The sequence below is a fragment of the Planococcus citri genome, chromosome 5 (assembly GCF_950023065.1).
Source record: "Planococcus citri chromosome 5, ihPlaCitr1.1, whole genome shotgun sequence".
NCBI classification, from domain to species: Eukaryota; Metazoa; Arthropoda; class Insecta; order Hemiptera; family Pseudococcidae; genus Planococcus; species Planococcus citri.
Window position 1 is genome coordinate 6,643,479 of NC_088681.1, and position 106,823 is coordinate 6,750,301.

Below are 106,823 nucleotides of genomic sequence, written 5' to 3' on the forward strand. Positions count from 1 at the left end.
AATTTGCAATGTCCGAAAGTTCCGTAAAATTTTACCAAATAGAGGTGGAAGTGGAAATCAAAATTTTACTCTATACTCCAATTATTTCAAGACGCTATCAAGTCGACTGCAGGTGGATTCGAGTCATTTTAGAGCCTCCAGGAAATTTTTTGAAATTTGAAATTACGGCTCTCGAACTCTACCTACCTACTTTATGATATTTTGTGGACATTTCAAGCTTTAAATATCTGCTGGAGAGGCTTTAGCAATTTTCAAAAAGTCGCCGGAGGTTCCAAAATGACTTGAACCCAGCAGCAGTCGACTTATTGATGGGTGTAGAAATTGGAAAGAGGAGTAACTAAATTTTGGATTTCCAGCTCTGGCTGTTTGATAAAATTTAATGGATGGAGTCTCCAGTAATTTCCAAAAAGTCACTGGTGACTCCAAAACGACTTGAAATCTACCTGCAGTCGACTTCATAACGTATTTAAATTCGTTCACAGAATGAATTTCGGCTTTCCAACTGCATTTGATGAAATTTATAGCGGAAATTTCAAGTTTCAAAAATTTATTGGAGGCTCTAAAAACTCCATTTGATGTAACATTGAGGAAATTTCAAGTTTCAAAGAGGGGCACAAAAATTATCCAAAGAATAACTCGTAAACTTCAGAAAATTTGGTTAAACTTGGCATTTTGCTCAAAGTCATTTTTGAAAACTTTACGAATTTGTCCAGAATACAGCAAACATTCAAAGAAACGATCGTTGACTATATCAAGTAGGAAGATTCTGTAATCCACTCTGATTTGAATGTGATAACTTCATTAAATAGATAGATAGAATTTGAAAAAAATTAAACGCCATACATAATGTACCCCCATGTATTTCTTTCCATACAAGTTTAAGCACAAGTGGGGTACTACTTATAAAATATAGGTAAGGTAAGTAATGCATTTACATGCTAATCTTTTAGAATAAACTGAATTTAAGAAATCAGTTAAGTTTTAAGTCAAGTTTTTTTCACCTTAAAAAAACAAACAAAAGAAAGACAAAACTTTGAATCTATGGAATCTATACTTCTATATCTACACACTTAAATAGGTAGGTACTCAAATTATTGAAATTTAAGTAGGTACATTTTGATGCTACTGTGAATTGGCTAAGGTGCGCTTCTTGGGATCTTGCGGAATTTGTTGGAGCATTTTTTTTCTTTATGTGTCTGTCGGTGTGTTTTGAAAGAACGCTTATAGAAATACTTTTTTCCGCAAATAGCGCATTCAAAACGAGCTCCTTCCTTATGTGCGCGTTCGTGCTTCAATTTATTGCGATGGGACTTGAATCGTGCGTAACAAAGGCGGCATCTGTAGCGTTTCTTTTCATCATGTGCCAGTCTATGTGCAACTAAATCGCTTTTGTAAGCAAACTGTTTGTCGCAGAGTTGGCAATGATACCTATGTTCATGTCGCTGATGTCTTGTCCATTTACGTTCGCTGGAAAACTTGTTACCACAAACATCGCAGCTGTAATAAGGGAATGAGAACGGCTTCTGAACCTTTACCTACAGGAAAACAAAATCAATTATCACAAATGAATCGTGTTTTTCTTTCGAATAACTACGTATGTTGCCAACTAGTTATGCCCTATAAATACTAAAATGAAGCATAAGTACAGGGTGCCTAAAAATACTGAGTTACCCCAATAAAGTTTCATGTTTAATATCTATTTCGGATGATCACATTGAATAAAAATAACAAAAGCATATGATTGGTCGATGGATTGGGATGATAACAATTCACCAATCCTATGCATTTATTTCACGTTTCCAGCATGTATTTTCAACAAAAAAATGTAGAGCTGTTTGGAATACACGATATTTCTGCGCACCCTGTAGACCATGAAGTAGGTACCTATCCTATTTTTACGAGAAAAAAACAATTCTTACAAAGTGACTTCCAAGTGACCTAAATTGATAGTTACTCAGAAATTTGTTTGCCTCTTGTAAGGTGGCATTATGGCCTCACTGTCCTCTCAGTGCATCTCGTAATGATTCTTAAGTTGGGCAATATCCTATAGGACTTGGTGAATCCATCCTTTAGGTCTTGACAACTTAGGGATCGTTTGATTTATTAAGGTAAAGTGTAGGTACTTGCGAATTCGAATATTATTGAATACCAGCAGGGGGTTCCGGATAATATTCCATCACAGCAGGGGGTCCGCGCCAATATTATTATATGGGCGGATAATTCGCATCATCAGGGTGTCTACTAAATCCAAAAAACAAAATTTCGTACCTTTTTCGTACTTTTATCGTATTTTTTTCGTACACTATATTTTTAATAGTTATACTTTGTAGGTATGTACATTGGAGAGAGGGGGTGTATCATGACATTTCGGCTACAAAAATCAAAATTTTAATGTTCTGACTAGTGTGGTGTGGGTCGTCGAGAGCCAATACGAGCCTGGAACGAATACATATAATTTGCCTCATAGAGGTTTTTTGAGAGGGGGGAGAGGGTTTGACTGAAAATTTGTCAACAGAACTAGGGAAAAACTGTCCATTTCGCTGATTGATATCATATTTAATAAGACTTACGAAAATGTTCATTTTCTGTTTTGAATTTTTGTGGGCCCAAAACTGATTTTTTTACAATTTCAAAAGAAGAAAAAAATTGGCCCGAGAAGGGCGAAAGTGTTTGAAAATATGATTTCAAAAGACTTGAAAACGAGACTTTGAAAAAAAAAGAGGAAAGGCCGAAGCGAGGCGAGGATAAAAACTTTGGAAAATTTGTATTTCGAGAGAACAAAAAAAAACAATTGTTTTTTAATGCAAATAATTCGTTTTTTGGTTTATAAAATTTTATATGCAACTGGAAAGATGTTTTTAGGATGTTAATTTTTATTTAAAAAAAGTCATAGAACAGGTCCAAGTGAAGGCGAAAACTATTGAAAAATCCTACTATTTCGGGAAGTAGGTATATGAGAATTTCATTTTTTACTTTGAAACTTTAAAAATTGAATACCTTTGTTGACGATTTTTTAAAAAGAATTTCAATTTTGAAAAAGAAAAGAAAACCATCCCAAGCTAAGCGAGGGCAAAAGCTTCAGAAAATTGTAGTTTGAAAAGCAGAACAATATCAATTTTAATGTAAGAAATTCTGTTTTTCTCATCTCAATTTTTTTCAATTTTATCAATGGTTTTTTGAAATTGTAAGCGGGAAAAAAGCACCAAATTGGCGCGAGCGAAGCGAGGGCAAAAGCTTTTCTAAATTTGGAGTTTCAAGAAGCGAAACAGTAGTAATTTTAATGTGAAAAATTCAGTTTTTCCTCCAATGACGTTTTAAAAAGTTTGTTTAAGACTAACTACTTTCCAAACACAATGAATAATTTGAGAAAATATAGAAAACAATAATTTAGCCCGAGCGAAGCGAGGGCAAAAGCTTTTGAAAAAAATAAAAATTTTGAGGATACATTATGGTAATTTTGTCGGAAAATTAACATTTAAATCCTTTTAAAATTTCATACAAATTTTGTAAATTTCGTACATTTTTGACGTTTTTTCGTACTTTTTTGGGTCATTTTCGAATTTCGTGCTTTTTTCGTAAATTCGTACTTTTTTCGTGCTGTAGACACCCTGATCATTACATCTATTTTATGATTGGTTAGTATATTTTCCCCATCTTTTGGTAAAAGTAGCGCGAGCCTATCAGATTTCGAGATCAATTTAGGAACTTTTAGGTGCTTTAGGTATAACCTTAGCTAGGTTCGATCTCGAAATCACTTCTTGTTCGTTCGTCGAGTCGTAGATACGTGAGTTTAGTACAGACCCATACTTCGGCGATCTATGAATCGTTGGACTTGAGCATTTGGTCCGTTTTCCTTCAACTTAATCGTTTGAAAACGTATTCTTTCCCAGTTTGCCCTTTTTTAGGGATTGGTTAATTTGTGTCTTCATTGGTAAATTTGGGGCTTAATAAAGCAATCAACCACTTCATCTTAGTTGCCCTGTCGTGGAATTGTGATTAATTAAGTGCTTATTGGTGAATTATACGTGATTAGGCGGTCGAGCATAGTGTCTCTGTTCTAATTACGTAATTTGGTGAATCTTATATTGGTGAATGTATATATTTGAAGAAAACCTTATAATTAAGAGAATGTAATTTGTTACACCGATTACATTGGAGAAACTAACAAATGTGTTATTATTCCGCAAAAGTGGGCCTAATTTATACATTGGTTGGTATTTATGTTGACGTATCCGACGCTATAGTAGTAGCCGCAGAGCTAGCAAGGGGTAAGTGCAAATAGTTCCTTCTTGATATTACAAAGAGCCGTAAAAGGCTACTGGTAATCTTTCACCTGCTAAGGAATATTTCTCATCCTCATCACTATTACCATACGTGCTTGTATACAGTCTAACACTCTGAGAATGCTCCCAGATTTTCGCCCTTATTTTTAACCTGAATTTGATTTTCAAAAAGTCACCAAAAATCAAAAAATGCACATTAGCACTTGAAATTTTGGCTGGTGATGAATTTTTGCATGCTCTTTCGATCTACCTTCCTTTGTCGAGTTTAAAAATGTTTGTATGTAAGTACAAGTCTTATGTTGGAAAGCAGATCTGCAATTTTGGCTGACCTGTCAATCAGTAACTATTCTGGCCTCCATTTTGTAAGTATAGATCCATCTGTTTTGTTGACAAGTTTGCTTCAAAATCCTCTTGAGGATGTCCCCTTTGAGAAAAAAGTTTTCTAGAGAATCATTGACCAATGAAGGGGGGGGGGTGCAATGATTTTGTATTGTTATACGCGCTACTAAGAAAGAACATTTTACAATAATCTATCAAATTTCACTTTTTTTTTCAATGAAGTTTTATTTATTTATTTATTTTTCGCTCCCCCACATACAATGTGCTGGGGGTTTTCTCTAATAAACATATTTATTTACATCCTAAATCTAAGACTAAATCTAAACAAAATGTAACATCTTAATTTATCCCTAATCCAAGATTCACGATGTGGGAGGAGGAGGGGAGGGGAAAAGACAGGTTGTTCACCACAGCCCATACCCCCTAAGCGGTTGCCAAGGGCACAATCACCTAAGCAGGCTTCGTTATTCACATGTGCCCATCTGGTAGACCGGGTCCCCCAACCTGTTTTGGGAAAAGGAATTTCAGGGAGGAGAATTTGGTGCCTAGGGGGAGGGGTCAGGAAGTGTTGGTCTTCCCTCTGCATTACAAGAGTTTCAGATATGAGGGGGGGGGGACTTTTGTGAGGCAGTTGGTGCACTTGCTAAGGGCTTCTCACCAGCCGCTCACATTGGACTTGAGTATAAACTAATAATAACTAATTAATTCAAGCTGAAAAATTTAGGAAAATAGGTAAGATTAGTTAAATTGCTCTATTTAGCATAAGTATGCTTACATACTTACGTACATCATTACAATATTAGAAACCGGCACTATTTATTCAAGTGTAAGGTTTTAAGATAAAATAAATATAATTAAGTAAGGTACTGCATCAGTGTTGGAAAAAAAAACTTTTTTTTTTTAAGACAAAACAAACGGTTTTTTTGTTTAAAACGTTTTTTTTTTTTTTGTTTTAAACTGCTGGATCCCCATGTGTTTTAAACGCGTTTTAAACATGTTTAAAATGTGTTTTAAACAGGTTTTTAACACAAATTTATTTTGTTTTGGATTCTGTTTTTCATATATACGTTATCCAGTCATCAACTTTTAAGATGCAACGTCATAAAATAGTTATAAGACTCAAGAAATATTAAAAACAGGGTTGAAAACCGTTTCAAACTGAATTGGTTGTGATGGTGGTGGTTTTTAGAACCTTAGAATATTAGTGGTTCCCCGTTTTGGTTCCCAAAAGGATTTCAGACATGGCTTTGTAATGGTTTTGTTCTGGTTCCAAAAGGTACCTTTCACATTATTCTTCCAAAATGGTTCTCAGTTCTTCTCAAACTCAAATGGTTCTAGTGGTTCCTTTTACTCCTCCTTTGATTTTTTGCTGGTGGTGCTGGTTGTTCCACCAATTAAAAAATGGTTCCAAATGGTTCCAGGTCTAAAAAATGGCAAAAAAATAAAAATTTGAAAAAATTCGCCCCTTTACCTCGCTTATTTTGCATGAAAAACACGAATTCTTATTTCACTTTGGTAAAAAAAAAACGAAGTTTCAATGATGAAGGGACTAAAAAAAAAAACGATTCCTGAAAAGGGTTCTGATGGTTCTTCTTATTAGAAACTTGCTCTGGTTGTTCTTTCCTTAAAAAACTCAATTGGTTCTAAATGGTTCTAATTCTAAATTGTTTCAAAATCACGAGGAACTCGTGGCTGCACGCGCAGTAAGGAGTTCCTCGCGGACTACAGAACCCTCCCTTTTCCCTGTTGCCTGCTAAATCGACTACAGCGCTGCAAAGAGCACCCAGCGCGATAAATTGGTGTTACACAACTTTTCTTTACCATTTCCGTTCTTCGCCGCCTGCAGTTGGTTGTCTTATTCCGCAGGTCCAGTGTCTATAGGAAGAACTAAGAAGATTTTGAAAATCTGAAAATTCAGTTCCTTCAATTTCACTACTTTTTCAAGGAGAAATTGAAAAAAAAAAACGTGTTTTTTTAGGAAATTGGAGTCGAAATAAAAACTTGTTTAAGACAAAAAAAAACATTTTAAACAGAATTTTGTTTTAAACACTGTCTTGATTTTTTCTCGACGTTTAAAACACTGTTTTAAACGTTTTAAACATACGGTACTGTTTTAGACTGACAACACTGGTATGCATAGGTTTTGAAAATACAAAATACAACTATAGTTATTTACAACTTGAGGTAGGTAATGCATTTTGATGGGTTATTTACAGGGCTTCTTCAGCTTGATGTTGGGTTGATGTCTAGATCAGCATTGAAGCTGTTCCTCCTTCGGGGTGCATACTCTGACAGTGACTGAGTGGTCTTTGAAGCATTCAATGATGGATTGCTGCACCATTGGTCACTCTAGTTTATCCATACCACTCCCTAACCTTGACACTACTATCTTTTTCTTTTTGATCTAAAGTTGGTTGCATTTGGCAGCAAGTGCTTTCATCATTGATACAAAATCCTTGATTGACAGCTTATTGGTGTACTGTGTTCCTTGGTGATGGCGTAAAGGATGTAATTTCTATCTTTTTTGAGCTCAACTACTTCACCAACCTTAGCACCACTTGACCCCAGAGTGTCCTGGTTGCCGAAGGCTCCTCTGAACAAGAGCGGAGCCCAATTACCCCTATATTTTTCAATTTTGGATACACTCTGCACATCACGTCCTGAAGTTGTTTCGGACAGATTTTGTGGTATTTTTTGAACAACAGAAGTTTATAAAAATCTGGTAGAGGCAACAAAACGGAATGCAACTAGTATGTACTTGCAATCCATCTCGGAATTAATGTAAAAAATCGAGTGTAAACTAAATTTCATTGTTCTACTATAAAATTTGTAAAAAAAAATATGAAATTGATGCACAAAAAACACGTTAGGTTGTTTCAGACTGGAGGTACACCGATTTTGAAAAAATTCACGGGTACCTTATTCCCTATGGTCGACTTCTTAGCGTATTGAAATTAAATTTGCAGAGTGAATTTCTGCATTATAACTTGAATTGATAAAATTTTGTAGAAATTTCAAGTTCAAAAATTTTTGAAAAAGTTGCTGGAGGCTTCAATGTCCCATCCCTAAGAATAAACTAAATTCAATAAATTGGTCAGGTAAAAACAAATTTGAATCTGTACACAGTACACATTTAGATACCTAGGTAAGTAGTTAATTATTGACATTTTAAGTACATTACATGATAATGTGATTGGCTAAGGTTCGCTTCTTGCGGAATTGGTTGGCGCAATGGCCACACTCAAAACGAGGGTCCTTCACATGCAAGATGTTCGTGCCTCAATCTAAGGTGATTTTGATAGAATCCTAAGCCACAAAAGCGGCATTTGAAGGGTTTCTGTTTCACACCAGAATGTAGTCTCTGGTGTATAATGAGATTATGTTTATAGGAAAACTTTTTTCCGCAATCAGCGCACTCAAAGCAAGCTGCTTCCACATGTACGCGTTCGTGCTCCAATTTACGTTTATCTTCTCTATGCGTTCGTTGGTGCTGAGTAAGATGGCGTTTTTGAGCAAAACTTTTGCTACACATTTGACAAGAAAATGGTTTCACATTGGAATGTACTCTCACGTGATTCATAAGAGACCCTTTAGAGGATAACTTTTTTCCGCATGTGGCACACTCAAAATAAACTTTTTCCATATGCATGCGTTCGTGCGCCAATTTACTGTGATTGTGCTTGAATCGTGCGTCACAAATGCGGCATCTGAAGCGTCTCTTTTTACTATGTTTCAATCCATGGCTAATAAAACGGCTTTTATTAGTAAACTGTTTGTCACAAAATTGGCAGTGATACGGCTTCAAATGTTCTTGCTGATGTCTTGACCATTCACGTTTATCGGAGAACTTTGTGCCACAAATATCGCAGCAGTAGGGGAATGAATTCCGCAGCTGTACCTTTGCCTACAGGAAAAAAGATCATATCGCAAATGAAACGTCCTTTTCTTTTGAATAATTGTGTTGCCAACTAGTCATACTCATGCTACATACTAAATACCAAAAAGAAGCACATACTACAGGATGCACAAAACTACTAAGCACCCCTAAAAAAAGTTTTATGTTTAATATGACCCCCCTAGAGGTAGATGCTCAAAAAAGATTCATTTTCGAAAAAATTTGTGGTTTTTTCGCTCTAGCCACAACGTGACTTGTTTTGAGAAAAAGGGTCCAGTTCCAAAATGTAGCATTTGAGACTCTGCATCGATCTAGGTCATCGCCACTAAAATCCAAGATCACTTATAGTTAGCCATATGCTAATAGGAATAGATGCACCCCTCCTCCCACGCCGTCACCGATCCTCTAGGACAATTTTTCTCTTAAAGGGGACATCCTAATCAACCAAAATGCGGCCTCCTACCGAAATTTCAAGTGCTAAAGTGTATTTTTTAATTTTTGGAGAATTTTTGAAGATCAAATTTGAGCTAAAAATGAGAACTCAATATCAAAATTTTACCAAATTGATCTAGAATGCTGAAATTTAAGACATGCCCCATTTTCGACCTGCCAAAACGATTGAAAATGGTTTCAAACCGTTTTGAGCAGTTCTTGTGCTTGCAGCAGATTTTTGAAACTTGAAATTTCCACAAAATCTCATTAAAAGAAGTTGGAGATCCGCAATTCACGCTGCACTACAACATAAATACGTTACTAAGTCGACTGCTGGAGAGTTTAGGTCATTTTGGAGCTTCCAGCGGCTTTTTGAAAATTCTTAGAGCCTTCAGGGTAGGTTTTTGAAACTTGTAATTTCTACAGAATTTCATCAAATGGAGTTGGAAAGTTGAAACTCATTCTGTAAAAAAATTTCAATACACTATGAAGTCGGCCGCAGGTAAATTTCAGGCCATTTTGGAGCTTCCAGCAAATTTTTGGGAATTACTGGAGCCTAAACATGTCTTAATGATTTTTGAGATACTCATACATATGTACATATAACAAGGTGACCGAGTATTGAGCCGTGACTACCGTAAAAACCAATCAACGAAATGGCAGTATGACATAGTACAAAACATATTCGGAAATCTTCATTATGAAATCCATCTCGACAATGGCTATAACGATCAACTGAAGAAAACTCCGGTGAAACCAGTATCATTCGAGGAAGATGTGTCTACATCCATACGATATCAATGAAATCCTGGACCAAGGATCGCCTAGCCTGAAGCCAACCAGCTGATAATCAATGTACCCAAACCTAATATCGAAGATAGAAACGAAATTGGTCAGTCTGGTAACCAACATGATCAAACTCTGAGAAGATCGACCAGAGTCAGAAAACCAACAGTTAGACTCGACTTATGAGTCATTATTCATTATATTCAAACTTCCTAATTATTCTCATTTCAAATTATTTTATTAGTATCTAGATTATTTTGCGCAGTGGAGAGTGTAGTGTATAACTTTCCCGCTAATTCTCTATCAATAATTACCCCCACTAATTTCTATTCAGTATAACGTATTCGATGCTGATGTAATATTCGTTCTTGTAAATATAGTTCTATAAAACATGTCTTAATGATTTTCGAGATATAACAAGTACTGTTTTATCTTCTTCATGACTGGCTTCACTCTGAGATCTGCTATTATTTTCTCAGATGGGACTCTGTCTCTGAGAGTCACCCCTGCCGTTCTCCTCATGAACTTCATCTCCGCTGCCGTTATTTTTCTTTTATCAGATTTCTTCAGTGCCCATACCTCGCTTCCATAAGTCATCATTGGTATTGCTAGGGTATTGTACACCTTAAATCTTGTTTCTTTTCGCACCTTACTGCTTCTCAGGGTCCTATTTATCAGTCCTGTGACTCTCAGGAACTTTGCAATCTTTCCACCAACATCTACTTCTCCCTGGTATGATATCGTGTTTCCCAGGTATTTGAAATTATTGACCTGAATATCCTAAATTTCAGCATTCATGGTCAATTTGATAATATTTTGAATTTTTTCCCATTTTTGGCGTAAATTTGATTTTTCAAAATTCACCAAAAATCGAGAAATGTGCTTAAGCGGTTGAAATTTTGACTGGTGATGAATTTTTACATGCTTTTTCGATCTAGCTTTCAAAAAATTTCGTACAAGTCGCAGGTTAGAAATAAAAATCCGCGATTTCGGCTGACCTGTCAATCAAAACGGTTGCCATTTTGGCAGTAGGGACAACTTTCTTTGACACTGAGAAAAAAGTTATCCAAGAGGATAAGTGGATGGGAAGCGGAGGGGCATTTCTATTGTGACACGTCAGACAAATTTTTAAATTGGGTAAGTACATACTTTGAAGGAAGAGAACCAGAGGAGAGGGGACATTTGCGTCATGATTATAAGAATTGAAACTGTCACAAAAAATATTATGGTAGGCTGTAACAGGGACGAGAATTGTACAGAAAACGATCAGTAAACTCTATAATATTTGAGCTCAATGGACATTTTGCACGGAGTCATTTTCAAAAACTTGAATAATTTGTCCAGAAAATCGCAAAAATCCAAAAAAAAAAAAATCAAATCAATTATCGAATTGAGAGATTCTGTAATTCAATGTGATTTGCTATTAGTAACTTCATTAATCGATAGGCTTTGAAAAAGGAAAAAAACGTCAAACATAAAATACCATCGTCAATCGTGTATTTCTTCCCGTTTAAGTACCTACATAAAAGCACAAGTCGGATCAGTTAATCAGGCATTTAATCAGCGCCAATCTCTTAGAATAAACTTAATATGAAAAATCCATCAAGTATCAAGCCTAGTTTTCTTCACATTTAAAAAAACAAAACAAAACAAATAAAAACAAACTTTAATCTTTACAAATTTACAGAGGTAGGTAGGAACTGAATTATTGATATTCAAGTAAGTACATTTAAACGATATGTATGTGATTGGTTAGGGTGTACTTATGGCGGAATTTTCTGCCGCAATGAGCACACTCAAAACGAGGGCCCTCCACATGGGTGATGGGAACGTTCGTGTTTTGCTTTATCCCCTTGGCATCTGAATTGTTGGTTGCATATGCGGCATTTGAAAGGTTTCTCTCCAGTATGCGTCCTTTGGTGCCGAGTAAGATTGCCTTTTTGAGCAAAACTTCTGCTACACGTTTGGCAAGAAAACGGTTTCACACCGGAATGTACTTTCAGGTGCCTAATGAGATGATATTTATCGAAAAATATTTTTCTGCAATCGTCGCACTCAAAATCTGCTCCTTCCACATGCCTGCGTTCGTGCTTCAATTTACTATCACTGTGGTTGAATCGTGCGTCACAAATGCTGCATTTGAAGGATTTCTCTTCACTATGCGTCCGTTGGTGCCTAGTAAGATGGTCTTTCCGAGTGAAACGTTTGCTACACGTTTGGCATGTAAACTGACTCGCACCGGAATGTACATTCAGGTGTCTAATGAGATTATATTTATAGGGAAACTTTTTTCCGCAATCAGCGCATTCAAAACGAGCTCCTTCCCTATGTACCCGTTCGTGCTCCAATTTAGTGTGATTGTACTCGAATCTTGTGTCACAAATGCGGCTTTTGTAGCGTTTCTTTTGACGATGTGTCAATCTATGCGCAATACAACGGTCTTTATCAGCAAATTGTTTGTCACAGACTTGACAATGAAACGGCTTCGAATGTTCTCGTTTATGTCTTGTGCAATCTGACTCCTGCATCCGTACCTCTGCCTACAGGACAAAAAAAGATCATATCTTAAATGACAGGTACTTTTCTTTTGAATAATACGTGTTACCAAGTATGTTACGTAGTTATGCCCCATAAATACCAAAACGAAGCATACTACGTATACAAGATGCGCAAAAATACCAAGCATCCCAAGAAAAGGTAGGTAGGTACCTGCATGTTTAATATTATGTCCCTTAGAAGGAATGGCTCAAAGAAGATTCATTTTCGAAAAAAATGGCGGATTTTTTGCTTTGGCCAACTAAAATGACTTGTATTCAATGTATTGAGAAAACTGGCCAGTTCCAAAATGTAGCATTTGAGATTCTTCGTCGATCTAAGCCACCCTACTTAAATCCAAGATCACTTGTAGTTTGTCATATGCCAATAGGAATTATAGATGCATTACCCGTTTCTCCCCTCCCTCTCCAATCCTCTAGGACAACTTTTATCTTAGAGGGGACATCTTAAGAACCTATTTCAAAACAAACTTGGCAACGAAAAAATTGGCCTCATCAACAGAATGACGGCCACTTTGATTCACAGGTCAGCTAAAAGTTGCAGATTTTGCTTTCCAACAAAAACCTGGCACGAAATTTATGGAACTAGACAATGCTAGATCGAACAAGCATGATAAAATTTTTCACCAGCTAAAATTTCAAGTGCTGAAGTGCAGTTTTTGTCATCTGGCGACTTTTTGAAAATCAAATTGTGGTTAGAAATGAGAAAAAAAAATCAAAATTTTACCAAATTGACCTAATAAGCTGAAATTTAGAATATGTGCCATTTCCGACTAGCAAAATTGATTGGAAATGGTATCAAATAGTTTTCAGCAGTTTTGGAGCTTCCAGCAGATTTTTGAACCTTGAAATTTCCACAAAGTCGTACATTTGATAAAATTTTGTGGAAACAAGTTTCAAAAATTTACTGGAGTCCCCAAGAATTTTCAAATAGACGCTAGAGGCTTCAAAACGACTCAAACTCGCTAGCAGTCAACTTTACAGTGGAGTGCAGCGTGAATTTCGATGAAATGTTTAAATTTCCAGTTACAAAAATCTACTGCAGCACAAGAGCTGCTCAAAACGTTTTGAAACCGTTTCCTATTGATTTAGTAGGTCGAAAATAGGGTATACCGGTATAGGCATCCCAAATATCAGCTTTCTGGTCCATTTGTTAGGATTTTGATTATTTTTCTTTTTTTTTTTTGCTTAAATTTGCTTTTCAAGATATGCCTCATTTGAGACCTGCCAAATCGATTGGAACCGGTTTGTAACCGTTTTGAGCAGTTCTTGAGCCTGATATAGATTTTTGTAACTAGAAATTTCTACAAATTATTTCATTTATTGAAGTTGGAAATCCAAAATTCACGCAGCACACCACTGTAAAGTTGTCTGCTGGCGAGTTTAAGCCGTTTTGGAGCGTCCAGCGGGTTCTTGAAACTTGAAATTTTCACAAAATCTCGTTTGAAAATTTGATAAATTACTTGGGGTACGTAGAACAATGGAATTCAGTTTACACCCTATTTTTGATATTAACTCCTAGATGGATTGCAGACAATTTCATTCCGTTTTAGAGCCTCCAAAGGCTTTTCAGAAACTCCAGTTTCTCAAAAAAAAAAATCCATCAAATTTGTCCGAATTAACTTTGTCACGTACTGTGCAAAGTGAATTTCAAATTCTGTGGAAATTGCAAGTTTCAAGAGGCTTCGAGAATTTTCAAAAAGTCACTGGAGGCTCCAAAATGACTTAAACCCACCAAAGAGTCGACTTAATAACGTGTATAAATTGGAGTGAATGGCGAATTTATGGTTTCCAACTTCATTCGATGAAATTTTGATGGAAATTTCAAGTTTCAAAAATCTACTGGAAGCTCTAGAACAGTTCAAAACGGTTGGAAACCGTTCCTCTAATCGATTTGATCGGTCAAAAATAGGAGTTACCCGAAATGTCTGCTTTCTACGCCAATTTGGTAAAAATTAATTTTTTTTCATTTTTGGCTAAAATTTCATCGTTAAAAATTCATCGGAAATATGAAAATAATTTCCCTAGGATACCCCTTTTAAGATAGTACTTTTCCATGTTAGTAAATGTCCCTGCTTACACCTAGATTGAAATTGTTTGCAGAGATAGGCAAAAGAAGCGACAATTATTCAAAAAGTAATGCGTAAACTCCAGAAAATTTGGGAAAAATTGGCATTGCGTGAGGATTGCAAAAATTCGAAAAAATTAATCGACTATCGAATCGAGAGACTCAGTAACTCACTCTGATTTGCTTTGTAACTTTATTAATCGATACACTTTGAAAAAGAAAAAAAAAAAAACAGCAAACATAAATCACCATCGTGTATTTTTTCCCATAATATGAGTTGAAGTACAAGTTGGGTGTCAATAAGGCATTCACACGCCAATCTCTAAGAATAAATCGAATTTAAAAAAATCGCTCAAGTATTAAGTCAAGTTTTTTTCACGTTAATATAAAAAAAAGCAACAAATTTGAATGTGTACACATTTAGATAGGTATTTATTCAATCATTGAAATTCAAGTACACTCTGATGATATGTGATTGGCTAAGGTGTTCTTCCTGCGAAATCTGTTGCCGCAATGGGCACACTCAAACCGAGGGCCCTCCACATGGAAACGTTCGTGCTGTGTCTTATTCGCTTTATTGCTGAATCGTCGGCTGCATACGCGGCATTGGAAGGGTTTCTCTTTGCTATGCGTCCGTTGGTGATCAGTAAGGTGGCCTTTTTGAGCAAAACTTTTGCCACACGTTCGGCAAGAAAACGGTTTTACGCCGGAATGTAGTCTCAAGTGTTTATTGAGAGAATATTTATAGGCAAACTTTTTTCCGCAATCAGGGCACTCCAAACAAGCTCCCTTCACGTGCACGCGTTCGTGCGCCAATCTACTGCGATTGTGCTTGAACCGTACGTCACAAATGCTGCATTTGTAGGATTTCTTTTCACTATGTGTCAATCCATGTTCAATTAAGGAGCTTTTATAAGCAAACTGTTTGTCACAGACTTTGCAGCAAAATGGCTTCGAGTGTTCTTGCTGATGTCCTACCCAATCACGTTTATAGGGAAACTTCGTACCACAAATATCGCAGCAGTAAGGCAATGAATCCTGGATCTGTTCTTCTGCCTACAGGAAAAAAAGAAAATATCGCAAATGACACGTGCTTTTCTTTTGAATAATTTGTGTTGCCAACTAGTTATGCCCATGCTCCATGAATAACAAAATAAAACAATGCATAGTGCGCAAAAATACTGAGTAAGTACCACCATAATAAGTTTCATGTTTAATATTATGCCCCTCGAAGGGAAGGCTCAAAAAAGAACCATTTTCGAAAAAAATTGGCGGATTTTTCTCTTTAGCCACCAGGGCCTATTCTAAGGCGCAGCTCCGCACATTTTGCGCAGTTCCAAAAAAAATGTGTGTAGTTCCAAATTAGTTTGCGCAGTTCCAAAAATTCAGCTGCATACATTTTTCATTTTATTCATTTATTCAGTAAAAAACAATTTTGAACAAACACAAAAATCATAAAGATAGACAATGAATATGAGAAGTAGAATTTGTGTAAGTTCAGAAAATCAAAAAATTACCAAAAACCATGGATTTTTACTTCTTTGAAATCAAAACTTTCAAAAGTTTTCGCCCTCGCTTCGCTCGGGCCCAATCAGTTTCCCTTTGCTTTCTCTGATTACAAGTTAGAGAACAGAAAAATTGTATTCTCACATTAGAAATAATGCTGCTTCACTTGAAATTTACCAAAAGACGGTCTCTTCATTCCTGTCATAACTATGTACCAGAAAGTCCCAATTTTTTTGCTAAAATTAATTTCCTGAAAACAAAAAATTTTGAAGCCATGAAAATTAACTTTCTGCATCAAGATTGATGTTGTTTTGTGTTTCGAATTATCAATTTTCACAGCTTTTGCCCTCGCTTCGCTCGGGCTAGATCATTTTTCTTTTCTTTTCTTTTCTCTGACCAAATCTAGTGAAGAGTAGAAAAATGGATTTCTCGCATTAAAAATAGGTACTTAATGTTGTTTTACTTCTGAAGAATCATTCATTTTCAAAAGCTTTTGCCCTCGCTTTGCTCGGGCCTTCATTGTTATTTTTGGTCAGTCACATGGTGAGCTATGTTTGCGCAGCTCCAAATTTTCCTTAGAATAGGCCCTGTTAGCCACTACACGACTTGTTTTGAGAAAAATGGCCAGTTCCAAAATGTAGCATTCAAGATTCTGCGTCGATCTAAGCCATTTATTAGCCAACCCAATAGGAATATATGCATCCCCCCTCCCTTGCCGATCCTCTGGTACAACTTTTTTCTTAAAGCGGACATTTTAAGCAACATTTTAAAGCAAACTTGCCAAAAAAAAGTTGGTTCTACCGAAATTCTGAATAAATTAAATTTCAAGTTTCAAAAATCTGCTGGAGGCTCCAAGAATTTTCAAAAAGTTGCTGGAAGCTCCAAAATGACCTATAATCACCAGCAGTCGACGCAATAGCGTGTTTAAATTGGAGTGCTGTGCGAATTTCGAATTTTCAACTTCATTTGGTGAAATTTTGTTTGAATATCCAGTTACCTATACATATAAAAATCTACAGCTGGCTCAAGAACTGCTCAGAATGGTTTCAAACTCTTTCCAATCGATTTGACAACTCGAAAATAGGGAATATCCCAAATTTCAGCTTTCTAGGAAAATTTTGTAAAATTTCGATTTTTCCCCTCATTTTTGGCTTAAATTTCATTGTCAAAAATTCATCAAAAATCGATATGATGCGCATTAGCATTCGAAATTTTGGCTGGTGATAAATTTTTGCATGCCATATTTCGATCTAGCTCCGCCCAGTTCAAAAAATTTCATGTTGAGAGATTCTGTAATTCACTGTGATTTGCTTTTGGTAACTTCTCATTAATCGATAGACTTGGAAAAAGAAAAAGAGAACAAAACAAAATACCATCGTGTATTTTTTCATATACATTTATGAAAGCTCGTAGTAATGCTGATTTTCCATCACGTTTTCCAGTTACAATGGGAAATCCACAGCAAATTGACGTTCCTACTCATATTCATCAGCTCCAATTACAAATGCTACCTATAACTGGAACCCAAATTGCATCTGAAACGAAGAAAGATGCGACCATATCATCGTTATATTTACAGCTCATCGGTAAAGAGCCAGTTTGCAATTTTCGCAATATTTAAGAATATTCTTTGCACGAAGGTTGCTTTTTTTGAGGTGAACGTGTATATATTCCGCCTCCCCTTTGTAAGAAAATATTGGATGAATTGCACCTTGGACATCTAGGAATTGTAAAATGTCGTCAGCTGGCAAGAAGTTATGTTTATTGGCCAGGCAAGGATAAGGACATCCAGAATTTAATCGCTTCGTGTAAAGACTGTTCTGATAACTCCTGAAACCCACCCCGCATTGCACCACATCCATGGGTACCTAACTACCTACGAATGGACCATGGCAACTTATTCATTTCGACTGCGGGCAAATCGAAGGTCGCCAGCTGTTCATTATTGTCGACTCCTAGTCACGTTGGGTGGAATGCTAAGTGTTAAATTCGATCAGCGCGCCAAAGTTACCAGAATGTTTAAATGATTGTTTTTCGAGATTTGGTCTACCGATAATTTGCGTATCCGATAACACACCACAGTTTGTGTCTACGGAATTTGATCAATTCTTCTTGAGTCACGGTATTAAGCATATGACATCTCCGCCACACAATCCTAGCAGCAATGGCCAAGCTGTAAAGTTTGTGCAGATTGTGAAGAATGGTCTCAAGTCTGACACCATTGGCTCATTCCAAGAGCGGTTAAATCGAGTTTTATTATCGTATCGTCGTTTGATTAATGTCGTTTCCGGCAAATCGCCCGGAGAAATGATGTTTGGGCAACCAATTCGCTCAAAATTATCGCTCGTTTTTCCAGTGAAGAAAGTTGCGCCGGAGAAGCAGAAAACTGCTCGTTCTTTCAACGTTGGGCAAAATGTCCATTTTTCCGGTTGTATTCTGGTCCAAAACGATGGATGACTGGAATTGTTTTCAAATAGCTCGGTAACGTAACATACCAAATTCATAGTGGTGGTAGTGTGCATAAATGCCATGTCAACCAAATACGGCCTGCTTCTTGTTCTTTGCAGCCAAATTCATCGGCATCCGCAGACGAATTTCCCATTATCGAAGTGCCGCAATGTGATCCTGATGCAGCACCGGATAATCCAGATCCGGGACTGCCTAATCAAACTCCAGAACCGGTCAATCATCCGAATAGGCCAGCTACTCCGATTAGACCTCAACGGGTCAGAAAACGCCCCTTGCGTTATTCTCCATAGAAGGGGGAAGTTGATATATTGCTTGATCATATAGATCGCGCTAGTGTCTATTCGATTCGTGTTCTATTCATTCCTATGTTCACAGGTAAAAGGAACCTTTTAGCGAGAAGTTTGTTAGATTAGGAAAAAATAACTCTTGCTTCTCAGTTTTTACTATTTATTAGTGCAAAGCTTTTCAAACACCAAGTGTTCATCATCAGGCTTAAATCACTATTGAACAAAATAACCAAGTCTACAAGCTTATATATGTACTAGTGTACAAGGGTGTGGTTGTTTGACAGTAAAGGGTGTGGCAGTACAAGGGTGTGGTCATGTGGAAGAGGGTGTGGTTGTAGGTGAGGGTATGGTAGGAGTCATGTCTTCAAGTTTAGTTTTAATAACAGAAAGTAAGATATTTTCCAAGGGTTTTAAATCATTATTTAGTAAATTTGTTTTGTTTTTCTTCATGGCTATTGCTTCCCTAATGTTTAATTGAGATGGCTTGTCTATTTTTTGTATGAGGTTCAGGTTTTCAAAGCAAGTAGTGTGGTTGGTGGCAATGAGATGATCTGAGAAAGCAGACTTGTTTTCATATTTGTATTTGGCATAATAAAGATGTTCCTTGAACCTCTTTTTGATGTTTCTTTTAGTTTGCCCTATATAAATTCCTTGGCAATCTTTGCATTTGATTTTGTAGATGCCACTACAGTCTTCAGGTTTGTCTTTGTCTTTAGTGTTACCAAGAAGGTTTTTAATTTTGTTGTCATTGGTGAAAATAGGTTGTATGTTGTGTTTTCTGAAGACTGTTTTCATTTTGTTTGTGAGGGGGGGGATAGTAACCGATCCTAACTCTTTTGACATCATCTTTTTCAGCAATAAAAGTTGTGGCATCTCTGATTAGTTTTTTATTTTCATGTTTTCTTATAAGTTTTTGGATAGATGTTTTTGTACAGCCAAGGTTGGAAGCAATGGCCATGATGTTTTTAATTTCTTTATTTTGGTTATTTTTATTTAGGGGGAGATTCAAACACAAACACCTGTGTATCATGCTGTTGAAAGCAGCAACTTTTTGGTTCCAAGGCTGGAAAGAATCAGAAGGGATGTAGTTATTGGTGTGAGTGGGTTTTCTATAGATATCAAATTCAAGGTGATCAGAATGTCTGATAATTAACATATCAAGAAAAGGGAGTTTCTTTTGTTGTTCCAGCTCATAAGTGAAATTGATGGTAGGATAGAGGCTATTCAAAGCATTGAGGAATTCCTCAATGTCAAAGTCTTCAGGTATGATACACAGGATGTCATCAACATATCTAAACCATGCTTTGGGAAAGTTTTTATTGTTCTTTTTGAATTTTGTCTCAAGGTGGCTCATAAAAAAATTTGTCAAGAAGGGTGATAGGGGGTTGCCCATAGCTGTGCCTCCTGTTTGTTTATAGTAAGTTCCATTTATTTGGAAGATGTTTTGGGAAGTGCATAATTTTATAGTATTCATGTAATGGGTTATTTCTTTTTTGTTAATATTTTGTTCTTTTAGCCAGTTTTCTATCATTTCTAAAGTCTCAGGGATAGGCACACTAGGGAAAAGATTTTGTACATCAAAAGATATGAGCCTGTCTGTATCATTAATAGTAATCCCTTGCAGTTTTTCTGCAAGTTCATAATTATTTTTAACTTGAAGAGTTTCAGGAAAAGGAAGGTTTTGAAGGTTGGAAATGAGCTTTTTGGCAATGTTATAGGAAGGAGAGTTGATATTGGCCACAATTGGTCTCATAGGATAGTTAGGTTTCAAACAACCACACCCTTGTACACTAGTATATAAGCTTGTAGACTTGGTTATTTTGTTCAATAGTGATTTAAGCCTGATGATGAACACTTGGTGTTTGAAAAGCTTTGCACTAATAAATAGTAAAAACTGAGAAGCAAGAGTTATTTTTTCCTAACCTATGTTCATGTTTATATTGTATGTGTTATAAAAATAATAAAAATTGCACGTTTATGCATATTGATTGATTTAATTAAAATGTAAATGTAGAGAATACATTTCACTCATTGTTTGCAGAGTTGGGCTAGAAGTGGGTCAATAATTGACCAAAAAATAATGTGTAAGCTCCAGAAAATTTGCGTGAAATTGGCATTTTGTTCGAAGACATTTTTGAGAACTTGACTGACGCGTCCAGAAAATCGCAAAAATTCAAAAAAATAAACAGACTATCGAATTGAGAGATTCTGTAATTCACTCCATGACATCATTGATCGACAGACTTTGAAACCGGAAAAAAACGCCAAACATGAATATATCATTGTGTATTTTTTCCATATAAGTAGAAGAACAAATCGGATGTCAATTAGGAATTTAATAGATGTCAATCTCTAAGAATAAACTGAATTTCAGAAATTTGAAAAAAAAAACAACAAAACAATGACAAAACAAATCTGAATCTGTATACACTATACACATCTAGAAAGGTAGGTACTCAATTATTGATATTTATGTACATTCAGATGATATGTGAGTGGCTAGGTTTTGCTTAGTGCGGAATTTGTTGCCGCAATGGGCACACTCAAAACGAGGGCCCTCCACATGGAAACGTTCGTGTTTTGCCTTATCTCCTTGGTATCTGAATTGTAAGTTGCATATGCGACATGAGAAGGGTTTCTCTTCACTATGCGCCCGTTGGTGCGAAGTTAGATGATCTTTTAGAGCAAAACTTTTGCTACACGTTTGACAAGAAAATGGTTTCACACCGGAATGTACTTGCAGGTGTCTGATGAGATTTCCTTTATAGGATAACACTTTTCCGCAATCAGCGCACTCAAAACCCGGTCTTTCCACATGCACGAGTTCGTGCCTCCATTTACTGGGATAGTTCTTGAATCGTGCGTCACAAGTGCGGCATTTGTAGGTTTTCTTTTCACTATGTGTCAATCCATGTGCAATAAAACGGCGTTTATAAGTAAACTGTTTGTCACAGACTTTGCAGTGAAACGGCTTCGAATGTTCTCCCTGGTGTCTGGTCCAATCACGTTCGTAGGAAAACTTTGTACCACAAATATCGCAGCAGTAAGGCAATGAATCCCGCATCTGTACCTTTACCTACAGGACAAAAGAAGATAATATTGCTAATGACATGTGCTTTTCTTTTGAATAATTGTGTTGCCAAATAGTTATGCCCCATAAATATGTACCTAAATGAAGCATTAGCAGGGTGCGCAAAAATACCATGTAGGTACCCGGTATCCCCAAAAAAGTTTCAATTGTAATAGCCAGGCATATGACAATAGGAATAATTGCCCCCTCACTGCGATCCATTAGAATAACTTATCTTAAAGGAGACATCCACAGGAGTAATTTAATGTAAAATTGCTACCAAAAAAAAAGTTGGGCCTGCTAACAAAATTTCAGCCGTTTTGATTAAGAGGTCAGCTGAAATCGCAGATTTTGCTTTCCAACATAGGATTCACACAACATTTTTTGGACTGGACAGAGCTGGATCGAAAGAGCATGCAAAAATTCATCACCGCCAGACGAAATTTCAAGTGCTAAAGTGCATTTCTCGATTTTAGGTGAATTTTTGAAAGTCAAAAATGAGACAAAAATCGAAATTTTATCAAATTGAACTGGAACGCTGAAATTTGGGATACATACCTATACCGTATTTTCGACCTGCGAAATCGATTGGAAATGGTTTCCATCCATTTTGAGCAGTTCTGGAGCCTGCCGCAGATTTTTGAAACTTGAAATTGCCAAAAAATTTCGTCAAATGGAGTTAGAGTTAATGTCAAAAATAGGGTGTAAACTGAATTTCATCTTTCAACCTCAAACTGAGGCAGAAAGGCAATTTTTCAAATTTTCTAAGATCGATCGAACGAAATCATTTCATAATCAGCTTAGACAATTTCAAAAATACATATAAGGATAGGCAAAAATATGTTTTTGACTAAAAATAACGGATACCTTATCGGCCACAAAACCCAAAAAGTACCTGGAAACTTCAAAACTGTTTACTTGAAACCACCTGCAGTCGACTTCATAGAGTATTGAAATTAGTTTTCAGGAAGAATTTTGGCAGTTCAATTGCATCTGATGAAATTTTGTGGAAAGTTGAAAGTTTTAAAAATCGGTCGCAGGCTTCGGGAATGCTCAAAATTGCTGGAAACCAAGTTTTATCGAATTTAACAAGTTCAATAATTTTGTATTGAGAGATTCTGTAATTCAAACTGATTTGCTCAATAATCGATAAACTTCGAAAAAGAAAAAAAAAAAAAACCAAACATAAAATATCATTGTGTATTTTTTCCTATATTATGTGAAGCTAATAGTCAGGGAGCCCAACCAGAAAAAAATGTACGAGGGGGTTGAAATTGAGGACCCGGCTCAAAAGTTACTATATGTAGTCCTCTTTCCAGAAATGCCACTCTGGCAATTCGCAGGTGGGGCTTTTAAGCACAGCGAAAGCTCAAAGTTCACAATTTTTATGAACTTTCAACTTGGAAAGTTTTATGGGTGAAACCGGGGGATTCTTATAGGATTTTTCACGCTGAATCCAAATATGTCGGTCTGCCAACCCCTAAGTGTCTCCAAAGGGGTGCCAGAGTGGGTTAAAGGGGTAAAAATTGCAAAAAATGCTGTAATTTTTCAATAAATTTTTGTAAAAATCCAATAGAAGACAAAAAGTAGCGAATTTTCGAAGAATTTTTCGCGCTGAATCCAAATATGCCAGTCTGCTAACCCCTAAGTGCCTCCAAAGGGGTGCCAGACTACTTTAAAGGGGTGAAAAAGGCAAAATATTGAGGTTTTTTACGTCTTAGGCGCATAAACATTGCATTATTTGGTACCTAATTATTTTATTCGAATGTGGTTTGCGAGCACATTTTTGAAAAGAGCATGAAATTCTTGTAGACATTCATACGCGAGGTATCCCCACAAAAATTTTGAACCCCTTCCCCTCATATTTACCCCTAGATAAGGCATTTTTCAACTTATTTTATGATTTTTAACAATGAAGATTTCGCGAGGTACAATTTTAGAATCACATTTTTCGGATGTATTTTTGACTATTAAACATCATATCATACCTATATTTTTTTTTATTCAGTGAGTTTAAATAAAACACATGAAAATGATTTCAATATAATAGAGAGAGCTCCACTTCAAAACTATATAATAGAAATCAAGGATGAGGTTGAGGTTCAGACAGGACTTTTTGATAAGTATAACGCGAAATTCAACGCCATTTCGTGGATAACAACGATACCGTATGTTGTAAAAGTATGTAGTTCAACTTCAAAAATAGAGGAAATTTAGAAAGGAGCCAAGGCTCCGGATGCGCTGGGTGAGAGTAAAACGAATTCTGACGTCATCTTTGCGTCCAGGGAGTTCGGTTCATATGAAAACGACGCCAATAAAAGTAGCTCCATGTTGAAAATAATGGAAATTGAGGAGGGAGATGATGATCTGGAGGGGCTGTGTGAGTGTAAAACAAAATCTCAAAGTAACTCATTTCAAAAATAGTAAAAATTGTAGCGGGGGGGGTTGAAGGCTCTGGAGGAGATTAGATGCGTGTAAACTAGCCGAAAATCTGAGGTCATATTCGTGCTCTGCGGTATTGAATCATTCGGAAATGACATCCTACTTACTCAATCACTTTCTCTAAAATTCCTATTTTACCCCCTCTTCGACTTATTATATCAATTTTTCATCGCGGCCCACCAAAACAAAAACTTTGAAAAAAATATATGATGTTCTACAGTTGAAAATACATCCAAAAAACGCGATTCTAAAATTGTACGTCGCGAAATCTTCATTTTTAAAAATCATAAAATAAGTTGAAAAACGCCATATCTAGGGGTAAATATGAGGGGAAGGGGTTCAAAATTTTTGTGGGGATACCTCGCGTATGAATGTCTACAAGAATTTCATGCTCTTTTCAAAAATGTGCTCGCAAACCACATTCGAATAAAATAATTAGGTACCAAATAATGCAATGTTTATGCGCCTAAGACGTAAAAAACCTCAATATTTTGCCTTTTTCACCCCTTTAAAGTAGTCTGGCACCCCTTTGGAGGCACTTAGGGGTTGGCAGACCGACATATTTGGATTCAGCGTGAAAAATCCTATAAGAATCCCCCGGTTTCACCCATAAAACTTTCCAAGTTGAAAGTTCATAAAAATTGTGAACTTTGAGCCTTCGCTGTGCTTAAAAGCCCCACCTGCGAATTGCCAGAGTGGCATTTCTAGAAAGAGGACTACATATAGTAACTTTTGGGCCGGGTCCCCAATTTCAACCCCCTCGTACATTTTTTCTGATTGGGCTCCTGGACTATAAGGTGAGGCACAAGTTGGGTGTTAATGAGTACTTAATGCATTTACGCGACCATTTCTAAAAATAGACATCATTTAAGAAATCGGTCAAGTTTTAAGACAAGTTTTTCTCACCTTGAAAATAACAACAAAACAAAGATAAAACAAACTTGAATCTGTACACATTCAGATTGGTATTCGATTATTGAAATTCAAGTACATTTAGATATGTGATTAGCTAGGTTGCTCTTATGGCGGTATTTATTGCCGCAATGGGCACATTCAAAACGAGGGTCCTCATGGGAACGTTCGTGCCTTAGCTTATTCCCAAGGAGACTAAATTGTTTGCTGCATATACGACATTTGAAGGGTTTCTCTTTTGTATGCGTCCGTTGGTGCTGAGTAAGATTGCCTTTGTGAGCAAAACTTCTGCTACATGTTTTGCAAGAAAACGGTTTCACACCGGAATGTAGTCTCTGGTGTTGATTGAGAGATTGTTTATAGGGAAACTTTTTTCCGCAATCAGGGCATTCGAAACGAGCTCCTTCCTTATGCACGCGTTCGTGCTCAAACCTACTGCGATCATACTTGAATCGTGCATCACAAATGCTGCATCTGTAGGGTTTCTTTTCACTATGTGTCAATCCATGTGCGATTAGATCGCGTTTATAAGCAAACGTCACAGGTTTGGCACTGAAACGGCTTCGAATGTTTCCGCTGATGCCGTGATGAATCCACCATCTGTTCTGTAGCCTACGGGAAAAACAGATCATAATATATCGCCAATGACACGTCGTTTTCTTTTGAATAATTGTGTTGCAAACTAGTTATGACTCTTGAATGACGAAATGAGGCATAATTATAAAGAGTGCGAAAAAATACTCAGTAAGTTCCTTCAAAAATTTTCTCAAGTTTAATAGCTGGGCATGTGACAAAAGAATATTATAATTTCCCCTCACTCCTGCGATCCATTGGAACAAATTTTTTCTTGAATGGGACATCCCAAGGGATAATTATGGATAATTGAAGTTACAAAAATCTACTGGAGGCTCCAAGAATTTTCAAAAAGTCGTTGGAGGCTCCAAAATAACCTGAAATCTCCTTGAAGCCGACTTCATGGGATGGCGTATTGAAACTAGTTTACAGAACAGATTTCGAATATTCATGAATATGGAGGTAACTATTTGTTGACAAATATTAAGAAAGAATATCTACTTCAGCAGGAATTTCTCAAGACATTCAAAAGTTCAGAGTTGTGGTTGAACAATAATTGAAAGCATTCTACTGAATCCCAAATCCCCTCAGTCCTGTAGTCATAAGCTAAACACAATCTCATGATTGTAAACTACGACTTCTGCTCAAGCAATTTTCATGATGTAGAACTACATTATCTATGATTGAGGAAGGATAATGACTTCTTCATGAATGCTTGAACATTATGAAATGCCAGGGAGTTCATAAATTTGACTGTGTAAAGCTTTTCAAAGTGGTAGATAAACCTATTTCGATATTTCTGCAGAAAAACAATCGTACTGCTAACCTTTGTAGGATGTAACTATTTGGTGACAAATCGAGAAAGAATATCCACGGAGTGATAAACAGATTTGATGGGTGGATTGTAGATTATCTGAACTTATGTGCCGTTAAGAGCATCTGTGTTCCTTTCAATTCTTGTTTCTGTCATTTCAAGCCTACTTGATAATATTTCCCATATTATGTACTCTGCGTATTCATGCTCTGTTTTTTCTGGTTTTTATCGAGACAAGCATATCAAATTTTTAAAAAATCGTTCTGGTCCACCACGCACACACCTTTCTTAATTTCATTTTGTGAAAGCTCAACCATCAATATGTTCATCCAAAAATTGGACATGGGTCCCTGTATTTTATACCAACTTTTATCAATGTTTGCCCCCCAAAAAGGGGTGAGGTGTTCTTTGGAATTATGCTTTCACTCATTCATTACATCTAATGAAACTATATCATTCAGTTCCAAGATTGACCCAATCGGGTTTTTTGCTTCCTCGATTTTTGACAATAATCAAATAAATAAGTCCATCATTATCGAGGTGGCTTCAAGGGGCTGGAGGGGTGAATTGTGAGTAAAAGTGATACTTGTGATGATTTTATTCAGGAAATTGAAAGCATTTTTTCATAACATCTCAGGATTTGCTTGGGTGTTTAAGGGTTAAAACTTGAAAAAAAATTTTGATAGGTGAAGTTGACACATTTGACCCCTATTTTTACGTATCTGTCGAAAAAGTTGAAAAAACGCTTTCACTCGATGAAATGACTTCTTCACAAGAAAATCAAAATTCGAAAAGATTCAAAAAATGAACAAAATTTTTATTTTTTTGTTGTGAGTGTAATTTTTATCAACTTTTTCATGAAATACGCCAGAAATGGGTCAAAATAAGACAACTGATTAAATTTTAACTTTTTTTGATGATTGAAATTGAAAATTGAATTTTGTTGAATTTAGATTTTTTTATGAAGAAGTCATTTCATCGAGTGAAAGTGTTTTTTCAACTTTTTCGACAGATACGTAAAAACAGGGGTCCAATGGATCAACTTCACCTATCAAAACTTTTTTTCAAGTTTTAAATCAAAAAATAGCATTTTTTCGCAAACTTAAAATTTTTTTAAATCGACTTTGCAACATGTTACCATCCAAATTTTTTAATATGTTGTTCAGCATGAAAAGTTGTCCATAAAATATTTTTTTCAGAATTTTTGAGAGTCGGAACGATATGAAAACTACGTTTCAAAACTTTTTGAGCTAATTTTTTGTACGAAAAAAAGTGGTAACACTGATTTTTATGATATCACCAAAAGGCCTTTCAAAACCCCTAACTATGGGAAAAAGTTCCATTTTATGGTAGGTATCGCAGTTATCGAGTAATCCACACTGCTGAAATGGATGATATTTTAGGTTCACTGAAAACTTTGACACCCCCTGGCTGTCTCTAAAAATGGACTAGACGGCTGCGATTTGCGCCATTGGTCACCCCTTCGGAAGGTCTCTCTACAGGAAAAATTTCAAAAAAATCGCCGAACCCTCCTACCACTTCTTGGTCCAATTGACGCGGAATGACTCTCTACTCAGTTAAAAAATTTCGCATTGAGAGATTCTGTGATTCAATCTGAATTGCTCAATAATCGATAGACTTCGAAAAAGAAGAAAAAAACAAACATATCTAAAATACGTATCATCGTGTTTAAAATAACAAAAAAACAGATGAAACAAACTCGAATCTGTACACATTTAGACAGGAAGACAATTATTGAAATTTAAGTACATTTAAATATTATGTGATGTGCTAAGGCGCGCTTATGGCTGAATTTGTTGCCACAATGGGCACACTCAAAACGAGGGCCCTCCACATGGATCCGTTCGTGCCTTGCCCTGTTGTAACTTTGCGTGAATTTTTGGTTGCATATGCGGCATTTGAAGGGCTTCTCTTTAGTATGCGTCCGTTGGTGATCAGTAAGATGATGTTTATGAGTAAAACTTTTGCTACAGGTTTGGCAAGAAAACGGTTTCACACCGGAATGTAGTCTCTGGTGTCTAATGAGATTACGTTTATGGGAAAACTTTTTTCCGCAATCAGCGCACTCAAAACAAGCTCCTTTCGCATGCACGCGTTCGTGCTCCAATTTATGTTTATTGTGCTTGAATCGTGCGTCACAAATGCCGCATTTGTAGCGTTTGTTTTGATGTGTCAATCCATGTGCAATTAAACGGTTTTTATAAGCAAACTGTTTGTCACAGACTTTGCACTGAAACGGCTTTGAATGATTCCGCTGATGTCTTGTCCAATCGCGTTTATATGAAAACTTTGTACCACAAATATCGCAGCAGTAACGCAATGAGTCCAGCATCTGTTCCTTCGCCTACGGGAAAAAAGATTGTATCACAAATGACATCATAAGTTTATCTTCGAACTGGGTACTTCTTCGGATAAAAAAACACCTGAACTTTGGTTATTGACTTTTTAAATTGAAAAATAATTTCAACACGCAAGCAGTGGCGTCGTCGCGCTCCAAGTTTTCACGGGAGGTTGGCTGCAGGGGGTGGAGAGGATAAGGTAAAAAATGCCGAATGAAAATTCATAATGAATGTCGAGAACTGACGAGGGCTCGGGGCAGATATCATGTTGTGTCCAATTTCTAAAATAGAAGCTATTTTTAGGTTTTTGAGAAGGGTGGTGTCTAGAGATGTGCAGTGTGAAAAGTGAAAAGTGAAAAGTACTTTTCTTTCAATGAAAAGTTGAAAAGAAAAGTTCCTACTTTTCATTACACTTTTCAGTTTTCACTTTAAAAAAAAAGCGAGTGACCAATCAATTTACTCATCAGAGATCACTAACCTCATTGATGAAGTCAAATATCAAGTTTCACTCTCTCCACTCCTCCACCTTCGCAATTTAGTGCCCATTTTTGATATTTTTCACATTTTTTCAAAACTGAAAACCCCAAAAATGTCAGAGGCTCTAGAAAGGCTCAAAACTACCACTATTTCATTAAGTAGGTGAAAAAAAAAATGATTTTGTTTTTTTGTGTGTTTTAGATAGTCAAAAAATACATCAATTCGAAGCTCTTACAGAGAGCTTTAATATGAGATTCACACGATTTACTTTTCACACCTTTCACAACTTTTCACACTTTTCAATGAACTTTTCACTTTTCATTTCACCAAAATTACTTTTCTGAAAAGTGCACATCTCTAGTGGTGTCAAATGAAAATTTATGCATTGATATTGATGTGTTAGAAAAACATCAGTTATTACCATAATTATAAGGATTGAAACGGTCTCAAAAAATATAATTGATCTTAAAAATTAAAAAAAAATAATCGACTATCGAATTGAGAGATTCTGTAATTCACTCTGATTTGGTTTTGGTAACGTCATTGATCGACGGACTTTGAAACCGAAAAAAAAAAAAAAAAACAACGCCAAACAAACATAAATATGTAGGTATACCATCGTGTATTTTTCCCATATAAGTAGAAGAACAATTCGGATGTCAATTAGGCATTTGATAGATGCCAATCTCTAAGAATAAAATGAATTTAAGAAGTCCGTTAAGTTTTAAAACAAGTTTTTCTCGCCTTGAAAATAACAGCAAAACAAAGATAACACAAACTTGAATCTGTACACATTTAGGTAGATAGTAAGTCAATTATCAAAATTTAAGAACATTTAGATGATATGTGATTAGCTAAGGTGAACTTCTTGTGGTATTTGTTGCCGCAATGGGCACACTCAAAACGAGGGCCCTCCACATGGGAACGTTCGTGCCTTGTCTTATTCCCTTGGAGACTAAATTGTTTGCTGCATATGCGGCATTTGAAAGGTTTCTCTTTAGTGTGCGTCCGTTGGTGATCAGTAAGACTGCCTTTTTGAGCAAAACTTTTGCTACACGTCTGGCAAGAGAACGGTTTCACACCGGAATGTTCTCTCAAGTGTCTATAGAGAGATTGTTTATAGGAAAACTTTTTTCCGCAATCAGGGCACTCCAAACAAGATCCTCGCATATGCACGCGTTCGTGCTCCAACCTACTGCGATCATGCTTGAATCGTGCATCGCAATAGCGACATTTGTAGTCTTTCTTTTCAGCACTATGTGTCAATCCATGTGCAGTAAAATCGCTTTTATAGGCGAACTGTTTGTCACAGACTTTGCAGTGAAACGGCTTCGAATGTTCTTGCTGATGTCTTGCCCAATCATGTTTTTCGGAAAACTTTATACCACAAACATCGCAGCAGTAAGGCAATGAATCCTGGATCTGTTCCTCTGCCTAAAAGGAAAAAAGATCATATCACAAATGACACGTGCTTTTCTTTTGAGTAATTGTGTTGCCAATTAGTTACGAGTATGTCCCAAAAATACCACAAAATAAGATTCCCACAACATTATTTGAACGGAACAAAGCTAGATGGAAAGAGCATTGAAAAATCTATCATCTGCCAAAATTTCAAGAGTTAAATCAATGACTTTTTTAGATTTTTGGTGAATTTTTAAATATCAAAAAGGCAAAAATGTGAAAAAACATCAAAATTTTACCAAATTGACCTACTAGAAAGTTGAAATTTGGCATATATCCCATTTTCGACCTGTCTAATCGGTTGAAAACGGTATCACACCGTGTTGGGCAGTACTGGAACACCCAGCAGAATATTGAAACTTGAAATTTTTCACAAACTTTCATCAAATAAAGTTGAAAAGCAGATATTTATTCTGTAAATTAGTTTCAACGTGCCGTGAAGTCGACTGCAGGTAGATTTCAAGTAATTTTGAATTCAGTTTCCACCCTATATTTCTGACATTAATTTCGAGATGTAATTGCAGGCAGTTTCAATCCGTTTTGTTGTCCCTTAGAATGTACCGTTTGAGAAAAAAGTTATCCCCGGAGAGTGTTTGTAAGGTACATTATTTCTATTATCATAAATCGGACTAAGAAAGCACATTTTTCAATAATCTCGCTGCTGACCAAAAGTAAGGTGAATTTTGGAATCTGGTACTTTTAAAGGAAGAGGAGGGGAGGGGAGGGGAGGGGAGGGGAGGGGAGGGGAGCGGATATTTGCAGTGTAATTATAACGATTGAACCTATCTTAAAAATCTTTTCCCCATTATTTTTGGATACATGAATGGTGGGTTGAGAGAGGGACAAAAATTGTCCAAAAAATATTGCGTAAACTCCAGAAAATTTGGGTAAAATTGGAATTTTGGGCGAGGTCATTTGCTTAAAAACCTAAATAATTTGTCTGGAACTTCGCAAAAATTCAAACAAATCAATCGACTATCGAATTGGGAGATTCTGTGATTCACTGTGATTTGCTTTTGGTAACTCCATTGATCGATACACTTCAAAAAAGAAAAAAAACCACCGAACATAAACTACCATCGTGTATTTTTCCCATATGTAAGTTGAAGTACAAGTTGGGTGTCAATAAGGATCTCTAAGAATAAACTGAATTTAAGAAATCACTCAAGTATCAAGTCAAGTTTTTTTCACGTTGATAAAAAAAAAACAAAGAAAAAACAAATTTGAATCTGTACACATTTAGATAGGTAGGTAGTCAATTATTGAAATTCAAGTACATTTAGATAATATGTGATTGGCTAGGGTGCTCTTATAGCGGAATTTGTGACCACAATGGGCACACTCAAAACGAGGGCCCTCGTCATGTTTACGTTCGTGGCTTGTCCTATTTGAATTCAGCCCGAATCGTTGGTTGCATATGCGGCATTGGAAGGGTTTTTCTTTGGTATGCGTCCGTTGGTGATCAGTAAGATGATGTTTTAGAGTAAAACTTCGGCTACACGTTTGGCATGAAAACGGTTTTACACCGGAATGTACTCTCAGGTGTGCAATGAAATGATATTTTTCAGAAAACTTTTTTCCGCAAACACCACACTCGAAACAAGCTCCTTCCGTGTGGACACGTTCATGCCTCATTTTACTACTACGGTGGCTGAATCGTGCGTCACAAGTGCTGCATTTGTAGCGTTTCTTTTCACCATGAGTCAATCCATGTCTTATTAGGTTGCTTTTATTAGAAAACTGTTTGTCACAGACTTGGCAGTGAAACGGCTTCGAATGTTCTTGCTGATGTCTTGCCCAATCATGTTTATCGGAAAACTTAATACCACAAGCATCGCAGCAGTAAGGCAATGAATCCTGGATCTGTTCCTCTGCCTACAGGGAAAAAAGATCATATCGCAAATGACACGAGCTTTTCTTTTGAATAATTATGTTGACAACTAGTTACGAGTATGCCCCAAAAATACCAAAATAAAACTTATGCAGAGTGCGCAAAAATGCCGAGTAGGTATCCCCAAAAAAATATTAAATTTAATAGCCGGGCATATGACAATAGGAATAATTTTTCCCTTCCTTCCTGCGATCCATTGGAACAGCTTTTTTCTTAAAGGGGGCATCATAAGGAATAATTTTATGCAAGATTGCCACCCCCCCCCAAATATCAGCCTTACTTACTATAACAAAACTGAAGCCATTTTGATTAACAGGTCTGCCGAGATCGCAGATATTGCTTTCCAACATAAGGATTCACAGAAAATTTTTTGAACTTGTAGAGGCAGATTGTGCAGTATTTTCGGTCGCGTAAGTGAGAGAAATTCGTTCTGCCTCTAGTCAACATTAGAAATAGTTCCGTAATACGACATCTAGCGGATTAGTTCTCTCACAACTTTGTATCGTGAGAAATACGCTAGAGAAACCAGTCATTTGGCGACTCCCGATGATATAACATCGGTTATCAGTGTTCTGGAGATGGTGTAGGCTTGTATCTATACCATACATTTGCGTAAATCTAATAGTCAAATTAGTAGCACAAGTCCAGTCATATATCGAAATATGAACTGGTGAAGCTTGCGATCAAGTGATCTACAGTAGACTCCCGATTATCCGACCTAATTGGGGGGGGGGGGGGGTAAGGTGTGTCGGATACCAAAAAAGTCGGATAATCCGAAATGGATGTTTTAAGCGTAGAAATTAAGTGCATAAGCTTGAGAAGACAATTTTTTATTCAGAAAATCAAGTTTTGGCTCAAAGCAGGAACAAAAATTCAAAAAAATGATGAATAAACAAAAATAATGTACTTTTGTACATGACAGACAATGAAATACTAACTCAAATTATAACTTTTTGAGATAAGTTGGATCAATTTCAAGGAAAATAACATCGTTAGAATACAAAATGCTGCATACTGCATCATTATTTACACTCCAAAATCAAAAATTAGGGGTTTTTTGGATTATCCGACCTTGGTGGGTCGGATAATGTGAAGTGTAAGTCGGATAAAATCGTACCGGATAACCCGAAAGTCGGATAATTCGGAGTCGGATAATTGGGAGTCTACTGTATTTCGTAATATGATCTGTGTTCTAGTTATACTGATAGAGGCATGCAGATGCACTCGGGTCCAGGAGTTATTATGTAAAACAACTGTCGATCCTTACTGTAAATCTCTTCATAAAGAGTAACATATATGGACCTTCCCACATCTGTGTATTGTTCCCTCTTCCCCGTGGTGATGTGCTATGCACTTTCTAAGGCATGAAATGCCATCTCTCCTTTCGAAATACTGTACAGGCCAGTATAATAATAAGCTTGAGTAAGTTGTTACTTTGTACTTGATGAATAAATGATACAATTAACAACTGAAGATGTTTCTTATTTCATAAGATAATTATTATTAGATGAATGTTTGTGTTGTAATACGTAAATACACTCAGTGTCTGAAAAGTAGGTAACGAGGCGGTAAGTCGCCAGGTATCTACGAATCTCTCAGTAGATAGGTACTGCTAGGCCTCTAGTAGGTAGCTAGCGCATGTGACGATCTTATACATGGAGATGTGCTTGTAAGAGTACATCGTAATGTGCAGAATCTATCTCCACAAACTCGACAGATTTAAGATCAAAAGAGCATGCAAAAATCCATCGCCACACAGAATTTCACGTACTAATGCGTATTTTTCGATTTTTCATGAATTTTTGAGAATAAAATTGAAGCCAATGATGAGAAAAAAATTGAAATTTCACTAAATTGATCTAAAACTCTGGGGATATTCCTTATTTTTGAGTGGTCAAATCGATAGGAAACTGTTTGAAATCGTTTTGAGCAGTTCTGGAACCTGCAGCATATTTTTTTAAATTTTAAATTTACACAATATCTCATCAAATGAATCGGTGAGAACAGAAAGGGGCTAAGTCCATTTTCGCACTTTTCGGGAATAACAAAAAACTGATTCATTTGAAAATCAAAAATTGTTGGTAAACATGCTTAAAGTCATTGAAAGAGAACCCCAAGACACAATTTTTAGCACTGTTTAGAAAAAAAAAATGTTCACGTGCGCCGGCGCTGTTGTTGCCTAAACAAATGGGACTTGGACCCTTTCTGCACCCAATCGCCAAAATTTCTCTTGAAATTGCTCTGGCACGAATGGGGCTTGATTCTACATCTAAGTACATCACTTGTACTGCTATCTCGTTTAAATTGACCAAAAACCCCTTGAGATATAAGAGTTTTCGCCGAAGTTGTTAATTTTTTCGTCTTTTTTCAGTACAGAGATGAACTTGAATTTCAAAAAATGGTCTTCTCAAAAATGTTAGTCATTTTTCAAGGAATTCAAAAAATTTTACAAAAAATTCATAAATGCGGATCCGACCTTTTTCTGCACCGAAATACCATTTTCCCGGCAGTTTTGTGAAAATCTGACATCATCTGTCGATCGGCCGTACATTGAAACCCCCCTATCCGTGAAAAAAAATTTCAGAAAATGTGACTTGGTCCCTTTCTGTTCTCACCGATTCAAATGGAGTTGGCGAAAATCCGAAATCCACGCTACACTCCAACTTGAACATGCTATCGAGTCGACTGCTTGCGGGCTTGCCATTTTGGAGCTTCTAGCGACTTTTTCAAAATTTTTGGAGCCTGAATGTTCTACAAAATTTTACCTGATGGAGTTGAATTTAATGTCAAAAATATGGTGTAAAGTGAATTTTATTTGTCTATGTACCTCAAACCGAGATGGAAGAGCAATTTTTCAAATTTTCAGAGAAGTATGATAGCGATAGACAAAAGTATGTTTCAGACTGGGATATGCTGATTTTGAAAAAAAATAACGGGTATCTTATCGACCACAAAGGTCCAATAAGTACGAGTAGATACCAGAAAGCTTCAAAGTTACTTGAAACCACCGCAGTCGCCTGCATAGCTTATGGAAATTAAAAATTTCAAATATCTACAGGAGGCGCCAAGAATTTTCAAAAAGTCGCTGGAGGATCCAAAATGACTTTTGCTTTCCAGGTCGATTTGGTTCAATTTTGATTTTTTCCCTCATTTTTGGCTTGATTTTCAAAATTTTACCAAAAATTTAAAAACACACTTTGTCACTTGGAATTTTGATTAGTGATGAATTTTTGCACGCTAGCTCCATCGATCTATCTCGTGCCCAGTTCTAAAACTTACGTGCAAGGCGCAAACATTCAAAACAATAAATCGACCATGGAGTTGATAGATTCTATGATCAACTCTAATTAGATTTTGATAACATCATTAATCGGATGAATTTGAAAAAAAAAAAAAAAACACCAAACATAGAATATCATTGTGTATTATTTTTTCCCCATACAAACTGAAGGACAAGTTGGGTGTCACCGTGTCAGTAAGGCGTTTACGCGCTTATCTCTAAAAATAAACTGAATTTAAGAAATGGGTAAAGTATCAAGTCAAGCTTTTTTCACGTTGAAAACAAAACAAAAACAAGCGAGGTCGGGGGGACCTGGCAACAGGGTTCCCCAGATTTGATAAAAATATCCTCTTCTTCGAGAATTTTCTATCTAGGTAACCAAAGTGATTAATTTTTGCTATGTACTTCTCTGTTCTGTTTTACATAACACTGAAATGAAATAAATCCAAATCCAAAATCGTTAATAAGATTTTTTTCAAAATTGAAAATTCAAATATTCCAAAGCCCGAAAGCAAAAATTTAAAAATCAATATTCAATTCGGACAATGACATCGAGTTTTTTGGGTACAATAGTTTTATTAAAATATCGGATCAAATAAATTTGAGCATTTGACATACACAAAGCATTGATAATAAATTATAAGTACCTACTGATAATAAAAAATAACGAGGAAATTTTCTTTCATTTCAACACTTTTATCATTCAATTTAATTTAAAATAAAAAAATTTTAAAAAGTAGAATTGGAATGTGCTGCTAATAGAAAAATTTATTGCATACACAGTAAAAATTGTTGGCTGATAAAACCGAAGTTGAAATGCTTGCTTTGTTGAAGAAACTGAAAGTGACTTGGCAAGTGGAAAGGTCTCTTATGTGTAACGTAATACGCTACACATAAGACACCTTTCTAAATAACGTGGCGCACTGAAGAATTCTTGAAAGCGATTTTAATTGGGACGTAGAATAGGTATGGAGCGCTAGTGTGCATATTGTTGAGTAGGTAACGAAAAGGTGAACAACAAACGTCGACAACCAATCACAACATTGTTTCATTCAGAAATAAATGGTTCCGATTATAGATTTACTTTATTTTTTAACATTCATCAGTAGTTATCAGTGATAATAAAATTATTATCACGTATCGGAGGTTTGTTGTTCACCTTTTCATGCCTTTTCGATTTCACCGCTAGAGTTCAGCCACTCCGCGTTCTACGTTCGAATAGGGTTCCCCTTGGTGGGGGAGCCCTAAAAATTTGAATGTTTACACATTTATATACAGTATGACACAAAAGTAGTGTTCGGTGGCATTTATTTCTAAGTGGAAAGAGCTAGAGAGATGAATGAAAAGGCGTTGAGTAGAGAAAAATAAGGGCTTTCGAAAGCAGCCTTGAAAATTTCAGGCCCATGCTCAGGGTGTCCACAAATTGAAAAACCGGTTTGGTCAAAAAATTCGAACTGGTTTTTATTGGCGCGATGTATTCTACACACTAAGGCGACAAAAACGTGATATGAATTTTTTGAAACCGGTTCGTTAATTTGCAACCAGTTAACCAAAAATACCCAAAAATTGAACATAGAGAAAAAAGTTTGAAACAAAAGTTGTAGAGCGTGAAAAATTACACAATTCTGTCTAATCACATTTTGAAACCGGTTCATTGGTTTGCATTTAGAAACCAGTTTTTGACAATCATCTAAAAATTGAAGATAGAGAAAAATGCTTGAAACAAAAGTTGTAGAGCGTGAAAAATTGAACCATTTTTGCTGATCGGATTTTGAAACCAGTTCATTAAATCGCAGCAAACCATCAAAAGTTACCTAAAAATTAGAGATCGAGAAAAAAGCTTGAAACAAAAGTTGTAGAGCGTGAAAAATTACATAACTCTGTCTAATCACATTTTGAAACCGGTTTATTGGTTAGCACTTAGCAACCAGTTTTTGACAATCACCGAAAAATTGAAGATAGAGAAAAATGCTTGAAACAAAAGTTGTAGAGCGTAAAAAATTGAACCATTTTCGCTGATCGGATTTTGAAACCAGTTTATTAAATCGCAGCAAACCATCAAAAGTTACCTGATTGTAAGTTAATTAGTCATTTTCAAAATCAGGTCAGCACAAATGGTTCAATTTTTCACGCTCTACAACTTTTATTTCAAGAATTTTTCTCTACCTTCACTTTTCAGGTGATTGTCTAAAACTGGTCGCTAAATGCGAACCAATGAACCGGTTTCAAAATTTGATTGAACTGAGTTGTTTAATTTTTCAAGCCCCACAACTTTTGTTTCAAGCTTTTTTATCAATCTCCAATTTTTAGGTAATTTTGATAACTGGTTGCAAATTAATGAACTGGTTTCAAAATCCGATCAGCAGAAATGGTTCAATTTTTCACGCTCTACAACTTTTGTTTCAAGCATTTTTCTCTATCTTCAATTTTTAGGTATTTTTTGTTAACCGGTTGCAAATTAACGAAACCGGTTTCAAAAAATTCATATCACGTTTTTGTCGCCTTAGTGTGTAGAATACATTGCGCCAATAAAAACCAGTTTGAAATTTTTGACCAAACCGGTTTTTCAATTTGTGGACACCCTGTGCATGGGCCTGAAATTTTCAAGGTTGCTTTTGAAAGCCCTTATTTTTCCCTACTCAACGCTCCTGCTTCATTCATCTCGCTAGCTCTTTCCCCTTAGAAATAAATGCCACCGAACACTACTTTTGTGTCATACTGTAGATGGTAGGTGCTTGGTACTCAATTATTGATATTTAAGTAGGTACATTAAGATGATATGTGATTGGCTAGGACATCCTTACAGCGGAATTTTTGCCGCAATGGGCACACTCAAAACGAGTACCCTCCACATGGATACTCTCGTGCGTAGCCCTTAACTGCGATCATGCTTGAATTGTTGGTTGCATATGCGGCATTTGAAAGGTTTCTCTTCACTATGCGTCCATTAGTGATCAGTAAGATGGCATTTTTGAGTAAAACCTTTGCTGCATGTTTCGCAAGAAAACGGCTTCACACCGGAATGTAGTATCGAGTGTCTATTGGAAGATTGTTTATGGGAAAACTTTATTCCGCAATCGGGGCACTCGAAATAAATTCGTATATGCGTGCGTTCGTGCTCCAATCTATTGTGATCATGCTTGAATAGTGCATCACAAATGCGGCATTTAAAGCGTTTCTCTTCACTATGCGTCAATTCGTGTCTTATAAAATCGTTTTTTTCATTAAATTGTTTGTCACAGGTTTGGCACTGAAACGGCTTCCAATGTTTCCGCTGCTGGTGTCTTGTCCAATCACGTTTGTAGGAAAACTTTGTACCACAAATATCGCTGCAGTAAGGCAATGAACCCTGCATCTGTACCATTGCCTACAAGAAACAAACATCATTTATCGTAAATGCCACATCTTCTTCTTTTGAATAATTGTGTTGCCAACTGCCTAGTCGCGCTCCATAAAAACCCAAGTGAAGCAAATATGTAAGCGATTGAAACGTAGATATAAGATATACGTGTCGTGTATTTCAAATTTCAGCTTTCTAGGTTCATTCAAGTGATGAAATTTTGATTTTTTTTCTCATTTTCAATGTGTATTTTTGATCTTTATAAACTCGTCAAAAATCGAAAAGAACACTTCAACTCTTGAAATTGGTGGGGGGGGGATAAATTTTTGCATGCTCTTTCGATGTAGCTTTATCCAGTTCAAAGAATTTTGTGTAAGTCATATTATGTTGGAAAGCAAAATCCGCGGTTTCGGCCAACCTGTCAATCAAAATAGCAGTCATGTTGTTGATCAGGCAAATGTTTTTTTTTGGCAGATTTGCTTTAAAAAGTTACTTGGAATGGAAGTTGCCTTTAAGAAAGTAGTTATCCCAGATGAATACATGAATGACGGTGGGGGGGAGGGGGTTGCAACTATTCTTCTTGCCGTGCACAGGACTAAGGAAGAATATTTTACAATTATATTGCCTATAATTGAATTTTACTACTAGCTATCGCCTAGGTATATATTTTTGATGTTAGTACGGTCGCTAAAAGTCAGACAAATTATGATAGAAGGAAGAGGAATATTTTCCTCGTGATTCGCAGAGATACGTAGGCTGGAGGGGGGACAAAAATCGTCTAAAATATAACGCGTAAGCTCCAGAAAATTTTCGTGAACTTGGCATTTTGCCCAAAGTCATTTTTGAAAACTTGACTGATAGAAATGCCCAGAAAATCGCAATAATGCAAACAAATCAATCCACTATCGAATTGGGACATTCTGTAATTCACTCTGATTTGCTTATGGTAACTTCATTAATCGATAGACCTCGAAAAAGAGATAAAACGCCAAGCATAAAATATCATCCTGTATTTTTTCCCATATAAATGGAAGCAATGAATGGCATTTACACGCCAATTTCTTAGAATAAACAGAATTTTAAAACTTGGTCAAGTTTCAAGTCGAGTTTTTTTTCTCGTTGAAAAAAAAAACAAATTTGAATCTGTACACATTTGAATAGGTAGTCAATCACTGAAATTTAAGTACATTTAGATATGTGATTGGCTAGGGTGCTCTTCCAGCGGAATTTGTAGCCGCAATGGGCACACTCAAAACGAGGGCCCTCCACATGGATCCTTTCGTGCGTTGTCCTATTGCGATTATGCTTGAATTGTTGGTTGCATATGCGGCATTTGAAGGGTTTCTCTTCGCTATGCGTCCGTTGGTGCGTAGTAAGATCGGCTTTTCGAACAAAACGTTTGCTGCACGTTTGACAAGAAAACGGTTTCACACCGGAATGTACTCTCAAATGTGCATTGAGTGTATGTTTATAGGAAAACTTTTTTCCGCAATCAAGGCACTCGAAACAAGCTCCTCGCACATGCGCGCGTTCGTGCGCCAATTTATGCTTATTGTGCATGAATCGTGCGTCACAAATGCTGCATTTGTAGCGTTTCTTTTCATTATGTGTTAATTCATGTGCAATAAAATCACTTTCATAGACGAACTGTTTGTCACAGACTTTGCAGTGAAACGGCTTCGAATGTTCATGCTGATGTCTTGCCCAATCATGTTCGTAGGAAAACTTTGTACCACAAATATCGCAGCAGTAAGGTAATGAATCCTGCATCTGTTCCTCTGCCTACAGGAAAAAAAGACCACATCGCAAATTGAGATGTTCGTTTCTTCTAAATAATTGAATTTCCTACTAGTTAAGCCCTATAAATATCACAATAAAACAAATACAGAATACCCATTGATACAGAGTACTCCCAAAAAAGTTATATGTTTAATATTTAGTTTGATAACATAACAGTAATGATAGCTCAAGATTGGTCGTTGAATTAGGATGATGACAATGCATCTATTTCACGTTGCCAACGTGTATTTTTGACAAAAAAAAAAAAAAAAAAAACAAAAAAAACTATGACCTTGTAGAGCATGGGATAACTATGTACTTATCCTACTTTTAAGAGGAAAACACATAATATACTAAACACTCGAAAAATTGTTCGTTTCATCAAAAAGTAAATTGTGTGGTGTCCCATATGTGACCCGCTCTGACAAAACCAACCATTTCGACAAAATTTCAAAAAATGTTTTTTTCTCAAAAATCTGATCTTTTAACCCTTAAAACTCATTTTAAACATCATTATTTTGGACACTTTTTTTTTGTCGAAACGGTCGGTTTTGTCAGAGCGGGTCACATATATTGGTCCTTTTTCTACCGATTTCTGTATATCTATCTAAGTAAATCACCTTAAGAAACATTTTAAAGCGAACTTAGTTCAGTCATTTTAGATGAAATGAGAGAATTTATTCGGACTAATTCCTACAAAAGGTTTTTTTGCGGGATACTGTAGTGGAAGGGGTCCTATTTAACATACTAAAAGTCCCACCCCGTACCCCGCGTGCGTCGCGTGCTAGAGCGTGAAAAGTGTCCCGCCGCGGCGTTTTTTGCGATTTTCTCGCGAGGGTTTGATTTTACGTCGAAAATGGCATTATTTTTGTGTTCTACGTCAAATTTCCGATCTATTGATATATCAACTGCCCTTCTACCCCCAAGGGGGGTGGGGCCAGAACCATTCAAATGAGAGGGGTTTTCTAAAAAAAAACAAAAAAGCTATCGGCGCATATGGGGGATGAAATGGTCCCGGAGAGTGTTCGAGTTGATACTAGCATGGAAGGTGGGTACCATCGAGAAACTTCCGCGTGAAAAATTTCAGATCCACGCCCCCTCCCCTTTTTGGGGAGCCCCCCTTTTCTGAAATTTCAATAACACTTTTCTCAGCCCCATTTCAACCGATTTTGAAAATTTTTCAGTATGTTATGTATATCCTTAGTAAGTATCCCCACAAAAATTTTAAACACCCTCCCCTCATATTTACCCCTCAAAATGGCGTTTTTTTATATTTTTTATGCCTATTAACAATCAATATTGCGAGGTAAAATTTTGGAAACACGTTTTTTGGATGTATTTTCGGCCCCCAAACATCATATACTGTTTTAGAAATTTTTGCTTTGGTGCGCCGTGGTGAAAAATTGGATGAATGTGTTTTAGGGGGGTAGGGGGTGAAATGGGAATTTTGAAAAAAATAACTATTAACGAGTAGGGTGTCGTTTTCATATGATTCGATACCGCTGAGAACGAATATGACTTCAGATTGTCTGCTACACTCACCTAGCCCCCTCCAGAGCCCCTCAGCCCCCCTCAATTTTCACTATTTTGGAAATAAAGTTATTTTGATGTCGTTTTCATATGATTCGATACCACCGAGCACGAATATGGCTTCACATTTTTTGCTGCACTCACCTAGCTCTCTCCACAGCCCTCAGCCCGACCTCAATTTTCACTATCTTTAAAATAGTTACATCAGAGTGAAGTTTTTCAAGGTCACACTCACTAGAAGGATGTTACAATTAAATGAAACCTGTAGAATAAGTGTGTATAATAATGAAATCAAAAAAATTCCAAGTTACATTAATCTCAATATTTAAAATTTTAGGCATCGGCGACGAGTTTTAGTTTTCTGAACACCACCTGCACTCCGTTATACAAGTTAGAACGTGATGTTTATCCCCTCCGTTGAGTGTGACCTTGAAAAACGTCATCCAAACATGGAAATGACGAAATAAAAACGAAAATATGCATCATGTTGAGTGCAGCTATGTACCATGGAATAAGAAAATGAATGTGCACCGCGATAGAAACTGCCATATAAAAATTACGATTTTTGGGAGATTAAATTGCGTTTTTTTCAAAAACATGATAAGAACCATTCTTATAGGAAATTATATGAGAACATTTTTTGTATAACAACTTTGTCGAAAAACGCGATATTTCGCGAGATAATCAAAATATGAAAATGACTTTATTTCCAAAATAATGAAAATTGAGGGGGTTGAGGGGCTCTGGAGTAGGCTAGGAGAGTGTAGCAGAAAATTCGAAGTCATATTCGTGCTCGGTGGTATCGAATCATATGAAAACGACACCAATTTCATCAAAATAACTTTATTTCCAAAATAGTGAAAATTGAGGGGGGCTGAGGGGCTCTGGAGGGGGCTAGGTGAGTGTAGCAGACAATCTGAAGTCATATTCGTTCTCAGCGGTATCGAATCATATGAAAACGACACCCTACTCGTTAATAGTTATTTTTTTCAAAATTCCCATTTCACCCCCTACCCCCCTAAAACACATTCATCCAATTTTTCACCACGGCGCACCAAAGCAAAAATTTCTAAAACAGTATATGATGTTTGGGGGCCGAAAATACATCCAAAAAACGTGTTTCCAAAATTTTACCTCGCAATATTGATTGTTAATAGGCATAAAAAATATAAAAAAACGCCATTTTGAGGGGTAAATATGAGGGGAGGGTGTTTAAAATTTTTGTGAGGATACTTACTAAGGATATACATAACATACTGAAAAATTTTCAAAATCGGTTGAAATGGGGCTGAGAAAAGTGTTATTGAAATTTCAGAAAAGGGGGGCTCCCCAAAAAGGGGAGGGGGCGTGGATCTGAAATTTTTCACGCGGAAGTTTCTCGATGGTACCCACCTTCCATGCTGGTATCAACTCGAACACTCTCCGGGACCATTTCATCCCCCATATGCGCCGATAGCTTTTTTGTTTTTTTTAGAAAACCCCTCTCATTTGAATGGTTCTGGCCCCACCCCCCTTGGGGGTAGAAGGGCAGTTGATATATCAATAGATCGGAAATTTGACGTAGAACACAAAAATAATGCCATTTTCGACGTAAAATCAAACCCTCGCGAGAAAATCGCAAAAAACGCCGCGGCGGGACACTTTTCACGCTCTAGCACGCGACGCACGCGGGGTACGGGGTGGGACTTTTAGTATGTTAAATAGGACCCCTTCCACTACAGTATCCCGCAAAAAAACCTTTTGTAGGATTTAGTCCGAATAAAAAATTTAAAATGACTGTACTAAACTTGCCAAAAAAAAAAAAAAAAAAAAAAGAGGCCTCCTAACAAAATGAAGGTCATTTTCATTCACAGGTCAACCTAAATCGCAGATTTTTCTTTCCAAATTTGAAAGACTGGGATATGCAGATTTTGAAAAAAAAATAATGAGTAGATAGATATCTTATCGACCACAAAGATCGAAAAAGTAGATACCAGAAAGCTTCAAAACTATTTGAAACCACCAGCAGTCGACTGCATAGCAGTTTTCAGGATAGAGATGTGCACTTTTCAGAAAAGTAATTTTGGTGAAATGAAAAGTGAAAAGTTCATTTGAAAAGTGTGAAAAGTTGTGAAAGGTGTGAAAAGTAAATCGTGTGAATCTCATATTACAGCTCTCTGTAAGAGCTTCAAATTGATGTATTTTTTGACTATCAAAACACACAAAAAACAAAATCTTTTTTTTTCACCTTAGTGGTAGTTTTGAGCCTTTCTAGAGCCTCTGACATTTTTGGGTTTTTCAGTTTTGAAAAAATGTTGTGAAAAATATCAAAAATGGGCGCTAAATTGCGAAGGTGGAAGTGTGGAGAGAGTGAAACTTGATATTTGACTAAATTTATTCTACACTCCAATTTTAACACCCTTGAAGACGACTTCAGGTGGGTTCAAGTAATTTTAGTGCCTCCAGCAACTTTTTGTGAAAATTACTGGAGCCTCCAGCAGATTTTTGAAACTTCAAATTTTCACAAAATTTCATCAAATGGAGATGGAAAGCTGAAATTTACTCTACACTCCAATTTTAACACCCTCTGGAGACGACTTCAGGTGGGTTCAAGTCATTTTAGGGCCTCCAGTGACTTTTTTGAAAATTACTGGAGCCTCCAATAGATTTTTGAAACTTCAAATTTCCCCATCATTAATTTATCAAATAGAGCTGGCCAGCTGAAATTTACTTCGCAGACTACGTGGTGGTTTCAAATGATTTTGAAGCTTCCAGCTACTTTTAGGAAATTTAAATTTTACAAAAAAACGTCATACAACCTTTCAAAAAGTTGCAGGAGGCTCCAAAACGACTTGAAATTCACCAGCAATCAACTTCGTAACGTATTAAAATTAGTTTGCAGAATGAATTTCGACTCTCCATCTTAGTTTGATGAAATGTTGGGGAAATTTCAAGTTTCAAAAATGTACGGGGGGTTCAAGTAATTTTAGGGCCTACAGCGACTTTTTTTGAAAATTACTGGAGCCTCCTGCCAAAAAAAAAGTTGAAATCGCAAAAATTCCAAAAAAAATAAATTGACTCCAGCTGCTTAAAAACACGATCTGGTATAAAATTTTAATTTTTTCCACATTTTTAGCCTAAATTTGATTTTTTTAAATTCATCAAAAATCTAAAAAAACTCAATTCAGCACTTGAAATTTTGGGTAATGATGAATTTTTGCATGCTCTTCAATCTAACCTGTCAACCAAAATGGCCGCCATTTCATTAGTGGGGGCCATCTTTTTTTTTTGGCAAGTTTGCTTTGAAATGTTCTTTAGGATGTCTTCTTTAAGAAAAAAGTTGTTCTAGTGGATCGGTGGGAGTGGGAGTGGGAGTGGGGGTGCAATTATTCCTATGATCATATGCTGGATTAAGTCATGAAATTTCATACTTTTGAAGGTAGAGTAGGAGTGTAGTAAGGGGATATTTACGCTGCGCCATAATAATATCAATTTAAATTTAAAAAAAAAATATTTTCATCATTAGCTAAGTATTTGCGGAGATGTGCTAAAGGTGCAGAGAAAAAAATTGTCCAAAAAATAATGCGTCAACTCCAGAAAATTTATGTAAATTAGCATTTTGCGCGAAGCCATTTTTGAGAACTTACATAACTGATTCATTCAGAAAATCGCAAAAAGTTGAAACAAATAAACCGACTATTGAATTGAGGGATGTTGTAATTCACTCTGATTTGATTTCGGTATCTTCATTAATCGACAGACTTTGAAAAAGCAAAAAAACGCCAAACATTAAAATATCATCGTGTATTTCTTCCCAAATAAGTTGAAGCACAAGTCGGAAGTCAATTAACAATTAGGCATTTAATAGGCGCCAATCTCTAAGAATAAACTGAAATTAAAGAAATCGTTCAAGCATCAAGTCAAGCTGTTTTCTTCACGTTGACCAAAAAAAAAAAACAACAGAAAACATTAATATACCAAATTTGAATCTATACACATTCAGATAGGTATCTATCTATTCAATTATTGAAATTTATATGCACATTTAGATGCTATGTGATTAGCTAGGGTGCTCTTCCAGCGGAATTTGTTTCCGCAATGGGCACACTCAAAACGAGGGCCCTCCACATGCATACGTTCGTGCCTTGCCTTACTCCCTTGCTGACTGAATTGTTTGTTGCATATGCGGCATTTGAAGGGTTTCTCTTTAGTATGCGTCCGTAGGTGCACAGTAAGTTCGCCTTTTTGAGCAAAACTTTTGCTACACGTTTGGCAAGAAAACGGTTTCACACCGGAATGTACTCTCAGGTGTCTAATGAGATCATGTTTACGGGATAACTTTTTCCCGCAAACATCGCATTCAAAACGGGCTCCTTCCACATGCACGCGTTCGTGCGCCATTTTATTGACGTTGTACTTGAATTGTGCATCACAAATGCGGCATTTGAAGGGTTTCTCTTCACTATGTGTGAATCGATGTTTAATAAAACGGATTTTATCAGCAAATTGTTTGTCACAGACTTGGCAGTAAAACGGCTTCGCATGTTCTTCCTGGTGTCTCGTCCAATCACGTTTATAAGAAAACTTTGTGCCACAAATATCGCAGCAGTAAGAGAATGAATCCCACATCTGTATCTTTGCCTACAGGAAAAAAGATCATACCGCAAATGATACATTCTTTTCTTTTGAATAATTGTGTATACAATTACGACTTAAGTAGGTATATATAGGGTGCCCAAATGGCAAACATACAGAAAACTCCACCAAAAAAGTTTTATGTTCAATATTTCGATTGGTCACAGTGAATAACAGGGGTGATGACAACACCCCTATTTCACGTTGCCAATCTGTATTTCTTTCAAAAAAACTTTCTTTAGGGTACTCGATATTTCTGAGGACCCTGTAGGCCGACTTATTTTTACTAGGCGAGGAAAAAACATTCCTACACACTCGAAAAAATATTCATTTCATCAAGAAGTAAATTCTTTGGTGGCGCTATTGGCTCTTTTCCTACCTATTTCTGTGTATTATCTACTTACATCAAAATTACTACATACAGAAGTTGAATGATGAGTAGTTTTACATATACGAGTAAAATTTCCGAGGAACTGTTCACTGCAGTGTTAATCAACTGCCAACGAAACGTGCTTCATTTGCGAAGCTTAACCCAATACACATAATGACATAAAGTATACCGAGTATTTTCAGTGAAGGTGCCTCCAGACTGTGGAGTGCTGAGTTATTATTTTAGAGATTGACCAATTAACAGCCATGAGATACTGTTACCAGCTCACATCTTGTGTGCAGGCACTTTCACTTTTCAACAAAATTTCCATCAAATTTTCATCTTTGCTCAAAATTGAAAGCGTTCGAATGAACCTAATGTAGGTAATTAGGATTGATCTCAAAAAACTAAAAAAACTAAAAAAACAATTTTAGGGGATTTCACATCGACTTCTGAGGTACCTAAATTGTAAGTTACTCAACAATTTTGCGCCAGTATCGTAAAATGTAAATACGCCCCCCCCCCCTCCAGAAACCCTAAAAAAATTAATTTTTCGCTCGCAAAGGCCGCACCCTGCACCCTGGCGTAAAAATACATTTTTTTTTTTTATGGTATATTGTATGTTGATTTCAACCTCCCCCCCCCGCCCTAGAAGGGGTGTCAAGTTACGCTACTGTTTTGCGCGAAGAATATTTTGAAACCTCAACTGATTTGTCCGGAAAATCACAAAAATTCAAAAACATTAATCGACTACATGAATTGAGAAATTCCGTAAATCACTCAGATTTGATTTTGGTAACTTCATTAATCGGCTGATTTTCAAAAAAGTTAAAAAACGCCCAACATGAAATACCGTCGTGTATTTTTTTCCCACGTACTTGAGTAGAAGCACAAGGCGGATGTTAATTAGACATTTAATACCTACGCGGCAATCTCTAAGAATAAACTGAATTCAAGAAATCGTTCAAGTATCAAGTAAAGTCTTTTTCAAATTGAAAAATAAAAACAAAAACAGAAAGAGAACAATTTTAATCTTCATCTCAAGTAGGTATTGATATTCGTTGACTAAGGTGCGCTTATCAAGGAATTTGTTGCCGCAATGGGCACACTCAAAACGAGGGTACTTATATTTTTTCCCATAAGTATGTAAGCTGAAGCACAAGTAAGTCGTCAATAAAGCATTTACGCGCAAATCTCTAAGAATAAACTAAGGTTACAAAATCTGTCCAGTTTTAGATCAAGTTTTTCTCGCGTTGAAAATAAAAACAAAACAAAACCAAATTTAAATCTGTACACATTTAGATAGGTAGTCAATTATTGAAATTCAAGTACATTTGGATGCTATGTGCTTGGCTAGCATGTCCTTACGGGGGAATTTCTTGCCGCAATGGGCACACTCAAAACGAGGACCTTCAGTATGGATACGTTCGTGCTTTGACCAACTTTGACTATGCTTAAATTGTTGGTTGCATATGCGGCATTTGAAGGGTTTCTCTTTTGTATGCGTCCGTTGGTGAACAGTAAGATTGCCTTTTTCGGCAAATGTTTTGCCGCACGTTTGGCAAGAAAACGGTTTCACGCCGGAATGTATTCTCTGGTGTCTAATGAGATCATGTTTTTGGGTAAACTTTTTTCCGCAAACAGCGCATTCAAAACGGGCTCCTTCCACATGCACGCGTTCGTGCCTCAATTTATGCTGATTTAGCTGGAATCGTGTATCACAAATGCGGCATTTGAACGGTTTCTCTTCACTATGTGTGCATCGATGTCTAATAAAATGGCTTTTATTGGTAAACTGTTTGTCACAGACTTGGCAGTGAAACGGCTTCGTATGTTGTCGCTGCTGATGTCTTGTCCAATCACCTTTGTAGGAAAACTTTGTACCACAAATATCGCAGCAGTAAGGCAATGAATCCTGAATTTCTTCCTCTGCCTACAGGAAAAAAAGATCATATCGCAAATTGAGAGGTTCGATCTTTTCTTCTAAATAATTGAGTTGCCAACTAATCATGTTGCATGACTACGAAAATGAAGCATTTATACAGAATGCGCAAAAATACCAAGCACCGCAAAAAAAGGATTCGGGTTAATATTTAGTTTGGTAACACAGTCACTAGTGAATAACAGTAATGATAGCACACGATTGGTTGTTGGATTAAGGTGATGAGAATGCATGTATAGATTCTCACGTTGCAAACATGTATTTTTGACAAAAAAAAAAAAAAAAACACTATGACCCAGTACTTAGACCATCCTATTTTTACGAGGAAAAAGCATAGTATCCTATACACTCGAAAAAATGTTCATTTCATCAAAAAGTAAATCGTGTGGTGGCGCCATTCCAAAATGGATTCCCACAAAATTTTTGGAACTGGACAAAGCTAGATGAAAAAAGCATTGAAAAATTTATCATCAGCCAAAATTTCAAGAGTTAATTGTTAAATCAATGGCTTTCTCGATTTTTGATGAATTTAATAAAATCAAATTTAAGCCAAAAATGAGAAAAAAATCAAAATTCTACCAACTTGACCTAGAACGTTGACATTTAGGATATACCCCATTTTCGACCAGCCTAATCAGTTGAAAACGGTTTGAAACCGTGTTGGGAAATTCTGGAGCCTCCAGCAAATTTTTAAGAAACTTGAAATTTCGACAAAATCTCATCAAATCAAGTTGGAAAGCAGAAATAATTCATTCTGTAAACTAATTTCAACACGCCACGAAGTCGACTACCGTTTCTAATCGATAGGGAATATCCCAAATTCAACTTGAAAGGCCAATTAAGTGAAATTTTGATTTTTTTCTCGTTTTCAGCCTGAATTTTGATTTACAAAAATTCGCCAAAACTCGAAAAATTCAATTCAGCATTTGAAATTTTGGCTGGTGATTAATTTTTGCATGCTCTTTCAATGTAGCGTTGTCCAGTTCAAAAAATTTCGTGCGAATCCTATGTTGGAAAGAAACATCAGCGATTTCGGCTGATCTGTCAACCAAAATGGACGCCATTTTGTTAATGGAGTCAACAGAGGAGAAGAAGCTTGGGAAATATGGCTTTAACAGCGGTCGAGTCCAACGGCCTACTCACGCTGGAGGAAGTCAAGGAAGACATATTTCTACAAGGACCCTCCTTTGCACTGGCACACTGTGTCAGCCAAGACCTCAGAATGTCTGCTAGGATAGCGAGGGACTTCATCCGCCACTTTGGAGGTAGAGAGATGCTGCTGACCCAACCACACAATGTGGGGGAAGTGGCTACTCTGAAGTGTAAAATCGAAGGAATAGTGAGCCAGGGTCACAATATAATATTCTGCATCATCACAAAAATTCATTACTATGACAAACCAACATATAAGGACTTCTCCCTTGGCATCCAAAATCTTGCCAGAGAATGTACCAGAAGAAAAATCAGAAAACTCGCTATCCCACGGATTGGATGAGGGCTGGACCACCTTGACTGGGGCCAGGTACGGTCAATCATCGTGAGAGAGTTCAGGGAGATACCTATCAACATCAAGGTATGTAACTGGACCTCCCCCCAACACCCGCTCCAAAACTAATTAATAGCACTAGTAAATAGACTATATAACAGTGTAACAAATTAGCAAATATTATCCCCAAATATAACTTATTTAATTTAATATATATAGTACAATGTATGTATATTGTAGCACTACCCAGTACCCTAAGCTGAAGGATGGAAGAAACCTAATGTGCCCTGGTCTACAGAAAGGTACCTGACGTCGGAAACGTACTTTCTGAGAAATACGCGCCTTAAAGTTTATGTACCCGTTTTGCGCATGCGTTCAAATTCTCACATTCTTTTTCATCCAGTTTCTTACTTCTCTTTGCTCTCCACCTCTCTTTAGACCTCCCACTATGCAGGGTTGCTTTTTCAAGAAATATTTCATCACTTTTTTCAAGAGAATTTTAGTAAACAGATGATTTTTCACGCTATTTGCATGGTCGCGCGCATTTGCGCGAGGGGGATAATTTTCATTGTTGTTTGGCAACATTGGCAACTGGTATACTATTCATAATCGCTCAAATTGAGAAATGCTGTGGTAGCCGCTAGGCACTGATGGTGGATTTTCACGCAGGAGGTACCTGGTTCAAATCGCTCCACCAGCACAGATTTAAAAAAAAAAATTTTTTTCAATCTTTATTTTTACGAGTTGATTTTTGACAGAAACTGTAATTTAATTCATTTTTATCACTTTTGAACATGAATATCAAATTTTTATGCAGAATTTAAATTATCAAAATGATTTCAATTTTTTTTTTAAATTTAGCAAATTTTACTGTTTTTCAAAACGTTGCTACAGCTATACCGTTAGAAATTTTGAAAAAAAAATTACTGTAGGTGAAAGTCCTATCCTCTAAGAAAATTTTGATGTGTTTGAATCAAAAAAAAAAAAAGTTCTAAAGCTCACAAAAGCTGACTGAAAAAAAAACATGAGAAAATTTCCAGTGTTTTAGTTTTCCGCATTTACCGGACAAACTGTGCATCCTAGTGAAAATCTGATGACAGTGATCTCAAAGAGAATTGAATTCTCTACAATTTCGTTTACGAGAAATTTTCGTAGGACGCTTACTTTCAAAATTGTGGGCCTTTGAAGTTAGAGTGACGAAAAGTTGAAATTTTGAAATTTGAGTTATGAAAAGTTTGAGAACTTCAAAGACATACTGTTTTGAAACTAAGCGTCCTACAAAAATTTCACGTAAACGAAATTGTAGAGAATGTAATTCTCTTTGAGATTACTCTCATCAGATTTTCTCTAGGACGCACAGTTTGTCCAGTAAATGCGGAAAACTAAAACACTGGAAATTTTCTCTTGTTTTTTTCAGTCAACTTTCGTGAGCTTTTGTGAGCTATTGAAAAATTTTTTTTTTGGTTCAAACACACCAAAATTGTCTTAAAGGATAGGGCTTTCACCCACATTAATTTTTTTTTTCAAAATTTTTAGCGGTATAGCTGTAGCAACGTTTTGAAAAACAGTGAAATTTTGCGATTTTTGCTGTTGTACCACAATAATTTGCCCCCTACACACCCTCGTTTTCGCGATTTTTGAAGATGAAAGGAAAATGTCTGCGATTTGCGATCTGTCTCATTGGAAACAGCGTTAAATTTCATATAAAAATAGTACCTTTCCGTAGACTGGGGCACCGGTATGTGTCCATCCTCAGCATTCAAAATTACTCCCACTTTATGTACTATGTAAGGTGGGACCGAGTGTTCCCACTTTCACACATAAGAAATTATATCCTTTTGGACAATCCTGCTCTAGGAGATCTCTTTCTGAGGTAGTTAAGAATACAGTGGTGCCCAGAGACCTCCTAGGCCTACCCCTAAATGGGAGATGGGTCGAGGGGGGGGGAATGGGCTACATCCTAGGGTGACCAGTCCCTCAACCCCGAAGTGGTGGGAGCGATTCTGGGATACTGCCTAGGAGCTCCGGGCCTTTGGCCTGGTGCTGGGGGGGGGGGGGGTGCGTCAGCAGTCCCAACCAAAACTGGGGCCCCGCACTCACCGCGGCTCCAGGACCACTGGGTGGCCGAGCCGTTCCCTCCCCCTCCTAGTTTTAAGCAAAATTGAAACACTCTCAATCTTGTCTTAGTTTAAGTTGTACATAGTTTTTATAGCTGAATTTTAGTATTAAGTTTGTCATTTAGTATTAGAATTTACACCACCCTCCCCTTAAACTTAAGATTGTACTGGTATTATTCCTGCAGACCCCAGGGATAAGTAATTATAAGATGTAAATAATATTCATAAATAAACCCTTTTCTTTTTTTTGAAAAAAAAGAGGACCGCGGGGGCCCGTTAAATTATTCACATTATCATATTATGAAAAGAACATTTTAAAATTTTATTACCTATTACCTACCTACCTACCAGCTACCTATCACCTATATTTTTTGATGTTAGTAAACGTCGCTGCTCAGTATAAGTCTGACAAATCATGAAACTTGATACTTTTAAACTTAAAGGAAGAATAGGAGTGGTAAGGAGATATTTGCGCCATAATAATATCGATTGACATTGTTTCAAAAAATATTTTCCTCATTATTTGCGGAGATGGGCTAAAGGTGGGACAAAAATTGTCCAAAAAATAATGCGTCAACTCCAGAAAATTTATGTTAAATTTGCATTTTGCGTGAAGTCATTTTTGAGAACATGACTGCTTTATTCGGAAAATCGCAAAAATTCCCAAAAAATAAATCGACTATTGAATTGAGAGATGCTGTAATTCACTCGGATTTGATTTCGATAACTTGATTAATCGACAGTCTTTGAAAAAGGAAAAAAACGCCAAACATTAAAATACCTTCGTGTATTTCTTTCCATATAAGTAGAAGCACAAGTCGGATGTCAATTAGGCATTACGTTACCTTAATGCCAAATCCGAGTATGTCCAAAATTTTCAATTTTTTGATTTTGGTATCACTTAAAAGCTGACGCTCAGCCGAATCTAGTGAAATAAATAATAAACCTTATAATTATTATGAAAATGTAAAAAAATTGAATTTAAATAAATTTTAAACATTGAGTATGTCCATTTAGAAGCTAAAAGCGAGTATGTCCATTGAGTATGTCCATTAAAAATAAAACCATCAATGATTGTGTTCCAGCTTGTTTATCATCTCGTAGGCCAGACAACTGGTTTCATAGGTCAGGGTAAATAAATTAGTACCTAATCCGCATTACAAAATATTCTAAACAGAATTCAATGAACTCATTGTGACTGCATGATAACAGTGATAACACAGTTGACCACCTTCCGTAATTTTGATCTTCGAGAGCTTTCAAACGGTTGAAGGAACAGCTTTCGATAAACAACCATTTTAAAGAGGATAAAATTACGAACATTTTGATACATTAAAATACCTATGTGTCCACTCAAAACGTTCAGTAATTTCAGTTTGAAGTTCAATACTTGCAGCTTGCAGCTCTTTTTCGCAACTTCAAACTTCGAAAACTTTTGAACGGTTGCATGTAGAGCTTTCGGTAACAGCTCATTTTTAAGAGGATGAAAATCCGAACATTTTGCTGTATTAAAATACCTATGTGTCCTCTGAACATTTCGAGTATTTTTAGTTTAAAGATGACGTACGTAGTATGCAAAAATCAGTAAAATAGAAGTACTCATTAAATCGTTAATTTTACGCGAAATGATAAAAATTCAACACCAATCGAATAAGAATTTCATTGTCTTTAATTTAAGACTGCATAACAGTTCACCCATACCCGAAATTCATAAGAAATTTGGGACATACTCGGATTTCAATTCGTAACAACATGGACATATAGAATCAAAACCTGAGTATGTCCATCACTGCTTGAAAAACATTTAATTACACGTACTAAATTGAGAAATTTTACAAATGTAGCTCAGACAATCTTTTCATAAGAGATTGAGCTATCATACTTCAAAATTTTACTACTTCATATCCCCTCCATTTGTTTTTATCATCTTTCAAACTTTCAATTTCCTCTCCTGAAAAATTCACGTTCTTGGACATACTCGGATTTGGCATTAAGGTAACGATTTGATAGGCGCCAATCTCTAAGAATAAACTAAATTAAAGAAATCGCTCAAGTATTAAGTCAAGTTTTTGTCACGTTGATTTTTAAAAAAAAAACAAAGAAAAAACAAAGTATCTGTATACATTCAGATTAACTGTTCAATTATTGATATTTAAGTAGGTACATTTAGATATGTGATTGGCTAAGGTGAGCTTCTTACGGTATTTGCTGCCGCAATGGGCACACTCAAAACGAGGGCCCTCCACATGCATACGTTCGTGCCTTGCCCTGCTGCAATCATGCTTGAATTTTTGCTTGCAAATGCGGCATTTGAAGGGTTTCTCTTTAGTATGCGTCCGTTGGTGCATAGTAAGTTCGCTTTTTTGAGCAAAACTTTTGCTACACGTTTGACAAGAAAACAGTTTCACACCGGAATGTACTCTCAGGTGTCTAATGAGACTTTCTTTATAGGAAAACTTGTTTCCACAAACAGCGCATTCGAAACAAGCTCCTTCCATGTGCACACGTCCGTGCCTCAATCGAGTGTATTTGTGCTTAAATCGTGCGTCGCAAATGCTGCATTTGAAGGGTTTCTCTTTGCTATGCGTCCGTTGGTGATCAGTAAGATAATCTTTTCGAGTAAAAGTTTTGCTACACGTTTGACAAGAAAATGGTCTCACACCGGAATGTACTCTCAGGTGTCTAATGAGATTTTCTTTTTGGGAAAACTTTTTCCCGCAATCAGCGCACTCAAAACCAGGTCTTTCAGCATGCAAGCGTTCGTGCTTCAATTTATTGCTTGGGTAGTTGAATCCTGCGTCACAAGTGCTGCATTTGTAGCGTTTCTTTTCACTATGTGTCAATCGATGCGCAATTAAATTGCTTTTGGAAGCAAACTGTTTGTCGCAGCTTTGGCAGTGAAACGACTTCGAATGTTCTTGCTGCTGATGTCTTGCCCAATCACGTTTGTAGGAAAACTTTTTACCACAAATATCGCAGCAGTAAGGCAGTGAATCCCGCATCTCTTCCTTCACCTACAGGAAAAAAGATCATATCGCAAATGACACGTCTTTTTCTTTTGAATAATTGAACTATGCCTCATAAATACCAAAATGAAGTACATGAGTGCGCAAGAACACTAAGTACCCCCTTGAAAAGTTGTATGTGTAATATTCATTTCGGTTGATCGCAATGAATAACAATACTTAATGATACCACATGATTGCTCATTGCATTGGGGTGATATCATTCCAGCCATCGTATGCATTTATGTCAATTGTCCTGTTCAAAAAATTTCTTGCAAGTCCTATGTTGACAAGCAAAATCTGCGATGTCGGTAACTTTTTTTCCAATTCTGCATTAAATTGCCCCTTCAAGAAAAAAGTTGTTTCAATGGATCGGGGGGAGGGGGTTGGTTTTTTTGTATTGTCATACGCGGGATTGATAGGTATAGGGTTCTACTGAGCAACTGAAAATTTGAAAATCGCCTATTCTCAAATGAATTGGTGTTTTGAAATGTTCTTTTCTCAAATGTTTCGCATAGAATACGTGCCTATACCAAACCTATGCTAAAACATCGAGAGATACCCAAATATAGTTTCTGAAACTGAGAAAATATTTCGAATTGCAGTGGTGCCAATTTTTTGGTAGGTATACATTGTATTACTAATTTCAAAAAATCATTATGAGCAACTAAAAACTTATCAAATTCAAAATTATTTCTGTTTCGAGAAATTAGCAATAATGACCAAAAATTGGCATATTCGGTACCTACGTTGGCTTGACTAATGTGAAATATTTCAAAAAACAATTTTTCAAAATACGAGATTTGTAAATTTCCATTATTCCAATCCCTCCAGTAGAACTCTGAAAGTGGTCCGGAGAATATTCAATGGAAATGGCTTATAGATATACGCGGAATCTTAAATAATACACAAACACAACTAAACTATCTTTACACTTTTGTAACTGGGCCATTCTTCTTTAAAAACAAAGGTTGGTAGGAGCTAGAGCGAAAAAAATCGTGGAAACGTCCCCTTTTCGAGGATCAATATCTTTCCTCCAGGAGCATTTCCAGTGCTAAAGATGTTTCCGAGCAACTTTCAACTTCCAAATACACGTCTTCACAATAATTTTAATCGAAATCCTCTTACATTTTTTTTCACCATCAACCCTAATATTATAGTATATTGACGTACTAACCTTGTTTGAAACACTGCTGGAGTTTCGCGTTGGCTTTTTTACGCTTGGGAGATGTTTTTTCTGTTTTGCAGATCGAGTAATACGACCTTGACCGGAGTTTTCTTGATTTTTTGAGCATCCTGCTCGCGCCTCTGCGTTATAACGACTCTCAAACGACTTTTCTGAAGAAGGAATGGTAGAATTTGGAGATTGACTATCTTCGTCAGAATTTTCCGGTTCCGAAGGCGTTACTGAAAAATAAAAATTGGAATTAAAAATGAGGTAAGTATATGTAACTAATGGTACACATGTATTCTTTGAAGAACTGAAAAAATAATTTATTTTTAATAGAATCTTGTTCATCCCTCAATTTTAAAATATTCGTACTCATCTACCTATTCACTAGGTGCGTAGTCAAATTCAAAAAAAAAAAAAAAAACAATCAAAAATGCCAAAAAATTGACTACCCAGGTGCTAACCTTTTTCGAAATGTTGCACAGGTGGATCCTCTGTACTGCCAGGACTACCATTCGTATTTTCTGAAGAAGACGTAGTCAAAGGGTGGCGATTATTTTCAGTTACATTTCTGGAAGTTTCTGCGTTCGTTACTGAAAAAAATACACGTGTAAGCCCAACAGCATGTTCCTTCTAATGACAGCATAATAATTCTAAATACATACGTATTATAATTTCTTACTCACCTCTTATGGAAAATGGTTTAAGGATTGCCTTCGCATTTTGAAGACGGTCGGTAGATATTTCTCCGGGAGAAATGGTCGAATTTACAGAGTGATTATCTTCGGCAGTCTTTTCGGTAGGTTCATCGAGCATAACTGAAAATACAGAAATACAATAATATACATTTACCTATCCACTCCGCATTGTTTATTCTTCTCTTATAGTACGGCATATGCCAATAGAGATAATTACTCCTCCCCCTTCAGTCCTCTGGGACAACTTTTCTCTTGAACGGGGACATCCTAAGTAACATTTTAACGCATACTTGCAAAAAAAGGTTGACCTTAAAAACAAAATGGCGGCCCATAATATGATTAACAGGTCAGCCGAAAGCGCGGATTTTGCTTCCCAATACTTTCATAAGACTCGCGAGAAAACCACCATCCAAAATTTCAAGTGCTGCAGCGCATTTTTCGATTTTTGAAGAAATTTTTGAAAATCAAATTTAAGCCAAAAATGAGGGAAAAAATCAAAATTTTTCCAAATTGACCGAGAGAGTTGAAATTTGAGATATACTCTACTTTCGACCGATCAAATCGATTGGAAACGGGTTCAAACCGTTTTGAGCAGTTTTAGAGCCACCAGCAAATTTCTAAAACTTGAAATTTCCACAGAATTTCATTAAATGAAATTTGACATCTGAAATTCAAGCTGCACTCCAAATTAAACACGCCATTAAGTCGACTGCTGGTGAGTGTGAGTCATTTTGTAGCCTCCAGCGACTTTTTAAATTTTTTTGGAGCACATTTCTGAGACTTGGAATTTCCACAAAATTTGATCAAATGTAGTTTGAATGCAGAAACTTTCTTGGATTTCCAACTCCATTTGATGAAATTCTATAGACATTTCAAGATTCAAAAATCTACTGGAGACTCCAGTAGTTTTCGAAAAATCACCGGAGGTTCCAAAACGACTTGAAATCCACCTGCAGTCGACTTCATAGTATACTAAAATAAGTTTACAGAATGAATTTCGTTTTTCCAACTGCTTGTGACAAAATTTTATGAACATTGCAAGTTTCAAAAAACCACTGGAGGCTCCAGAACTGCTGAAAACTAATTTGAAACCGTTTCTTATCGATTCGGCCGGTCAAAAATATAATTTCCAGCTTTGTTTGGTTAATTTTATGAAAATTTCGAACATTAGAAAATCTGCTGGAGGCTCCAGTAATTTCAAAAAAGTCGCTGGGGGCTCCAAAACAACTTCAAGTCTACATGGGTATACTGAAATAAGTTTACAGAATAAATACGGTTTTTTCAACTGCTTGTGATAAAATTTTGTGAAAATTTCAAGTTTCAAAAATCCGCTGGAGGCTCCAGAACTGCTAAAAAATAATTTGAAACCGCTTCTAATCGATTAAGCAGATAAAAAATGAGATTTACAGCTCTGTTTAGAAAATTTTTATGGAAATTTCGAGTATTAAAAAATCTGCTGGAAGCAACAGTATTTTCCAAAAAGTCACTGGAGCCTCCAGAACTGCTAAAAATAATTTGAAGACGTTTCCAATCGATTCGGCAGGTCAATAAAAGGATTTCCAGCTCTGTTTAGTAAAATTGTATGGAAATTTCAAGCATTAAAAAATCTGCTGGGAGCCACCAGTAATTTCCAATAAGTCGCTGGAGGCTCCAAAATAACTTAAAATCTACATGCAGTCGACATCCTAGCGTATTTAATCAAGTTTTCAGAATAATTTCGGCTTTCCAACTGTTTGTGATAAAATTTTGTGAAAATTTCAAGTTTCAAAAATCCGCTGGAGGCTCCAGAATTACTAATAAATAAATTAAAACCGTTTACAATCGATTTGGCAGGTCAAAAATAGGATTCCCAGCTCTGTTTAGTAAAATTGTATGGAAATTTCGAGCATTGAAAAATCTACTGGAGGCACCAGTAATTTCCAAAAAGTCGCTGGAGGCTCCAAAACAACTTGAAATATACCTGCAGTCGACTTCATGGTGTATTGAAATTACATAGTTTATCACAGAATGAATTTCAGCCTCCCGACCACTTCTGATAGGTAAAATTTGTAGAAATTTCAAGTTTCAAAAATCCCCTGGAGACTCCAGAACTACTTAAAATAGTTCGAAATAGTTTTCAATCGATTCGGATGGACGAAAATACGGTATTTGCCAAATTTTAGCTCTCTAGGTCAATTTGGTGAAATTTTAATTTTTCCCCTCAGTTTTGGCTTCTTGATTTTTTTTAATTCACTAAAAATCGAAAAATGCACCTTTGCACATGAAATTTTGGCCGGTGATGAATTTTTACATGCTCTTTCAATCTATATTAATCTAGCTCAAAAATTTTCCTGGGGTCTTATGTTAGAAAAAATCTGCGATTTCGGCTGATTTGACAATCAAAATAGCCATAATTTTGTTAATAAGGCCAACGTTTTTCTGGAAATTTTACATTAAAATGTCCCTTAGAATGTCCCCACATTTTTCACAAACTAATAACGTAATTACTACTAACCTTCTTCGGTAAATAGTTCAGGTTTTACTTCTACTTTCTGAGGATCGTCGATCGATATTTCTAGGGAAGGCATACTTGAATCCGAAAGATAACCATCTTCGGTAATCTGTTCGGCAGATCCTACAAGCGTATCTGAAAAACGAGAGTTCAGAGTTGTTTATTTCTCTAATAAGAAAGTACATATTTACTGATCCTTATATTTTCCCAGTCAGTTAAACATGATTGAATCAAATAACAAATGCGCTATCTCTTTCCTCTCTTCATTTTCCAACAATTAATTTAAAAAAAAAAAAAAATGTTCTGAACTAATACTAAACATCTACTGACCTTTTACAGAACGTTGATCAGTTCGTGGCTCCGTAATACGAAGATTGTGTCTTGAATTTTCTGAAGAAGCGTTCATCGATGAAGTCGAGTTTTGACTATCTCTCGCAACATTTCCGGCAGTATTTGCTCGTGTAACTAAACAATAAAAAAAGGAACAGAAAATTAAAATAAAAACAATCGAATATTTTTTTTTACTAAAAATAACGAGACATTTTGAAGAAGAATATATCTAATAAGAACTACGATGATACTAACCGAAGCACTCTTCAACCTGTTGCTTGATTTCATTTTTAATGTTAGCAACAGTATCTTCGAGACTAGAACATCGTATTTTTAATCTGAAGATATCGGTTCGTAAATTTTTCTCTATCAGTTGAAACTTTCCAAGTATCACGTTTTTCTTCGATGTCGATTTCGCTGCCTTAGGAGGAATGGTGTTCTGATTATTCGTAATATCTTTAAAATTCCTGCACGATCGTTTATTACGAGCATCGGCGGTGGTAGTGTTTCCTGAATCAAAACCAAAATTATCAAATTATATCGTGGTTATCGAAGATGACGAGTATGATGATAAATAATATATTTTACTTCGAAAGTTCGAGCTGCACGTGGTATTTTGCGATGCATTTTTATTCAATGTTGGCTTTGGTCGTAACGTTGGGACACTTGTCGGGTTCAATACTTTACGTTTCGTAGAGATTTGGTAGTCTTCGGATTTGAAGTGTCTATCACAAAGGCGAAAATGTGGTTTTATTTGATTTAAATTTATATCACAAAACTTCGCCCACTGCTGTCGAATATCAACATTAATCGGGAAACTAGAATTTGAAAATTGAAGCAAATGAGAATGACGAATCAATACACAGGCACACAACTTTACTAGGTACTCATGTAATACAGTAATTACCTGAAAAATTCATAGGCTGAGATGAAGCCACAAGCAAAGCATAGGTCTTCATTTTTCGTACATTGCTCTTCGTCTTCGGTATCGCTTTGAATTTCGTAAGGCTCGTTGCTATTACAAAATAAATAACAACAGATTAGGAACAAAAAATGTAAAAATGCAATCGTTTTTCAACCTTGTTGACTTACTTTTCTTGATCAGACGGATAAACATCACTTTCGATCTTACAGGATATATTATTTTGAAATTGGTTCGAGGTAACATGATCACTGGAAGTTCCAAGAATGCCTTGTCCGGATTTCTTTTTAGAAAAACTATCAAATAAATGCATATTGTTAACGCACGTGTCGATATAGCTATTTAAGGGGGTTTCATCACAACTGTCTTTTCTTTTTCGCGACATTATTATTCAAATTGCAATACACGATCTCTTCGTTTAAAAAAGTAACAAACTGTTGCATGAATTGACGAAGTTGATAGTTTCTTTATCAATTTATGTTCGCCGGGTTCGCGCCGAGAAGTGAGAAGAGAAAGAGATACAAGGTGAGGAGACGTGCCTTGTGCCTTGTGCCAGTTGTGCGCTTTGTTGTTCGCAGTACACTAGCGCTCCGGAGATCGCCGTTTTAACTAAGAACATTTCAGGAACCGAAACGTAATTCGAAAAAATCAAAAAAAAAATCACTATAACTGGTTGACTAGGTTGACTGCAACGATTTTTTGAAGTGATTGGTCAATTTTAAATGTTTGATAGTATATAGCAAACTAGCAAAGTATGAACAACTCAGAAAACTAGGATGGAACTGTCTAGTCAGTCTAGACTCTAGTGTCTATCTCTATTGGAAAATTTAAAAATTAAAATCCTCGAATTCCTCGGGATTGAGATTTGAATTTGATTTGAGGGTCTCCTAAAATATTAAGTAGAGTAAAAGAGTTTTTTTTTTTACTACCTACTATAAACTTCACCTTCATACTGTCCCCGTCCATTACCTATGTATCTTGGAAGTACACAAAACCTTTTTTGAAAAATGTGATAATCATTCAAAAATATGAAAAAATGATAAGACAATCAAAAAACGACAAAAAGAGAAAATGTCTCATTCGCGTAAAATTTTGCACAGACTGCTTGGTTTATTGAAAAGTACCTACCAAGAATTAATCGGAAATTCTCAAAATTGAATGATGATTTGTCAAAACTGCAGAAATTATCATAAAAATCGTCAAAATTGAGCCAAAAAAAAAAAAACAGTTTTCATTTTCAAAATTCAAAGTACAAATTAACCTAAAAAAGTTGAAAAAAAACCTCAAAGACCACAAAAATCCTTTTTCGATTCCACTTTAGGCATCACGTTGATGCTTCTCAATTTATTTTCAATTTTTGTCGTTTTTTGATGGTCTATCATTTTTTCATATTATTGAATTAAGTATTTTCACATTTTTCAAAAAAAGGTTTTGTGTACTTCCAAGATACATATGTCATTCAAAATTGAATTTTTAAAAAATGAAATGAAAATTTTTTTGAAAACATGAAAAAAGTAGGTACCTACATAGAAGCAATCTGATGAAATTTTCAAATTTATGAAATCCTAAAATGTTGTACAAAAGTTGAATCATGTACCCTATCAGCGATCTGAGGGCATATTGATGATTCTAAATTTAACCCCTCGACTACATTTATACAACTTACTACATCGATATGTCCCCCTACAAAACATCTTTTGTGCATAAATTCGCGGAAACGTTTTCCTGACACCTTAAAATCAGCAATTTTTGTACTTTCAAGGACTTGATGCCGACGTAAGCGACCACCGAGAAAAAAAAACGAACTCCACAGGGAGATTCAGCATCTCAAACTCTACAAATTGAGTGCTACTCGTAAATTTTAAAAATCGGTTTTGGAGCTTTAAACCTGAAAAACGTGAATTTTTTAGCTAAAATGGCCCCACTTTGAGGCCACGTGGCTCAGCCCCATGATGCCGCGGGGAGCTAAAAATTTTTTTGGGGTGGTTTCAACTCAAAAGGAACCACATATGTGAATTTCAGACAATTCTGAGACCTACGTTTTTTTTTTCGACCCGCCCTATTATCCAACCAAACTAAGGTTTGATATTTTGAAATGAAGACAAAATGTAAATGATAGGTACGGTACCAGCATTTTGTGAAATATTGCAAAATGAAGAAGTGCCCAAAAATTTGCAAATTATGTAACTGAAAATTGTGAGATGAACGTATGAAATCAAAAATGAAAACAAGCTAGGTCCGGGAGACCTGTCAAGAGGGTTCCCCAGATTTGGAGAAAAAAACGAACCTATTTTTTTTTTAGAATTTTTTATTTAAGGTGCACTGGGGGAAGTCAGAACCGGTTTTCACTATATATTATCGCACCTCGGGAGTAATAAGGTTACATCTCAAAAAAGTGAAATTTTACAGGAGAGTGATTTTCTTTTTTTTTAAAAACTTGATTCATTATTTTTATCAACTTATAATTACTTGTGAGGAATGAATAGCACCTCATTTTAAAGATCTGGTATTCTACCTTCATTTAGCATAAGAAGTTAAGAACACTTTGAAAAATAACATCTTAAAGAGGAAATATTTCAATGTTTGGAAAACATTTTGAGTTATAACCTTTCATTAAAGTTGATGTGGAGGCGAAAGGAAGCGTCCAAAAAAATTTCATGCCCACAAAGTTGTAGAGAATTAAATTTCTAATCGACAGAATGTCGTTAGCTTTTTTCTAGAGTGCTTAGTTTTTGAGTTTTTCTCAAAAAACTTAAATTTCATTAGATATGTGTGCAATGCACTCCTTGTGACTATTTCTAACTGACAAACATTCAAAATACTTAATCAAAACTGGTTGTTAACATTTTGTATGTAGGTACGAAATATGCTCAAAAAAGGAGGAATTTTTTGAGATGTATACCCTTATAACTCCAAACAACTTGCAATGTTGTTGGGATTTTGAGTTAGGCCATTTGCGTTTTTTACAAGATCTTGATAATGTATCCAACTCAAAGTGTTATTTTTAGTTGAGGGGGGTCATACAAACCCTAAAAATGCAAAAATGTCAAAATCAGAAAAACTAACGACATTATGTCGATTGGAAATTTAATTCTCTACTCTTTGAGAACTTGAAATTTTTTTTGGACGCTTCCTTTCGCCTCCAGATCATTTTGATGAAAGGTTACTGTAACCGTATATTTGAGATTTCGATTTCGTATACCTACGTATATGAATGCTCTTTTGGGTAACAATCTTTTTCCCTTCCCCCCTCGCCGCTCGCTATCTTTCACTCGCGACGTCTTTGTATCCTGCCTCCAGTTCCGATGTCCGATTTCTATCTTCTTTCTTTTCCTTTAACCAATAGAATCACGTCTCCTCCTACGATCCTTTTTACCCCGTTTTCCCTGTCTTTCCTAGCCTGGTGGTGTGAAAGATACTGATCGACGAGGATGATTTTTGTCGTCTTATAGCTATTATCTAGTTAAGTCGTCCGTAACAATTTTTATACCTATCTGGTCATAATGACCACTTTATATTTATACTCGTAGAAGTACATTCGATCGTTCTAGTATTAACTCTGTAGAATTAATACAACAATTCGTTGTCGTATGATTAAATAAAGAATAAAGTTCTTATATATCGTAATCGATTTTCGTTTCATGATTTAAAAACGTTAAATAAAATATACTACGATATTTTTGGCGCCCAACGTGGGGCACGTCCGCTTTTCGCGTATTTCGTGTTCAAAAACTGAAAACTATTCAAATATCAAAGTTCAAAATTTTTTAAAAATTTTTTCAACTGTGTCACAATTGATTAATTCGAGTTACAATTCGAGTTATCTAATATGGATGAAATTCGTGAGTTAATTCGCGAAGAGCTCCAACGTTCCACCGAGGAAGTTCGATTAAAGCTTCAACAACTTGAAGAAAAATTGGAGCAATTGGCCGTGGCTGATGATTCAAAGTTCGAGACCCTGTCCAGAGCCAGTATGAGTGAAAATTCATTAATTTCGTCTGTCAGCTCACATCATAATCGTACACGTGAAAATTTCAATCTCCCTCCACCCCCTGGTTTCGAGAATAAGCTACCGCAGCAGCCATTTCCAGGAATTCATTATCCACCTCCGGGATTTAATGGGTATGGAAATAATGGCAGTCAGAATTTCGGTGCTACGTTCGGTCATAATGGGAATCAACAGCAAGGTGGAGTAAATGGACAACCAATTCCAAACTATGGTGTAAATTGCGGTAATTTTTGTAATAATGGTGTTAACTTAGGCAATAGCCAAAATTATCCTACCTACTTTGACTCGCCGATTTTGATTTCTCGAGCAGGTCAAGCTGTTATCGATCTCCTTTTAAAAATTCCTGTTGCATATACGTATCCTACTGAATCTGAGAGACGTGAGCAGATGCATCGTGTTCGAGATAGCATCACTCACTATGATGATAAAAGTACTATTGATCCAGTGAGTTTTTTCAAAAGTTTTTTACAAACAGCACAACGGGAAAATTTACATCCTTCGTTATTTGTTGCTACATTTTTGGCTACTGTGAAATCACGAGCTCCACGTTGGACTCGCGAATCTGGGTTAATTTCGACAATTTTCGATGCTCTGAATAAATTTATCAAAGTTTTTTGGAATCCAGAACGTCAAAAAGCGCGTCTGGATAATTTTAGATCCGAAAATTGGCGTAATTCCGAAGCCACTGAAATTTATTTCAAAGTCCTTGAATATTTGGATATATTCGATTCTATTTCTATCGAGCAGTGGTCTTTTCACCATATTTTAAAGGCGATTTTAGAAAAAGTACCTTATTCTTGGCATTCAATTTTGACACAACCTATTGTTCAAGATAAATTGAGCCTGATCAGTGCCATTGATCGTTGTGTCGAATTGAACATTGGTTGGAAGCCAAAATCGACTGGCAAAGTTACAAGTACTAATTATGCAGGTCAGGTTGGTGAGCAGAATTCTGATACTTTACCTAAAAGTAAAAAGAATAAAAATAATTTTCATGAAAATAAGACAAGTTCGGCGGAAGCTTCTAAAATGCTATCTAACCTGCCACATCAGTCTGAAATTAGTTCGAGTACCCCTGTTTTGAATCGTTTCGGTGATGTTCAGAAAAATGACCCGAAAATTCCTAATACTCAGACTACCTTTCCCTATACTCAAACTACACTTAAAACAGTGAAAATTTTAGCTACTTCTAATCCCTTTCAGAATGCTAAGTTTCCAATAATCGATGAATTTCCTAAAAGTAGCTTTAAAAATCAGCTCGCTACTGATGACAGTACTATCAAACCAATCTTGCAATTTCATGACAGTTGCCGTGAAAATTTTCGTTTTGCCGAATTTGGTATGCATACAGACGGCACTTTGGCATATCAATTTAATGGAATGAACACTGTAGGCGTTCTTCCAGTGGCCGATCTTTTTCGTTGCCAAGATAATTATAATGGGATCGATGCCCTAGACGAATTTGGTGATGTTTACCCTCATCGTCTATCTAGTTGTTTATTTACCCACTGTAAGGATGAAAGGAAAAAACCTAAAAAACTTTTACTTTCGTTTGGTACAAGCGATCTTCTATCTGGTCAGCCTATAGTTCAATTTATCGAGACTTATAAAGGTATTCTCGACCAGGTAGCCAAGAATATCGACGAGGTATTTTTTGTGCTACCTTTACCTATTGTATTCTCCGATGTTGAATGGTCTAATTACATTTCTTTACGTTCAGCTTTATTAGGTGTTATCGATCAACTGCCGAATATTCATTCAATTGATATGTCCGATCATTTTATTGATTTACGTAAAAATGTTTTAAAAAATATTGAAGATTTGAAATTTGAAGAGATTTCCATAAAAACCAACCTTTTTAATTTCGACTTGAATGGTTACCATATGATAACCAACTCATTTATTTCTCGCTACGAAAATTCTTTGAAGGAACGAATTTTGGTGCTCCAAAAACGTATCCAAAAAACGAAAAATCCGTCTAGTTTGAAAGTATCATTGGCTCAACACTGGAAAAAACCTCAGGTGAACGCTCATCAATTTACTGATGAAAGTGGGCACCTCAAAGAAGTTAAAGAATGTTGTATTGAGGCTCACATTGGTGATAAATTGATTACTCCTATAATCGATAGTGGCGCTTTGTCTAATATTATTTCGCAACCTCTTCTTAATTTTTTAATGGTAAACCATCGTTCACGAGTGAGAATTGCTAATACATCAGAAATAGTAGTTGCTGAGCTTGCTGATGGAACTAAGGTCGAACTTCTTCCATTTATCGCAAATATTGTCCTTACATTACCTGATAAAAAATATCTTCACTTGCCTTGTCGTGTTATTTCTCACCAGGAGCAAACTTTATTGATAGGCCTTCAGTGTCTTAAGCAATATCGTGCCAATCTAGATTTTGGAACAGGTCTTGCTAAGTTTATAATTAATGAAAATATTTCGGAAGTGGTGTTACAAACTGACCTTCCTACTGATTCTCTCAAGATTTCTGAACTTGTTGAGAAAAATACCAGAATTTTTAGAGTGTCTAATTTTCAACCTATTGATGAGAAAGTTGACTCTGACAACCTTGACTTGCAAAAGCGGTTGAAGGATAAAATTTTCGAAGCTCACCATGATGGTCATATTACTAAAGAACAGGCCGAAAAAGCTTTCGAGGCTATCAAACCTTTTCGTAAAGTTTTTGAAAAACGTGTAGGTCGTTATAATGGCCCCCCCATCAAATTTGAGATTGAGCCCACTCTAGCTTGGGAAACAAAACGTTATCCTGTGCCTAAAAAATTGGAAGAGCTCACTGATATCGAAGTGAAACGTTTGAAGAGCTTAGGCTTAGTTCGCCCAGTGAAAAGCGAATTTAAAAATCCTCTTCGCCCTGTTTTAAAAAAGAATAATGTCGTTCGTTTATGTCTTCATGCCTTAGGCATTAGTAAAATTTCTAAACCTTGGCACCGCGATCCTCCCCCTGTTCAGGATTCAATGTCAGTGCAAGTATCTCGAATTCTTCATTCGATTTTCGATTTTAATGAAGGTTTCCATCAAGCACCTATGGATGAGTCCCAGCATGAATATTTTAGTTTTGACTGGCATGGTGAAACGTTAGCTTACACGGTACTGCCTTTTGGTTATGCTAACAGCCCTGCAGCTTTTATAGATATTTTACTCAAGGTACTAGAATCTGTTTTAGGCGATGATCTTTTTATCTTTGTTGATGACGTGTATACTGCGAGTAATTCGTTTGATGAACATTTGGCCAAAATTGTTAAAATTTTGGAATTAATTCTCAAGGCTGGTATGACGTTAAATTTGGAAAAAACGAAACTTTTTCAATCCAAAATCGATTTTTTAGGATTCATTTTGTCTAAAGATGGAATTTGGAAGAATTCACAGAGAAAAAATCTTTTTGAAAAGTATGAAAAGACTCATACTGACAAAAATGGAAAATTCGCTCCTAAAGGTGTTAAAGCATTACAACAGTTGACTGGCTCCTTGGAATATTACTCAAGTTTTATTCCCAAAATTCGTAATTATCTCAAACCTTTCTATGATTTGATTGGTCTTCGTTGGAATGGGCCTTGGACTGATGAATTACAGGCTCATTATGATAATCTCAAGATTGCTTTTGCTCAAAATAATATGTTGCATTTTCCAGATTATTCCCTACCTGTTGAATTATTCGTTGATTATGACTCAGAAAATCATATCATTAATGCAACACTTTTTCAAACTGACCTGACACCCACTAAAAAGGTTTTATACCATTTCAGTAAAGTTGTTCCAGAGTCAAAACATCGTTATACTATGCATGAGCGCGTAGTTTATATGATTTACACAGTCCTTTCTAATTTATACTGTTATTTAAGTACTGCTAAAATTCTTATTTCTGTATCTTACGAACGTATTCTAAAAGATGCCTTTGAACTCGCACTTTTTCACTATAAAATTTCCAAATGGATCACGTTAATTTATCAATTCAATTTTGATTTTATTGAAATGAAAAACAAAAATCTCAGCACTGTTAATGAAACACCAGCTATTCCGTTTCCTATAAACTACTTGCTTTCTTTCGATATACTTGAGATTTCGGAACCTAATGTTTTTTATCAGCAATTTGGTCCCATTGACGTGAATAAAGATCCTAGTATAATTGAAGAAGCGTTAACTGGTGATTTTTTACAATTATCTCAGGTCAATTATTTCAAGACGAAATTACCTGAATCTATCAAAGTTATGTTCTCGAATTTGCCTACTCATCAGGATCGTGATGATTCGATTTTCAGGATCAAAAAACTTATTCTTGAAAAAGGTGATGAATTTAGAGATGCTCACAAATACGAACTCGTTAATGATATTCTTTTTAAGAAGGAGAATGATCGTCGACTTTATTACCTACCCCTAAGTATGAGAGCTGAAATCATAAATTATGTGCATCGTTTTTATGGTCATTTCAGTGCTGAAAAAGTGGCTCTCACCTTCAAGTGTTATTATTATTGGCCTCAAATGGAGGCAAATATTCGAAAATGCCTATCTAAGTGTCTAGGCTGTAAAAGTAATAAATCTTCGAATCATCCTCTCGTACCTATGTACAGTAATGTCAAACCTCGTTTTAATGGTGATATCCTGAGTGTGGATTTTTATGGTCCCCTCCCCCCTTCCGTGTCGAAAGTAATTGGAGTTTTTGTTGCCTATGATGCGTTCAACCATCATATCTGGTGTAAACCTATTTGTAGCTCAAAAACAAAAACTTTCATTCGTTGTCTCAAAGATGTTATTAGAGATTGTGAAACAAGGTTGAAATATAAAATTACTCATGTTCAAAGTGACAGTGGCCCTCAATTTACGTCAAAAGAGTGGTCAGATTTCTGTAAGGTAAACAATCTGAAAAATATTCGCACAACACCTTATAATCCTAAAGCCTCAGTAGTTGAGCGAATGATGAGAGAAATAGGTAATCGTTTACGTCTTTATTTAAACGATAATGACTCGTCCTCCTACACTTTGGCACACACGAAGTGGGCATCCGTCATTCAAGATGTTCAAAATTGTCTCAATGATACTCCAGGAGCTACTGGAATGTCTCCCAACCAAATTCTCCAGCAACCGTCCCCTCAATTACCATTTTCGGAGATAGGTTTGAGCCCCCAATTTCCATCCTCGAATGATTTAGCTAGACGTCTCCTGGATAGTTTGGAACCTGTTGTTGTTTTACTCGATTATCAAGACGCGATTTCTACTCCTAATTATAATCCTACCTCTGAAGAAATTTCTGAAGTTCAAAAATTTCGTTCTGAGGATTCGTATTTTTACATTTATACTGACGGTAGTTGTTTAGGCAGTGGTCTCAAAACTTCAGTCGGAGGTTATAGTGTATGGATTCATGATTATTGTGTATTTAATCGCGCAATTCGTATTGACACCCCTTTCACAACAAATAATCGTGTTGAATTACTAGCTATATTAGAAGCACTTAATCAAGCACATCGCTTTCAGCTTGATCAAGTACAGATTTTATCGGACTCAAATTATGCAATTACGTGCATTAATGTTGAGGTACCTAAATGGACAAAAAATAGTTGGTTAAAAACCAACAAAAAACCAGTGGCAAATAAAGATCTTTTCATTCAAATTATTGGTCTTGTACCAAAATTTCAATCTGTACGCTTTTTGCATATTAAGGGCCATGCAAATAGCTATGGTAATAACCAGTCTCACATTTTAGCTACAATCGCCGCTTTTAAGAATGAATACTCCGAGATAATTGCTAATTTGGAAGTAATTATTAAAAACACTGACCCGAATTTGACAGCAGAGCACCTTGTGCTTTTAAATAACATTCGTATTCGACTAAATAAGTTACGTGAGGAAGTAGCTTACAATAAAGCTCATCCAAAAGTAACTGAATTTTCAATTGGTGACCTCGTCTTAGCTCGTAATCACTCTCAGTCTAATAAAGAGGCTGGGGTGAATCAAAAATTAACACCTCGTTATTATGGTCCTTTCAAAGTTATTAATCGTTTAGGCATTAATCACTATTTATTGCAGCATGTGTGCAACTCCGCTCAAATTATTAAACTCAATATTTCCGAACTTATCATGTATAAACCATCAGATCCGTTACAAATTTCTTCAAGCATTATTTCTAAACCTACTGCCCAAACCACTGCTATGCTTGCATCCTGTAACTCTCTATCCCTCAATCACACCAAAAATATTCATCACAATGCTGCAAACATCTGTGATGAGTGTTTCAAGTTGATCCAGTGTATTCGGCATGACTATGATCAAATTCTTCGAAATTTCACCGTAGATCTGAATAATATTAATGCCTTAAAGAAAGAGCTTTCGGAGTTACGGTTCCAAAAAGAGTATCTCCTATCTGTAATAAATGGTAACTCGCCATGAGGTATTTCGTTGAAATTGATAGGGGTATATTTATTGCAGCTGTTCTCGCCTCTCGATTCTGTCTTATAACTTGTAGAAATGATCAACAAAAGTGACCTTTTCCTGCAGTTAAAATTATCCTCGATTATGCCGCTTCTTTCCTCGTTTTTATGTAAAAAGGATAAAATGTATTCTTTGTTACATTTCCTACCCTTTTTCATTGTTAGACATAAGTCTTTTCTATGTGTGTGGTAACTTTAAACACCTATTTAGCATAATGGACCCTAGTGGGCAATACTTGAAGACCTCTAGCTGAGGCATTAGAATTAATTTATGTATAGTGTTTATTTGTGGTATTATGGTGGTCATTTGAAACATATGTTTCTTTAAAATACAGTTACTTGAATAGCATGTAAAATCACACGTTCCATCTAACCCTCAATAGTTTCCGTCTTTATTATCGCTTGGTTCCCTTTTTCATTCAAAGTCTAAATAAATATCTCAAATACACAAAGTCGATTTCTTCCATTCGCATAGTCTACCCCTATGCGAATGAAAGAAGTGGGCAATGTAACCGTATATTTGAGATTTCGATTTCGTATACCTACGTATATGAATGCTCTTTTGGGTAACAATCTTTTTCCCTTCCCCCCTCGCCGCTCGCTATCTTTCACTCGCGACGTCTTTGTATCCTGCCTCCAGTTCCGATGTCCGATTTCTATCTTCTTTCTTTTCCTTTAACCAATAGAATCACGTCTCCTCCTACGATCCTTTTTACCCCGTTTTCCCTGTCTTTCCTAGCCTGGTGGTGTGAAAGATACTGATCGACGAGGATGATTTTTGTCGTCTTATAGCTATTATCTAGTTAAGTCGTCCGTAACAATTTTTATACCTATCTGGTCATAATGACCACTTTATATTTATACTCGTAGAAGTACATTCGATCGTTCTAGTATTAACTCTGTAGAATTAATACAACAATTCGTTGTCGTATGATTAAATAAAGAATAAAGTTCTTATATATCGTAATCGATTTTCGTTTCATGATTTAAAAACGTTAAATAAAATATACTACGATATTACAACTCAAAAGAAACCCGCATCTGCTGAAAGCTTCAAGAATTTTCAAAAAGTTGCCGGAAGCTCCAATAAAAGTTTTATGTTCAAAATTAGGGTAGGTACAGCTATTTGACAACTCGAAAATTTGGAATATCCTAAATTTCAGCTTTCCAGGTCAATTTGATGATATTTTGAATTTTTTTCTCATTTTTGGTGTACATTTGATTTTATAAAATTCACAAAGAATCGAAAAATGCACCTAAACGCTTGAAATTTTGACTGATAATGAATTTTTCTATGCTTTTTCGATCTAGCTTTGTCTAGTTGAAAAAATGTCATACGAGTTTCATGTTGGGAATCAAAATTTGCGATTTCGGCTGACCTGTCAATCAAAACGATCAACATTTTGGCAGTAGAGCTAAATTTTTTTTGACACTTTGAGAAAAAATCATCCGGGGAGAGTGCTTCATTTCTATTGTCAAACGTCAGACAAATTTTGAAATTGGGTACTCTTGATGGAAGAGAACCAGAGGAGAGGAAACATTTGCGCCATAATTATACTTAATGATTGAAACTGTCTCAAAAAATATTATGGTAGGCTGTAACTGGGACGAGAATTGTACGAAAAACGATGAGTAAACTTCAGAATATTTGAGTGAAATTGACATTTTGCACGGAGTCATTTTCGAAAACTTGAATAATTTGTCTAGAAAATTGCAAAAATCCAAAAAATAAAAAAATAAATAAAAAGCAATCAATTATCGGATTGAGAGATTCTGTAATTCAATGTGATTTGTTTTTGGTAACTTCATTAATCGATAGGCTTTGAAAAAGGAAAAAACGTCAAACATAAAATACCATCATGTATTTCTTCCCGTATAAGTACATAGAAGCACATGCAAGTCGGATCGGTTAATTAGGCATTTAATCAGCGCCAATCTCTAAGAACAAACTTAATTTAAAAAATCCATCAAGTATCAAGTCTAGTTTTTTTCACATTTAAAAAAACAAAACAAACCAAATAAAAACAAACTCGAATCTTTACAAATTTATAGAGGTAGGTAGGTACTCAATTATTGATATTCAAGTACATTTAGACGATAATATGTGATTGGCTAGGGTGATCTTCCAGCGGAATTTGTTGCCGCAATGGGCACATTCAAAACGAGGGCCCTCCAATTGGATACGTTCGTGCCTTGCCTTATACCTCTGGAGACTAAATTGTTTGCTGCATACGCGGCATTTGAAGGGTTTCTCTCCAGTATGCGTCCGTTGGTGCTCAGTAACAGTGCTTTTTTGGGAAAATCTTTTGCCGCACGTTTGGCAAGAAAACGGTTTCTCACCGGAATGCACTCTCAGGTGCGTAATGAGATGATATTTTTTGGAAAATATTTTCCCGCAATTGTCGCACTCAAAACCAGGCCTTTTCACATGCACGCGTTCGTGCTTCAATTTACTGTCACTGTGGTTGAATCGTGCGTCACTAATGCTGCATTTGTAGGGTTTCGTATGCGTCCGTTGGTGCCTAGTAAGATGGTATTTCCGAGTGAAACGTTTGTTACACGTTTGGCATGAAAACGGTCTCACACCGGAATGTACTCTCAGGTGTCTAATGAGATGATATTTATCGAAAAATGTTTTTCCGCAATCGTCGCACTCAAAACCTGCTCCTTCCACATGCCTTCGTTCGTGCTCCAATTTACTGTAGTTGTGCTTGAATCGCGCGTCACAAATGCTGCATTTGAAGGATTTCTCTTCACTATGCGTCCGTTGGTGCCTAGTAAGATGGTCTTTCCGAATGAAACGTTTGCTACACGTTTGGCATGTAAACTGACTCGCACCGGAATGTACATTCAGGTGTCTAATGAGATTATGTTTATAGGGAAACTTTTTTCCGCAATCAGCACATTCGAAACGAGCTCCTTCCGTATGTACCCGTTCGTGCTCCAATTTAGTGTGATTGTACTTGAATCGTGCGTCACAAGTGCTGCATTTGTAGAGTTTCTTTTGACGATGTGTCAATCTATGCGCAATACAACGGCCTTTATCAGCAAATTGTTTGTCACAGACTTGGCAATGAAACGGCTTCGAATGTTCTCGTTCATGTCTTGTCCAATCACCTTCATAGGAAAACTTCGTACCACAAACATCGCAGCAGTAAGGCAATGGATTCTGCATCTGTACCTGTGCCTACAGGAAAAAAAATATCATAATATCGTAAATGACAGGTCCTTTTCTATTGAATAATACGTGTTACCAAGTAAGTAGTTATGCCCATAAATACCAAAACGAAGCATACGTAAGTATACAAGATGCGCAAAAATACCAAGCGCCTCAAGAAAAGGTACCTAGGTACAGTACATGTTTAATATTATATCCCTTAGAAGGGAAGGCTCAAAGAAGAATCATTTTTTAAAAAAAAAAGACGGATTTTTTGCTTCACCCAACTAAAATGACTTGTATTGAGAAATATAGTCGTTTCTAAAATCTAAAATTTGAGATTCTGCGTCTATCTATAAGCCAACCACACTAAAATCCAAGACCACTTGTAAGTAGTTTGTCATATGCCAATAGGAATTATACGCAGATCCATTCTCCCCTCCCTGTTCAATCCTCTGGGACAACTTTCATCTCAGAAGGGACATCTTAAGAACCTATTTCAAAGCAAACTTGGCAACAGAAAAATTGGCCTCATCAACAGAATGACGGCCACTTTGATTGACAGGTCAGCTAAAATTGCAGATTTTGCTTTCCAACAAAGACCTCGCACAAATTCCAAAATGAAACGTATGCATGGTGCGCAAAAATGCTGAGTAAGCACCATCATAAAAAGTTGCATGTTTAATATTATGCCCCTACAAAGAGAGCCTCAAATAAGACTGATTTTTGAAAAAAAATTGGAGGAGTTTTCGCTTTAGCCATTACACGACTTGTTTTGGGGAAAATGGCCTGTTCCAAAATATAGCATTTGAGATTCTGCGTCGATCTATGCCATTAGCCAACCGCACTAAAATCCAAGACCACTTGTAGTTCGTCATATGCTAATAGGAATAGATACATCCCCCCCCCCCCGTTGCCGATAATTATCATTAAGATGAATGTCTGTGTTGTAATACATAAATACACTCAGTGTCCGAAAAGTAGGTAATGAGGCGGTAAGTCGCCAGTTATCCACGAAGCTCTCAGAAGCTAGGTACTGCCAGGCCTCTAGTAGGTAGCTAGCACATGTGATGATCTTATACATGGAGATGTGCTTGTAAAAGTACATTGTAATGTGCAGAATCTATCTCCACATCAGCTGAAATCGCAGATTTTGCTTTCCAACATACGAGTAGAATTCACACAACATTTTTTGAACTGGACAGAGCTGGATCGAAAGAGCATGCAAAAATTCATCACCTGACGAAAATTTCAAGTGCTAAAGTGTACCTATTTTTCGAATTTTAAGTGAATTTTTGAAAGTCAAAAATGAGACAAAAATCAAAATTTTATCAAATTGAACTAGCGCGCCGAAATTTGAGATACCTATACTGTATTCTCGACCTGCAAAATCGATTAGAAATGGTTTCCGTACATTTTGAGCAAGAAACAGAAGAGGTCTGGATCAGCTACATACTTACAGGAACTGTATGGAGATGACACACGTCCGGCTCAAATGGAAGTTTCATCCACAGAGGAGGCACCACAAATCGAAATGTGGGAGCTGAGAAATGCGGTGAAGAGAGCCAGAAACCACAAAGCAGTGGGGGAAGATCTCATACCAGTAGACTTGATTAAACATCTAACACCTGAGTACGAAAAAGAGCTGCTGAAGATTATAAATGAGATATACGATGAAGGTACACTGCCTAAGGACTTCAAAGCAGTAAATTTTGTACCAATACCGAAGAAAAATAACTCGCAAAAATGCTCTGAATACAGAACCATCGCATTAATGAGCCATGCTCTAAAGCTACTGCTATCCATCATAAATGCCGGAATTGAAAAGAAGATAGATGAAAATCTAAGCGAAACACAATATGGCTTTGTAGCAAAAAAAGGGACGAGAGACGCAATCGCCCTGCTGAAAGTGATCATCCAAAGAGCACTGAATGCAAACAGGGAAATTATTGCTTGCTTCGTCGACTATGAAGAAGCATTTGATCGTGTCAACCATGAGAGGATGCTGGAGATCCTGAAGAAATACAATATCGATGACAAAGACCTGCGAATAATCAAGAACTTGTACTGGGAGCAGAGCGCAAACATCAAGTTTGGAACTGAGTACTCGGAGAATAGATGTGGTGTAAAGAGAGGTGTGAGACAAGGATGCCCCCTCTCACCTAGGCTGTTCAACGTGTACACAGAAGAAATAATGAGAGAAGTGCGAATCAAACAAACGCGATTCAAGATCAACGGCAAGAGAATAAATGAAATAAGCTACGCAGACGACAAAGTGATCCTTGCTGAAACAGAGGCGCAGATGTAGAAAATGATCAACCAAATCAACAGTGCTGGATTAAAATATGGAATGAAGATGAATGCAGGCAAGACCAAGGTGATGAGATTTACAAAAGGAGACTTCAAGGAGGTCAAAATCAACATTGGAACTCAAGAAATTGAAAATGTAAATCAGTTCAGATACCTTGGAGCGCTGATAAATAATGATGGTAGAGATCATAAAGAAATTAAATCACGGATTGGAATGGCAAAAAGCGCCTTTAACAACCTAGCCAATGTGCTGGGAAATCGAACGATGAGTCTAGCTCTGAGAAAGAGAATTATGCGATGCTACATATGGACCGTTCTGAAGTATTCTTGTGAAACATGGACCATGAGTGCAGAATGCGAGAAGAAAATATCTGCTTTTGAGATGTGGTGCTATCGAAGGCTACTACGGATCTCATGGAAGGACTTCGTCACCAACCAGGAAGTATTAGCAAGAATAGGAGAGGAGCGGAAAGTCGTAGTAGAAGATATAAAGAACAGAAAGCTAAAGTATCTAGCTCATAAAATACGAGAAAACGGTATTTTCATGCTAGTGGTACAGGGGAAAATTCAAGGAAGAACTACAAGAGGGAGGAAACAATCGGAGATGTTAACAACAAACTCACCGGCCAACTCTCCCTGTAAGACCCTGAAAGAAACTATCAGATACGCTAGAAACCGGCTGATATAGATGGAAGTATACGCTATCTCCTGTAAAGGAGCGCGACTACGACGACGACATTTTGAGCAATTCTGGAGCCTGCCGCAGATTTTTAAAACTTGAAATTGCCAAAAAATGTCATCAAATGGAGTTGGAATTTGTCAAAAATTTTGTCAACTCATTTAAAAGAAGAGCTCAATAAGCACACAATAATCCCTGATCACCAATTCGGATTCAGAGAAAATCACTCCTCAGTTGAGCAAGCACATAGAGTGACAGATGAAATCATTGCTTCTCTAGAAAGGAAAGAGGTCTGTGCTGCCTTCTTTCTCGACATTCAGCAGGCCTTTGACAAAGTGTGGCATCTGGGCCTCCTCTACAAAAGAAGGCAATCACTTCCCTATCAATTTTGCCTGTTTTTTCAATCCTATATACTTGAGTGAGAGAAAATTCATGGTGAAAATGGATAACGAGCTGTCCTCACTTTTCGAGATCAATGCTGGAGTACTTCAAGGCAGTATTTTGGGTCCTTATTTATATACGTTGTTCACTGCAGATATTCCCACCAGTGAGGAGACAGTCTTGCGCACATTTGCAGATGATACTGCAATTTTGAGCATGAGCAAATGCATAAAAGAAGCTACTCAGCAGATGCAGAATCATTTACAAGATATTGAAGCATGGTTACAAAGGTGGCGTATTGAAGTAAATCTCACCAAATCTACAAATATTACCTTAACAATGAAGAAATGCACTACTTTACCAGTTAGGCTGAATGGTACAGAGTTGCCAATTTAAAGAATCAGTTAAATACCTTGGTCTGCATTTTGATAGGACTATGACATGGTAAACTCATATTAAGACAAAGAGAAAGGAAATGGATTTGAAATTCAAGAGAATGCATTGGTTATTGGGTAGAAAATCCAAGTTTTCTCTGGAAAACAAACTTCTCTTATACAAATTCTTTATTAGACCGATTTGGACCTATGGCTGCCAGTTATGGGACACTGCCAAAGCCTCCAACATCGAAATAATCCAACAATTTCAAAATAAACCCCTGCGCTGTATTGTTGAAGCTCCATGGTTTGCAACGAATCAGTCCATTCACGATCATTGCAACATTGAAGCAGTCAAACCAATTATCACAAAAATTAGTGAAAAATATAAACTCAGGCTGGAAAGGTGTGAAAATATCAACGGTGTTATGCTATTGGACAACAGCACAACCATAAGAAGACTCCAAAGACAGCATGGGCTGGACTTGTAATTAAAGTGTTGCATCCAATGGGAGGTAGCTCAGATGTTATTTAATTATGTATATGTTCACTAAATTAATTAAGGCCCAAGGCCGTTGTAATTTTAAATTGTAAAATTAAAAAAAAAATTTTAAATGTCAAAAATAGGATGTAAACGGAATTTCATCTTTCAACCTCAAACTGAGGCAGAAAGGCAATTTTTCAAATTTTCTAAGATTGATCGAACGAATTCATTTCATAATCAGCTCAGACAATTTCAAAAATATGAGGTTAGGCAAATTGCATTTGATGAAATTTTGTGAAAATTTAAAGTTTCAAAAATCTGCCGCAGGCTCCAGGAATGCTCGAAATTGCTGAAAACCAAGTTCTATTGATTTGACAAGTTCAAAAATTTTGTATTGAGAGATTCTGTAATTCAAACTGATTTGCTTAGTAATCAATAGACTTTGAAAAAAAAAAACCAAATATAAAATATCATTCTGTATTTTTTCCTATATTATGTGAAGCTAAGGTGAGGCACAAGTCGGGTGTTAATGAGTACCTATTGCATTTACGCGACAATTTCTAAAAATAGACATCACTTAAGAAATCGGTCAAGTTTTAAGACAAGTTTTTCTCACCCTTAAAATAACAACGAAACAAGGATAAAACAAACATGAATCTGTACACATTCAGATTGGTATTCAATTATTGAAATTCAAGTACATTTAGATATATGATTGGCTAGGTTGCTCTTACGGCGGTATTTATTGCCGCAATGGGCACATTCAAAACGAGGGTCCTCATGGGAACGTTCGTGCCTTGCCTTATTCCCTTGGATACTAAATTGTTTGCTGCATATGCGGCATTTGAAGGGTTTCTCTCCAGTATGCGTTTGCTGGTGCCGAGTGAGATCGCTTTTTTGAGCAAAACTTTTGCTACACGATTGGCAAGAAAAAGGTTTCACACCGGAATGTAGTCTCTGGTGTTCAATGAGAGATTGTTTAAAGGAAAACTTTTTTCCGCAAACAGTGCACTCGAAACAAGCTCCTCGCATATGCACGCGTTCGTGCTCTAATTTTCTGCAACTGTACTTGAATCGTGCATCACAAATGCTGCATCTGTAGGGTTTCTTTTCACTATGTGACAATCCATGTCTAATAAACTTGCTTTTAAAAGCAAACTGTTTGTCACAGGCTTGGCACTGAAACGGCTTCGAATGTTTCCGCTGATGTCGTGATGAGTCCAGCATCTGTTCCTTAGCCTACAGGAAAAACAGATCATACATCGCCAATGATACATCGTTTTCTTTTGAATAATTGTGTTGCAAACTAGATGAATGAAAATACTGAGTAAGTTCCCTCAAAAAAGTTCTCAAGTTTAATAGCTGGCCATATATGACAAAAGAATTATTGCCCCTCACTCCTGCGATCCATTGGAACAAATTTTTCCTTGAATATTACATCCCAAGAAATACCTAATTATGGAAAATTCAAGTTTCAAGAATTTACTGGAGGCTTCAAGAATTTTCAAAAAACCGCTGGAGGCTCCAAAATAACATAAAATCTCCTTGAAGCCGACTTCATGGCGTATTGAAACTAGTTTACAGAATGGATTTCGAATATTCAACTTAATTTGAAGAAATTTTGAAAATTGAATTAGAACGTGGGAATTTGGGATACCTAAGTATATACCCGCCTTCGACCGGCAAAATCGATTGGAAACGGTTTCCATCCATTTTGAGCAGTTCTGAAGCCTGCCGCAGATTTTTGAAACTTGAAATTTTTGAAAATTTCATCAAAATGGAGTTGGAATTAATGTGAAAAATATAGTCCAGGAAAAATAGCATTCCATTGGGAAAAGTGAGATAGAAAGCTGAATCTTGGTATACTGGTCCATTTTTTTGTGCTGAACACGAATCCGATGAGTCCCCGGTCGTCCCTGCTGAGCGTTCTCCCCTATTGTGGATCTAAGCCCCCCTAAACCAGTTTTTTGCAATTTTCTCCCCCAAATTGCATTTTAGCGAAATATGAGGTTAGATACAAGAATCTACGTCAAATTTCCGATCTAATGATATATCAACTTCACTTCTACCCCCAAGGGGGGTGGAGCAGGAACCATTCAAATTTGAGAGGGTTTCTAAAAAACACAAAAGGGCTATCGGCGATACGTAAGCTCCCGAAAACTTCGCGCGAAGGCATGTTTGAAAACTTGTCTGATAGTTATGTCCAGAAAATCGCAAAATTGCAAACAAAATATAAATCAACTATTGAATTGGAAGATTCTGTAATTCACACGGATTTGCTTTTGGAGACTTCATTAATCAATAGACCTTGAAAAATAGAATAAACGCCGAACATAAAATACCATCGTGTATTTTTTCCCATATAAATGGAACCACTAGTCAGGTGTGAATGCCATTTACGCGTCAATCTCTAAGAATAAACAAATTTGAATCTGTACACATTTAGATAGGTAGGTAGTGAATTACGGAAAATCAGGTACATTTGGATGATATGTGATTAGCTAAGTCTAGCTTCTGGCGGTATTTGTTTCCACAATGGGCACACTCAAAACGAGGGCCCTCCACATGGGTACGTTCGTGCCTTGCCTTACTACCTTGCTGACTGAATTGTTGGTTGCATATGCGGCATTTGAAGGGTTTCTCTTTACTATGCGTCCGATGGTGCTTAGTAAGACTGCTTTTTTGAGCAAAACTTTTACTACACAATTTGCAAGAAAACGGTTTCACACCGGAATGTACACTCCGGTGTTTAATGAGAGATCCTTTAGAGGATAACTTTTTTCCGCAATCAAAGCACTCAAAACCAGGTCTTGCCACATGTACTCGTTCGTGGTTTAATTTATTGTAATTGTACACGAATCGTGCATCACAAATGCGGCATTTGTAGCGTTTCTTTTCACTATGTGACAATCCATGTGCAATTAAATCGCTTTCATCGGCGAACTGTTTGTCACAGCTTTGGCAGTGAAACGGCTTCGAATGTTCTTGCTGATGTCTTGACCAATCACGTTGACAGGAAAACTTTGTACCGCAAATATTGCAGCAGTAAGTCAATGAATTCTCCATATGTTCCTCTGCCTGCAGGAATAAAAGACCATATCGCAAATTGAGACGTTCTTTTCTTCTAAATAATTGAGTTTCCTACTAGTTAAGCCCTATAAATATCCCAATAAAACATAAAAGTTATATGTTTGATATTTAGTTTGGTAACACAGTCACTACTTCACTACTGAATAACAGTAGTGATAGCTCACTATTGGTCCTTAGATTAGGGTGGTGACAATGCATGTACAGATTCATGTTGTGGTATAGGTTTTGATTGTGGGAATCATAGAAGGGGATTTTTAATGAGATTTGACGTGTAGGAATCGGATAGGTAAATAAAATAGGAAGCGCATCGGAATTTCAGGGAAGTAGGATCGTTACAGGAATTGAAAAAGGAACCTGCCTAACCACATAAATATAAATATCAAAAAGAACTCGTTTCTCATACTCGAAAATCTAGGGAATATTTACAGAGATAGGTATCAACCTACCTAATCGAAAAAGCTAAAGGTTTGGGATAATATCCCTTTTGGAATTCTAATTAATACAAATAGAAATACTAATTATAAAATTAAGGCGGAAAATTAAATATGTATTCTAAACCATTCGATCAATCCATTGATCACTTTGATTATAAAATTCTAACTTGATGAGTTCATACATGAACTATATAAATTATCTAATGAGATCTTTACCTTGACCTATATAATAAGAATATTTGAGACACCAGCCATTTACCTTGACTATGTTGTAGACCCAAACTCTTTATTGAGGAAGAGAAATTCACACCATTATGCCACAGAAGATGAACAAGTCATCTCTGGGCCGGCACACCAGACTCTTCGACTGTTTATTCCATTTTATCACTCATATTTGAATATTAAAATTGAGAATTCGTAATTCGCGAAATAAATAACTCGAAAATTCAATTCAAATTAACCCATTATAATATCATGGAAATATTACAATTGAAACATTACAAAACTTGTAAAAAATTACTCGAATGCGCGAACGCAGAAAAAACCGTTCTAATCTATTCGAATATACATACATAATAATCTATAACTAGTTTAGGTAGGTTCCTACCTAAACGTCCGATGCGATCTTTTTTCCCCATTCTCACGACTTTCAACATCCATCCAAACAGATCAGAAATGACGTAGAGATTATCTAATCTCAGATTAGAAGGCAAATACCAATTACCTATACGTCAACGTTGCCAACATCATGGAATACCTATCCTACTTTCAAGAGTAAAACACGTATCCTACATACACGAAAAAATGGTAATTTCATCAAAAAGTAAATTGTGTGTGGTGTCAGCATATTGGTACTTTTTCTACCGATTTCTGTACATCTACATCATCCAGAAGAGTCGGCCCTGCATCATCTTAAAAAACATTTTAAATCGAATTTGCAAAAAAAAAAAAAAAAAAGGTTGGACTCACTAGCAAAATGATGACTATTTTGATTCACAGGTCAACTTGCATTCCAAATTTGAAAGACTGGGATATGCTGATTTTGAAAAAAAAAAAAAAAAAACTTATCAACCACAAAGGTACACAAAGTAGATAGGTACCAGAAAGCTTCAAAACTACTTGAAACCACCCGCAGTCGACTTCATAGCGGTTTTCAGGAAGAATTTCGGCAGTTTAACTCCATTCGATGAAATTTTGTGGAAATTTAAAGTTTCGAAAATAGTCTGGAGGCTCTAGGAGTTGAAAAAAACCTGACACTGCATTTTGATGAGCTTCAAGAATTTTCAAAAATTTTCCAGAGGCTCCAAAAAAACTACTCAACTCAGTAAAATGGGATATATCCAAAATTCCAACTTCTTCGGTCAATTCGATAAAATTTTGATTTTCTTTTCTTATTTTTGGCCTGATTTTCAAAAATTCACCAAAAATTTAAAAAATGCAATTTAGCTCTTGAAATGTTGACTGGTGATAAATTCCTATCTTGGAGATCAAAATTTTTGATTTCGTATGACCTTAAAATCAAAATAACCGCCAGCATTTTGTTAGTGAGGCTAATTTTTTTGGCAAGATTCTGCTGTATGCTCCAGAACTGCTCAAAATGGTTGGAAACAGTTTTTTCATCGATATGGCAGGACGTAAATAGGACATCGCCCAAATTTCAGCTTTCCAGGTAAATTTGGTAAAATTTTGATATTTTTCTCATTTTTGAGTTGATTTTCAAAAATTGACAAAAAATCAAAAAAAAATATTTTGTAACTCGGAATTTTGGTTGGTGATAAATTTTTGCATGCTACTCCGATCTAACTCTGCTCAGTTCTAGAAATTTCGTGCAAGGCGCAAACATTCAAGAAAATGAATCGACTATGGCGTTAACCGATTCTTTAATTAACTTTGATTAGAATTTGATAACGCTTCATTAATCGAAGGAATTTGAAAAAAAAAAACACCAAACATGAAATACCCTTGTGTATTTTTTCCCATATAAACTGAAGGACAACTTGGGCGTCAGTAAGGCATTTACGCACTTATCTCTAAAAATAAACCGAATTTAAGAAATCGGTCAAGTATCAAGTCAAGTTTTTTTCAAGTTGATGAAAAAAAAAAAACAAAAACTAAGGAAAAACAAATTTGAATCTTCACGCATTTAGAAAGGTATCTAGTCAATTATTGATATTTATGTACATTCAGACATGTGACTGGCTAAGGTGCACTTGCTGGTGAATTTGTTGCCGCAATGGGCACACTCAAAACGAGGGCCCTCCACATGCAAACGTTCATGCTGTGCCCTATTCCCTTGCTGTCTGAATTGTTGGTTGCATATGCGGCATATGAAGGGCTTCTCTTTAGTATGCGTCCGTTGGTGATCAGTAAGATGATGTTTTCGAGTAAAACTTCTGCTACACGTTTGACAAGAAAATGGTTTCACACCAGAATGTAGTTTCAGGTGTGTAAAGAGATTACTTTTACTGGAAAACTTTTTTCCGCAATCAGGGCACTCGAAACAAGCTCTATCCACATGCCTGCGTTCGTGTGTCAATTTATTGCTATTGTACTTGAATCGTGCGTCACAAATCCGGCATTTGTAGGGTTTCTTTTCACTATGTGTCAATCCGTGTGCAATTAAATCGCTTTTGGAAGCAAACTGTTTGTCGCAGACTTGGCAGTGAAACGGCTTCGAATGTTCTCGCTGCTGGTGTCTTGTCCAATCACATTTGTAGGAAAACTTTGTACCACAAATATCGCAGCAGTAAGGCAATGAATCCTGTATCTGTTCCTCTGCCTACAGGACAAAAGATCATATCGCAAATAAGACGTTCTTTTCTTCAAAATAATTGAGTTGCCAACTAGTTATGCCCTATACGAATACCGAAATAAAACATTTATACAGAGCATGAGAGTACCCATTAATACAGAGTACTCCCAAAAAAGGTTCATGTTCATGTTTAATATTTAGTTTGGTGACACAGTCACTAGTGAATATAACAGTCATGATAGCTCACAATTGGTCGTTCGATTAGGGAGATGAAAATGCATATCTATATTTCACGTTGCCAACATGTATTTTTGACAACAAAAAAAAACTATGACCCTGTAGACCATGGAATATCCTGCTTATTTTTACGATGAAAAAACATATCCTACACACTCGAAGAAATGTTCATTTCATCAAAAAGTAAATTTTGTGGTGGCGTCATATTGGCCCTGTTTCTACCTATTTCTGTACATCTACATCATCTTAAAAAACATTTTAAAGCAAACTCGCCAAAAAAAAAAAAAAAAAATTGCAGAGTTTGCTTTCCAAATTCCAAAATAGGATTCCCACAAAATTTTTGCAACTGGACAAAGCTAGATAGAAAGAGCATTGGAAAATTTATCATCAGCCAAAATTTTCGATTTTGATTTTTTCTCATTTTTAGCCTAAATTTGATTTTCAAAAATTCACAAAAAATCGAAAAATGCAATGCAATTGAAATTTTGGTGGGTGATAAATTTTGGCATGCTTTTTCAACCTAGCATTGTCCAGTTCAAAAAATTTCGTGCGAGTCCTATGTTGGAAAGAAAAATCTGCGATTTTGGCTGACCTGTCAACCAAAATAGACGCCATTCTGTTAGTAGGGACAACTTTTTTTTTTAGCAAGTTTGCTTTGAAATATGCCTCAGGATGTACCACTTGGGAAAAAAATTCGTGTCAGAGGATCGGAGGGTGAATTATCCCTAGTGTCATACACTGGTCTATGAAAAAACATTTCACGATTTTACTACCTGTACCTACCTATCATCTATATTTTTCGATGTTAGTAAAAGTCGCTGCAGCTGCACTCTAAAAGTCAGACAAATCACGAAACTTGATACTTTTGAAGGAAGAGTAGGAGTGCTAAGGGGATATTTGCGCCATAATACATAATATCGATTGACATTGTTACAAAAAATATTTTCTCTATTAATGCGTAAACTCCAGACAATTTGGGTGAAATTGGCATTTTGCGTGAAGTAATTTTTGAAAACTTCACTGATTGTCTAGAAAATCGCAGAAAATCGCAGAAAATCAAAAAAATAAATCGAATATCGAAATGAGAGATTCTGTAATTCACTCAGATTTGATTGTGCTGACTTAATTAATCGATAGACGTTGAAAAAGGAACAAAAACGCCGAACGTTGAATACCATCGTGTATTTTTACCACTATTATGTAAGTTGAAGCACAAGTCCGATGTCAATAGGCATTTAGGCGCAAATTTCTAAGAATAAACTGAATTTAAGAAATCGCTCAACTATCAAGTCGAGTGTTTTTCACGTCGATAAAAAAAACAAAACAAAGAAAAAACAAATTTGATTCGATACACATTCAGATAGGTATTCAATTAATGAAATTTCAGTACACATTTAGATGCTATGTGATTGGCTAAGGTGCGCTTACTGAGGAATTTGTTGCCGCAATGGGCACACTCAAAACGAGAGCCTTCCACATGGGTACGTTCGTGTGTTGCCCTATTGCTGGTATGCTTGAATTGTTGCTTGCATATGCGGCATTTGAAGAGTTTATCTTCACTATGCGTCCGTTGGTGCTGAGTAAGATTGCATTTTTGAGCAAAACTTTTGCTACACTTTTGACAAGAAAACGGTTTCACACCGGAATGTACTCTCCGGTGTGTAATCAGATAATGTTTATAAGAAAACTTTTTTCCGCAATCAGGGCACTGGAAACAAGCTCCTTCCCTATGCACCCGTTCATGTGTCAATTTATTGCTATTGTACTTGAATCGTGCGTCACAAATCCGGCATTTGTAGGGTTTCTTTTCACTATGTGTCAATCCGTGTGCAATTAAATCGCTTTTGGAAGCAAACTGTTTGTTACAGATTTGGCAGTGGAACGGCTTCGTAATTGTATGTTCTCGCTGATGTCTTGTCCAATCAAGTTTATGGGAAAACTTCGTACCACAAATATCGCAGCAGTAAGGCAATGAATCCTGCATCTGTTCCTCTGCCTACAGAAAAAAAAGATCATATCGCAAATGACACGTCGTCGTTTTCTCTTGAATAATTGTGTTGCCTTACTAATAATTATGCCCCATAAACACCAAAACGAAGTACATACATACAGAGTGCGCAGAAATACTGAGTAAGTACCTCCTTGAAAAGTTTTATGTTTAACATGCATTTCGGTTGGTCGCAGTAAATAATAATGATAGCACATGATTGGTCGTTGGATTGGGGTGATAACATTCCACCCATCGTATGCATCTATGTCATATTGTCTTGTTCAAAGAATTTCTTGCCAGTCCAATGTTGAAAAGCAATATCTGCGATGTCGGCTCTTTTTTTTCAATTCTGCATTAAAATTGTTCCTTAGGATGATCCTCTTCAAGAAAAAAGTTGGTCCAATATCGGTGAAGGGGGGGGGGGGGGTTGCAATTTTTCCTATTGTCATACGCGGGATTGCTAGGTAGGAGGGTTTTACTGAGTAGCTGAAAATTTGAAAATCACAAATCGAGGAGCTGAGAATCAAAACTCACATTTGCCACCATAAACGATTTTGAGAAAAACGCGAAAAACTGAGTTAGTAGTGTTGCCAGTTGAAAAAACTTATAATACCAAAATGAATCGTTAGATAGCGCTACTAGCACACGATTCCGTGCGTTGGCTGATTTTCACCTAGCTCCCTTCTGCTTTAATATCCAGACAAAGAATGGCAAATGTGAGTTTTGACTCCAAGATTTGCGATCAATAAATTTTTTTTCACTGTTTTAATTACAACGATAGGGAAAAGTTTGATAACAAGCTGAATTTTGGTACTCGGGGGTTTTTTGATACGCTGAACACGAATTTGGAGTGTCCAGGTGAATCCGGTGTACGCTTCCCCCTTTTTTGTGGACCTTAGGCCCCCAAATTTGTTTTTTTGCGTTCAAGTCCGAAAATATGCAATTTTATGCAAAATTTATGTTTTTTGGGTCGCAGAATACGAATTTGACAATATTTTTTTTGTAGGGGTGGGGGATGAGGGGGTTAGGGGGCGAGAAATTCAAAATTTGACTATAATGATGTGTGATATGTCGAAATGTATGTTTTTGAGGGTGTAGATCACGAATTTGACAATATTTTTTTCGTAGGGGTCAGTGGTGGGGGCTGAGGGGTGAAAATGGTTAAAAATTCAAAATTTGACTATAATGATGTGTGACATGTCGAAATGTATGTTTTCGTGGTTGTAGATCACGAATTTGACAATATTTTTTTCGTAAGGGTTAATGGTGGGGGATGAAGGGGGTGAAAAATTCAAAATTTGACCATAATGATGTGTGATATGTCGAAATGTATGTTTTTGAGGGTGTAGATCACGAATTTAACAATATTTTTTTCGTAGGGGTGAATTGTGGGGGATGAAGGGGGTGAAAACGGTGAAAAATTCAAAATTTGACCATAATGATGTGTGATATGTCAAAATGTATGTTTTTGAAGGTGTAGAAAAGGTGAAGGGTGGGGGATGGAGAATTTTCTATTGGAGAGCCGTTAAAGTCCCTGGAAGAAAAAATTTGTAACATTTAAACAAAATTCACCATGATTTTTCACTATAATTGACTGTTGTGGTTGCCGGGGCATTCGGGGGCAAAAATGGCAAATGACATCTTAAAATACACTATCTGAAGTACTAGCCCCTGGGATTTCCCGTGCATCTACGTGCAAAAATTTGTTCTATTCCTATTTATGTAGCAGGAGCGCTATTCCCGAAATTTCGTTATCCACTTTACGATATTTACACGCGTTACATAATGCACATAACTTTAGGTAGACACGTTATTTACCCCTTATACCGTTACTTTATCCACTTTATGTCACTTACGAATGCTACAACAAATTTTCGCAAGGATAGTTGTGCAACGTTTCTTATCAATTGATAAATGAATTTTCATTGATTTTAGCCAATTATATTACGATTTCGCTGATAAAAATCACGATGGCGCGGTAATATGCGGCTATTAAATGCGGTCTACTGTAATTTTTGGAAATCCATAACTTAACTTTTTTAACAGTGTGTTCTTTAAATAACGTGACTACCTAAAGTTATGTGCGTTATGTAAAGCGCGTAAATATCGTAAAGTGGATAACGAAATTTCGGGAATAGCGCTCCAGAGTAGGCAAAACACGGCGTTTTAACGTAAATTAAAACTCTATAATGACTTTATAACAACTAAAATTGAGTAAATTGATGAAAATTACTCACTTTCAGTTGAATTATTCATACTTGGTACATTTCGACATATCACACATCATTATAGTCAAATTTTGAATTGTTCACCGTTTTCACCCCCTTCATCCCACAATTCACCCCTACGAAAAAAATATTGTTAAATTCGTGATCTACACCCTCAAAAACATACATTTCGACATATCACACATCATTATAGTCAAATTTTGAATTTCTCGCCCCCTAACCCCCTCATCCCCCACCCCTACAAAAAAAATATTGTCAAATTCGTATTCTGCGACCCAAAAAACATAAGGGAGGATACCATTGTACCATTTTTTTAGGGTTCATTGTATGTTTTTGAATTACGCCCGTTTTGAGGGTGCTCACAGTCCACTGTGCACCCCTACTTTGAGTGACCATAGGTCCACCCCCTTTGGCGACGTGGAATAGTAAAACGAAATCAATGTGAAGCATTTTGCATAAAATTGCATATTTCCGGACCTGAACGCATAAAAACAAATTTGGGGGCTTAAGGTCCACAAAAAAGGGGGAAGCGTACACCGGATTCACCTGGACACCCCAAATTCGTGTTCAGCGTATCAAAAAACCCCCGTATACCAAAATTCAGCTTGTTATCAAACTTTTCCCTATGGAATTTTGCAAACAAAACTAAGTTTTGATTCTAACCCTTGGTTTTGAAAGTGAATTTCACACCAAAATGACTTTGATCCAAAAAAACCGAATATGTCACATTATAGAGTGTAAAACAGTATATCCAAATCTGCCATAAAACGGTATTTTTTTTTTTTGGCAAATGTGAGTTTTGATTCTCAGCTCCTCGACATATTCTCAAATAAATTGGTGTTTTGAAATGTTCTTCTCCCCAAATGTTTCGCATAGAATAAGTACCTACCTACTCGTATGCTAAAACATCGAAAGATACCCAAAGATAGTAGTTTCTGAAACTGAGAAAATATTTCGAAACACATTGGTGCCAATTTTTTGGTGAATATTACCAATTTCAAAAATCGAGATGAGCAACTAAAAACTTATCAAATTCAAAATTTTTTCTGTTTTTAGAAATTAGCAGTAATGGCCAAAAATTACATATTCAGTACGAGCTTTGGCTTGACGAATGTGAAATATTTCAAAAAACAACTTTTCAAAACACGAATTCACTCGAAAATACGAGATTAGTAAATTTCCATTATTCCCATCCCTCAGTAGAACCCTGAAAGTGGTCTGGAGAATATTCGATGGAATTGGCTCGTAGATTTACGCGGAATCTTAAATAATACACAAACACAATTAATGCTATCTTTACACTTTTGTAACTGGGCCATTCTTCTTAAAAAACAAAGGTTGGTAGGAGCTAGAGCGAAAAAAATCGTGGAAACGTCCCCTTTTCGAGGATCCATATCTATCCTCCAAGAGCACCTCCAGTGCTAAAATTTTTTCCGAGCAACTTTCAACTTCAAATACACGTCTTCACAATAATTTTGATCGAAATCCTCTTGCATTTTTTTTTTCACCATTACCCTAATGTAGTATATTGGCGTACTAACCTTGTTTGAAACATTGCTGGAGTTTCGCGTTGGCTTTTTTACGCTTGGGAGATGTTTTTTCTGTTTTGCAGATCGAGTAATACGACCTTGACCGGAGTTTTCTTGATTTTTTGAGCATCCTGCTCGCGCCTCTGCGTTACGACGACTCTCAAACGACTTTTCTGAGGAAGGAATGGTAGAATTTGGAGATTGACTATCTTCGTCAGAATTTTCCGGTTCCGGAGGCGTTACTGAAAAATAAAAATTGTAATTTAAAAGGAGGTAGGTAGGTACGTTTTCTTTTGAAGAATGAAAAAATCATTTATTTTTTATAGAATTTTGTTTATCCCTCAATTTTAAAATATTCGTACTCTTATACTCACCAAGTGAGTAGTCACATTCAAAAAATTAAAAAAAAACAATAAAAAAATGCCGAAAAATTGAATTTTAAAAAAATGACCAACTGGGTAGTAGGTACTAACCTTTTTCGAAATGTTGCGCAGGTGGATCCTCTGTACTGCCAGGACTACTATTCGAATTTTCTGAAGACGTAGTCAAAGGGTAGCGATTATTTTCAGTTACACTTCTGGAAGTTTCTGCGTTCGTTACTGAAAAAAAATACACGTATAAGCCCAACAGTGTGTTGTGTTTCTTCTCGTGAGTCATGACAGCATAATAATAATTCTAAATACATAGGTACGTATAATTTCTGACTCACCTTTTATGGAAAATGGTTTAAGGATTGCCTTCGCATTTTGAAGACGGTCGGTAGATATTTCTCGGGGAGAAACGGTCGAATTTACAGAGTGATTATCTTCGGCAATCTTTTCGGTAGGTTCATCGAGCATAACTGAAAATACAAAAATACAGACATTTATCCACTCAGAATTGTTTATTTTTGTCTTACAGTACGACATAATGCCAATAGGGATAATTACTCCTCCCCCTCCAGTGCTCTGGGAAAACTTTTCTCTTGAAAGGTAACATCTTAAAGGAATATTTTTAAAAAATACTTGCAAAAAAATTTAACCTTACAAACAAAATGGCGACTATTATGACTGACAGGTCAGCCGAAAGCAGGGATTCTGCTTCCGAATACTTATAACACTCGCAAGAAAACCACCAGCCAAAATTTCAAGTGCTGCAGCGCTTTTTTCGATTTTTAATGAATTTTTGAAAATCAAATTTAGGCCAGAAATGAGAAAAAAAATCAAAATTTTACCAACTTGACCAAGAGAGCTGAACTTTGAGATATACTCTATTTCCAATCGATCAAATCAATTGGAAACGGTTTCAAACTGGTTTGAGCAGTTTTGGCGCCTCCAGCAATTTCTGAAACTTCAAATTTCCACAAAATTCCATTAAATGAAATTTGAAATCTGAAATTCACACTGCACTCCAACTTAAACACGCCATTAAGTCGACTGCTGGTGAGTTTGAGTCATTTTTTAGCCTCCAACGACTTTTGAACATTTTTTGGAGCCCCCTGAAGATTTCTGAGCCTCGGAATTTCCACAAAATTTCATCAAAAAATGCAGTTTGAAAGCAGAAACTTTTTTGGATTTCCAACTCCATTTGATGAAATTCTATAGAAATTACATGTTTCAAAAATCTACTGGAGGCTCCAGTAGTTTTCGAAAAGTCACCGGAGGCTGCAAAACGACTTGAAATCCACCTGCAGTCGACGTCATAGTGTACTAGAATAAGTTTTTCGAGCATTAAAAAATCTGCTGGAGGCTCCAGTAATTTAAAAAAAGTCGCTGGGGGCTTCACAGTATACTAAAATAAGTTCACAGAATGAATTTCGTTTTTCCAACTGCTTGTGACAAAATTTTGTGGAAATTTCAAGTTTCAAAAATCCGCTGGAGGCTCTAGAACTGCTAAAAAATAATTTGAAACCGTTTCCAATGGATTCGGCAGGTCAAAAATAGGATTTTTAGCTCTGTTAAGTAAAATTTTATGGAAATTTCGAGGATTAAAAAATCTGCTGGAGGCTCCAGTAATTTAAAAAAAGTCGCTGGAGGCTCCAAAATAACTTGAAATCTACATGTAATCGACTTCTTAGCTTATTGAAATAAGTTTTCGGAATGAATTTCAGCTTTTCAACTGCTTGTGATGAAATAATTTCAAAAATCCGCTGGAGGCTCCAGAACTGCTAAAAAAAAATAATTTTAAATCGTTTCTAATCGATTCGGAAGATCAAAAATAACATTTCTAGCTCTGTTTAAGTGTTGAGTAAAATTTTATGGAAATTTAGAGTATTAAAAAATCTGCTGGAGGCTCCAGTAGTTTAAAAAAAGTCGCTGGAGGCTCCAAAACAACTTGAAATGTATCTGTAGTCGACTTCAGTGTATTGAAATTACATAGTTTATTACAGAATGAATTTCAGCCTCCCGACCACTTGTGATAGGTAAAATTTTGTTTGTGGAATTTTCAAGTTTCAAAAATCCGCTGGAGACTCCAGAACTGCTCAAAATAGTTTGAAATCGTTACCAATCGATTCGGCAGAACAAAAATAGGGCATTTGTCAAATTTTAGCTTTCTAGGTCAATTTGGTGAAATTTTAATTTTTTTCCCTCAGTTTTGGTTTTTTGATTTTTTTAAATTCGTCAAAAATCGAAAAATGCACTTTTGCACATGGAATTTTGGCTGGTGATAAATTTTTACATGCTCTTTCAATCTGTCTTTATCTAGCTCAAAAAATTTCGTGCGGGTCCTATGTTGGAAAAAAATCTACGATTTCGGCTGATTTGTCAATTAAAATAGCCATGATTTTGTTAATAAGACCAACTTTTTTAAAAGACCATTTGCTTTAAAATGTCCCTTAGGATGCCCCCATATTTTCCACAAACTAACGTAATTACTACAAACCTTCTTCGGTAAATAGTTCAGGTTTTACTTCTACTTTCTGAGGATCGTCGATCGATATTTCTAAGGAAGGCATACTCGAATCTGAAGTGTAACCATCTTCGGTAACCTGTTCGGCAGATCCTACGAGCGTATCTGAAAAACAGAGTTCAAAGTTGTTTATTTCTCGAATAAGGAAGTATTTACTGAATCTTATTTTCCCAGTCAGTTAAAAATGATTGAATCAAATAACAAATGAGCTATCTCTTTTCTCTTTTCATTTTCCAACAATTAATTTTTATTAAAAATAATACGTTCTGAAGATCTGAACTAATACTAAATATCTACTGACCTTTCACAGAACGTTGATCAGTTCGTGCTTCTTTATTACAAAGATCGTTCCTCGAATTTTCAGTGGAAGCGTTAATCGATGAAGTCAAGTTTTGAATATCTTTCGCAACATTTCCGGCAGTATTTGCTCGTGTAACTAAAAAATAAAAAAAAAGGAACAGAAAATTAAAGTAAAAATTATCGAATATGTTTTTTTTACTGAAAATAACGAGACATTTTATAGAAAAAAATAAATGTAATAAGAACTACGATGATACTAACCGAAGCACTCTTCAACCTGTTGCTTGATTTCATTTTTAATGTTAGCAACAGTATCTTCGAGACTAGAACATCGTATTTTTAATCTGAAGATATCGGTTCGTAAATTTTTCTCTAATATTTGAAACTTTCCAAGTTTCGCGGTTTTCTTCGATGTCGATTTCGCTGCATTAGGAGGAATGGTGTTCTGATTATTCGTAATATCTTTAAAATTCCTGCACGATCGTTTATTACGAGCATCGGCGGTGGTAGTGTTTCCTAAATCAAAACCAAAATCATCAAATTATATCGCGGTTATCGAAGATGACGAGTAGGTATGATAATAATAATGTTATTCTACTTCGAAAGTCCGAGCTGCACGTGGTATTTTGCGATGCATTTTTACTCAATGTTGGCTTTGGTCGTAACGTTGGGATACCAGTCGGCTTCAATACTCTACGTTTCGTCGAGATTTGGTAGTCTTCAGGTTTGAAATGCACATCACAAAGGCGAAAATGTGGTTTTATTTTATCTAAACTAATATCACAAAACTTCGCCCACTGCTTTCGAATATCAATATCAATCGGGAAACTAGAATTGAAAAATTGAAGCAAATCAGGATGACAAATCAATACAGGCACACAACTTAACTACTCATCTAATACGCAATAACTACCTGAAAAATTCGTACGCTGAGATATATCCGCATGCGAAGCATAGGTCTTCATTTTTCGTACATTGCTCTTCGTCTTCGGTATCGCTTTGAATTTCGTAAGGCTCGTTGCTATTACAAAATAATAACAACAGATTAGGAACAAAAAATGTAAAAATGCAATCGTTTTTCAAGCTTGTTGCCTTACTTTTCTTGATCAGACGGATAAACATCACTTTCGATCTTACAGGATATATTATTTTGAAATTGGTTCGAGGTAACATGATCACTGGAAGTTCCAAGAATGCCTTGTCCGGATTTCTTTTTAGAAAAACTATCAAATAAATGCATATTGTTAACGCACGTGTCGATATAGCTATTTAAGGGGGTTTCATCACAACTGTCTTTTCTTTTTCGCGACATTATTATTCAAATTGCAATACACGATCTCTTCGTTTAAAAAAGTAACAAACTGTTGCATGAATTGACGAAGTTGATAGTTGAACACTGAAAACCACTTTTATCTTTTATCATTACAATTTACGTTTGCCGGGTTCGCGCCGAGAAGTGAGAAGAGAAAGAGATACAAGGTGAGGAGATGTGCCTTGTGCCGGTTGTGCGCTTTGTTTTTCGCAGTACACTAGCGCTCCGGAGATCGCCGTTTTAACTAAGAACATTTCAGAAACCGAAACGGAATTCGAAAAAAATCAAAAAAAAAATTCACTATGACTGGTTGACTGCAACGATTTTTTGAAGTGATAGGTCAATTTTAAAAGTTTGATAGTATATAGCAAACTAGCAAAGTACCTATGAACTAAGTGGTACCACCTCTTGTGTTAGAATGGCCAAGTATTAGAATGGTCAAGTTGTAGAATAAGAGGGAAAAAAAGGGAAAAATATTTTTGTTGCCAACCCACTTTGTTTGGAGAAGAAAATTTTGTAAAATAATTAAAATGAAAAGTAAAGCCCAAGTATTAGAATGGTCAAGTTGTAGAATAGTCAAGTATTAGAATGGTCAAGTATTTGAAAAATAGGGGGAAAAGAGCAATCTGTTATAAGAGGATGAGGAAGTGGTACTTAGACTTAGTACTTTTTTGGATAATAGGGTACAAGGGTAGCCGTTTTCAGGGTTGGGGGGCGCTGTGTCCGCTCACCTCGGCTTCGCCTCGGTTGCGCGGGTCGCTTTGTTGTTCATACTATGTCTGTGAACTTCCCTCGGCCTTCGGCCTCGGTGAGTACAGTTTTTTAGAAACTACCGCAGGTACTGTCTACATACACGGTAATGTCCAGCCTCCGTCTGAACTCACCAAGGGGAGTAATGCTCATTGAATGAAATATAAATTTTAAACGGCTCGGCTTCGCCTCGCCTAATTCTCACATTCTCCGAGTCCATCCTGATATTTGTATTTTTCATTTTCTAACACTTGACCATTCTAATACTTGACTATTCTACAACTTGACCATTCTAATACTTGGGCTTTTCTTTTCATTTTAATTTACAAAATTTTCTTCTCCAAACAAAGTGGGTTGGCAACAAAAATATTTTTCCCTTTTTTTCCCTCTTTTTCTACCACCTGACCATTCTAATACTTGTCCATTCTAACACATGAGGTGGTCTCTCAGCGGGGCTGCATACCGATAAACATAAACGGTATTGGTACCTGGTATTGGTATTTAGCATACAGTTCCCAAAATGGTATTGGTATTTCGGTATTCTCCAACCCAAATGTCGAATTTTGGTACTTTGGTATTGGTATTTTATCATGTTGTGAATTTTTTTTCGGTATCTGGTATTGGTATCGGTATTGTACCAATGTAATACCGAATAAAAAATGTGTTTTTCGGCCAGAATTAACAAAGTTTTTCGCTTTGACTATATATACATGGACTGCTATCTCCTATTGTTGTTGAATGGGAATCGTGAAGCCAAAGCAATAGAGGTACTAGATCGGGACATGGGCTCTGAGCATGCGCGAGATTTCGTTGCATGAGCGTAGCGGTAGTTGGAACGTAGGAGGGTGTTCGTCGCTCCGTGGTTCACCGTGATTGGAAGGTGCGAGGGTGGGTGGGATTCCTGCGCGCGCATGAAAATTCCCGATGCTCCCGATCTAGTACCTCTATTACTTCGGCGTCATCGGCAACAATGAAGATAGTAGTCCATGTATATATAGTCAAAGGTTTTTCGAATTTTTTTTAGAAATTACACTTTTTTTCTATTTAAACACCTCAATTTGCGAGTTTAAGGTTCATCATTATCACTTACAAGATTTTCAATATGAGTAATTTATTAGTTATTTTATTTATAATTTGATAATCAATCAAAAAATTCAAAATACCACAAAATATCAATACCAAAATATACCATTGAAAATTATTTTGGTATTGGTATTTTGGTATTAATACCGTTTCAAAAACTTTATTGGTATTTTGTAAATTGGTACTTCGTCTGTCTGATAATTGGTATTGGTAAAACGGTATTTCAAAATTTTTTCAAAATTTGCCGGTATTGCCGGTATTGGTATTTTGGTACTTATATCGGTATGCAGCCCTGTCTCTCAGAAGGTAAACTAGGATGGAACTGTCTAGTGTCTATCTCTATTATTGGAAAATTTAAAATCCTCGAATTCCTCGGGATTGAAACAATGGGCCCCTATTCTTAAAATTCTTTATCCCCGCTATTCGTGAAATTTGCGTTTTTTTTTGTATAGGGGTATTCTTGAAATTTTTTGTGGTGGGTTATCTGTTGCTATCTGTGCAATAAATAAAGTCCGTCGCATTATAGGGAAGGCAACAACACACAGTCAACCTTATCAGACTACCCCGCGGTGTATGAGGCGAAAATTGTTGCACTGTGCAAAAACCAGTATTTCAACATTTTGTACATCGACGTTGCCAGTTCGCTACCATTGAGAACCGCTTCAAGCTTCATTCATTATTTTTATTTATTTTTTTGAATTGGATTTGTTTCGTATTTCTTATAGGGATTGTGTTTCATGGGTGGTGAATACTTGTTAGTTCCCATTGGGAAGGTTGACTCCGAAATTGATCTGTACTTTGCTCAAGAGTCAAGACCCATCTCGAGGACCCTATAATTTTTTTATTCAATTTATTTTTAAAATTCATGGTGAAAACCATATTATTTTATTGCGCCAGATTAAGTATATAGAATTAAATTTCCTTTTTAATGATTGCAAAAATTTTTCAAATCCCCACAATCTTACATTCGATGGAAGTAAATTACTTTGTTTCGAGAAAAATTGCAGCAGTAAAAAAGTGAAAAAAGATCGAAAATCTTGCGGGTAGGGCAGTCGAATATTGCCACTAGCACACCGCGGCGTTTCTAGCTCGCTGCTCGGAGAATTTAGGGCCATTCCATGTCAACTAAACCAAAAAAAGGCAATTTTGAAAGTCATGTCTTTCGATTTCGCTCAAATTTATTTTACAATATGTACCCACCCAGTAAGTAAGAAAGCCGCAATCAGTTTGGTCCCAGCCCCCTCAGGGGGCGAGTGGGGGGCTTCCATTATTTGCTCATTGTCTCGAGGTACTCAACTTCAGCAGCCCATTTCTACAAAACTGTGATACTTTGATCAAAACTGATTTCACAGTTCAAAAGGGCATTGAATTTTGAACTTTTTGAGTGATCTGAAATTTTCAAAAGTTGAAAGTTGAACTTTCAATTTGAAAGTTCAAATTTCAAAATGGCGTTGTAAGTGGGAGCAACCATTTAAAATTTTGAAAAAATGTCCATAGATGTACATTTTGATACTTCTTCGAAATATTTAGGTTTCGAGATGGCACTCTTTGACGGAGGGGGAGCACCCCCACCCCCAATTTTGAGCGAAATTTTCGAAAGAAAATCTGGGGCATGTGATACATCGAATTCTATGTTTTTGGTGACGCTGAACACGAATATGACGTCAGATTTTCGATTTGATTTGATCCGTCCACGGCCCCCAGAACCTCCCCAAAGGGGATGACCCCCCCAAAAAAATGGTCACATTCGTGTGACACATGAAATAGTATGTTTTCGATATCGCTGAACACGAATATTGCCTTAGTTTTTCGAATCGACTTCACCCATGGCCCCCAGAACCTCCACCAATAGGTAAAAGTCCAAAAAAATTGTTGGGGCTCGTGGATGGGATCCAATCACAAATCTGACGTCATATTCGTGTTCAGCGTCACCAAAAACATACTATTCCATGTGTCACACGAGCAAAACGCTTTTTTGAACTTTTACCCCCTTTGGGGAGGTGCTGGGGGCCGTGGATGGGGTCCTATCAAAAATCTGATGTCATATTCGTGTTCAGCGTCACCAAAAACATAGAATTCGATGTATCACATGCCCCAGATTTTCTTTCAAAAATTTCGCTCAAAATTGGGGGTGGGGGTGCTCCCTCTCCGTCAAAGAGTGCCATCTCGAAACCTAAATATTTCGAAAAAGTATCAAAATGTACCTACATCTATGGAAATTTTTTCAAAATTTTAAATGGTAGCTTCCACTTACATCGCCATTTTGAAATTTGAACTTTCAAATTGAAAGTTCAACTTTCAACTTTTGAAAATTTCAGAACACTCAAAAAGTGTAAAATTCAATGCTCTTTCGAACTGTGAAATCAGTTTTGATCAAAGCATCGTAGTTTTGGAGGAATGGGCTGCTGAAGTTGAGTACCTCGAGAATATGTGTAAATAATGGAAGCCCCCCCCCCACCCGCCCCATGAGGGGGCTGCGACCAAACTGATTGCGGCTTTCTCACTTAGGTACTGGGTGGGTACATATTGTGAAAAAAAATTTGAGCGAAATCGAAAGACATGACCCAAAAATGTTGGTTGAGTTGACATGGAATGACCCAATGGCGAAAAATGTTGCCAATGGTGTATCTGTAGTAGTCCACAAGGTTGACTCTGGCTTTATCTGCATTTTACTCAAAATCCATCTCGACGACCATATTATTTTTTTGCACTATATTTCAGAAAATTTCATCCTCTTTTCAATGATGCAATCATTTTGCAAATCCGCATCAGATATCATTCTCAAAAAAGCGCATTTCCTGATAAAAAAATACTAAAAAAGTAAAAACCAAGCTTTTTTCATACACTGAAAACTTGACAAGTATTGAGTAGGTACCTAGTAAAGTAGTGTTGAAGAGTTTGCAATTTTTATCAAGTACCATTCCAGAAAGTAAGTATAACGCTACATTTTATGGCACTAAATTGCTTTGTTTCGAGAAAAATTTCAGCAGCAAAAAAGTGAAAAAAGATCGAAAATCTCGCGGGTAGGGCAACCGAATATTACCACCAGCGCACCGCGGTGTATCTAGCTCGTCCCTCGGAGAATATGAAGGCGAAAATTGTTGTCAGTGGTGTATGTGTAGTAGTCCGGTAGGTTGACTCTTGAACATTGAGGCGTTGGAACTTCTGAACTAGATCGGGGACCCCCTTGTTTGATGGCGTCATTTTGTGCAGAAATTTACCAGCTTTTCGATGGTATAAAAACTTTCGAAATCCTGATAGTTTTTCATCACTAAAATGGCATTTTTATGAGTTTAAAAAGGTGATTTTGGGTTTTTTTGAACTTTGACACCTCAGAACTTTTGAAGCAGATCGAGAAGCACAACATTTTATCGCGTCATTTTGTGCAGAATTTCATCTGCTTTCCAATGGTATAAAAAATTTTCAAATCCTCGAAATTTTTCATAGAGAAATTTGCAATTTTCCGAGATGAAAATGGTACCAATGGGATATTTTGTACTTTAAGCTGTCATAACTTTTAAACCAGATGGGGGACCCAAACTTTTTACAGTATCATTTTGTGCGGATTTTCATCAGCTTTTCGATGATATAAAATTTTTTTAAATCCTCATAGTTTTTCATCGAGTAAATTGCAGTTTTACGAGATAAAATACGGTGAAAAAAGGCAAAATTGCGAATTTCTCTATGAAAAATTTTGAGGATTTGAAAAAATTTTGCATCATCAGAAAGAGCACAAAAATCTCTACAAAATGATGTCATAAAATAAGGGGGTCGTTGATCTGGTTCAAAAGTTCTGACTTGTCAAAGTATAAAGTTGACAAAAAAGTGATCTAAATTAAATTAAGCTACTTATTTCAAGTTGTATTTTTTGATGAAAAATGTAGCGCTGAAATGGAAAAATTGTATTTCAGAGGGAACTATTTGGTGGATTTTTTTCATTTTGGTATCATTGTGTGGGGCTGAAACTTTTCTACCATACAGTACCTTCAAAAATAAATTTTGGCCAATTTTATTCAAAATAACGGTCATTTTGCTCATTTTCAACTGTTTTCCCCGCGTAAAAATGCTATTTTATCGATGAAAAATTATGAGGATTTCAAAAAATTTCATATCATTGGAAAGCTGACGAAATTCTGGACAAAATGACGCTATAAAATGTTGGGCTCGTCGATCTAGTTTAAAAGTTCTGATGCGTCAAAGTTCGAAATAGCCCAAAATCACCTTTCTCAACTCGCAAAAACGCTATATTCTCGATGAAAAACTATGCGGATTTCAAAAAATTTCATATCATTGAAAAGAGGATAAATTTCTGCATAACATAACGCCATCAAACATGGGTGTCGCCGATCTGGTTTAAAAGTTCTAACGCTTTAAAGTTCAAGAGTCAACCTACCGGACTACATTTGTGGTGTACCTTGTCAAGTTGTAATTTTATAACAAGAAATTAATAAGCTCAAGACGAAAAATTGCAGTTTTGGGCGAACTATTCGGTGAATTTTTCTGATTTTAGTATCGTTGTGTTGTGCTGAATTTTTTCTACCATACTGTATCCTCAAAAAAAAATTTTGGATAATTTTATTCAAAGTAACGGCCATTTTGCTCATTTTCAACCATTTTCCGTCTTGAAAAATTGCAATTTTAGCGATGAAAAATTATGCGGATTTCAAAAAATATCATATCATTGGAAAGCTGACGAAATTCTGGACAAAATGACGCTATAAAATGTTGGGCTTGTCGATCTAGTTTAAAAGTTCTGAGGCGTCAAAGTTCAAAATAGCCCAAAATTACATTTTTCAAATTGTAAAAATGCCGTTTTCTCGATGAAAAATCATGCGGATTTGCAAAATGATTGCATCATTGGAAAGAGGATGAAATTTTCTATAATATAGTGTAAAAAAACAATGTGGTTGTTGAGATGGATTTTGATCAAAATGCAGATAAATTCAGAGTCAACCTCCCGAACTACTACACATACACCACCGGCAACATTTTTCGCCTTCGTATTTTCCGAGCGACGAGCTAGATTAACCGCGGTGCGCTAGTGGCAATATTCGGTTGCCCTACCCGCGAGATTTTCGATCTTTTTTCACTTTTTTATTGCTGAAATAAATTTTTCTCTGAACAAAACAATTTACTGCCATAAAATGTAGCGAGGTTTTCAATCTACTTATTCGATTTTTTAGTGAAATACGTTTTTCACAAATCGAAAAAATTCATCTACAGCTATTTTGGTAGAGTGCAGAATTTCCTAAAAAATAATTGATAATTGATAAAAAATACGATCCTTCAGAAGATTTTGATTTTCAACCTTGATGCTTTACAAACTCTTTATTTTTGTATTTATTTCCCATTAGGAAAATCGCATTTTTTAACGTGATTCAAAAATTTTCACACCATTAAAAAAATTGTGAAATTGGAAATTCTCTACAATATTGTTCAATAAAATATTATGGTGGCCGCGATAGATTTCTGGTAAAATAAAGTTTAATTCAGAGTCAAAACCTCGCAAACTACCATATGCACAGGGCTGACAGCTGAGCTGACAACTTGTTTTCGTCTATACATTTAACTCCATTGTACTGAATGAAATGAATTCAATTCTATTCAAAAATAAATATGTGCAAGTGCAAAAGGTTCTGAATGGTAGCGAACTGGCAACGTCGATGTACAAAACATAGAAATACCGGTTTTACACAGTGCAACAATTTTCGCCTCATACACCGCGCGGTAGTCTGATAAGGTTGACTGTGTGTTGTTGCCTTCCCTATAATGCGACGGACTTGATTTAACAACACTTTTATCATTTGCCGGTTCCCGCTGAGAAGTGAGAAGAGACACAAGGTGAAACGATGGGCCTTGTGTGACGGTTGTGCACTTTGTTGTTCGCAATACACTAGCGCTCCGGCGATCGCCGTTTCAACTAATTTCAACTAAAATCATCTCCGAAAGGCGAAATCCGAAACCGAAACGGAATTCAAAAAAATCATCAACCATGGAAAAAATCAAAAAAAATTTAATGACTGCAACGATTTTTTCATTTTTGAAGTAATAGGTCAATTTTAAATGTTTGATATAGCAATGTAAAGTATGAACTACTACTCAGAAGTCAAAACGTCAGAACTAGGATCTAGGATGGAATGGAAGAATGGAACTGTCAATTGGAAAATTTGAAATCCCATTGAATTGAGATTTGAGGAATGAGGATCTCCTAAAATAGTTTTTTTTTTTTTTACCAATTACCTACTACAAACTTCACCTTCCAACCAAACTATGTAAGTTTTGATATTTTGAAAAATTTCTAAAAAAAAAAAAAACTAAAAAGTACAATTTTTGACTTCTTTCTTGTCTCTTAAGTCTCAACAAAATACTTACAATGAAGACAAAATGTAAATGATAGGCACCGATACCAGCATTTTGTAAAATTTTGCAAAATGCCCAAAAATTTGAAAAATAACTGAAAGTTGTGAGATAAACTAAACCTATGAAATTAAAAAAAAAGAAATTAAAAATGAAAAATAAGATGAAATAATATAAAAGTTTTGAAAAGTATTCAAAAATTGCCTAAAAAAACTTGAAAAGTAAGAAAAACTCGTGAATACACTACTCTAGAACAGGGATCGCGGAGGGGGGGGGTGTCAGTGCCTCCACCTCCAGCTCCGGCCCCCTAATTTGAAAAAAAAATACCTCCGGCTCCGGGGTTTTTTTGTAAGTGCCTCCGCCTCCACCTTCGGCTCCAGTAGAAAAATTTCAAGTAGGTACCTCTTGCTCCGGCTCCTGCTCCCGGAGCAAGGCAAAAAAAGGGTACCCTCCGGGAGCCTCCGGGCCTCCACCTCCGCTCCACTCCGCGATCCCTGCTCTAGAATCATTTAAAATAAGCTCATATGTAATTCCAAAAATACTTCAAAAAAATGTATAAGATGCTGAAATTTTTTTAAAAATCAACAGCAACGTACCTAGCAATAAAAATTAAAATTCGTCGAAAATGACAAAAAATTGATTAAATAATTACATTTAAGTCTCGAACAAAACTAAAAAATGTTTAACCCGTTAATGGCACATGATAAAATTGATATTTTTTCAAGAATTTCCTGCGCTATACTGACGAGTCACATGATATTATAGCTCCCTGATACATGTGCGTAAATGTTCACCCTTTCATTTGACATGTTTGACTCATTGCCTACTTTCGTATTTTAAGGGGCAGAATTTTTTGAAAAAATTCCATTTTTTTCATATTTTTTGACAATTTTTTGTGGTCAATCGAAAGCGGCTGGAATGAAACTACATACCACCTGGTAAATATTTATGAATCCATGCTCTACCAATTAATATACAACAACTTGCCTATCTTTCTCATTTAAGGGGCAAACAAAATGCAAACATTCAAAAATAATTTTCATTTTACTCATCTTAAAAAAATTCTGCCCCTTAAAATAAAAAAGTATGCAATATGCTCAACAGCGGAATGGAAGCGCAAGACATACACACACATGTACCAATAGTCGTTACCACCTGAGCACTCTTTCCTTCCAGCGTAACGCAACGAAAAACCGGTGGGGTGAAATTCACCCCAGTGTGCCTTTTAAGGGTTAAAAAGAGATTCAAAAAACGACCAGATACCAGATTTTTGAGAATACGTGTAATGCGTTATCGTCTGTTTGCTGAGAACAAGCTTGACAATGTTTCTATTTTCAAGCAATTTTTTTTTCTTGATTTTTTCAAGTTTCAAGTTACCAAAAAAATAGCGAAATTTTGATACAACAGTTATCTAGAATTGGTTTCGTCCAAAATTGTCAAAAGTGCATGAAAGTGAGCTGAAATTTTAAATTTTGAAATGTGGGGTTTTTTAACGATAAAAAAAGTAAAAATAATAATAAACCAAAAAAAAAAAAAAAAACACTTGAAAATTGAAATTAAAAACTGAGAAAATTACCAAAAGGCAAAAACCAAAGAAAAATTTGACTGAAATTGAAATGAAACTGAAAAAACCAAATCTGAAACTAAAAACTGAAAACTGAAATTCAAGTATGTGGTTCATTTTTTCTCAAAATTTTAAATTTTCAAAATATTACGAAATTGATGGAAAAATAAATTGAGCTGGACTTGACCTGGAAACCAAAACTAAAACTGAAACTGGAAAAAGCATAAACTGAAAGAAAAACTAAAACTGAACTGTAAAATTTTTTTTCAATTTTCAATTGAAGAGCTCTATTCCAAAGTGGGTTAAGTCATTTTCAAAAAAAGCACGTTTTACGAAGATTTTCAGTTTTTCACTTCAAAAGTGGGTAAGTCATCGATTTTTCAAAGTAAATTTTTCAACAAGTACAACCATCGCCACCAATTCAAATTCAACCAGTTTTCAACAAGGTTTCAAGTTATCAAAAAAATAGCAAAATTTTAATAGAAATTTAACTTAACTTGGGTATTGTATATTGATCTTTACTCTTTTGGCTAAAATTGCAACTTGCAAGTGCATGACAAAGAGTGAAAATGCGTTCTTTTCTTTTGTTTCGTTTTTTTAACGGTAAAAAAGGTACCTAAAAAAGAAAAAATAAATTTAAAAAACACTTGAAAGTTGAAATTGAAAACTACCTACCTACTTATTCAAAAAAATTACCTTAAAGGAACGAAAAATTTGACTGAAATTATTATATTTACAATGGATGACTACCAGCTAGTTCATATATGAATTAAAAA

At 36.2% G+C, this 106,823-nt stretch overlaps 2 protein-coding genes across 18 annotated transcripts; both read right to left on the reverse strand.

Moving 5' to 3' along the window:
• Nucleotides 1-842: 842 nt before the first annotated feature.
• Nucleotides 843-62,211, reverse strand: LOC135849082 (zinc finger protein 436-like). Of its 12 annotated transcripts, none has more exons than XM_065369255.1 (10): nt 61,866-62,209; nt 61,681-61,788; nt 61,362-61,591; nt 61,029-61,283; nt 60,774-60,908; nt 60,447-60,578; nt 57,941-58,072; nt 57,719-57,847; nt 57,261-57,490; nt 843-1,535 (listed from the first exon to the last, which is right to left on the reverse strand). In XM_065369255.1, exons 1-10 carry the CDS (start codon nt 62,078-62,080, stop codon nt 1,137-1,139), a joined length of 1,965 nt encoding a protein of 654 aa, XP_065225327.1. In that variant the 5' UTR covers nt 62,081-62,209; the 3' UTR covers nt 843-1,136. The 12 variants fall into 12 exon arrangements, with proteins under 12 accessions (XP_065225327.1, XP_065225318.1, XP_065225323.1 ...); XM_065369246.1 differs by lacking the exon at nt 843-1,535 and adding an exon at nt 11,388-12,275 and having other exon boundaries at nt 61,866-62,211; XM_065369251.1 differs by lacking the exon at nt 843-1,535 and adding an exon at nt 14,600-15,414 and having other exon boundaries at nt 61,866-62,210.
• An 11,783-nt stretch (nt 62,212-73,994) lies between these two features.
• On the reverse strand, nt 73,995-96,542 carry LOC135849081 (zinc finger protein 567-like). Of its 6 annotated transcripts, none has more exons than XM_065369239.1 (10): nt 96,079-96,542; nt 95,895-96,002; nt 95,580-95,809; nt 95,243-95,497; nt 94,983-95,117; nt 94,655-94,786; nt 92,502-92,633; nt 92,266-92,391; nt 91,805-92,034; nt 73,995-75,334 (listed from the first exon to the last, which is right to left on the reverse strand). In XM_065369239.1, the coding sequence occupies exons 1-10, from the start codon at nt 96,291-96,293 to the stop codon at nt 74,228-74,230; spliced, it is 2,670 nt and encodes an 889-aa protein (XP_065225311.1). In that variant the 5' UTR covers nt 96,294-96,542; the 3' UTR covers nt 73,995-74,227. The 6 variants fall into 6 exon arrangements, with proteins under 6 accessions (XP_065225311.1, XP_065225315.1, XP_065225314.1 ...); XM_065369243.1 differs by lacking the exon at nt 73,995-75,334 and adding an exon at nt 79,994-80,771 and having other exon boundaries at nt 96,079-96,540; XM_065369242.1 differs by lacking the exon at nt 73,995-75,334 and adding an exon at nt 81,906-82,610.
• Nucleotides 96,543-106,823: the final 10,281 nt, after the last annotated feature.

What these genes read in the sequence shown, in the direction of transcription:
- LOC135849081 (XM_065369239.1), bottom strand. Translation starts at nt 96,293, where the DNA reads ATGTCGCGAAAAAGAAAAGACAGTTGTGATGAAACCCCCTTAAATAGC. An exon ending in TATCCGTCTGATCAAGAAAA is followed by an intron (nt 96,003 to 96,078) that starts GTAAGGCAACAA and finishes ATTTTGTAATAG; the next exon opens with CAACGAGCCTTACGAAATTC. An exon ending in CCAGCAATGTTTCAAACAAG is followed by an intron (nt 75,335 to 91,804) that starts GTTAGTACGCCA and finishes TTTTTCCTGTAG; the next exon opens with GCACAGGTACAGATGCAGAA.
- LOC135849082 (XM_065369246.1), bottom strand. Translation starts at nt 62,080, where the DNA reads ATGTCGCGAAAAAGAAAAGACAGTTGTGATGAAACCCCCTTAAATAGC. An exon ending in TCAGCCTATGAATTTTTCAG is followed by an intron (nt 61,592 to 61,680) that starts GTAATTACTGTA and finishes TTCAAATTCTAG; the next exon opens with TTTCCCGATTAATGTTGATA. An exon ending in TGAACTATTTACCGAAGAAG is followed by an intron (nt 58,073 to 60,446) that starts GTTAGTAGTAAT and finishes CTGTATTTTCAG; the next exon opens with TTATGCTCGATGAACCTACC.